Consider the following 144,179-nt stretch of genomic DNA (forward strand, 5'->3'; position numbering starts at 1 on the left):
ATCCTAACGTTGTTTGCTTCTTTTACAGGTGACGCTAAGCCAACAGAGTGGGTGATAGGCCACTCGTATATATATTGGGCAGAAAAAAGGGCGAAAGTCCGCCCAGGCGGGAGGAAATTAGAGTTTCATAACACATATTTCAACTGGAGAGGTATTAGAGGCCTGCTATGGCCACAGGTACTAATGGAGGTAATCATGGTAGGGAGAGAGGCAAGAGGTCCAGTCATCTTAGTTGTACAGGCCGGGGGAAACGACCTAGGTCATCACAAGAGTGCATAACTAATGGCAATAATGAAACTAGACACTGAGCACTTCAGAGAATTTTTCACAAAACTAACTATAGTATGGTCAGAGATTGTGCCGATAGCGGTATGGCAAGGTGCGCAAGACTTTACGGCCATCGAACGGACAAGGCAGGTAATAAATATTCGGATGGCAAAATTTAGAAGAGACAGAGGCGGTGTAGTGATACAACACCGACAACTGGAAGGAGATAAAGCAGGCATCATACGGCCCGACGGTGTTCACTTAATGGATATTGGACTGGAGATATTCCTGTCAGGACTCCAGGGCGGAGTGGAAGAAGCGTTAAGTGTGATGGATGGGGGTCATAGTCCTGCATACGAATACGCAGGATCCTCCGTGGCCTGGAAATAGAAAGGACATGTTGGAGAGTTACACTTGTTGGCCAACTTGCCGGTGTGGAGACCCAGGGCATGCTGCAACAAGCTGAATTATTATAGAAATAAAATGCCTTTCTAATGGAATAAGTATAAAGAGTTAATTAAGCTGTGACCGATCCTCACCCATCCAGTTGTAAGAGTTACATTATTGTATTGTCAAGGAAAGGGGGGCGGTAGGGGGGCTGAGCGTCTGGGTTTGGTTGGGGGTCCCCACAGTCTGCCTAGGCTAGATGCATTTAAAAATTCTTATTAGATACACAGGTGGTGCAGCTAGCTTCGCAGCTGGCCTACTATGCCCAAAGTATTGCCTAGGCTAGATGCAGTTAAAAATTCTAGGCTGACTAGCAGACACTGAAGCTTTGGAGCAGACCTCTGAGTAAACAGCTCTTCAGACTCAACCATCTGTGTTACTCCAAGCCATAGTATATGTAGTTTCTTACAGTTAAAAGGGGGGGGCGACCCAACCCACCTGGAATTGACGATGCCAACGTCACTTAAAACACAGCAAGGGGACTCCAAAAAGAGTCTCCATTTTTTCCAAAAATTTTGGCACAGACATCACTTAAGTGGCATCAATTGCCCCAGAGTTGCTTAAAACGGTTGGTGAGGTGATTTTACCAAATCCTCAAGCTTTTAGTCTCCCCAGGATGACACAGGGGTAGAAAAGTTCTTGCGGATCCATGATTTGTTCATCTTTATGAACGTGAGTCTGTCTACATTCTCAGTGGACAGCAGCGTGCGCTTATCTGTCAGCACACCACCAGCAGCGCTGAACACACGTTCAGAGAGAACGCTGGCTGCAGGGCATGACAAGATCTCCAAGGCGTGAGTGGCGAGCTCCGGACACTATTCCAGATTGGAATCCCAAAATGAGCAAGGGTCCAGTGACACAGTCATGGTTTCGATGTTCACTTGGAGATACTCCTGTACCATCCTCTCTAGGCGTTGACTATGTGTCAGACGTCTTGTCTCCTGTGGCCTTGCAAAGGATGGTCTAAAAAAGTGGTGAAACGATTCCACAAAATTGCTGTTACCAGCAGATACTGTGTTACTGTTATGGTTTGAGTGATGAAGGCTCGACAGTACCACGGTTGGCAAGTTAGAACTGTGAGATTCACTACGTGCACCACTGGTGTTTTGAGGAAAAGCACATGTAAGATTCTGCAATAGCCTCTGCTGATACTCCTGCATGCGTGAATCCCTTTCTATGGCAGGAATTATTTCGGCAAATTTACTTTTGTACCGGGGATCTAGAGTGTGGCAACCCAGTAGTCGGGATTACTTCGAATTCTGACAATCCGAGGGTCATGTTGCAGGTAGAGCAGCAAGAAGGCACTCATGTGTCTTGCGCATCCAGGAGGACCAAGTCCTTGTTGTGTTGGTAGCGAGGTGATCAAGGTCTCCCTCATCTGATGAGTCTTACATGCCCATCGTCAGTTCGTCCTCCACTTCTTCCTTGGCTCCTGCACCTTCCTCAACAGTTTGGCTGCTACCATGCACCCTGGTTAATCCCTCTCCCCCACCCTCCCATGCCTGCCACCTTGGTGCTGCCGACCGTCTGGACCTTGGAGATGTTATCCCTTCCGCATACCACTCCTCCTCTACTTCCTCCACCTCCTCTTGTCCCACCACCTGACTCTGAATTCTGTTTAACGTGTGCTCCAGCATGTAAATCACCGGAATAGTCATGCTGCTAATGGCATCGTCTTCAGCACTAAACATCTTTGTCGCCATTTCAAAACTGTGCACAAGGGTGTGTGGCGCCCCTGAGGGTTCTGTCGCCACAGAGGTACTGCATCCAACCCAGAGGTGTGGTATCTCACCCTCAGGTAAGGAAGGAGTATGGCTCGGGACCCTAACACCTGCATCCAACACATACCCGCAGTGGGGGTAGGGCAAGATTGCTCCTAAGGGAGAGCACAGTCCCAGGTCCCTAGCTGGCGGGAGGGTCCTATGTAGTGGGTGTGGGTGGAGAAAGCTGCTTAGGGGAGCACATGACAGGGAGAGTATAAATAGGAAGCCATCTTAGAAAGAGCAAGCCAGTCAGAGGAGGAGAAGTGACAGGAGCAGAGGCTATGCATGAGCTCTACTCCAGAGGCGGGCCTAGCCTGGGAGGCCCAGGATGGAATGAGAGTAGAGAGGAGTGGGAGCAGGAAGGCTCCAGGAACCGAAGGGACCCTAGGGGTACGTGCAGAAGGCCACCCGTACGCCCGCTGCTACCAGGAGGTAGAGGGGTCAGGCCAGATTAGGGGAACCGGTCCGTCAACTAGCGGAGAAACAGCAAGGCTCAACTAGAAACCGGAGGCTGCAGCATTTCATGTACTGCAGGCCAAAGTCCACACCAGTCTCACTAAGAAGGTAGCCACATAGGACCCAGGAGACGGAACACACGTCGCCCGCCAAGGCCCGAGGATACCGGATAGAAGTGTCACTGGGTGTGAGGTGCAGGGAGAAGGCCAGAGAAAGGACACACAGAAGGGGGTCCTGCTAAGTACTCCGGAGCTATCTGGGGGTGGACTGAGCCCCTCACTGAGTATGCACAGCACGACGGGGGAGATTGCTCTGGTACCTGTAATCTGGACTGCAACAACTGTGAGTAAAGATCTTGGGACTGCATCACACGTACTCTGTGTTCATTACTGACTCCCTGCACTACAACCACCATCATCCACCCACACTGCCCTGAAGCTACACTCTTCCTGTGGGGAATAATAATACCATTGCTGCAAAATCACCAGCTTCAGAGGACTGTTCTGCAGCGGTAGCCCCTTTGGCCGCACTCCACAGGTGGCGTAGTCGGACATTATAAAACTCATATATACAAATTACCCTTGGATTGACCGCCCTGGGTCACGGACCGGGTCACCGCCATAGTGACTACAACCCCCAGCATCTACCGGCCCAGCTCCGGTACCCCAAGGCCCAGGTGGCGTGTCAACTTCATAGGTTCCTGATCTGAGACCACTCCTGCAGCCTGATTTGCCCCACCTCTGGATCTCGTTGGCCCAGGCTATGCGTCAGAACGTATTGCACCAGGGCTTGTCGGTGCTGCCACAGTCGCTGCAACATGTGCAGTGTTGAATTCCACCGTGTCGGCACATCGCATTTCAGCCGGTGAACTGGCACGACCAACGACTTCTGTAGAGATGTAAGTCATTGAGCTGCGGGATGCGAACGGCGGAAGTGAGCACACAGTGACCGTGCCGTCTGCAGAAGGCCATCTAGTCCGGGATACTGGGCTAAAAATTGCTAGACAACCAGGTTCAAGACGTGAGCAATACAAGGCACGTGTGTGACATTACTCCGGCGAAGGGCCACACCCAGGTTTGCAGCATTGTCGCACACGGCCTTCTCTGGTTGCAGGTCCAGTGGAGACAACCATTCATGAAACTGGGTCTCCAGAGCTGACCACAACTCCTCAGCTGTGTGACTCACATTTCCCAGACATTTCAAAGTAAACACCGCCTGATGCCGTTGAGCTCTGCTGCCAGCCTAGTAAGGAGGTGTGCAGCATTCCTTCTGCGCAGTTAGAAAGCAGGTGGCATTAACAGACAGGCTTTGGGTGCAGGTGGAGGACCGAGAGGAGGTTGAGGAGGCAGAAGCAGTGGAGGAACTTCTAGATAAAAGAGGATTGACCCACAACTCGTGGGGACGGCAAGACTTGGACAGCAGCCCCTTGTCCTGCTGTCACCATAGTTACCCAGTGCCCAGTCAGCGACATGTAACGCCCCTGTCCATGCCTACTCGTCCAAGTGTCTGTGGTGAAATGCACCCTGTCACACACAGAGTTTCTCAAAGAAGCGGTGATGTTGTGTGCGACATGCTGGTATAGCACAGGCACACCTTTCTTTGAGAAGTAGTGCCGACTGGGCATCTGGTACTGGGGCACTGCCACGGACATAAGGTCTCGAAAATCCTCTGTGTCCACTAGGCGAAAAAGCAGCATTTCTGTAGCCAACAGCTTGCAGATGGTGAAATTCAACCTCTTAGCTTTGTCATGGCTAGGAGGGAATGGTCTTTTACTTGTCCACATCTAAGGGACCGAGGGCTGGCTGTTGTACTTAGACAGGGTTGAGTAGGGTGTCCCCGGCAAACTGCCGGTCTGTGAGGAAGGTGCAGGTGGAAAAGTTAGGTTGCCTTGATCCAAAGGTGGTGCTCTCGATGTCGGAGAGCGCTCAACACCAGCTGGTGTTTCCACTTCCAAATGAAATGATGACCTGCCAATCACACTGGCTGTTGCGGGTAAAGAGGTGACAGGTCTGCGTCCAAAAATATGTGTGACTGCTGTCTCCCAAGTCACAGAGGATGAAGAGGCCGCGGATGCACAAGATGGGGCAGACAGTGGTTGGCCCGGCCCGCTAGGCCGCATTGTAGCACAGTGAGCTTCCCACTGCAACTTATGCTTCATATCCATGTGACGGTTCATGCATGAAGTACTCAAACTATGGATTTTTTGGCCTCTACTTAGCTTTTGGTGACAAATATTACAGATAACACGAGTTGGGTCATCCTTATCGATCTGAAAAAATGCCCAGGCTATGCAAGGCTTAGAGCCCATGCGACCTGAAGAGCCAACACGACTTGTGGTTAGAGGCAGAGTTGTGTTTGAGGATGCAGTTGTTGACCTGCTTCCAGTACTCCGTCTCTGTCCAGGAAGGCGCAACCTATCCTCATCGTCAATAGCATCTGTGACGCCCAGCTGCGCTTGGTATCACAGATTCTAGAAGAGTGCATTGATGGAATCCTCCACAAGAGGCCCCCATAAACATTCACACATCTCCACCTTCCACCTCAGACCAGAAGAGGGAGCCCGTTAGGGATATAAATATGGAAGGTGGAGCTAGGCATTTCAGTCCCTCTGAAGAGTTCCTGCAGTAGAGAAGCCAAAGAGAGGTCAGTCTGCAGTGGAGCTCAGTCTAGTCTAGAGAACTCAGTTAATAGTTCAGCAGTGGAGCACGAGGCTCCTGCTAGCTAGATTCAGGGAGCCCAGTTAGAGCTTAAGATGTGCCGGCGCCATAAGATCGGTGAAGCGCGGCAAGCTGCCGTTAGTGTGTATAGCCTAGTGAGGGCACGAGTAGGCCAAAGGCGAATAGAGAATTAGTACATAGGGGGCAGAGGAGCTTAACCAGCTCACCCCAAAGCATTTACCGGACACCGGATCCGAGCTTACCGGGATCTCTATGACCCACTAAGGCATAACCGGAATCCCTGGAGAACTACAAGTCCCAGGATCGCTAAGGTGCTGATACGTAACAGAGCCTGGAGACGCTTAGGCCCCGCATACTGGGAGCGTGAACTCCAAGACCAGGCCCTACCACAAGGTCAGCCAGCGCAGGACAGAGACAAAGTTAGGCCTAGCTCCAGGCAGGTCAGAAACTTACTAAGCAGAGGCAAGAAACAGGAGGCCCTACATCCGCTCATTGGGGAGGATCCTGATATGCACCCTTCACTAGTGTTGAGCCACCCCCGTAGTGTTCGAGTTCGGTTCGGTTCGTCGAACACCAGTATGTTCGCCGAATTGTTCGTCGAACTGTTGGTCGAACACCTTCGAACACCATTAAAACCAATGGCAGGCAAACAAGAACACATAGAAACACATAGAAAACACCTTCAAAGGTGTCCAAAAGCTGACAAACTGCTCAGAAGACACAACTAGAGATGAGCATTGTTCTACTCGAACTGTTCGCCAATCTCAAATTCGAGCTGTTTTGGGAGGTGTTCGAGCCGTTCGGCGAACACGAACAATTTGAGAAAAATTCGGCTGTTCGAGGTTATGTTCGATAACTGTTCGTGCACCAAAATCATAACTGGATTTTTTCTCAGTAATGATGAAAATTAATGTTAATATGCAGTTTGAGTGTACAGCGGGGTGGGGGGAGGGGCAGGGGATGGATCTCTGCAGGAACAATGAAGATCTCCATTTTTTTTTTCTCTTTCCCGCATTTACAGTGGGGAGGTGCAATCTGTCAGCCTTTCAGCAGCGCACACACGGAGCGAAGTGCTTTTTTTCACACAAGCAAGGGCATGTGTCATTGGCAGTGTATGTCACATGTCCTTGCCCTATAAGACCAAGCCATTTTCCCCGTCGCCACCATTTTCTCACTGCTGCAGCTGCGTGTTAGACGGCACCGCTGTTGCTGTGTGCGCTATACCTTGTTAATTTCAAGCCAATTTTCGCACAAATCTACAGATAGCTTGGGAGTAGGGAATAGTTGTGATTGCAGTCCTTTTAAGGACTAGGTTACAGCATTTCCTACGACTTTTATCAGGCAGGTCTGTGCTCTTAAATAGATAGATTGTGGGAGTAAAGACTAATTGTAATTGGAGTCCTTTTCAGGACTAGGTTACATCAGTTCCTATCAGTTTTTGCCAGGCAGGTCTGTGCCAGTGCTGTGCAAGTTTTTTTCACAGCATTTGGCTGAATCTAGCAAAGCTAATCCTTTTTGGCCTATTGCAGAGTGTGTTAGTCAGTGGAGTAGCCTATCTGTGTTGCAAGATATACCACCTGTGTATAGAATACCAATTTTTTTACTGCACCTAGTGAAGTAAAATCTTTTGGGCATAGCATCATTCTATTAGTCCATCTATACTGACCTCCATCAGGTTGCAAATTGAATATAATTTTTTCTGCATCTAGCTCTGAAAAAATATTGGACTTCTAGCTGTGTGTGGGACTTGTTGTATTAGTCCATCTATACTGACCTCCATCAGGTTGCAAACTGAATATATTTTTTTCTGCATCTACCTCTGAAAAAATATTGGGCTTCTAGCTGTGTGTGGGACTTGTTCTATTAATCCATCTATACAGACCTCCATCAGGTTGCAAACTGAATATATTTTTTTCTGCATCTACCTCTGAAAAAATATTGGGCTTCTAGCTGTGTGTGGGACTTGTTGTATTAGTACATCTATACTGACCTCCATCAGGTTGCAAACTGAATATATTTTTTTCTGCATCTACCTCTGAAAAAATATTGGGCTTCTAGCTGTGTGTGGGACTTGTTCTATTAATCCATCTATACAGACCTCCATCAGGTTGCAAACTGGATATATTTTTTTCTGCATCTTCCTCTGAAAAAATATTGGGCTTCTAGCTGTGTGTGGGACTTGTTGTATTAGTCCATCTATACTGACCTCCATCAGGTTGCAAACTGAATATATTTTTTTCTGCTTCTACCTCTGAAAAAATATTGGGCTTCTAGCTGTGTGTGGGACTTGTTCTATTAATCCATCTATACAGACCTCCATCAGGTTGCAAACTGAATATATTTTTTTCTGCATCTACCTCTGAAAAAATATTTGGCCTTCTAGCAGTGTGTGGGACTTTCTCTATTAGTCCATCTATACTGACCTCCATCAGGTTGCAAATTAAAAATAATTTTTATCTGCATATAGCTCTGAAAAAATATTTGGCCTTCTAGCAGTGTGTGGGACTTTCTCTATTAGTCCATCTATACTGACCTCCATCAGGTTGCAAATTAAAAATAATTTTTATCTGCATCTTGCTCTGAAAAAATATTTGGCCTTCTAGCAGTGTGTGGGACTTTCTCTATTAGTCCATCTATACTGACCTCCATCAGGTTGCAAATTGAATATAATTTTTTTCTGCATCTAACCCAGCCAATAGTTTTGGCCTAATACCACAGTTTGGCCACTCAGCTCTGCTCGGTTCCCATCCATTGTTTTTTGTGCAAACAACCCCAGAGTTGTTAATTAGTTAACCACCAAAATGAGTGGAAAAAGGCCTGCTGCTGGTGGAAAGGGGAATAGGCGTGTTGGGAAGGGGAAAAAAGGTTGTGTCCGTGGGGTAGGTGTTAAAGCAACAATAACATCTGCAGAAGAAAGACCATCTTCCAGCCAAACTAAAATGTCTACTTCTTTTAGCGGACAATGTGATAAGATCCCTTTCTTACAGCCACGCCAATCGCTACAAATTCCAGATGAGGCACAAAAACAGCAGGTGCTTCAACGGATATCAAGTGCTCCTTTAAGTGGGCTCTCCTCCACATCAACTTCAACATCACAAATACTCCAGTCCTCAAAGGTGTCACCCCAATCGCACTTGCTTCCTCACAGCTCCCAAATCTCCAGCTGCCCGTCTGAGTATGAGGTAGAACAGATGGTTGAGTCTGCAGAGCTGTTTACTCATACTATAGCCTGGGAATCAGAGGTCGACTCCAGCGCTTCTGTGAATCCAGACGAGGAAATGATCTGCACTTATGCCCAGAATCTTTATGAGTCGGATCCAGGACCAGACGCAGAAGGTTCTGACCATAATGTAGACCCTCATTCCCAAACTGTAACTCCTGTTGGTGGAGACAATGAGGGAGACGATGATAAGACTCAAATACCTGATTGGAGCGACAACTTTAGTTTTTTGTCAGGGCAGGAACAGGTTGGCTCTGAGGACGACGGGTGTGATAACGCACAGGGTGATGATGATGAGGTTGGAGATCCCACTTACTGTCAACCCACAGTCAGCCAAGAGATGAGGTCAGCAGAGGAGGTGGAGGAAGATGCTAGTGACGACGAGGTCAGGTTGCGCCTTCCTGGACAGAGACGTAGTACTGGAAGCACGTCAACAACTGCATCCTCAAACACAACTCTGCCTCTCACCACAAGTCGTGGTGGCTCTTCAGGTCGCATGGGTGCTAAGCCTTGCATAGCCTGGGCATTTTTTCAGATCGATAAAGATGACCCAACTCGTGTTATCTGTAACATTTGTCAGCAAAAGCATAAGTTGCAGTGGGAAGCTCAGTGTGCTACAATGCGGCCTAGCCAGCCGGGCCAACCACCGTCTGCCATATCTTGTGCATCCGCGGCCTCTTCATCCTCTGTGACTGGGGGGACAGCAGTCACACCTGTTTTGGGGCGCAGACCTGCCACCTCTTTACCCGCAACAGCCAGCGTAATTGGCAGGTCATCATTTTCTTTGGAGGTGGTAACACCAGCTGGTGTTGAGCGCTGTCCGACATCGATAGCACCACCTTTGGATCAAGGCAACCTAACATGTCCGCCTGCATCTTCCTCACAGACCGGCAGTTTGCCGGAGACACCCTTATCAACCCCGTCTAAGCACAATAGCCAGCCCTCGGTCCCTCAGATGTGCACAAGTAAAAGACCATTTCCTCCTAGCCATGAGAAAGCTAAGAGGTTGAATTTCACCATCTGCAAGTTCTTGGCTACAGAAATGCTGCCTTTCCGCCTGGTGGACACAGAGGATTTTCGAGACCTTATGTCCGTCGCAGTGCCCCAGTACCATATGCCCAGTCGGCACTACTTCTCAAAGAAAGGTGTGCCTGCGCTCCACCAGCATGTCGCACACAACATCACCGCTTCTTTGAGAAACTCTGTGTGTGACAGGGTGCATTTCACCACAGACACTTGGACGAGTAGGCATGGACAGGGGCGTTACATGTCGCTGACTGGGCACTGGGTAACTATGGTGACAGCAGGACAAGGGGCTGCTGTCCAAGTCTTGCCGTCCCCACGAGTTGTGCATCAATCCTCTTTATGTCAAAGTTCCTCCACTGCTTCTGCCTCCTCAACCTCCTCTCGGTCTTCCACCTGCACCCAAAGCCTGTCTGGTCATGCCACAAGCTTTCTAACTGCGCAGAAGGGATCCTGCACACCTCCTTACTATGCTGGCAGTAGGGCTCAACGTCATCAGGCGGTTTTTACATTGAAATGTCTGGGAAATGTGAGTCACACAGCTGAGGAGTTGTGGTCAGCTCTGGAGAACCAATTTCATGAATGGTTGTCTCCACTGGACCTGAAACCAGGGAAGGCCGTGTGCGACAATGCTGCAAACCTGGGTGCGGCCCTTCGCCGGGGCAATGTCACACACGTGCCTTGTATGGCTCACGTGTTGAACCTGGTTGTCCAGCAATTTTTAGCCCACTATCCCAGACTAGATGGCCTTCTGCAGAGGGCACGGTCGCTGTGTGCTCACTTTCGCCGTTCGCATCCCGCAGCTCAGCGACTTACATCTCTACAGAAGTCGTTGGGCCTGCCACTTCACCGGCTAAAATGCGATGTGCCTACCCGGTGGAATTCAACTCTGCACATGTTGCAGCGACTGTGGCAGCACCGACAAGCCCTGGTGCAATACGTTCTGACGTATAGCCTGGGCCAATGAGATAAAGAGGTGGGGCAAATCACGCTGGAGGAGTGGTCTCACATCAGGGACCTATGCACCCTTCTGCACAGTTTTGAAATGGCGACGAAGATGTTTAGTAGAGATGAGCGTTGTTCTACTCGAACTGTTCGCCAATCTCAAATTCGAGCTGTTTTGGGCGGTGTTCGAGCCGGTCGGCGAACACGAACAATTTGAGAAAAATTCGGCTGTTCGAGGTTATGTTCGATAACTGTTCGTGCACCAAAATCATAACTGGATGTTTTCTCAGTAATGATGAAAATTAATGTTAATACGCAGTTTGAGTGTACAGCGGGGCGGGGGGAGGGGCAGGGGATGGATCTCTGCAGGAACAATGAAGATCTCCATTTTTTTTTCTCTTTCCCGCATTTGCAGTGGGGAGGTGCAATCTGTCAGCCTATCAGCAGCGCACACACGGAGCGAAGTGCTTTTTTTCACACAAGCAAGGGCATGTGTGATTGGCAGTGTATGTCACATGTCCTTGCCCTATAAGACCAAGCCATTTTCCCCATCGCCACCATTTTCTCACTGCTGCAGCTGCGTGTTAGACGGCACCGCTGTTGCTGTGTGCGCTATACCTTGTTAATTTCAAGCCAATTTTCGCACAAATATACAGATAGCTTGGGAGTAGGGAATAGTTGTGATTGCAGTCCTTTTAAGGACTAGGTTACAGCATTTCCTACGACTTTTATCAGGCAGGTCTGTGCTCTTAAATAGATAGATTGTGGGAGTAAAGACTAATTGTAATTGGAGTCCTTTTCAGGACTAGGTTACATCAGTTCCTATCAGTTTTTGCCAGGCAGGTCTGTGCCAGTGCTGTGCAAGTTTTTTTCACATCATTTGGCTGAATCTAGCAAAGCTAATCCTTTTTGGCCTATTGCAGAGTGTGTTAGTCAGTGGAGTAGCCTATCTGTGTTGCAAGATATACCACCTGTGTATAGAATACCAATTTTTTTACTGCACCTAGTGAAGTAAAATCTTTTGGGCATAGCATCATTCTATTAGTCCATCTATACTGACCTCCATCAGGTTGCAAACTGAATATAATTTTTTTCTGCATCTAGCTCTGAAAAAATATTTGGGCTTCTAGCAGTGTGTGGGACTTGGTCTATTAGTCCATCTATACTGACCTCCATCAGGTTGCAAATTAAAAATAATTTTTTTCTTCATTTAGCTCTGAAAAAATATTTGGGCTTCTAGCAGTGTGTGGGACTTGTTCTATTAGTCCTTCTATACTGACGTCCAGCAGGTTGCAAATTGAATATAATTTTTTTCTGCATCTAGCTCTGAAAAAATATTTGGGCTTCTAGCAGTGTGTGGGACTTGGTCTATTAGTCCATCTATACTGACCTCCATCAGGTTGCAAATTAAAAATAATTTTTTTCTTCATTTAGCTCTGAAAAAATATTTGGGCTTCTAGCAGTGTGTGGGACTTGTTCTATTAGTCCTTCTATACTGACCTCCAGCAGGTTGCAAATTGAATATAATTTTTTTCTGCATCTAGCTCTGAAAAAATATTTGGGCTTCTAGCGGTGTGTGGGACTTGGTCTATTAGTCCATCTATACTGACCTCCATCAGGTTGCAAATTAAAAATAATTTTTTTCTGCATCTAGCTCTGAAAAAATATTTGGGCTTCTAGCGGTGTGTGGGACTTGGTCTATTAGTCCATCTATACTGACCTCCATCAGGTTGCAAATTAAAAATAATTTTTTTCTGCATCTAGCTCTGAAAAAATATTTGGGCTTCTAGCAGTGTGTGGGACTTGGTCTATTAGTCCATCTATACTGACCTCCATCAGGTTGCAAATTGAATAAAAAAAATTTCTGCATCTAGCTCTGAAAAAATATTTGGGCTTCTAGCGGTGTGTGGGACTTGGTCTAATAGTCCATCTATACTGACCTCCATCAGGTTGCAAATTAAAAATAATTTTTTTCTGCATCTAACCCAGCCAATAGTTTTGGCCTAATACCACAGTTTGGCCACTCAGCTCTGCTCGGTTACCATCCATTGTTTTTTTGTGCAAACAACTCCAGAGTTGTGAATTAGTTAACCACCAAAATGAGTGGAAAAAGGCCTGCTGCTGGTGGAAAGGGGAATAGGCGTGTTGGGAAGGGGAAAAAAGGTTGTGTCCGTGGGGTAGGTGCAGAAGAAAGACCATCTTCCAGCCAAACTAAAATGTCTACTTCTTTTAGCGGACAATGTGATAAGATCCCTTTCTTACGGCCACGCCAATCGCTACAAATTCCAGATGAGGCACAAAAACAGCAGGTGCTTCAACGGATATCAAGTGCTCCTTTAAGTGGGCTCTCCTCCACATCAACTTCAACATCACAAATACTCCAGTCCTCAAAGGTGTCACCCAAATCGCACTTGCTTCCTCACAGCTCCCAAATCTCCAGCTGCCCGTCTGAGTATGAGGTAGAACAGATGGTTGAGTCTGCAGAGCTGTTTACTCATACTATAGCCTGGGAATCAGAGGTCGACTCCAGCGCTTCTGTGAATCCAGACGAGGAAATGATCTGCACTGATGCCCAGAATCTTTATGAGTCGGATCCAGGACCAGACGCAGAAGGTTCTGACCATAATGTAGACCCTCATTCCCAAACTGTAACTCCTGTTGGTGGAGACAATGAGGAAGACGATGATAAGACTCAAATACCTGATTGGAGCGACAACTTTAGTTTTTTGTCAGGGCAGGAACAGGTTGGCTCTGAGGACGACGGGTGTGTTAACGCACAGGGTGATGATGATGAGGTCGGAGATCCCACTTACTGTCAACCCACAGTCAGCCAAGAGATGAGGTCAGCAGAGGAGGTGGAGGAAGATGCTAGTGACGACGAGGTCAGGTTGCGCCTTCCTGGACAGAGACGTAGTACTGGAAGCACGTCAACAACTGCATCCTCAAACACAACTCTGCCTCTCACCACAAGTCGTGGTGGCTCTTCAGGTCGCATGGGTGCTAAGCCTTGCATAGCCTGGGCATTTTTTCAGATCGATAAAGATGACCCAACTCGTGTTATCTGTAACATTTGTCAGCAAAAGCTAAGTAGAGGCCAAAAAATACATAGTTTGAGTACTTCATGCATGAACCGGCACATGGACATGAAGCATAAGTTGCAGTGGGAAGCTCAGTGTGCTACAATGCGGTCTAGCCGGCCGGGCCAACCATCGTCTGCCATATCTTGTGCATCCGCGGCCTCTTCATACTCTGTGACTGGGGGGACAGCAGTCACACCTGTTTTGGGGCGCAGACCTGCCACCTCTTTACCCGCAACAGCCAGCGTGATTGGCAGGTCATCATTTTCTTTGGAGGTGGTAACACCAGCTGGTCTTGAGCGCTGTCCGACATCGATAGCACCACCTTTGGATCAAGGCAACCTAACATGTCCGCCTGCATCTTCCTCACAGACCGGCAGTTTGCCGGGGACAACCTTATCAACCCCATCTAAGCACAATAGCCAGCCCTCGGTCCCTCAGATGTGGACAAGTAAAAGACCATTTCCTCCTAGCCATGAGAAAGCTAAGAGGTTAAATTTCACCATCTGCAAGCTCTTGGCTACAGAAATGCTGCCTTTCCGCCTGGTGGACACAGAGGATTTTCGAGACCTTATGTCCGTCGCAGTGCCCCAGTACCAGATGCCCAGTCGGCACTACTTCTCAAAGAAAGGTGTGCCTGCGCTCCACCAGCATGTCGCACACAACATCACCGCTTCTTTGAGAAACTCTGTGTGTGACAGGGTGCATTTCACCACAGACACTTGGACGAGTAGGCATGGACAGGGGCGTTACATGTCGCTGACTGGGCACTGGCTAACTATGGTGACAGCAGGACAAGGGGCTGCTGTCCAAGTCTTGCCGTCCCCACGAGTTGTGCGTCAATCCTCTTTATGTCATTTTTCCTCCACTGCTTCTGCCTCCTCAACCTCCTCTCGGTCTTCCACCTGCACCCAAAGCCTGTCTGGTCATGCCACAAGCTTTCTAACTGCGCAGAAGGGATCCTGCACACCTCCTTACTATGCTGGCAGTAGGGCTCAACGTCATCAGGCGGTTTTTACATTGAAATGTCTGGGAAATGTGAGTCACACAGCTGAGGAGTTGTGGTAAGCTCTGGAGAACCAATTTCATGAATGGTTGTCTCCACTGGACCTGAAACCAGGGAAGGCCGTGTGCGACAATGCTGCAAACCTGGGTGCGGCCCTTCGCCGGGGCAATGTCACACACGTGCCTTGTATGGCTCACGTGTTGAACCTGGTTGTCCAGCAATTTTTAGCCCACTATCCCAGACTAGATGGCCTTCTGCAGAGGGCACGGTCGCTGTGTGCTCACTTCCGCCGTTCGCATCCCGCAGCTCAGCGACTTACATCTCTACAGAAGTCGTTGGGCCTGCCACTTCACCGGCTAAAATGCGATGTGCCTACCCGGTGGAATTCAACTCTGCATATGTTGCAGCGACTGTGGCAGCACCGACAAGCCCTGGTGCAATACGTTCTGACGTATAGCCTGGGCCAACGACATTCAGAGGTGGGGCAAATCACGCTGGAGGAGTGGTCTCAGATCAGGGACCTATGCACCCTTCTGCACAGTTTTGAAATGGCGACGAAGATGTTTAGTGCTGACGATGCCATTATCAGCATGACTATTCCGGTGATTTACATGCTGGAGCACATGTTAAACAGAATTCGGAGTCAGGTGGTGGCACAAGAGGATTTGGAGGAAGTAGAGGAGGAGGAGTTGTATGTGGAAGGGCTAACATCTGAAAGGTCCAGACGGTCGGCAGCACCAGGGCGGCAGGCATGTGAGGGTGGGGGAGATGATTTTACCAGGGCGCATGGTAGCAGCCAAACTAGTGAGGAAGGTGCAGGAGCCCAGGAAGAAGTGGAGGACGAACTGATGGAAGACTCATCAGATGAGGGAGACCTTGATCACATTTCTGTTGTGCGAGGTTGGGGGGAGAGGACAGAGGAAGGAAGCATGATTGTTACCTCGCCACCAGCACAACAGGGACTTGGTGCTCCTGGATGCGCAACACACATGAGTGCCTTCTTGCTGCACTACCTGCAACATGACCCTCGAATTGTGAGAATTAGAAATAATCCTGACTACTGGGTTGCCACACTGTTAGATCCCCGGTACAAAAGTAAATTTGCAGAAATTATTCCTGCCATAGAAAGGGATGCACGCATGCAGGAGTATCAGCAGAGACTGTTGCAGAATCTTACATGTGCTTTTCCACAAAATACCAGTGGTGCACGTAGTGAATCTCACAGTTCCAACTTGCCAACCGTGGTCTGTATGGAATTGTTCAATAAAGGGCCCAAAATTAAGATAACATAGATGGGAGAGGTCTCTATGAATAGGAATTCCTAAGTATTTGATACCCTGTGAGGGCCAGGCAAAGGGAAAGTTGGACTGGATGGAATCCTATATGGATTTAGGGAGGGAGACATCGAGGGCCTCAGACTTCGCTGCATTGATTTTAAAATTTTACCATGTAACAAAGTGATCTATTTCAGCCATAACAGCAGGGATGGATATATGTGATTGAGTGATATATACTAGGACATCATCAGCAAATAGAGAGCACTTGTACTCGGTGCCTCCCACCTCAATCCACCTAATATTGGGGTTATGGCGAATTGATGAGAGCAGGTGCTCCGTCACTAGGATGTATAAGAGAGGGGACAGAGGACATCCCTGCCTTGTCCCATTGGTGATTGTGAAAGGTGATGAAAATGTTCTGACGCACCCCCTGGGCCTTGGGACACCCGGAGCCGGACCCTTTTTGGTGGATGCTGGTGGTTGTAGTCTTCGTGGCGGCGGTCCGGTTCCGTGGCTCAGGGCGGTCAAACCAGTGGCGGAACTATTTATGTGGTTTTGATGTTTAAATGTCCGACTACGCCACCCGTGGATTGCGGTCAGAGTGAACCGCCGCTACAGGGCAGACCGCTAAGGCTGGTGTTGTGGGTGCAGCAGAGCGTAGCATAACTCCCCACGGGAGGAGTATAGCCTCAGGGCAGTGTATGCGGAGGATGGGGGTGATGGTGCAGGGCAGCAGCAGTAACGACACGGAGTCAGTGATGCAGTTCAGGGCCTTTACTCACAGTTCTTATTATCCAGACCACGTCTGCAGGTAACGGCTGCCCACGTCGTACTGTGCTCACCAGGTGAGGGGCTCAGACAACTCCCAGATAACTTTGGAGCGCTTCACAGGACCCCCTTTGTGTGTACTTTGTCTGGCCTTTCTTACCAACACTTCTGTCCGGCTGCCTCGGGCCTCCTCTTGGTAAACTTGGCGCCAGTTTCCCTGACCCTATGTGGTGCCTTCCTAGCGGGTGGAGCAAGGGGCTGCGCCACATAAAATGTCAGAGCCTCCGGTTTCTAGCTGAGGGTCATTTCCTGCCTCCACTAGTTCGGGGACCGGTCTCCCCCTTTGGCATGACCCCTCCACGCAGGTGGATTCGGGCGTGCGGTGGCGACTCGCCCGTCCGCACCCCTGGGATCCCTTCATTCCTCGTTCCTGGAGCCTTCTCCGCTCCTCTTCCTTCCTTCTCCCTCTTGCAGGCCTGGGCCTCTGTTACTAGGCCCGCCTCCGGAGCAGAGCTCATGCAGAGCCCCTGCTCCCTGCCACTTCTGCTCAGACTTCTCTGCACTGAACTAAGATGGTGCCCACCTTTTATACTCCCTTCTCAATGCACCCAGGAACTGCTTCCTCCCTGCTCCTGCACTGCAGGGTTCCCCTTCCTCAGTGTTCCCTCCCCCCACTCCAGCCAGGGACAGGGACTGTCGTGCCCATCTCAGGGGCATATTGGTCGCCCTGCCCCACGGCAATGTGGTGTAATGCATGCAGGTGTCGGGTCCTGATCCACACTCCATCCTTATCTGAGAGTGAGATATCACACCTCTGGGTGAGGTGCAATACGTCTGTAGCAACCGAGCCCTCGGTGCTACAGTTCCATTTATCTTCAGCCTAGGTGACGTATTGTGATACAGGGCCGTGATTTTGGCTATAAAAGGGTCCCCTAGACCCCTACCCCAAGCTTTTTAAGAGAATCATATATGGCGTGCCAGGAGACTCTATGGAATGCTTTATCAGCATCCAACGAGAGTATCTACTTACAAATTTTTAACTGCATCTAGCCCAGGAAATACTTTGTGCCTAGTAGCAGTGTCTGCTAGTCAGCGGATTATCCCGGCTGTTAAGCAAGCTACACCACCTGTAGTTTGGACACTTAATTTTTTCAAAGGAAATGCTTCGGGACCACGGGATACTTAGTGAAGAGCATCAGGAGGCACCCCAAGGCATAGGGGCTGGGACTGGCACTAGGATGCCTTGCGGTGGACAGCCGAGCTCGATCCTTATAAAAGCTTTTTAACTGCAGCAGCTTTAGTGGACGCTACTGGAGCTGGAATTACGCGGCTGCTGGCATGAGACTTGCCCTCCAATAGATCCTTGTAAATGGATTTAAAGTGTATTCATTCAAATTAGAGGGACAATTTAAATTAAAAAGCTTAGAGCTGCCTCCACCACAGGGGGGCTCTCTCGACCCACCAGCGGACAGGCACCAGTATTGGGAGAGGGGGGCTGGCCGTCAGGGTTCACCGCGGCTCTGGCACAAACCCGGCGACACGGAGGTGGCACGGGCAGGAGCGGACTGGCCGTCGCGGCTTCTCACTTTTTGGATTTTAGAAGGGCATGACATGCCTATATCTGTGTCTCCCCCTCCTTTTACTCCTCCACCTCTTTTCTTTTCGCATGACTATATGTACTTGTCACTTTTCCATGTGTTAGTTGTGTCTTCTGAGCAGTTTGTCAGCTTTTGGACACCTTTGAAGGTGTTTTCTATGTGTTTCTATGTGTTTTTGTTTGCCTGCCATTGGTTTTAACGGTGTTCGAAGGTGTTCGACGAACAGTTCGACGAACAGTTCGGCGAACACACGGGTGTTCGACGAACCGAACCGAACTCGAACACTACGGGGGTGGCTCAACACTAATGTTTAGCGCTGACGATGTCATTATCATCATGACTATTCCGGTGATTTACATGCTGGAGCACATGTTAAACAGAATTCGGAGTCAGGTGGTGGCACAAAGGGAGGTGGAGGAAGTAGAGTAGGAGGAGTTGTATGCGGAAGGGCTAACATCTGCAAGGTCCAGACGGTCGGCAGCACCAAGGCGGCAGGCATGTGAGGGTGGGGGAGATGGTATTACCAGGGCGCATGGTAGCAGCCAAACTAGTGAGGAAGGTGCAGGAGCCCAGGAAGAAGTGGAGGACGAACTGATGGAAGACTCATCAGATGAGGGAGACCTTGATCACATTTCTGTTGTGCGAGGTTGGGGGGAGAGGACAGAGGAAGGAAGCATGATTGTTACCTCGCCACCAACACAACAGGGACTTGGTGCTCCTGGATGCGCAACACACATGAGTGCCTTCTTGCTGCACTACCTGCAACATGACCCTCGAATTGTGAGAATTAGAAATAATCCTGACTACTGGGTTGCCACACTGTTAGATCCCCGGTACAAAAGTAAATTTGCAGAAATTATTCCTGCCATAGAAAGGGATGCACGCATGCAGGAGTATCAGCAGAGACTGTTGCAGAATCTTACATGTGCTTTTCCACAAAATACCAGTGGTGCACGTAGTGAATCTCACAGTTCCAACTTGCCAACCGTGGGACCGTCAAGTGTTCAGCACTCAAACCGTAACAGAACCACAGTATCTGCTGGTAACATCAATTTTGCGGAATCATTTCACCACTTTTTTAGCCCATCCTTTGCAAGGCCACAGGAGACAAGAAGTCTGACACATAGTCAACGCCTAGAGACGATGGTACAGGAGTATCTCCAAGTAAACATTGAAGCCACGACTGTGTCACTGGACCCTTGCTCTTTTTGGGCTTCCAATCTGGATAAATGGCCGGAGCTAGCCACTTACGCCTTGGAGATCTTGTCATGCCCCGCAGCCAGCGTTCTGTCTGAACGTGTGTTCAGCGCTGCTGGTGGTGTGCTGACAGATAAGCGCACGCGGCTCTCCACTGATAATGTAGACAGACTCACGTTCATAAAGATGAACAAATCATGGATCCGAAACGACTTTTCTACCCCTGTGTCATCCTGGGGAGAGTAAAAGCTTGATGATTGGTTAAAATCACCCTACCAACCGTTTTAAGCTTTCAAATTACTAATCATGTTTATCTGTATCTTGGCTGGAAAATAATTTGGGCTTTGTAGCAGTGTGCAGCACTGATTCTATTAGGCCATCTACAATAAGCTCCACCAGATTTAAAATTACTAATCATGTTTATCTGTACCTTGACTGGAAAATAATTTGGGCTTTGTAGCAGTGTGCAGCACTGATCCTATTAGGCCATCTATACTAAAGCTTCACCAGATTTAAAATTAATAATAATTTTTAGCTGCATCTAGCCCGGAAAATAATTTTGGGGCTCCGAGATGCGCAAGACACATAAGTGCCTTCTTGCTGCACTACCTGCAGCATGACCCTCATATTGTCAGAATTCGAAGTAATCATGACTACTGGGTTGCCACACTCTTAGATCCCCCAAACTTTTCGATCAACCTTTTCATTTTAATAAAGACCAAAAAAATGGTCATTTTTGAAATTATAAGCATTAGCAGGTTGTTAGAAACTGAAATCAAACAGTTTTCAACTCAAAACTTTATTCTAGGTGATGTTACATTTTCACATAGGACCCCTTGTTCGAAAGGAGCTTCTGAACTCTCTCGTCCATTGAATTTGTCAGGTTTTGGATGGTTTCTGCTTCAATTGTTTTGCATGAGGACAGAATACCCTCCCAGAGCTGTTGCTTAGATGTGAACTGCCTCCCGCCATCATAGACACTCCTTTTAATGATGCTCCAAAGGTTCTGAATGGGGTAGAGGTCAGGGGAGCAAGCATGGGGGTCACACCATAAGTTTGTCCCCTTTTATGCCCATATCAGCCAGAGATGAAGATGTTTTATGTGCAGCATGAGATGGTGCATTATCATGCAGAAAAATGATCTTGCTGTGAAATACACGGTTCTTCTTCTTGAACCATGGCAGGAAGTGCTGTTTGAGAAAATCCACATACATTATGGAGTTCATCTTTAGCGCCTTCAGGGATCCTAAAGGGGCCGACAATCTCTCTCCCCATGATTCCAGCCCAAAACATTACTCCACCTCCTCCTTGTTGGCGCTGTAGCCGTGTTTGCGTGGGGTGTCCATCAACCAGCCAACCTCCACTCTATCCATCAGGACCATCGAGCGCTGCACGGCACTCATCCGTGAACAAAACAGTTTTGAAATCAGTCTTCATGTAATGTTTGGCCCACTGGAGCCGTTTCTGCTTCTGTGAAGTGGATAGAGGAGGTCGACAGGATGGCGTATGCACAGCTGCAAACCTCTGAAGGACCCTGCATCTTGTTGTTCGGGGGACGTTGGAGGCACAAGCAGCTTCAAAAACTTGTCTGCTGCTATGACAAGGCTTTTTTGCCGCTGCTCTTTCAACCTGACGTAATTGCCTGTAGGAAAGAGTCCTCAATTTGCCCTTATCAGCACGCACACGTGTGTCCTGTGAATCAGCTACATACTTCTTGATTGCCAAGACACTTCATCCTGATCATCGCACAATGTTGATTGTAGTCATGCCTTGACCTAAACACTCCACAATTTGTTGCTTCTCAGCAGCCGACACATCCTTTTTCTTTCCCATTTTGGCAGAAAATGTAGGCTGCTTAATAATGTGAGACAGCCTTCTTAAGTAGTCTTGCCTTTCATTGGACACACCTGCCAAACTAATTAGCACAGGTGTCTGCAATTGCTTACAGTGATATAAAGAGCCCTGACACACATCACCATCAATGAGTTTAACTGACAAACAAACAAATTCTTCCCTTATCACTCCTAAACACTTTTTGCATAATAATTTGGAACACAGTGTACATGTGCTTTTCCACAAAACACCAGTGGTTCACGTAGTGAATCTTACAGTTTTAACTTGCCAACCGTGGTCTGTATGGAGTTGTTCAATAAAGGGCCCAAAATTAAGATAACATAGATGGGAGAGGTCTCTATGAATAGGAATTCCTAAGTATTTGATACCCTGTGAGGGCCAGGCAAAGGGAAAGTTGGACTGGATGGAATCCTATATGGATTTGGGGAGGGAGACATCGAGCGCCTCAGACTTCGCTGCATTGATTTTAAAATTTGACCATGTAACAAAGTGATCTATTTCAGCCATAACAGCATGGATGGATATATGTGATTGAGTGATATATACTAGGACATCATCAGCAAATAGAGAGCACTTGTACTCGGTGCCTCCCACCTCAATCCACCTAATATTGGGGTTATGGCGAATTGATGAGAGCAGGTGCTCCGTCACTAGGATGTATAAGAGAGGGGACAGAGAACATCCCTGCCTTGTCCCATTGGTGATTGTGAAAGGTGATGAAAATGTTCTGACGCGCCCCCTGGGCCTTGGGACACCCGGAGCCGGACCATTTTTGGTGGATGCTGGTGGTTGTAGTCTCCGTGGCGGCGACCCGGTTCCGTGGCTCATGGCGGTCAAACCAGTGGCGGAACTATTTATGTGGTTTTGATGTTTAAATGTCCGACTACGCCACCCGTGGATTGCGGTCAGAGTGAACCGCCGCTCCAGGGCAGACCGCTGAGGCTGGTGTTGTGGGTGCAGCAGAGCGTAGCATAACTCCCCACGGGAGGAGTATAGACTCATGGCAGTGTATGCGGAGGATGGGGGTGATGGTGCAGGGCAGCAGCAGTAATGACACGGAGTCAGTGATGCAGTCCAGGGCCTTTACTCACAGTTCTTATTATCCAGACCACGTCTGCAGGTAACGGCTGCCCACGTCATACTGTGCTCACCAGGTGAGGGGCTCAGACAACTCCCAGATAACTTTGGAGTGCTTCACAGGACCCGCTTTGTGTGTCCTTTGTCTGGCCTTTCTTACCAACCCTTCTGTCCGGCTGCCTCAGGCCTTCTCTTGGTAAACTTGGCGCCAGTTTCCCTGACCCTATGTGGTGCCTTCCTAGCGGGTGTAGCGAGGGGCTGCGCGACATAAAATGTCACAGCCTCCTGTTTCTAGCTGAGGGTCGTTTCCTGCCTCCACTAGTTTCGGGGACCGGTCTCCCCCTTTGGCCTGACCCCTCCACGCAGGTGGATTCGGGCGTGCGGTGGCAACTCGCCCGTCCGCACCCCTGAGATCCCTTCGTTCCTCGTTCCTGGAGCCTTCTCCGCTCCTCTTCCTTCCTTCTCCCTCTTCCAGGCCTGGGCCTCTGTTACTAGGCCCGCCTCCGGAGCAGAGCTCATGCAGAGCCCCTGCTCCCTGCCACTTCTGCTCAGACTTCTCTGCACTGAACTAAGATGGTGCCCACCTTTTATACTCCCTTCTCAATGCACCCAGGAACTGCTTCCTCCCTGCTCCTGCACTACAGGGTTCCCCTTCCTCAGTGTTCCCTCCCCCCACTCCAGCCAGGGACAGGGACTGTCGTGCCCATCTCAGGGGCATATTGGTCGCCCTGCCCCACGGCAATGTGGTGTAATGCATGCAGGTGTCGGGTCCTGACCCACACTACATCCTTACCTGAGAGTGAGATATCACACCTCTGGGTGAGGTGCAATACCTCTGTAGCAACCGAGCCCTCAGGGTGCTACAGTTCCATTTATCTTCAGCCTAGGTGACGTATTGCGATACAGGGCCGTGATTTTGGCTATAAAAGGGTCCCCTAGACCCCTACCCCAAGCTTTTTAAGAGAATCATATATGGCGTGCCAGGAGAGTCTATGGAATGCTTTCTCAGCATCCAACGAGAGTATCTAATTACAAATTTTTAACTGCATCTAGCCCAGGAAATACTTTGTGCCTAGTAGCAGGGTCTGCTAGTCAGCGGATTATCCCGGCTGTTAAGCAAGCTACACCACCTGTAGTTTGGACACTTCATTTTTTCAAAGGAAATGCTTCGGGACCACGGGATACTCAGTGAAGAGCATCAGGAGGCACCCCAAGGCATAGGGGCTCGGACTGGAAGTAGGATGCCTTGCGGTGGACAGCCGAGCTCGATCCTTATAAAAGCTTTTAAACTGCAGCAGCTTTAGTGGACTCTACTGGAGCTGGAATTACGCGGCTGCTGGCATGAGACTTGCCCTCCAATAGATCCTTGTAAATGGATTTAAAGTGTATTTATTCAAATTAGAGAGACAATATAAATTAAAAAGCTTAGAGCTGCCTCCACCACAGGGGGGCTCGCTCGACCCACCAGCGGACAGGCACCAGTATTGGGAGAGGGGGGCTGGCCGTCAGGGTTCATCGCGGCTCTGGCACAAACCCGGCGACACGGAGGTGGCACGGGCAGGAGCGGACTGAACGTGTCGGCTTCTCACTTTTTGGATTTTAGAAGGGCATGACATGCCTATATCTGTGTCTTCCCCTCCTTTTACTCCTCCACCTCTTTTCTTTTCGCATGACTATTTGTACTTGTCACTTTTCCATGTTTTTAGTTGTGTCTTCTGAGCAGTTTGTCAGCTTTTGGACACCTTTGAAGGTGTTTTCTATGTGTTTCTATGTGTTTTGTTTGCCTGCCATTGGTTTTAACGGTGTTCGAAGGTGTTCGACGAACAGTTCGACGAACAGTTCGGCGAACACACGGGTGTTCGACGAACCGAACCGAACTCGAACACTACGGGGGTGGCTCAACACTAGACACAACTAACACATGGAAAAGTGACAAGTACATATAGTTATGTGAAAAGAAAAGAGGTGGAGGAGTAAAAGGAGGGGGATACACAGATATAGGCATGTCATGCCCTTCTAAAACCAAAAAAGTTTGAAGCCGACACGGCCAGTCCGTTCCTGCCCGTGCGACCTTCGTGTCGCCGGGTTTGTGCCAGAGCTGCGGTGACCCTGACGGCCAGTCCCCCTCTCCCAATACTGGTGCCTGTCCGCTGGTAGGTCAAGCGAGCCCCCCTGCGGTGGAGGCAGGTCAAATCTTTTTAATTTAAATTGTCTCTCTAATTTGAATGAGTACACTTTAAATCCTTTTACCAGGATCTATTGGAGGGTAAGTCTCATGCCAGCAGCCGCGGTAATTCAAGCTCCAGTTGCGTCCACTAAAGCTGCTGCAGTTAAAAAGCTTTTATAAGGATCGAGCTCGGCGGTACTTTGCAAGGTGTCCTACCGCCATTCCCTGCCCTTGTGCCTTGGGGTGCCTCCCCGGTGCTCTTCACTGAGTGTCCCAGGGGCCCAAACCATTTCCTTTGAAAAAATTAAGTGTCCAAACTACAGGTGGTGTAGCTTGCTTAATTGCTGGGATAATCCGCTGACTAGCAGACACTGTTGCTAGGCACAAAGTATTTCCTGGGCTAGATGCAGTTAAAAATTTGTAATTAGATACTCTCGTTGGATGCTGAGAAAGCATTCCATAGAGTCTCCTGGCACGCCATATATTATTCTCTTAAAAAGCTTGGGGTAGGGGTATAGGGGACACTTTTATAGGCACTTTTATCGCAATACGTCACCTAGGCTGAAGATAAATGGAACATTTTCATTACCTTTCATATTCACCAATGGTACAAGGCAGGGATGTCCTCTGTCCCCTCTCTTATACATCCTAGTGATGGAACACCTGCTCTCATCAATTCGCCATTAACCCAATATTAGGTGGATTGAGGTGGGAGGCACCGAGTACAAGTGCTCTGCATTTGCTGATGATGTCCTAGTATATATCACTCAATCACATATATCCATCCCAGCTGTTATGGCTGAAATAGATCACTTTGTTACATGGTCAAATTTTAAAATCAAGTCTGAGGCCCTCGATGTCTCCCTCCCCAAATCCATACAGGATTCCATCCAGTCCAACTTTCCCTTTGCCTGGCCCTCACAGGGTATCAGATACTTAGGAATTCCTATTCATAGAGACCTCTCCCGTCTATGTTATCTTAATTTTGGGCCCTTTATTGAACAACTCCATACAGACCATGGTTGGCAAGTTAGAACTGTAAGATTCACTACGTGAACCACTGGTGTTTTGTGGAAAAGCACATGTACACTGTGTTCCAAATTATTATGCAAAAAGTGTTTAGGAGTGATAAGTTAAGATTTTTTTTGTTTGTCAGTTAAACTCATTGATGGTGATGTGTATCAGGGCTCTTTATATCACTGTAAGCAATTGCAGACACCTGTGCTAATTAGTTTGGCAGCTGTGTCCAATGAAAGGCAAGACTACTTAAGAAGGCTGTCCCAAATTATTAAGCAGCCTACATTTTCTGCCAAAATGGGAAAGAAAAAGGATGTGTCGGCTGCTGAGAAGCAACAAATTGTGGAGTGTTTAGGTCAAGGCATAACTACAATCAACATTGCCAAGACACTTCATCCTGATCATCGCAAAATCAAGAAGTATGTAGCTGATTCACAGTACACACATGTGCGTGCTGATAAGGGAAAATTGAGGATTCTTTCCTACAGGCAATTACGTCAGGTTAAAAGAGCAGCGGCAAAAAAGCCTTGTCATAGCAGCAGACAAGTTTTTGAAGCTGCTGGTGCCTCCAACGTCCCCCGAACATAAAGATGCAGGGTCCTTCAGAGGTTTGCAGCTGTGCGTAAGCCATCCTGTCTACCTCCTCTATCCACTGTACACAAGCAGAAAGGGCTCCAGTGGGCCAAACAATACATGAAGACTGACTTCAAAACTATTTTGTTCACCGATGAGTGCCGTGCAACGCTCGATGGTCCAGATGGATGGAGTGGAGGATGGCTGGTTGATGGACACCCCATGCAAACACGGCTACGGTGCCAACAAGGAGGAGGTGGAGTAATGTTTTGGGCTGGAATCATGGGGAGAGAGATTGTCGGCACCTTTAGGATCCCTGAAGGGGTAAAGATGAACTCCATAATGTATGTGGAGTTTCTCAAACAGCACTTCCTGCCATGATTCAAGAAGAAGAACCGTGTATTCCGCAGCAAGATCATTTTCATGCATGATAATGCACCGTCTCATGCTGCACATAACACATCTGCATCTCTGGCTGATATGGGCATAAAAGGGGACAAACTTATCGTGTGACCCCCATGCTCCCCTGACCTCAACCCCATTGAGAACCTCTGGAGCATCATCAAAAGGAGTGTCTATGATGGCGGGAGGCAGTTCACAGCTAAGCAACAGCTCTGGGAGGGTATTCTGTCCTCATGCAAAACAAATGAAGCAGAAACCATCCAAAACCTGACAAATTCAATGGACGAGACAGTTCAGAAGCTCCTTTCGAACAAGCGGTCCTATGTGTAAATGTAACATCACCTAGAGTACAGTTTGGAGTTGAAAACTGTTTGATTTCAGTTTCTAATTTCCTGCTAATGCTAATAATTTCAAAAATGAACATTTTTTTGTTCTTTATTAAAATGAAAAGGTTGATCGAAGAGTGTGGGGGATCTAAAAGTGTGGCAACCCAAATGTCAGGATTATTTCGAATTCTGACAATCTGAGGGTCATGTTGCAGGTAGTGCAGCAAGAAGGCACTCATGTGTCTTGCGTATCTAGGAGCCCCAAAATTATTTTCCAGGCTAGATGCAGCTAAAAATTATTATTAATTTGAAAGCTGGTGGAGCTTAGTATAGATGGCCTAATAGAATCAGTACTGCACACTGCTACAAGGCCCAAATTATTTTCCAGCCAAGATACAGATAAACATGATTAGTAATTTTAAATCTGGTGGAATTTAGTATAGATGGCCTAATAGAATCAGTACAGCACAATGCTACAAGGCCCAAATTATTTTCCAGCCAAGATACAGATAAACATGATTAGTAATTTGAAAGCTTAAAACGGTTGGTGAGGTGATTTTAACAAATCATCAAGCTTTTACTCTCCCCAGGATGACACAGGGGTAGAAAAGTCGTTTCGGATCCATGATTTGTTTATCTTTATGAACGTGAGTCTGTCTACATTATCAGTGGAGAGCCGCGTGTGCTTATCTGTCAGCACACCACCAGCAGCGCTGAACACACATTCAGACAGAACGCTGGCTGCGGGGCATGACAAGATTTCCAAGCCGTAAGTGGCGAGCTCCGGCCATTTATCCAGATTGGAAGACCAAAAAGAGCAAGGGTCCAGTGACACAGTCATGGCTTCAATGTTTACTTGGAGATACTCCTGTACCATCGTCTCTAGGCGTTGACTATGTGTCAGACTTCTTGTCTCCTGTGGCCTTGCAAAGGATGGGCTAAAAAAGTGGTGAAATGATTCCGCAAAATTGATGTTACCAGCAGATACTGTGGTTCTGTTACGGTTTGAGTGCTGAACACTTGACGGTCCCACGGTTGGCAAGTTGGAACTGTGAGATTCACTACGTGCACCACTGGTATTTTGTGGAAAAGCACATGTAAGATTCTGCAACAGTCTCTGCTGATACTCCTGCATGCGTGCATCCCTTTCTATGGCAGGAATAATTTCTGCAAATTTACTTTTGTACCGGGGATCTAACAGTGTGGCAACCCAGTAGTCAGGATTATTTCTAATTCTCACAATTCGAGGGTCATGTTGCAGGTAGTGCAGCAAGAAGGCACTCATGTGTGTTGCGCATCCAGGAGCACCAAGTCCCTGTTGTGTTGGTGGCGAGGTAACAATCATGCTTCCTTCCTCTGTCCTCTCCCCCCAACCTCGCACAACAGAAATGTGATCAAGGTCTCCCTCATCTGATGAGTCTTCCATCAGTTCGTCCTCCACTTCTTCCTGGGCTCCTGCACCTTCCTCACTAGTTTGGCTGCTACCATGCGCCCTGGTAAAACCATCTCCCCCACCCTCACATGCCTGCCGCCTTGGTGCTGCTGACCGTCTTGTGCCACCACCTGTCTCCGAATTCTGTTTATCATGTGCTCCAGCATGTAAATCACCGGAATAGTCATGCTGATAATGGCATCGTCAGCACTAAACATCTTCGTCGCCATTTCAAAACTGTGCAGAAGGGTGCATAGGTCCCTGATCTGAGACCACTCCTCCAGCGTGATTTGCCTCACCTCTGAATCTCGTTTGCCCAGGCTATACTTCAGGACGTATTGCACCAGGGCTTGTTGGTGCTGCCACAGTCGCTGCAACATGTGCAGATTTGAAATCCACCGGGTAGGCACATCGCATTTTAGACGGTGAAGTGGCAGGACCAAAGACTTCTGTAGAGATGTAAGTCTCTGAGCTGCGGTATGCGAACGGCAGAAGTGAGCACACAGTGACCATGCCCTCTGCAGAAGGCCATCTAGTCTGGGATAGTGGGCTAAAAATTGCTGGACAACCAGGTTCAACACGTGAGCCATACAAGGCACGTGTGTGACATTGCTCCGTCGAAGGGCCGCACCGAGGTTTGCAGCATTGTTGCACGCAGCCTTCCCTGGTTTCACGTCCAGTGGAGACAACCATCCAGAGCTAACCACAACTCCTCAGCTGTGTGACTCACATTTCCCAGACATTTCAAAGTAAAAACCGCCTGATGACGTTGAGCCCTGCTGCCAGCATAGTAAGTAGGTGTGCAGGATCCCTTCTGCACAGTTAGAAAGCTTGTGGCTTGACCAGACAGGCTTTGGGTGCAGGTGGAGGACCGAGAGGATGTTGAGGAGGCAGAAGCAGTGGAGGAACTTCGAGATAAAGAGGATTGCCGCACAACTCGTGGGGACGGCAAGACTTGGACAGCAGCCCCTTGTCCTGCTGTCACCATAGTTACCCAGTGCCCAGTCAGCGACATGTAACGCCCCTGTCCATGCCTACTCATCCAAGTATCTGTGGTGAAATGCACCCTGTCACACACAGAGTTTCTCAAAGAAGGGGTGATGTTGTGTGCGATATACTGGTGTAGCGCAGGCACACCTTTCATTGCGAAGTAGTGCCGACTGGGCATCTGGTACTGGGGCACTGCGATGGACATAAGGTTTCGAAAATCCTCTGTGTCCACTAGGCGGAAAGGCAGCATTTCTGTAGCCAACAGCTTGCAGATGGTGAAATTCAACCTCTTAGCTTTGTCATGGCTAGGAGGAAATGGTCTTTTACTTTTCCACATCTGAGGGACCGAGGGCTGGCTGTTGTACTTAGACAGGGTTGAGTAGGGTGTCCCCGGCAAACTGCTGGTCTGTGAGGAAGATGCAGGCGGAAAAGTTAGGTTGCCTTGATCCAAAGGTGGTGCTCTCGATGTCGAACAGCGCTGAACACCTGCTGGTGTTTCCACCTCCAAAGAAAATGATGACCTGCCAATCACGCTGGCTGTTGCGGGTAAAGAGGTGGCAGGTCTGCATCCCAAAACAGGTGTGACTGCTGTCCTCCCAGTCACAGAAGATGAAGAGGCCGCGGATGCACAAGATGTGGCAGACGGTGGTTGGCCCGGCTGGCTAGTCCGCATTCTAGCATAGTGAGCTTCCCACTGCAACTTATGCTTCATATCCATGTGCCGGTTCATGCATGAAGTACTCAAACTATGTATTTTTTGGCCTCTACTTAGCTTTTGCTGACAAATGTTACAGATAACACGAGTTGGGTCATCCTTATCGATCTGAAAAAATGCCCAGGCTATGCAAGGCTTAGCACCCATGCGACCTGAAGAGCCACCACAACTTGTGGTCAGAGGCAGAGTTGTGTTTGAGGATGCAGTTGTTGACGTGCTTCCAGTACTACGTCTCTGTCCAGGAAGGCGCAACCTGACTTCGTCATCACTAGCATCCTCCTCCACCTCCTCTGCTGACCTCATCGACTGGCTGACTGTGGGTTGACAGTAAGTGGGATCTCCAACCTCGCCATTATCACCCTGTGTTATCACACCCGTCGTCTTCTGAGCCAACCTCTTCCTGCCCTGACAAAAAACTAAAGTTGTCGCTCCAATCAGGTATTTGAGTCTAATCATCGTCTTCCTCATTGTCTCCACCAACAGGAGTTACAGTTTGGGAACGAATGTCTACATTATGGTCAGAACCTTCTGCGTCTGTTCCTGGATCCGACTCCTAAAGATTCTGGGCATCAGTGCAGATCATTTCCTCGTCTGGATTCACAGAAGCTCTGGAGCCGACCTCTGATTCCCAGGCTATAGTATGAGTAAACAGCTCTGCAGACTCAACCATCTGTTCTACCCCATACTCAGATGGGCAGCTGGAGACTTGGGAGCTGTGAGGAAGCAAGTGCGATTGGGGTGACACCTCTGAGGACTGGAGTATTTGTGATGTTGAAGTTGAGGTGGAGCAGAGCTGTTTTTGTGTCTCATCTGGAATTTGTAGCGATTGGCGTGGCCGTAAGAAAGGGATCTTATCACATTGTCGGCTTAAAGAAGTAGACATCTTAGTTTGGCTGGAATATGATCTCTCTTCTGCAGATGTTACTGTTGCTTTAACACCTACACCACGGACACAACCTTTTTTTCCCTTCCCAACACGCCTATTCCCCTTTCCACCAGCAGCAGGCCTTTTTCCACTCATTTTGGTGGTTAACTAATTGACAACTCTGGAGTTGATTGCACAAAAAACAATGGATGGGAACCGAGCAGAGCTGAGTGGCCTAACTGTGGTATTAGCCCAAAAGTATTGGCTGGGCTAGATGCAGATAAAAATTATTTTGAATTTGCAACCTGGTGGAGGTTAGCATAGATGGACTAATAGAGCAAGTCCCACACACTGCTACAAGCCGAAGCCCAAATATTTTTTCAGAGCTAGATGCAGATAAAAATTATTTTGAATTTGCAACCTTGTGGAGGTTAGTATAGATGGACTAATAGAACAAGTCCCACACACTGCTACAAGCCGAATCCAAAATATTTTTTCAGAGCTAGATGCAGATAAAAATTATTTTGAATTTGCAACCTTGTGGAGGTTAGTATAGATGGACTAAAAGAACAAGTCCCACACACTGCTACAAGCCAAAGCCAAAATATTTTTTCAGAGCTAGATGCAGATAAAAATTATTTTGAATTTGCAACCTGGTGGAGGTTAGTATAGATGGACTAATAGAACAAGTTCCACACACTGCTACAAGCCGAAGCCAAAATATTTTTTCAGAGCTATATGCAGATAAAAATTATATTGAATTTGGAACGTGGTGGAGGTTAGTATAGATGGACTAATAGAACAAGTCCCACACACTGCTACAAGCCGAAGCCAAAATATTTTTTCAGAGCTAGATGCAGATAAAATTTATTTTGATTTTGCAAGCTGGTGGAAGTTAGTATAGATGGACTAATAGAATGATGCTATGCCCAAAATGTTTTACTTCACTAGGTGCAGTAAAAAAATTTGTATTCTATACACAGGTGGTGTAGCTTGCAACACAGATAGGCTACTCCACTGACTAACACACACTGAAAGAAGCCAAAAAGGATTTGCTTTGCTAGATTTAGCCAAATGCTGTGAAAAAAACTTGCACAGCACTGGCACAGACCTGCCTGGCGAAAAGTGATAGGAACTGATGTAACTTAGCAGTCAAGAGGACTGCAATTACAATTTTTCTTTACTCCCAACCTATCTATTTAAGAGCACAGACCTGCCTGATAAAAGTGATAGGAACTGATGTAACCTAGCCCTCAAAAGGACTGCAATTACAATTAGTCTTTACTCCCAACCTATCTATTTAAGAGCACAGACCTGCCTGATAAAAGTCGTAGGAAATGATGTAACCTATTCCTCAAAAGGACTGCAATCACAACTATTCCCTACTTCCAAGCTATCTGTAGATTTGTGCGAAAATTGGCTTGAAATTAACACTGAAAGTATAGCGCACACAGCAACAGCGGTGCCGTCTAACACGCAGCTGCAGCAGTGAGAAAATGGTGGCGACGGGGAAAATGGCTGGGTCTTATAGGGCAAGGACATGTGACATACAATGCCAATGACACATGCCCTTGCTTGTGTGAAAAATAGCAGTTCGCTCCGTGTATGCGCTGCTGATAGGCTGACAGATTGCACCTCCTCACTGTAAATGTGGAAAGAGAAAGAAAAATGGAGATCTTCATTATTTATGCAGAGATCCATTCCCTGCCCCTCCCCCCGCCCCGCTGTACACTCAAACTGCGTATTAACATTAATTTTCAGCATTACTGAGAAAAAATCCACTTATGATTTTGGTGCACGAACAGTTATAGAACATAACCTCGAACAGCCGAATTTTTTTCAAATTGTTCGTGTTCGCCGAACGGCTCAAACACAGTCCAAAACAGCTCGAATTTGAGATTGGCGAACAGTTCAAGTCGAACACTGCTCATCTCTACCCTTCACCCTACAGTGCTCCGGGATGTGCCTGAATTTCCACGAGTAAAAGGTACTGAAGTGACTACCGTGTCCGTTCCCGTTCTTGCTCTGACCCAGCTGGGTCTCGCCTGTCCTGCATTCCCCCTGCATACGCTTTTCTGAGGCCTAGCTCCTCCTGTGGGGAGCTATACCATCGAGCTGGCTTATCACCGCCCTCAGTGGACTGCTGCAGCGCTGGTGCTTCTGACCAGATACCACAGGTGGCGTCACGAACTCTTATAAAATTAACAATTATCCACCCTTTTAAAGAGTGACCCCAGGGTACGGGCCCGGGAGCCGACCACCGCGACATCCCAAAGGCCAGGCAAAGGCCCGGGTACCGAGTCATCCCCATCCCCTGGGCAAGTCACATCCTTCTCCACCTCCTCTGCTGACCTCATCGACTGGCTGACTGTGGGTTGACAGTAAGTGGGATCTCCAACCTCGCCATCATCACCCTGTGTGTTCTCACACCCGTCGTCCTCAGAGCCAACCTCTTCCTGCCCTGATCGAAAAGTCAAATTGTCGCTCCAACAGGAGTTACAGTTTGGGAACGAGGGTCTACATTATTCTCAGAACCTTCTTCTTCTGGTCCTGGATCCGACTCATAAAGATTTTGGGCATCAGTGCAGATCATTTCCTCGTCTGGATTAACAGAAGCTCTGGAGCAGACCTCCGTTTCCCAGTCTATAGTATGAGTAAACAGCTGTGCAGACTCAACCATCTGTGTTACTCCATACTCAGACGGGCAGCTGGAGACTTGGTAGCTGTGTGGAAGCAAGTGCGATTGGGGTGACACCTCTGAGGACTGGAGTATTTGTGATGTTGAAGTTGAGGTGGAGGAGAGCCCACTTGAAGGAGCACTTGATATCCGTTGAAGCACCTGCTGTTTTTGTGCCTCATCTGGAATTTGTAGCGATGGGCGTGTCCGTAAGAAAAGGATTGTATCACATTGTCCACGAAAAGAAGTAAACATCTTAGCTTGGCTGGAAGATGGTCTTTCTTCTGCAGATGTTACTCCCCCCCCCCACCGCGGGGGTGCTCGACCCACCAGCGGACAGACACTAGTATTGGGAGAGGGGGGCTGGCCATCAGGGTCCACCATGGCTCTGGCACAAACATGGAGGTTGCACGGGCAGGAACGGACTGGCCGTGTCGGCTTCGCACTCCAGCGTAGTCCCTCTGCCCGCTCGCGCCCATAACCTCAAAGGGATGCGCAAGCGGCTTTTCTTCCCAGGGCTGTTCCCCGCCAAGCAGGAACGTGGGGGAGCTCAGGTCGTCCTTCCACTGTACTCCCTTACCTCCCTCGCCCTCTTTCCTTCTTCCGTTCTCCATTTAACCCCTCGGCTCTGTGGTGTCCTCTCTCCCTCCAGCTCTCTCCTTCTCACAGGTGGACTACCGCGTGTATTCACACTGTGGCGAATCTTTTGGGCCCAGGCATAAGAAGTTGTCGAGGTAATGGATAATATGTGCCCTCTTAGAAAAGTCAATTACAACCCATTCGAGGAAGCAACTAAACGCCTCAAATAGTGAGCAGGATCTGGAGCACCCCATGGGCAAACAGCGATCTATATAGTATGCTCCTTCCAAGGAGCAGCCCAATAGGTGGACACTATTCGGAGGCACAGGTAGTAAGTAACCGGAACGCCGCATCAATGTCTGTTTTCGCCATTAGGGTGACCCTTCCCAACTTCTTGATTCACCTGATTACCTTGTCAAAGGATGTACAGTATATACTATTGTACTTGGTTCCACGTCGATGTTGTCGTTTACGGACCAGCCCCTTGGATATGACAAATGGTGTATTAGTCCGAATGTATTGGGTTCCGTTTTTGGCACAACTCACAATGGGGATACCACTACATCTTGTAAGTAAAGTGTTCTGAATGGAACTGCCATTCTACCTAAAGATATTTCTTTTTTTAATTTTCTTGTCATGACGTCTGGGTGTTGGTAGGCTGATTTTAGATTTTCACTCCAGCCTTTCTTGATTTTAGAAGGGCATGACATGCCTATATGTAACATACCTGGCGGTGTCCTTGCATAGTGGTCCATCTCCCACTACTAGAGCGCGCACTTGATCTCCAGTCCAGACTGCCACTCTGGCTTCTTTCCATGTTGTCTGCTTTGCTTTGCTCTTGCTGTTTAGGGCGACTCCCGCCGAACTTCCTGATTCTTGTAGCTGCTGCAGACACACCCCTAATGCGTCCTCAGCCTATTTCTGTCTGTCACCTGGTATTTAACTCAGCTCCTCCCTGGAATCCATGCCTGAGCATCTTATTCTGTCAGTTGGCTTCTGGTCGCTGACATGCCAGGTCCTGTCTGAACTGTGTCCTGTCTGTGCACTCTAGCCAGCTGTCTCTCTGGCTTCCTGGAGGCTGTATTTCCAGGCCTGTCAGAACACGCTCCTAGCCTGTTTGTCTCATCCTCTGGGGGCCGCATACCCAGACTCGCTCCTTTATTTGTTGCAGTACAGTTCCTGTCTGAACTGTCTCCTAGCTTTCTACCTGTTTTGTCTTTTTGTCCGTTTGTTCCCTTTTTCTGCAGTGTCTGAACCAGCACTTGGCTTTACCTAGGCTCGTTCCTGCATTTTGTTGCAGTAACTGTTCTTGTCTGAACTGTCTTCTAGCTTCTTACCTGTTTTGTCTTTATGTCCGTTTGCTCCCTTTTTCTGTAGAGTCTGAACCTGCATCTAACTTCTACTCATTGTCATTGTACTTCCGTTTGTGAGTTGGAGTCCTTTCGCTACTTCTTTGCAAGTACCTTGTGTGTATATGGTTCTGCTTTTCTTTTTCAGTCTGTTCCGTGTGAACAGAGCCCTATCCCTTTTGCTTTATCTTTGTTTACCTCTTTGGCGATTTATCTCAGCCTTGTCCACCGCATCTGTGGTTTTGCTCTGCTCAGCCTTGTCCACCGCGTCTGCGTTTTCGCTCTGCTCAGCCTTGTCCACCGTGTCTGCGGTTTCGCTCTGCTCAGCCTTGTCCAACGCGTTTGCGGTTTTGCTCTGCTCAGCCTTGTCCACCGCGTCTGCGGTTTCGCTCTGCTCAGCCTTGTCCCCGGCGTCTGCGGTTTCGCACTGCTTAGCCTTGTCTACCGCGTCTGCGGTTTCGCTCTGCTCAGCCTTGTCCACCGCGTCTGCGGTTTCGCCTTGCTCAGCCTTGTCTCCCGCGTCTGCGGTTTCGCTCTGCTCAGCCTTGTCTACAGCACCTGCGGTTTCGCTTTACTCTGTTAGTTTACCGCATCTGAGCTCTGAACTTGTCTCCCAGTCTGTACTGGACCCTACCTAGCCTGCGCTCTAGTCTGCCTGTTCCTGTATTCCCCGGTGTGGGTAAACAGCCGTGTCCGGAGTCTGACCTGGAGTAGACCCTGGTCCCTCTGCTCGGTTCCTCCCTGGTGCACAGGCGTCGTATGCCGTCGTGCGACCTTAGTCGGATCGGGCAGATACTTAGTTACGCCCCTCCAGGCACTCTCCGGTTCATGGCACAGTGGAACCACTAAACACGCACACGCCAGTCAGTCCGGGCGTGCGCATTACAGCATGCTCAGGCCATGGTTCCCGTTGAGCCCCACGGCCTTCGCTCTCTGAGACATTTTTCAGCGAATAAGTGCATCTAGAATAAATTTATTTATTTTTTTTTTTTGCTACCAGCTGAGTTCCAGGCGAATTACGCACCCGTCCAGATGGATCTATCTGCACTCGTTCCTGCGCATCCGCCACGGTACTATATGGATTCAAGTCTGAGTTGTGCATTTGTGGAGCAATGCTTGCTACACTTCAAGTTCTACCCTCTTTGTTTTCCCACCGATCGGGTTAAGGTGGGATTCATGATGTCTAACCTAGCGGGTGATGCCTTGGAATGGATAAACCCCCTATGGGAAACACAGGATCCTATCCTCCTGGACCTTCAGGCCTTCCTGGTGGCCTTTCTAATTTTCTTCAATGACCCTAACCCGGAGGCTCCTCCTGAAGCTTGACTTCCCAATATCCCGGAGCAGCCCCGATGGGTAATGTATGTGGGTAGCGCACTAGTCCTCCTGCCCAAATAGACTACTGCCCACCCAGAAGCCTTGTCCACCGCGTCTGCGGTTTCGCTCTACTCAGCCTTGTCCACCGCGTCTGCGGTTTCGCTCTGCTCAGCCTTGTCCACCGCGTCTGCGGTTTCACTCTGCTCAGCCTTGTCCACTGCGTCTGCAGTTTCGCTCTGCTCAGCCTTGTCCACCGCATCTGTGGTTTTGCTCTGCTCAGCCTTGTCCACCGCGTCTGCGGTTTCGCTCTGCTCAGCCTTGTCCACCGCGTCTGCGGTTTCACTCTGCTCAGCCTTGTCCACGGCATTTGCGGTTTCGCTTTGCTCAGCCTTGTCCACGGCGTCTGCGGTTTCGCTCTGCTCAGCCTTGTACACCGCGTCTGCGGTTTCGCTCTGCTCAGCCTTGTCCACCGCGTCTGTGGTTTCGCTCTGCTCAGCCTTGTCCACCGCATCTGCGGTTTCGCTCTGCTCAGCCTTGTCCACCGCGTCTGAGGTTTCGCTCTGCTCAGCCTTGTCCACCGCGTCTGCGGTTTCGCTCTGCTCAGCCTTGTCCACCGCGTCTGCAGTTTCGCTCTGCTCAGCCTTGTCCACCCCGTCTGCGGTTTCGCTCTGCTCAGCCTTGTCTACCGCGTCTGCAGTTTCGCTCTGCTCAGCCTTGTCTACCGCATCTGCGGTTTCGCTCTGCTCAGCCTTGTCTACCGTGTCTGTGGTTTCGCTCTTCTCAGCCTTGTCTACCGCACCTGCGGTTTCGCTTTACTCTGTTAGTTTACCGCATCTGCGGCTCTGAACTCGTCTCCCAGTCTGTACTGAACCCTACCAAGCCAGCGCTCTAGTATCTGATCGGGCAGATACTTAGCTACGCCCCTCCAGGCACTCTCCGGTTCATGGCACAGTGGAACCACTAAACACGCACACGCCAGTCAGTCCGGGCGTGTGCATTACACTATATCTGTCTCTCCCCCTCCTTTTACTCCTCCACCTCTTTTCTTTTCGCATGACTATATGTACTTGTCACTTTTCCATGTGTTAGTTGTGTCTTCTGAGCAGTTTGTCAGCTTTTGGACACCTTTGAAGTGTTTTCTATGTGTTTCTATGTGTTTTTGTTTGCCTGCCATTGGTTTTAACGGTGTTCGAAGGTGTTCGACGAATAGTTCGACGAACAGTTCGGCAAACATACGAGTGTTCGACGAACCGAACCGAACTCGAACACTACGGGGGTGGCTCAACACTAGTTGGGAGGCCCAAACATGTTAGGCAGTTTTAATGGGCCCTTAAAAAGTCACTGAATTTGACCAATTTTAACTTAAAGGGAATCTGTCAGCAGGTTTTTGCTATGCAATCTGAAAACAGCATGCTATGGGGATTAACACACAGATTTCACCAAACTCCGTGCTGTTGTTTATTTGCAGTGATTCTTTTACCATCTGGAGCTTATCATTGCTGGGACACAGAAGTGCATACCTGGTTGTCACGGGTGTGTCAGAGGAGACAGACAGTGGCCCTGCAATGGTTTGCAGAAGATCTCCATGTTTTGCAATGCAGACAGCTGCCTAGATAGGAGGCTGTGTTTAGGACCCAGAGACTACCTCCCTTTAGTCTGGGTGTATATATATCTAGTGTGTCTAGGTGGGCGTCGCCGGTTATAGTCATTTCTACTTGGAACTTGTCTGCAGCATCAAGTCCTTTCTGGAGTCTTGAGGCCGTGTGCCCTGTTGGAGTTCTACTAAAGCTGAGTTGCTGTTCCTCTGTGTTGTCTTCCCCTTTTGTCTTTAGAGTGCTAGCGGAGGTTGACTAGTGCTCATCTCCTTGCCCAGCTATAGCCTTATGCCAGGGATAGTAGGGCAAGGCACGTGATAGGTGAAAGCTGCGGAGGCTGTATAGGGACTTTAGGGGGAGACAAGGGATGCTAGTCCAGATTAGGAGGTCACCTCTTCCCCCTTTCCCTAGTGTCTGGGCTCCCTTTCCCTTTTCCCTCTGTGTTGCATTCACACGTGGCGTGACTCTCTGTGTAGCACTCACACCTGGCGTGACACCCAATAGTCTGACTCCACCCCCTCCTGTTATAAGCAGCTCACTGTTGTAAGGTTGCTAACGGACACATGGTTGATGGGAGGTTTGCTTCACAGAGATGGCTGTCCTCTGTGATGTAACCCGGAGTGTTGCTCTACTCCAATTAAGCACTAAAAGGACTGTTTGGAGCACATGGGGTTGGGTTACATGTAGTTTGAAAGATGGGCAGGTCTGGCTACCAACATACCTCACCTCTGGGAGTGGTTAAGGTATAAAATGGAGGCCGTTTTTGCACATGGTCTGTGTGTTTGGAGGGAGAAGGCCTCCTGTGTGTTGTTGTCTCCAGACCGGGCCAGGGTACTGGATGTTATACAGCCTGTGCGCCCACAGGGCTGGCTAACCAGAGACGTTGCTTAAAGCACTCTTTACTTTGTTTTTGCCAACAAAAGGCTGTTTGTTTTCCTTTTGCTGGGTTTATGAAGTATTAAAACCGACATGGACATTTAAATGAAAACGCTTCCTGTTTGCCTCCCGACGCACCTAAGTGAGTAGAAACCCCACACTGTCTATAGCTATGTACACAGAGAGACTGGTATGGTCAGGGTTTGCTTTTTCAGCTCTGCTGCATTGCTAAATCTAAAAACTTTGTGTCACAACTGCTGCACCCAGTACATCATTGGATTCAGGGTCTCTTTTCATACAAATTGCAGGTAGTCCAATTGTCTTGAAATGAAATTATGTGGCTAAGGCCACAATTCAGTATCAGTGTTTGGTCAGTATTTTTTCTCAAGAGTGGGAGTCAAAACCTGGTGAGGAACAATCAGAGAAAAGGTATAATAGAAACAAGTCACCAATTCTGCATTTATCACCCATTCCTGGTTTTGGCTCCCACTCCAGAGAAAAATACTGACTGAATACTGACCAAATACTGATAGTGGGGCCGTAGCCTAACACTTAGGCACTTTATAGTAGTGTACAGGTATGCTGCTTTTGTTTCAATATGTATAACCCCATAACGCTATATGACGGATATATTCACATCATTAGCACAGGTCACTTAGTGCTCAATGATGGATATATCCATCATGTTGATCGCAGGACATAAATACTTCATTTTTTTATGCAAACAAAAAAATAAAACATTTATGGCTCTTAGAACAAGATGCAAATAAAAATATAAAATTTCACAAAAGTGATTTTCTTGGACAAAAGTAGTAAAATGTTAAAAAAAATATAGAAGTTAAATATCACTGTAATAGTATTGATCCACAATAAAACAACATGATTTATCACATATAATGGACACTGTTAGAAAAAAAAAAGAAAAACAATATCAGTGTTGCTGGATTTTGCTCATCCAGCCATACAAAAAGTGAATACAAAAAGTGAATAAATAAGTGATCACATCACTGTATGTATTAAAAATTGCACCAGTAAAATCTAGAGCTTTTCTAGCAAAAAAAAAAATCAGCCCACATGCCAATAAGAGCTCTGTCTATGAAAAAATATAAAATGTTTGGGTTTTAGAAAATTGTGAACCCCCAAAACAAGACAAAAAAAATCTATATTTCTTTGTGTTAGAGTAGTAAAGCATAACTATTAGTTGGGTGTTGTTATTATCGTATCAAGTTGCAGACTAAAAGTAGCATGTCAATGAAACTCGTGAACAGTCAATAATAAAAATCCAGAATTGCTGTTTCTTTTGTACCTTCAAAACAGTGTTATAAACAATAATCAAAAAGTCGTTTTGTAAAAGAAAATGGTACCCCTTAAAAATTAATAATCTATTAATCTTGTCCCGCAAAAAATAAGCCCTTATACAGCTCTATTGTCAGAAAATTTTAAAGCTTAAGGCTCTCAGATTATGGCAACATAACGATAAATATTTTTTTTTCAAACAGTAAATTCAGGTAATAAGTTATATGTACCCCAAAATGCTCCAACTGACAAATAAAAGTCATCCTGAAAAAAAGCAAGCTCTCATACAACTATGTTGATGGAAAAAAAATACTATGGTTTTGCGAAGGTGACAATGAAAAAATGAAACAATTTGTATCGTCCATGTGGGTAGAGAAAGAGGGGGCAAAAAATAATAATAAAATATTACTGGGGGTCTGCTATAAGCCACCCAATATAACAGAGGAGAATGAGAAACTGCTATTAGGACAAATAGACAAAGTAGCAAAACATAATGAGGTGATTGTAATGGGGGACTTCAACTACCCGGATATTGACTGGGAAACAGAAACCTGTAGATCGCAGAAAGGAAAAAGGTTCTTGACAAATATCAAGGATAATTATCTCTCCCAACTAGTGCAGGAACCAATGAGAGGGAAGGCCGTGTTGGACTTAATATTGACTAATAGGCCTGATAGAATAACTGAGGTACAGATAGGGGGGCACCTAGGTAATAGCGATCATAATATTATCAATTTCAAAATGCCCTTCAGTAGGGTTATCAATAAGGGAACAACTAAAACATTAAACTTTAGGAGGGCGAAGTTTGATAAGCTGAAAGAAAACCTTCAACTTATAGACTGGGACAAAGTTCTTAATCAAGGAAATACGAATAGTAAATGGGAAACCTTCAAAATAATTCTGAATACTCAGTGCGAGAGGTATATACCGTATGGGAATAAAAGGGTCAGAAATAAGAGGAAACCAATATGGTTGAATAAGAACGTAAAAGGGGCGTTAAATAGCAAAAAAGAGGCATTCAAGAGATTAAAACAGGAAAACAGCAAGGAGGCACTAATGTGTTACAAGGAAAAAACGAGAACCTGCAAAAAACAAATAAAAATAGCGAAGGAGGAAACAGAGAGACGTATTGCTAGGGAAAGTAGATCAAATCCCAAACTGTTCTTTACGTATATAAATAGTAAAAGGATTAAATCGAATAATATTGGACCGATAAAAAGTGATGAAGGCAAAATCATAGAGAAAGATGAGGATTAAGCTAATCTATTAAATAAATTTTTTTCGTCAACTTTCACAAAGGAAATAGAACTAACAGGAGAAATGAGAAGTGACAAGCTTAATCCTCCACTAAGTATGACAAATCTAACCCAAGCTGGGGTACAGAAACGCCTCAGTAACATTAAAATAAACAAATCACCAGGACCTGATGGCATACACCCACGGGTACTAAGGGAACTAAGTAATGTGATAGACAGACCGTTATATCTTATATTTAAGGACTCTGTTGAGACTGGGTCTGTGCCACTCGATTGGCGACAGGCGAATGTAGTGCCAATATTCAAAAAGGGAGCGAAAAGTGACGCCGGAAACTATCGGCCGGTGAGTCTGACGTCCGTTGTGGGCAAAATTTTTGAAGGCTTTATTAATGAGGCAATCATGGAGCATCTTGATGCTAATAAACTATTAACCCCGAACCAACATGGATTCATGAGGAATCGCTCCTGCCAAACTAACCTGATTGACTTCTACGAGGAGGTTAGCTCTCGAGTAGATCAGGGGGAACCAGTGGATGTCCTGTATCTCGACTTCTCAAAAGCGTTCGATAGCGTGCCACATAATAGGTTGGTATACAAAATGAGAATGATGGGGCTGGGGGAAAATGTTTGCAAGTGGGTAGCTAACTGGCTAAAGGATAGAAGGCAGAGGGTGGTTATAAATGGAATATACTCAGATTGGGTAAGCGTCACTAGTGGGGTAGCACAGGGGTCTGTACTAGGCCCAATGTTATTTAATATCTTTATTAACGACATAGTCAACGGGATAAATAGTAAAATATCAATATTTGCAGATGACACAAAGTTATGTAAAACAATTAATACAAAAGAGGATAGTGAAGACCTACAGAGGGATTTGGATAAGCTGGGTAGGTGGAGCATTAAATGGCAAATGAGGTTTAACGAGGAGAAATGTAAGGTCATACATATGGGAAGGAAAAATGGAAGTCACCAGTACTCACTGAATGGGAAATCATTGGGGAATTCAGAGATGGAGAAGGACTTGGGCATCTTGATTGATAGCAAACTAAATTGGAGTGCCCAAAGTCAGGCCGCTGCTGTAAGGGCAAACAGGGTAATGGGATGTATCAGAAGAGGTATAGCTGCAAAGGATGAGAACATTGTTCTTCCACTGTACAAAGCTCTGGTCAGACCACACTTGGAATACTGTGCTCAGTTATGGGCCCCAATATATAGAAAGGATATAAATGAGCTTGAAAAGGTACAAAGGAGGGCTACAAAATTAATAAGGGGAATGGAGGGACTGCAATACCCAGAGAGGTTGGCAAAACTAGGACTATTCAGCCTGGAAAAGAGAAGGTTGAGGGGGGACATAATAAATGTGTACAAATATGTTAGGGGACAGTATAGAGACCTTGCCCGGGATTTGTTCAAAAGGAGGGATATTACGGTAACAAGAGGGCATTCACTAAGACTGGAAGAGAAAAGGTTTCAGCACCAGCATAGGAAGGGGTTCTTTACGGTAAGAGCAGTGAGAATATGGAATTCACTGAGTGAGGAGACGGTTATGTCGGATTCACTAAACCAGTTCAAGCGGGGACTGGATGCTTTTCTAGATACCAGGCAGATTTCAGCATATACTTAAAAATAAAATAAAATAGTAGGTTGATACAGGGATTTATTCTGACTGCTGGTTTCAGAGTCAGGAGGGAATTTTTCCTCAGGTGAAGATTGGCTAAATCATTTGGGGTTTTTGCCCTCCTCTGGATCAACTTTAGCAATTACAGAACTAACAGGTCGAACTTGATGGACGCAAGTCTTTATTCGGCTTTACTAACCATGTAACTATGTAACTATGTCCTAAAGCATTAAAATGGGCATGTCCTGAAGGGGTTAATGGGCCTCGGTAATTTGCAACTGAGATGTGAGAGAAATAGGCACACTTCTGGCACACAGGTCTGTGACTAAAAAGCTGTTTGATTATTTTCATATAATTTAAATGTATTTTGATAACGAAAAAAATATTGAAAAAATCCTAAACTCCAGGATTTGCCACAAACCTATAGGTTCTTCTGCAAAGTCTGGTGTGAATTATCGGCAGGCAGCTTACCGTATTTTTCAGACTATAACACGCATCGAACCATAAGACGCACCCCAAATTTTGGGGTGGAAAATAGGAAAATAAATATTTTTTATTATATGTTAAGCCGGTGCTCCGCAGAGGGGAGTTGTCGTGGTAGTGGAGAAGGATCGCAGGGCCCTCTGTTCCCTCCCTCAGGAACCCGGTCGCTGCAGCAGAATAGGTGAAATGCTATGGGGTCAGTGCCTGGCCGGGACCTGTGCCTGGCTTGGGCCCTTAGCTTGGCTGGTTCCTGTTCAGGGCCAGGGCCTGTGGCTGGGGCTGAGGCCGGGGCCTGTGGACTGTGGCTGGAGCCAGGGCCTGTGGCCTGTGGCTGGGGACAAGGCCGGGGCCTGTGGCTGGGGCCGAGGCCGAGGTCAGGGCCTGTGACCTGGGCCTGTGGCTGGGCTGAGGCCGGATCCTGTGGCTGTAGCTGAGGCTTGGGCCTGTGGCTGGGGTTGAGGCTGGGGCCTGTGGCTGACGACGGGGGCTGAGGCCAGGGAATGGGGCTGGGGCTGAGGCCAGGGCCTGTGGCTGGGGCTGAGGCTGGTGCCTGTGGCTGGGGCTGAAGTTGGGACCTGTGGATGGGGCTGAGGCCGGGGCCTGTGGCTGTGGGCTGGAGCCTGTGCCGGGCTGAGGCCGGGGGCTGGGGTCTGTGCTGGGCTGAGGTCAGGGCCTCGGTCTGGGAGCAGCGTCGGGCGGTGAGGCAGAGCAGGCTGCGCGAGTTTCCGGTCTGCACGCCCTGTGGCTGGGGCTGAGGCCTGGGCCTGTGGATTGTGGCTGGGGCCAGTGCCTGTGGCCTGTGGCTGGGGCCAAGGCCAGGGCCTGTGGCTGGGGCCGAGGCCAGGGCCTGTGGCTGGGGCCGAGGCCAGGGCCTGTGGCTGGGGCCGAGGCCAGGGCCTGTGCCTGTGACCGGGGCCTGTGGCTGGGCTGAGGCCGGATCCTGTGGCTGTAACTAAGGCTGGGGCCTGTTGATGGGGTTGAGGCTGTGGCCTGTGGCTGAGGACGGTGGCTGAGGCCAGGGTCTGGGGCTGGGGCTGAGGTCAGGGCCTGTGGCTGGGGCTGAGGTTGGGACCTGTGGCTGGGGCTGAGGCCGGAGCCTGTGACTGTGGGCTGGGGCCTGTGCCGGGCTGAGGCCGGGGACAGGGGTCTGTGCCGGGCTGAGACCAGGGCCTCAGTCTGGGAGCAGCGTCGGGCGGTGAGATAGAGTAGGCTGCGCGAGCCATCTTCCTAAAGCTGTGGTCTACAGGAAAATTGCCGCCAGAGCTCCCAGTCTGTGCATGCACCAGCTCGGACGGCCATTTTCCTGTACATCACAGCTTCAGTAAGATGGCCGTGCACACCGGAAAGCCGCGCAGGTTTCAGCCGCTGTGCTTCACTGCCCGACGCCGCTCACAGCCCGACCCCAGTCCCGGCCAGGCACAGGTCCTGACCGCTCTGCCTCATCACTTCACTGCCGACAGCATCTCACCTCTTCTTCCACCGCCACCACCACCATGTTCCTGAAGGAGGGAGAGCCCTGCGATCCCACTCCACCACTACCGCACCTATCCGGTAAAGTAACGTTCAAACCATAAGAAGCACCCACTGATTTTCTTCCAATATTTGGAGGGAAAAAGAGTGTGTCTTATGGTCCGAAAAATACGGTATTTTAATTCCCCATTAACATCAACAGGAACTGTGTGATTGGCTGCTGGCAGTCAGGTGGTTAGTGACATAATGAAAGGTTCTTATGTTTTCAAGAAACTTGCATTGGAACTTCATTCATCAACCGTGTTTCCCCAAATTAGCGTTATGGTTTTGTGGAAGTGTATTAATTCACCTGACCATTTCTGTTTCATTTGTGGTGAATATACAGTGTTGAATCAACAGCTGAATATTACAGACTTTTTGAAAAAAGTATACTTCGTATACTTCGGACTAAAACTTGGAGATCAAGATGGAGTTTGGGTGCCTCACAGAGTGTGCAAACAGTGTGTTGAGGACCTCCGAAATTGGTTCAAGAGTAGAAAATAGCTTTCTGTTATGGGATTCCTATGGTATGGCGAGATCAAAAGAACCATAGTGACAACTGTTACTTTTGTTCATGCAATGTGAAAGGGTATAATTCAAAATGGAAGCATTCCATTTCATACCCGAATCTTCACTCATCAATTTGTCTCATCCCCCATGGCACAAATATACCAGTACCCAAGTCCCCTGCTACCATGGAAGAGATACCTAGGTCCAATGAAGGTGGAATCATACCTGAACCAGAGGACGAATCAAGTTCTGACTTTCAACATAATACAAGACCAAAATTTTTTTCCCAGGAGGAGATGAAGGATTTAGTAAGAGACGTGAATCTTCCCAAAGATGCTGCTGAGTTACTCGGATCAAGGCTCAAAAGCAGGAATTTATTGTTACCGGGAGAGTCTTTTTCATGGTTCAGACATCATGAAAAGGAGTTTGTTCCTTACTTTGCCCAGGAAGACAAGTTGGTTTATTGCATCGATGTCGAAGGTTTGATGGGTCAATTCAAAATCCAATATGATTCAGTGCAATTGCATCATTTTATAGATTCTTCAAAAATAAATCTCAAAGCAGTTTTACTCCCCAATGGCGATTTTTACGCTTCCATCCCTGTAGGTCATTCTGTACACTTGAAGGAAACCTACAAGAACTTGGAATTGGTTCTTCGTAAACTTAAATATGAAGACCACGGTTGGCAAGTGTGTGGGGATTTGAAGGTCTTATGCATGCTGCTCGGGCAACAAGCTGGGTATACCAAATACTCTTGTTTTCTGTGTCTGTAGGACAGTCGAGACCGAAAAAATCACTGGATCAAGAAGAGTTGGCACCCGAGAGTGCTCATAGTGGATGAAAAAAATGTCCTCCGAGAAACTTTGGTTCCTCCCTATAAAGTTCTTCTACCACTTCTCCACATAAAATTGGGCTTGATAAAGCAATTCGTAAAATCACTTCCATGAGATGGGGAATGCTTCAAATACGTGGACATCAAGTTTCCAAGCCTCTCGGAGGCAAAATTGAAGGAAGGTGTGTTCGTTGGACCACACATTAGAAGGCTTAAAGCAAATAAAGAGTTTGTCAATACCATGATGGATCCTCAAAAGAAAGATGAATTGCATTCAAAGAGGCCGTAGAGACATTTTTAGGCAATAAAAAAGATCCTGACTACAAAAATATCGTCGGACGAATGCTGAAAGCATTTCAAGCTTTAGGTTGCCATGAGTTTGAAAGTCCATTTCCTCCATTCCTACCTTGACTACTTTCCTGAAAATTTGGGAGCTGTGAATGAAGAGCAAGTTGAATGATTTCACCAGGACATTAAAGAGATGGAAAGAAGATACCAGGAAAATGGAGCAATACAATGATGGCAGACTACTGTTGGATGCTTCAGAGAGACATTCTAGATGCTACTCACAAGCATAAAGGTACCAAGTGGAGCCTCACAGGGAAAAAAAATCAAATTTAGTGAGTGTTAGTGAGCTCATTTCAGTTCAAAAATGATTTTCATGAAAAATTTGTAATAAAAAATTTATTTTATCAGTCTATTTTCATTTATTTCAAGGTAGTGCCTTATTTAACAGTTACCTAAATTGTCAGCAAACGTGATGTCCTATGACAAAATGGAGATCATTTTCGTATTCAGCGTATCAAAAAACATAAAGATTATGTGGAATAACCAAAACAGCTCTTGAAATTTTATATTTTGCAGACTTGTGTAATCAGAGGTAATTATGTAGGTCTATATTGACTTGTTGTAACCCTTTTGGTCTGTTCTCAGCAGTAAATACGTAGTATTGGCCTTCCCTGGGTGCTCTGAGCCATGATACCTAATTCTTGATAGGTTGCCGCAAGATATTTTGGTCAAGCACAAGTAGTCCTTTACTGACTGGTAAGATAAAAATGTGTAAAACAGGAATTGGCTGTTTTGGGGCAATTCTCACAAATCGAATTGCATATTGTTTGAATTTGCTGGGATATGCGGCATTTCAACAAATTTGACTCAAATTCCATTTGCGTAGGATCATTTGATCATCTCTACCAACAAGTCTATGTTTTACTGAAAACATGTGTACCATATTTTACATAAACAATTAGGAATGTTTATATCTGTACACATTTATTGCAAAAGCATACACTTTTAGTAGGCCCTGATACATTAATGTGTATTTGTCAGATTTCTGGCATAAAATACATTCAAAAGTCGCAAAACTTTTGATCAACTCGAAGTTGTGCAAAAATTGAATTTCTCATGCCAGTCTCTTTATCCACCAAAGCACTGGGATTTGTCACTTGTCAAAAAGCACTAGGACTTATGTGTATTCAGCCCTAGAAAATGTCGACACAAATCAAAATTTGTTTTTTACATAGTTATGATTTTTTAAAGGAGTAAAAGTATCTAATTACCTGTAAAAAGAGTGTATAGCACTCTGAATTCCCCTAGTGGTCTATTGAACCAAGTTTGAGCTCTGTAATGTAAACACAGCCTTGTTAATGTCTAAGTGACTTCAGCAAATTGTATCTGGCTAGGGAATAACTGTTGGTATCCAGAAGCCTATTTAACCACACACAGCATTTACAGCAACTTCCATGTGTTCATCATCAGTCTTTTTCTATTTTGGACTCTCAAAGGGGTTTCCACTATTTATACAACCCCATCTTGATCTAAATGTTTGGCCCCCATAAAATAAAAAAGCTTATACTCACCTCAAGTGTTAGTGGCATTTTAGTGGTGTCAGCATTCACGGTCCCGGGGCTCTCGTGCGGTTGTTGTGACATGAGACCACGGCGCCAAATCAGCACTGGCATCACTGTCCCCACCCTCGGACAAATCAAACATGAAGAGAAAGTCCGGGCTGCAGCTGATCTCTGACATCCTCTTCATGTTCAATTCGACAGGAGGCAGTGACAGTGATGCCAGAGCTGATTGGTCACTGGGGTCACGTGTCACAACAACAGCCCAGGAGCCCCAGTGAGAGCAAGTGCCGACACCGTGGGAATGGCGCCAGTATTGGGAGGTGAGTATAACCTTTTTTATTTTATTGGAGCCAAGTAGTGAACAACTTCTTTAAGGTCCATGTTACATGCTGCTAGATTTGGAGAAGTAAGGAGGATGAGAAAGAGGAGTAACAGCAAGTGGATGTGCATGGGGACATAACATTGTCACAGGCAGGGGAATAGGCCAACATAGTGAAAATGTCAATGACAATTCTGGCCATGGCAATCAACCATCACAACAGAGTGATTGAAATGAACTAATGGGGCCCTCGGTTGGGGTGGCGTGCATTATGGGATGACAAAAAAGCAAAATGGGGGAACTTTTTTCAGGTTGTGAAAGAAATTAAAAAATTGGCTTATCACTAGGATAAACTGTGCTACCTGCTCTGCAAAGCTTTAGTTATACAAATGCCTGTGTCATGCTAAACTGACTAGCAGAACCTCTTTGAGCCCCAAAGAACACAATGCTCCCCTGCTGTGCCTGTGCTAAAGTATTTGTTACATGATGGACCAGATGTTTTATTTGCCATTGCAACAACGTAATCCACTTCTGCAAACAACGATACATCGGCTGAACAACCAGGTCAAGTCTTACCTAGACTGTGTCCTTTTGTCAGGAAGATTACCTGATCCCCAATCACATCAGCTTCTTGATCAACAGAATGAACCAATGGCAAGTACTGGTACAGTACAGTTTTATATCAATGTACTGTCATGTCCAACTTTCAATGTATTGTCAGAATGGGTTTTCAGTGTTGCTAGTGGCTTAGTTTCACCCAAGCTGACCAGGTTATCTGTCGCAAACATGGAAAACCTTATTTTTTTTCAATCATCCAGTCATTTAATTCACCTAAAGCTCAAACTAAATTTCTATCAGCCTGACTGCCATCTATTTTCTACACTGTTCTGCTGCCGCCAGCTCCGATGGCCCACGCTCAACCAACCGGGCATATACTTCCTATCCATCATGTTATCTATATTGTAGTGCTGCTACAGTTGACTCTGCGGTTGCTATCCATACACTATCACACATCTCCTCTCCTTCATAGTGTTATTGGCATAGCCATGCTAACCATTCATTTCCTGGTTTTTGATGTTGCATATTTTTGTGCACAAAAAATGCAACATTTTATAGTTACAGCAACATGGAAGGAATTTATAGAAATCTCATGCAAGGTTTTTTTCATGCTGCGTAAACTGACCTGCAGTGCATTTTTTAGATCCGCAACATGTCAATTTCTCTTGTGGGTACACTGAGTTGCATGTGTAGAATTTTCCCATAGAATTGTGTTAAACATGGAAAATCCGCAAGTAAAAAAACATATGTGTTTTTAGTGCATTTTTGCTGAGGAAGGGAACCTGTGATTGTCCAATTGCTTATACCATATACTGCAGAACTACTAAATTGTAGCATATAGTAAATATCTCAGTCTCATATGAAAGGCCAACCATAGGTCTTCACGGGGATGCTATCGCGACAAGCATGGGGACCTTCAGCTCATCATCACTCCACAATCATATTGGGGGGGACAATAGGGGCATGGAATGGTGGATCCCGTTGTTCACTCTGTCAGAGTCCTGCCACTAGCAGCCATTTTATGGACTGAAGAGCTGTGCAGCCTCTGAGGAAAGCAACACTAACAAGTGCAGGAGAAGCTATCATACCTATATAATAATAAGTGCCACAAAATCCCCAACACATCTGTTAAAATAAAGATAATGTGGCTAACTCGGTTAACTCATTCTGCAGACATCAATAGACAGTGTAATACACAGGCTAAAGGAGGCAATATGTTGACATTTTTTTTTAATGAAACCCAATTGCAAAAATGATGTTTAACGCCAATTGCATGCATTCAAGTAAAGAAAAAAAATATGCACAAAGGTGGACAACCTCTTTAATCTCATGAAATATAACACTTTGTATGTCAAAATACAAGAAAAAAACACTTGCACTTTGAAGCTCATTTCAGTCCCTAAATGCCCAACATGTATTGTAGGAATCAACACCCGGTAGCTTTAAATGAAAAAAATGATTAACCTTTGGCATGATATAATGACATATCTAATTATATTTTATTATGGTAACATAGTAACATAGTTTTTAAGGTTGAAGGAAGACTAAGTCCATTTAGTTCAACCCATAGCCTAACATGTTGATCCAGAGGAAGGCAAAAATAACCCATGTGGCAAACACTAAGCTCCACATTAGGAAAAAAAATTCCTTACTGACTCCATACGACAATCAGACTACCTCCCTGGATCAACGCCCTATCAAAGAATCTAGTATATATAACCTGTAATATTATACTTTTCAAGAAAGGCATCCATGCCCTTCTTAAATTTTAGTAGTGAATCACTCATTACATCATCATGCGACAAAGAGTTCCGTAGTCTCACTGCTCTTACAGTAAAGAATCCGCATCGGTGATTATGATTAAACCTTCTTTCCTCCAGATGTAGAAGATGCCCCATTGTCCACGTCTCAGGCCTCAGAGTAAAAAGATCAGTAGAAAGGTCTTTGTACTGTCCCCTCATATACTTGTACATAGTAATAAGATCACCCCTAAGCCTTCATTTTTCCAAAGTAAATAACCCCAAGTGTAATAACCTGTCTTGGTATTGCAGACCCCCCAGTCCTCTAGTAACCTTGGTCGCTCTTCTCTGCACCCGCTCTAGTTCAGCTATGTCTTTCTTATACACGGTAGACCAGAACTGTACACAGTATTCTATATGTGGTCGCACTAGTGACTTGTATAGAGGTAATATTATTATGTTCTCCTCATGAGCATATATGCCTCTTTTAATGCATCACATTATTTTATTTGCCTTTGCAGCAGCTGCCTGACACTGGCCACCAAACGTGAGCTTGTTGTCCACCAATACACCCAGGTCTTTTTTTCTGTTACAGTTTTACCCAGTGTTTTACAATTAAGCATATAATTATACATTTTATTTCCTCTGCCCAAGTGCATTACCTTACATTTATCCCCATTAAAGCTCATTTGCCATTTATCAGCCCAAGCTTCTAGTTTACGTAGATCCTCCTGTAATATAAAATTGTCCTCCTCTGTATTGATTACCCTGCAGAGTTTAGTGTCATCTGCAAATATTGAAATATTATTCTGTATGCCCCCTACAAGGTCATTAATAAATATGTTAAAAAGAAGCGGGCCCAATACTGACCCGTGTGGTACCCCACTGTTAACTGAGACTCAGTCTGAGTGTGTTCCATTAATTACCACCCTTTGTTTCCTATCACTGAGCCAGTTCTTAACCCACATACATATATTTTCCCCTATCCCCATTGTTCTCATTTTATGTATCAACCTTTTGTGTGGAACCGTATCAAAAGCTTTTGAAAAGTCCACATGCACAACATCCACTGCATTTCCTTGGTCCAGTCCGGAACTTGCCTCCTCATAAAAGCTGATCAGATTAGTTTGACAGGAATGGTCCCTCGTAAACCCATGTTGATATTGGGTCATGAGGTTACTCTTCTTCAGATACTCTAGTATAGCATCTCTTAGGAAACCCTCCATGATTTTACCCTCAGTAGATGTTAAGCTTACTGGCCTATAATTTCCAAGTTCAGTTTTTGTCCCCTTTATGAATATTGGAAACACATTTGCTATGCGCCAGTCCTGTGGTACAGACCCTATTATTATGGAATCTTTAAAGATTAAAAATAATGGTCTATCTATGACGCTACTTAATTCCTGCAGTACTCGCGGATGTATCCCATGCGGGCCCGGGGATTTGTCAACTTTAGTGATTTTTAGGTGCCGTCGTACTTCCTGCTGGGTTAAGCAAGTGACATTTAATGGAGAATTTTTGTCATCACTAATCATTAGTGATGAGCGAGCACTAAAATGCTCGGGTGCTCGAAGCTCGGGTCGAGCACATTGGAATACTCGGGTGCTCGACCCGAGCTACGAGCCCTATGTAAGTCTATGGGAAACTCGAGCATTTTTCTGGCGGCCCCCCCCCCGGCGGTCTGCAGAAGGTCAAAAATTGACCAAATTGATGGGAACAGTGCTCAATTAAACGTCAGGCAGGCAGAATATATAGGCAGACAGGCAGGCAGGGTACATAGGAGGGTGCATGAAACGCATAGCAGGGCACTGCCGGCAATTCATCAGCGCCATTCACCGGTACCCGACAATTTAGTACAGAAAGAAAAGAGCATCACACATAGATTACATAGATAGAAACATGTCAGTCACATATATAAGAAGTACAGTGACAGTGTTGGTTACTGTACTTGTCATTTAGTGTTAAAGGATTTATTAAAAAAAAATAATAGTGTTTTCATGCACCTGTCTATTTAAAAAAGCCGGCCGGCAATTCATCATCGGTTCCCGACAATTTAGAACAGAAAGAATAGAGCATCACACATAGATTAGATAGAAACATGTCAGTCAAGAGAAGGCCAAGAGTGTGCAAAGCAGTCATCAAAGAAAAAGATGGCTACTTTGAAAAACCTAGAATATAAGACATATTTTGAGTTGTTTCACACTTTTTTGTTAAGGTTATAATTCCACATGTGTTAATTCATAGTTTTGATGCCTTCAGTGTGAATGTACAATTTTCATAGTGATGAAAATACAGAAAAATCTTTAAGTGAGAAGGTGTGTCCAAACTTTTGGTCTGTACTGTATATAATAAGTACAGTGATAGTGTTGGGTACTGTACTTGTCATTTAGTGTTAAAATAAAGGATTTATTAAAAAAAAAATTGGCGTTGGGTTCCCCGTAATTTTAGTCTCTAGCGGAGGTTAAGCAGATGGCTGGGGCAGATGTTTGAAGCCTGGGAAGGGGGTAATACCCATGGAGCTTCCAAGGCTACTAATATCAGCCCCCAGCTGAATACCTAGCCTTTACTAGCTATTAAAATGGGAAACCCCCCCAAAAAATGACGTGGTGTCCCCCCTATTTTAATAGCTAGCAAAGACTAGGCAGACAGCTGGGGGCTGATATTAATAGCCCAGGAAGGATGCCATGAATATTGGCCCCCTCCCAGGCTAGAAACACCAGCCGTCAGCCGCACCAGAAATGGTGCATCCATAGGATGCGCCAATTCTGGCACTTAGCCTCGCTCTTCCCACTGCCGGTGGCAGTGGGGTAATAGGGTTGGGGTTGATGTCAGCTGGATGCCATCACAGCGAGACACTGAGGAGCTTCACTGAGAAGCTTCTCAGTGTCTGCGGCATGGCAATCTTGATGGCAACGTTCTGCTGTGGTCCAGCCTGTCATCTCGATGTAGCAGAGCTGAAGCTGTCCTGGGAACCATGGAAAGGTAAGGATGAGGTTGGTTTATCATTTTATTTTTATTGCAGGAGATCGTTGGCTTCAGCTGGAATGGGCGTGACGGTAAGTAGAGTTTAATTTAGAACATTAAAGAATTGTGTGTTTATTTCAATTAAAGGACTTTATTCTGGGTGTTTGTGTTTTTTTTTAACTTTGACTATGGGGTTAGTAATGGGAATGTCTTATAGACGCCTCTCCATTACTAACATGGGCTTGATGTCAGCTGGCCCCCAATATTCATGGTACCCTTCCTGGGCTATTAATATCAGCCCCCAGCTGTCTGCCTAGCCTTTGCTAGATATTAAAATAGGGGGGACCCGACATAATTTTTCTTTTGGGGTCCCCCATTTTAATAGCTAGTAAAGGCTAGGTATTCAGCTGGGGGCTGATATTTGTAGCCTGGGACGCTCCATGGGTATTACCCCCTTCCCAGGCTTCAAACATCTGCCCCAGCCATCTGCTTAACCTCTGCTAGAGACTAAAATTACGGGGAACCCCACGCCAATTTTTTTTTTAATAAATCCTTTATTTTAACACTAAATGACAAGTACAGTAACCAACACTATCACTGTACTTATTATATATGTGACTGACATGTTTCTATCTATCTATTCTATGTGTGATGCTCTATTCTTTCTGTTCTAAATTGTCGGGTACCGGTGTATGCCGCTGCTGAATTGCCGGCTTTTCATGTTTCACTGTGAGCACTGTTCCCATCGATTTGGGCAATCACTCTAATGCCACAACCACCATGGCTGTGGCATTACAGTGAGTTGCAGACAATCCCTGAATGAATGGTGCTCTAAATAGTGCCAGACATGCAGGACGGGGACCCGAGATCCCGCCCGAGCATCACGCAAGTACTCAGCGAGCTCCGAGCATCTCGAGTACTGAGATGCTCGGGCGAGTACCGAGCAGTGGTGAGCATGCTCGCTCATCACTACTAATCATGTTTTCTGTCAAGCAATTTTCTTGTTTAAATACGGTTGAAAAAAAATCATTTAGCAGATTGGCTTTTTCCTCATCCTCATCCACCATTTTACCTAGACTACTCTTAAGGGGGCCAACACTATCATTTTTTAGTTTTCTACTATTTATGTAGTTAAAGAATATTTTGGGATTATTTTTACTTTATCTGGCAATGAGTCTCTCTGTCTCAATCTTTGCTACCTTGATTTGTTTTTTACAGAATTTATTTAATTTTCTGTATTTATTTAATGCCTCATCACTACCTATTTGCTTTAGTTCTCGAATTGCTTTCTTTTTGTCACTTATTGCGCCCCTTACAGATCTATTTAGCCATAGTGGTTTCCTCCTATTTCTAGCATGTTCATTCCCATAGGGTATATATTGTGCACAGGTCCTATTCAGGATGCTAATAAATGTCTCCCATTTGCTTTGTTTAGTTTTATGTCTCAGGATATCGTCCCAGTTTATTTCACTAAGATCATCTCTCAACCGTTGGAAATTTGCCTTCCTGAAGTTTTGTGTCCTTGTAACCCCTTTACTACACATCTTAATAAAGGATACATGAAAACTTATTATTTTGTGATCACTATTACCCAAGTGACCCCCAACTTGTATATTTAATTTGCGGTCTGAACTGTTGGTTAATATTAGGTCTAGCAGTGCCCCCCGTCTTGTTGGGTCCTGAATCAGTTGTGAAAGGTAATTGTCTCTCATAGTTGTCAAAAACCTATTACCTATGCTTGAACTACAGGTTTCTGTTCCCCAATGTATTTTAGGGTAGTTGAAGTCCGCCATAATAATGACTTCTCCTTGAGTCGCTGCTTCATCTATTTGTTTTATGAGGATATTCTCCGCTGCTTCCATTATTTTTGGAGACTTATAACAAACCCCTATCAGTAATTTTATTCTTTTTTCCCCCTCCCCTTATTTCCACTCTACATTTTTATTAGATTCACATATATTCTCACGCAAGATGGGTCTTAAGGATGATTTTACATATAAACACACACCCCCCCCTCACTTGTTTTTGCGGTCACTTCTGAACAGATTATAGCCCTGTAAACTAACTGCCCAATCATGACTCTCATCCAGCCATGTCTCAGAAATCCCCACCATGTCATAATTATTTTCCAACAAAATGAATTCTAATTCCTCCATTTTGTTGGTGAGGCTTCTAGCATTAGTGTACATGCATTTTATGTATCTCTCTGTACCTCTATTCCTTCTTACTATATTGACTGTTCTAACCCCACCCCCAATTTCTTTATTTGTGCCCAGGTCACTATCTGCACTATCTTCCCCACCTATAAAATGAATAACCTCCCCCCAATCCCTAGTTTAAACACTCTTCCAACCTTCTAGCCATTTTCTCTCCCAGCACAGCTGCACCCTCCCCATTGAGGTGCAGCCCATCAATAGCATAGAATATGTAGCCAACTGAGAAGTAGGCTCAGTTCTCCAGGAACCCAAACCCCTCCTTCCAACACCAGTTCCTGAGCCACTTATTTGTCTCCCTAATCTCCCGTTACCTCTCTGGCATGGCACGTGGTACAGGTAGTATTTCAGAGAATACCACCTTGGAGGTCCTTGCTTTAAGCTTGCAGCCTAATTCCCTGAAATTATCTTTAAGGTCCTTCCACCTACCTCTACCTCTAATTGGTATTTTGTTGTCAACCAATAAATTAGTGTACATGGTTGATGGTGTAGTTTTATAGTAATACAATGAGACTAAGGCTTCTTGAAACAAAATCGTAGATATTTTGGTAAAATTGGTTAAATAGTAGAAATTTGCTAATTTTTCGAACATGAATCTGATTAATGTTGAATTTTTCAGATTGTCATAATGAAATGAATTGCTAAAATGAAGACTGCTATTTTACACATACCGTAGTAGAAGATTGCAACAGCCAGAGAAAAGTCATATTACCTCGGGCATGGCCAGGTGGGCTTCTTCATAATGCCTTGCAGCTATCACATTACTTGGAAAAAAGAGGCTATCATATCTTGTATAAAATCAAAAGCAGGAAATGCAGCAGCCTTTTTGTGTCAAATCTGGATAGTGAAAGGATGTCACAGCTTAGCCATAAAGATAGGGAGAGAAAACCATAAAGCACTGAAGAAACTGTATAGATATTGTGCGTGATAGTTCAGCAATGATTAAGATGGGTATGTTATGGAGACCCTCTTTTTTATTAAGGAGAACTTTGGAATAGACAGCAAAGGGTCTTCACATTGCCAGTGAGATTCAAATTAAAATAGTTCATCGCTGAAGGGAGAGAGACAAAATACATGCGACATGCATTGTCAGCAGGTAGAGTCTTCTGTGTGGCAACTAAGACTCACCACATTTATTAGCTAGACAGAAAGCGGAACTCCAATTCTTACATACAACTGAACAGGAAACCGAAATAGACAATCAGTGATAACACACTTCCCTTGGCCCAACGTAAAACCTTCTTGTCAAGGAATTCACAGAAAACCTATATCTTAGTCAGACATTCCATAATGCAAGTCTTAAGCAGAGACTTCATAGAATAGATTGCTTTCCTAAATAAATAATGAATCTAGATATAAAAAATTAACCATAACAACTCCTCCCTTTTTATTATTCTACAAAACAATTTAATCATTAGCTACTTCCCCATGCTATAAAAGCCTGGAGGGGACAAATATCTTGCTTGTAAATCTCATCATATATGTTTAGAGGAGCAGTGGTATTATATTTTGCTGGCCTGTGATGCTTAATCTTGAGTGTTTTCTTGCATAGTCTCTTAATAGCAAATATACTAATCCTATCAACTATATACACTAGTAATATCACAATTCCTATCTGTAGAATACCTTGTAGGATGCCCATTAGCCATCCACCTATACCCTTGAATCAATTGACAGGATTAAGAAATGAGAAAGTGTCACTCCACCAGGAATCTTTGTTGACATGATGTTCTTGGATTCAAGCATCCCTCATTTCTCTAACTATCTCTATCTTGGTCTTTATCTGGAAATTTCCTGCAGGGTCTATATTGTGGCAACAGGTAGGGCTTATTATCTGACACATCCTGCCCTCTCTAGCAGTCAAGTAATCTAGCACTATGGTGTGTTGGTTAGTAAGTGCAATTAGTTGTTTCTGTACAATATTAGATGTATTGAGAACGTCAAGAATCTGGAAGATCTGGTCATCTAGATAATCAGTCGCTACTACTAACTTATCCCACATTTGCATTATGAATGAGTAAATGAATAAGACACTAAAAAATTTGTTAGCCACCCCCATTTCTACAAGATGCGGTTTACCATTTGGTCTGGGCTTGTCGTCTGCAACTCATCTGTACAGTGTGTGTAGAGGGATTGCTTTAATATCTACTCTTGTGTGTGGTACTATAAAAATAGAAGGTGTCAGAAAGGCCAGAGTGCAAACTCCTGTGAAATTGTTGGGTAACCACTTGTAAGCCTGATGTCGACATACAATATATAAACTCTCTGGTGCTCCAACAACAGTGTTGTTGAACAGACTAGCAATCCATTTAGATAACAAGGTGGTGCTTAATTTTTCCATAATTTTTCCCTGATACTGAGTTTCATTTGAGGTAAAACCTGATATTAGATTATGGTGACATTTACACAGTGAAGCTTAGGACTGAGAGTGGCATCAACCGCTATACACTGCGTAGTAGTGGTAGCAGGTCCATTACACTCTGAATAGTCAGCATAAGAGAAAGGAAACCCTCAAGATTTTATCTGAATACAGCTGCAAGAGGTAAAGTTTGGATAACAGTAGAGGTCAACACGACTGGTCGCCCAAGGCTGACTTAGAGGTGGACCACTCCTGTTAAACAACAACCATTGCTCAGTGACCAAAGCAGCTACAGTTAGACCTACAGACTTCTTTTTTGTTGTTGTTCTTAGTCTAATAGGAAAAGTGCAGTTACTTTAGTAAAACATTTCTTTCAAAGTCACTGGAATAGCTAAATAAGGCATAGTATTGGAGGATATTGGACTATGGGTGCGTATCCAACAGTTCTTAGGACAGTCATTAGAGTTCATGTCTTGGAGTAAGACTTGGTGATGCTTTATCAGTTTATTATACCAGTTCTCTTTAAGTACTTCATGGAGAGTTAGCGCAAGGGGTACGGTAGCTATCACCATAGTCCAAACAAACAGGGTCATCATCTTTGCTGCTGCTGGGGTTCAAAACCTTTTTACAATGGCTGGCGTGGATCCAAGTGTCCTTGCCTTGAAGCTTGACGGAAGTGACAATGGTTTACAGCATTTGGAATGGTTCACTGTATCTGGGCTCCAGTGGTCTCCTCATATGTCTCTTTACCTCATTTGTGAGTCCCGCTGAGGCAATTTGGGTCTGGGATAGAGGAAAGAACACGATTATAAGTAACAGTCAAATGTTTATGCAACTCCAGAACATATTCAGTGAGAGAACCAAAGGAGGCCTACAGCTGCTGTGGGAAATATAACCCTGTCTTAGGGACACTACCAAACAGTATTTCATATGGGGACAGCTTCTCCCTCCCCCTTGGGGTGGTCCTCACTGAATACAATGCTAGGGGCAAGCAATCTACCCGGGATAAGTGTGTTTCTTCCATGCACTTTTGGATTCATAGTTTCAAGGTACCATTGAGGCGTTCCACCTTCCCACTACTTTGTGGATGATAGGAAACATGGAAAGCCTGTTCTATCCCAAGAGTGACTATGATTTGTTTCATTAGTTCCCCAGTAAAGTGGGATCCTCTGTTACTTTCTATAATTTCGGGCACCCCATATCTACAAATCACCTTACTGATCAATTTTTTTTAGCAGTAGTTTTTGTGTTTGCTTTAGTCACCGCCCAAGCTTCTGACCACGCAGAGAAAAGGTCAATGCATACCAGGGCGCATTCATAATTATCCACCTTAGGTAGCTGTATGTAGTCCACCTGCAGTCTCTGAAATGGGTAATCCGGTTTTGGTGTGCATTTCCATGGGACTCAAATAGGCCTACCAGGGTTATGTTTTGCACAAACTAGACATTCTTGAACATACTTTGCAGCCGTATTCGGGAACCCTGTGGCACATCAGTTTTGTAGCACCACTGCACACATAACACCCTTTGAGTTATGCACCGGAGAATGTGCAAGGGCAGCCATCATGGGGAACAGGCAGCGTGGAAGGCAAATACGTTTGTTTACCTGTCTTACCCCCGAAACTGACTGTATGGTGCCCGCTTTGACCCATGCATTCTGCTCGTGGGGGGGAGCCTGTGTCTGGAAGATCTGCAGTAGTTCAAGGTCTACGGCCAATGGGACCGGTGCAGGGGATGTCTCCTTATTTGATAGGGGGCATCCTGCACTCCCTGATTCTGAGTCTCCTGGGGTTTCCAGTATCTCTGTCAGAGGTAGTCATGCTGCTTCCTTAGCCGCCTGGTCGGCCAAGGCATTCCCTACTGCAAGGGGAGTTTGTTCCCGAGTGTGTGCTGACACTTTGACTATGGCTGCCCTTCGGGGAAGGGTGAGTGCTGTGAGTAGCTGCTCTACCACTTGTGCATTCCTTATAGGTTTCTCAGCAGAGGTAAAGAAATTACGGCTTCGCCAAATGGCGCCAAAGTCATGTGCAACACCATAAGCATATCGCGAAACAGAAAATACATTAATTTCTTTACCTTTTCCCAGATTACACGCTGCAGTGAGTGTTTTAAGCTCTGCCTCTTGTGCAGAGCAGCTGGAGGGGAGTGGTTCTTTTATCACTGCCTTACCATTGTGGACTACTGTACTCCCGGTGATGAATCGTCCTTGTTCACTGTCTCAAGCTCTGGAACCATCCACAAAATACTCATCAGAGGGGTTAGTGAGGGTACATCAGTAATATTTGCCAAGACCTTTATTTCAGCTTCCATCAATGGCTGACAATCATGTTCATGTGCCATATCAAACTGAGCTTCCTCATATGCTAATTTGAAAAACAGGGGCAGGTCTTGGCTCATGTCTTTGCTCAAGGTCCCTCCCTCCTCCCCATCCTGATACTTTCCTCCCTTTTATAAATCCACTGGAAGTAGTGTAGCTGGATTTAGAACATTACAGATTTGATAGTTATATGGTGGGTGTAAGGAGTGAGACTTCATATTTTGTCAATCTTGATGTTGAGAGATGGCGGGTCTGAGCCTGTTGAAGCATTTTAGATACAGCATGCGGAACTTGAAGTGTGAGGGGGCTTCCTAACACTATGTCCTCTGTCTTTTTAACAAGTTCTGAAGCAGCTGCCACAGCTCAAACACAAGTAGCAGACCCCATAATGACTGGATCTAGGGTTACAGAGTAATACCCTAGAGGGCGCTGCCTACCACCATGTTCTTTGGTAAGGACACCAGACGCATGTTCAACCTGTTCGTTGCAGTACAAAGTTAAAAACTTGTCATAAGTAAGGGGTCACTGCCTTTCTGCAGAATGACAGAAACTAGATCATCCCATGTGGCCCGATATGCCTCCTGAACACCCTGGAGGTGCATTCTAAATGTTAAGGGTTTTTTCGGGGATCTGGGAGCTGTGTAGCGAGGGCAATAAGTTCACTGAGGGACCAAGGCCGATATGTTTCTATTGGCCATACTTGGGGGGATCTCGTACCTGAACATTATCAGCCATCCTAGGAGGTTGAAACTGTACATGACTAGTGGTCCTCATAGTTAACAGAGGCACCATGGGTGTTGTCCCTGGGTGTGAAGACCCACAGGACCTGCAACAATTAACCCCAGGGGGATTCTTATGACCACAATGTTTCCAAGTCCATCCCATTGACCCAGCATAAGGCGGGGGTGTTGAAGGGGGTGCAGAATTTACATCAGGTACAGAGACTACAGGGGTCTGAGAGTTTTTCAAACTATCATAGATTACATAGACAGTTTCATGCCTGGTTTCCTCTGATTTATGTTCACTCATTGAGAGACTTTTTGCTGCTTCTAACCACATCCTAGCCTGCTCTAGTTTGTTTTTATCTTTCAACCATCCTTCCCAATTGCAGATATATTTCTCTCATTCCTTCTCTTCCAGATTTCCTCACTTTCCCATACCAAATTTCCTCAATATTATTTCACATCCCTCTACTGCTTCTTTACCTTTCAGTCTCTCCACTATCTCACATGCTGGAACTGGGGCCACACCCTTTAGGTTAGTCAATTCCTTACTGTTGCCAGTCCCCATGACTGCAACCCCTGTGCCAGAGTTACCGCAGTACTCTCTTTAGCACACCTAGAGCCTCTCAGGCTCTAAATTTGATCCCGTCCCAGTCTCCTCTGATCCTTGAAAGATGGATCTGATCCTGTACCAGTCTCCTCTGAGCCTCGGAAAACAGATGTTTAAGGAAGGGTTAGCACCGATTTTCCAGCCCTGTGAGCTAGGGAGATTCTTACACACAAATAACAATACCAAGCCTACTGCTCCCCCTACTATTGCAATTATTTCTGCATGATCATATAACATTTCCTGAGGCAATCTGCAATTATTAAATAGCTGCCGCTGCAGTTTCTCTATCAACTGGGTTAGTTCCGGGATAAAAATGGAAGTCACCCAGGTGGGGACGTAGTGGTGTGTTTTTACTACCCGGTTCAAAGGTTTCCCTTCTACACCTTGTAAAGGCACTGCGTGACAATTATATCTGCAATAAGTGTTACTTTTTATACTATATCTTTCCCAGTCTGGGTATACAGGCTGAGTTAGAACTTCAACTACTATGATTTTCCCTCTCTTGAGCTTACACAAAACAGAACATAGACACTGAGGACAACGATTCTGATTCATCAAAAACGACTTAACAATACATCAGTCACTCAATGCACACTGCACAATCCTCCTGGCTAAAAACTGCATTCAGTTACCCCTTTCTTGAGGGTGCCCTTATCAATTTACAGGGGAATTTAATACCCTCAGGGTACTACCTTACCATGAAGGATTCCTATGTTATAGGCAATCACACGTCCCTGATCCTCTTACGGATTGATTTTCCTCTCCACCAAATGTGAAGGAACACAACTAACGAGATCCCTTATCAAGCAGAGACCGTAGTCCCTTATTGGTCAATCAAAAATCATTCAGTCCCACATTCAAGGATCCTCATTGTTCACAATATCATACCAGACATTTATGACATAGACAAAACAAACAACATAAAACAATCCTCCGACTCCTGAAATATACAGGAGAACTGTGGAGGTGCCTAATCTCGACACACGGGGCAAGGTTGGTTATGCGTCACTCCATTTAATTATCATTCCACCATCATTCAATCGTCAATTATACATCTAAACACCATATTAAAACATATAAGACTACAAATTCAATGACTGGCAAGGGTTCAAAAAAATGATTGTCTTGTTAGGACCACCAATTACCCGTCCTGAAGCCCTCTAGGTAGCACTGAATTATTAGTAACAAGGGATTACTTACCGTGGATTTTATTCAGTGATTCCCAGAGAGATCCTTGCTGACGGGTCCAGAGGAGGTCCGCTTGTGACAATCCCCGGTTTCAGCACCATGTACTGTTATGGAGACCCTCTTTGTTATTAAGGAGAACTTTGGAATAGACAGCAAACGGTCTTCACATTGCCAGTGAGATTCAAATTAAAATACTTCATCGCTGAAGGGAGAGAGACAAAAAACATGCGACATGCATTGTCAGCAGGTAGAGTCTTCTGTGTGGCAACTAAGATTCACCACATTTATTAGCTATAGATTGTAAATAAACTATTGCACTCCTGGCATAGGTTGGTGTACGGGTAAGGTGCCAATCCAAATATCAATATATAACAAAACCCGTCACTCGAAGACTCAAATATTTTTCGTGATTTTAATTAAGTAAATGATAGTACAGAACACAAATGTTTTGGTCGCATATGACCTTCATCAGTGTACTAAAATAACAGAGCAGAAAATAAATCAGTCATTATAAGGTCTTAATGCCTGACACTAGCACTGCACACATGACGCTATTAGGAACTAGCTGTGGATACCGTGTTCCCACACTCAGGTTCTCTTCCTCTCTACATATTCACCCAAGGTATGTGTCTATGTCTCCACTCCTTACTGGGACTTGTGGCTATAATCTCCTAAACCAGTATCCTTTCTCTCCACAGTCTTTAGTGTGGACTTGGTCCACTCCAGGCAATCTTACTACTGAATACTGGTATATTTTTCCTTCCTACCTGTGTCCTGTCTCCATGCCCTTCACTGATTTTCTACCTTATTGTTCCCATCTCCCCTTTTCCTTTCCCCAGTCCAGCGTCCTGTAACCGTCATGTTCATAATATTTACATTGTGTTTTCATGAACTGTTTTTGACTTTTTTTGACCTTATAATTGAGGAAGTTTTTCATTTTATTCCAATATAACAATGAACTTTTGGAATTATATTAGAAGAATACAATATGTTATGTAAGAGCAGTAAAAAGCATATGGCTCAATGGACTAATATAAATATGTAATAAAAAAAGATAAAGAACCTTGAATAAAACAGATAATAAGGTATGATGTAAGAAAAAAGTGTCCCCAAACACAGTATGATACCCCCACAGTGAATTCTTCCACAGTACCCTCCACACACACAATATGATGACCCTACCGTACCGCCCTCCCTCAATCCCCCAAACAAAGAATGGTGACCCCATCACAGTATGATTCTCCAACTGTAATCCCCACACAGCTCTACTTACAGTATAATGGCCACAAAAAGTGTTCCATGCAGTATAATGGGCCCCATAGTCCTCCATATACAGTGTAATGGGCCCCACATAGTCCTCCATACAGTGTAATGGGCCCCAGATAGTGCTCCATACAGTATAACGGGACCCTAAATTGTCTTCCATACAGTATAATAGGCCCCACATAGTGCTCCATACAGTATAATAGGCCCCACATAGTGCTCCATACAGTATAATGGGACCCTGCATTGCCTCCCATACAGTATAATGGGCTCACATAGTACTTCATACAGTATAATGGGCCCCATATAGTGCTACATACAGTATAATAGGCCCACATAGTGTGACATACAGTATAACGGGGCCCTGCATTGCCTTTCATACTTGAACAAACAGTGGCCCACCTTATCATACTAAACAGACCATGGTACCTGGTCGCGAATGCCAGACCATGGGCCGGTTGTTGCCTACTCAAACAATGAATATGTTGAAAAAGGAGAAAACATGAGTGTAGCGGCATAAAAAACATTATTTTATTCAATAAAGATTAAATAACAAGACATACCAAAAATTCATATCACAAGATGAGAGGTATAAAGTGCAAGGTGCCAGGCGTATTAGAGACACACTGGCATTGGGCAAAGGGATGTGCAAAATAAATGCAACTCTATGTAAATATAAATAGTAGATGTGGAAGCATAATTAGTCACAAATGCCACTCACCCAGAAGTTCAAAATGTAAAGCCCTCCAGACCAAGGTGTCCCTTATGTGCTCGTGGTGATGGAACTGATGCACCCCGATGCACGTTTCACCTACCTTTCTCAAGAGGCGCCTAATTATGCCCAGGGGGATGTGTAATGCTGTGTGTCAGAAGGGATCTCCTCCTGTATACCTTGGCCCACTTGGATTTCACTAGCATCAGGGAATCCCCATGCCACATGATTCCACCCTTTCAGCTGTGCTGGACTTCAGTGTTTGACTGTTTCTCTAGCCAGGAGCTTCGGTGCCTTTCTCTGTCAGTTCGCTTGGTCCATCTGGGACCTCTAATATCTTTTTGTCAGTTTGTCTTTTTGTGTTCTGCAACAACTTCTCTGTTTAGGAGGTGTCCCATTTTTGTCCCAGTCCTTAGTTCTTTTAGGGACCCCTCCCCTTATATTATAGGTCTTCGTTCAGACTAGCCGAAGACTAAGGCGGGTCTGTTTGCTAGGAACAGTCCGCCCGCTACATCGTAGGGATTCAGCTTAGTCTTACTGTAGGGACAGCTTTCACCTATCTTTCCTTAGTACTTGTTGCAGATCATAACACTGGTATCTTCATGTGTCTTCAGATCCTCTGCTGATTTCGGTACAGCGGGCGTGTTGTAATGATGTCATCATGCCTCCTGCGCCGAGATGTCAGATGCCGAGGAGAAATGATGGGAGAGGGAGCATCAGCTGACGCTTCTTCCGATACAGTTGAAAGTGCGATGCCGAGTGGGTGACCCACGCGGCGTCGCAGGCCAAATATACTCACCCTGTAGGCAAGATTTGGCCCTCGAGCCAGAGTTTGACATATGTGATGTACATACAATCAACACAAATACTGAGGCATGTTGATGATATTGCTTTTTTGGTGTTCACCTAGCATTTCTTCGTCCCTACTTTTTGAAAAAGGGGTTATTAGTGGTTGAATGACAAAAGTTAATTCTAGTGTAGTTAAAAAGAAAAAAAAAGAAAAACATTGCATCTAACAATAAGAATTTGGGAGTCACAAATAACAGCAACACCACCACTAGCACAAGCCATTCAGGCAGTAGTATTGCCAGTACTGGTAACAATTGTTCTCCTTTTTTCGAGCTTGAGCGTGGAGGATGATATATTCTATATATCACACAAAACATCTCTGTTACAGAAAATTTGTGCAACCTTGGATAGTGATACCTTCAGTTTGAGTCAGTGTTCTGCATATTCCTACTCCATCATTGCCATAACAGTTAATATTTTTGATTGAAAACTTTCACTGACATCACTTTCTTCTCTCACCCTAACCCGTTAAGCCAGGAGTGGGGAACCTTTTTTCTGCCAAGGGTCATATATATATTTATACCATCCTTTGGGGACCCTACAAATCCTGTGCTAATTCCTCCCACAAAGTACATCTTGATGCTGGCACTAGTATCAGGACGTAATCTTTCATTGCACCTGCCTCAGCATTCAGAAGTGAATACTGTGTGTGTGTACTCACAGACCAAGAAGAAACTGAAAGGTCGGTGGCCATCAAAACCCAGCTGCCAGACCAAGCATGGCTGTCAGCGGGAATCTGCCCGGTGGCCGTAGAAAAAGTCATTGTGGGCTGTAAATGGCCCATTGGCCTGAGGTTCCTCACCCCTTATGGCTTAAGCCATAACACTTTGGTTTCTAAGGAAAATATTTCACAAAAAACGTCTTACAGTTGACACATTGATTTAGGACAATCAGTGTTTAGACTTTATTAAAATGGGGTAGAGGAGGTGGAGAACATGACTCAAATGTCTAGCTAGTTTTGTGTTGGTAGTAGTAGTAGTAGTAGTAGCATTGTCAGCCATAGTGGTAGAGTAACTACCAATGTCAGCTAAGATGGAAAGTATTCTAAGAGTAAGGGGAAAATCTTGAAATGGGAATCAGTAGAGGGAGCAAGGAGCTCAGGAAATTTTCCACAAAGAGTCAACTATTGAAAGGGATGTGCAGATGATGTGGGTAATCTGAAGGGTAAAGGGACATGCTACAGCTATTGTCGGGAAACTAGACATCTCAGGTGTGGAAATTATTTTCTATGTTGCCAGAGGACCAATCAATTGAAATGTTCAGGCTTCATAGCTAAAAAATAAGACATGGTCATCACAGCACAAATCAACTAGGAACTATAGCTCTCCAGCAGCACATGAAGCAACATCACCTGCTAATTTGCGAAAAAAACAAAAGCAAAGCAAGACTAAAGCTGTCCTTTCCTTCATTGATCTGGTAGGCAAGCTGCATCCTCAAGTAGTACCTGGTCAAAGTTGTCATCAACACCATTATGATCATCTAATGCTTTTCATATTCTTCCTTCTATGTCTCTGTTGCATTGTCAGTTTTCCTGGACCCAGTGCATCAGTATGAAGTATTAGTTGAGTCTCTCTGTGTAAGACTGGGGTCACACTAGTGTATAAAAAATCTGTCTTATGTTGATACAGAAAAGTAGGATGAGTATCATGTGAGTACAATGCAATTTTTCTCAACTAGCATCCGTATGACATCCATATGACATGAGTATGCAATCCGTATGCAATGCGTTTTTAACAACATCTTTTACATACTGTAATTCTCTATGTAGTTTAAAGATAGTTTTCAAACTAATAATGCAATCTTATATACAGATATAGATAGATAAAATAGGTAAACACAATAGATAATTTCACAAGCCCCCTACATATAATAAACTCTCACCCTTTAGTGCCTTTCATGTGGCACTAAAGGGTATTTAGTCTTATTTAACCTATTAAATAAATAAATAATTTAAAATAATGACGTGGGGTCCCCCTATTTTTGATAACCAATCCTCCGAGGATTGCTGGATGTTTTCCTGCTACTATCCCAGTTCTATGACTCCCGCTAAAACAAAGCTTCAGGTGATGAATGATGGATGAGGTGGTGGCAAAGGAGAAAGAGCAGGAGGAACAGGGACCATTCACATCAATATCAGGCCAGTCAACCACACATGTCTTTTAGGATATGTTTCTGTACCAAAAGGAGCGGTTCGGCTACACAGTTATAGGGCATACAGTGAGTTCAATGCCTACCAAAAATTTTGAGGCACTCCAATGCCCCTTGGAAGTGACATGGAGGTCAGAGGGCCTTAACTAAACCGTTTTTTCAGTTTATAGCAACTGGGTCTCCTGTACACTGTTGGCCTAAGCAGTGAATGGAAGGCTTTCCAAAAATTATGAGGAACTGCAATGCCCCTTGAAAGAGACGTGGATTACAGCTTACTAAAAATCTTCTACCCATTATTGGGGAGTGGGTCTCCCTTAGTGTTCGTCTATGCATTGAAAAGCAAAAACTGACTAAAAATAGGAGAAAATGCAATGCCCCTTGGAAGAGTCGTGGAGGTTAGAGGTAATTAAAAACAACATTTCAATGCCCCTTGGAAGAGCGGTGGAGGTCAGAGTGGTTTAACAAGATGGTTTTAATGCTCCTTGGAAGAGACATGGAGGTCACAGTAGATTAACCAGATGGTTTTAATGCCCCTTGGAAGAGACGTGGAGTTCAGAGTGGTTTAACAAGCCGGTTTTAATGCCCCTTGGAAGAGACATGGAGGTCACAGTAGCTTAACCAGACGGTTTTAATGCCCCTTGGAAGAGACTTGGAGTTCAGAGTGGTTTAACAAGACGGTTTTAATGCCCATTGAAAGAGACGTGGAGGTCATAGTAGCTTAACAAGACGGTTTTAATGCCCCTTGGAAGAGACGTGGAGTTCAGAGTGGTTTAACAAGATGGTTTTAATGACCCTTGGAAGAAACGTGGAGTTCAGAGTGGTTTAACGAGACGGTTTTAATGCCCCTTGGAAGAGACGTGGAGGTCACAGTAGGTTAACAAGACGGGTTTAATGCCACTTGGAAGAGACATGGAGTTCAGAATAGTTTAACAAGATGGTTTTAATGCACATTGGAAGAGACGTGGAGGTCATAGTAGCTTAACTAGACGGTTTTAATGTCCCTTGGAAGAGACGTGGAGTTCAGAGTGGTTTACCAAGACGGTTTGAATGCCCCTTGGAAGAGATGTGGAGGTCCCAGTGGAATAAAAAGATGGTTTTAATGCCCCTTGGAAGAGATGTGGAGTTCAGAGTGGTTTAAAAAGATGGTTTTAATGCACATTGGAAGAGACGTGGAGGTCATAGTAGCTTAACAAGACGGTTTTAATGCCCCTTGGAAGAGACGTGGAGTTCAGAGTGGTTTACCAAGACGGTTTGAATGCCCCTTGGAAGAGACATGGAGGTCACAGTAGCTTAACCATCTTTTGAAACTTTCCACTCCTTGTGAGAGTACCCCACTCTCAGGGCCTGTAAGCTGGGCGGGTCTCAGAAAACTGTCCCAGAATGTTTACAGTGCTCCTCTGCCTCTGCTGGATTGGAGCTGCGTCTCTTTCGCCTGTATGCCTTGGTTGGGCAACGAACTGTGACCTCTGCCGCTAGCGTGTTCAAATGGGAATTTTTTTAACAGTTCTGCAGCAAGGGCCTTCTGTTACTGCACCATTTTTGTAGACCTCTCCACCTCAGGAATAAGAGAGTGAAAGTTCTCCTTGTAACGAGGGTCTAAAAGTGTCACCAACCAGTAATGACTGTCACCCAACATTTTGACAATGCGAGGGTCACGGTTGAGGCAGATTAACATAAAGTCAGCCATGCGTGCCAGACTGGTAATGGGCAAGACTTCCGTGTCCTCACCAAGATGACAACTTACCATGCTCTTCTCCTCCTTCTCCTCCTCCCCCCTGTCCTCAGGCCACCCACGCTGAACCGACGGTATGACAGTTGTACAGGTACTATCGTCTACAGCGCATGATATCAGCTCCTGTTCTTCCTCCTCCTCCTCCTCTCCCTCATTGTCCCCCAATGCACGTTGTGATGAGATGAGGCTGGGCTGTGTGTAATCGCCCGCTACGGCTTTTTGATCCATCTCATCATACTGTGGCTGCAATGCCTCCTCTTTAATTCTCTGCAGAGAGCGTTGCAAAAGTGGGATGCTAACGCAAATGATGGCATCATCGCCAGTCACTATCTTGGTGGACTCCTCAAAGTTTGTCAGGATGGTACATATGTCAGACATCCAGGCCCACTCCTGAGGTCTAATGTGTGGAGTCTGACCTGAATATCGAAGGCCTTGTTGCAGCTGGTACTCCACAACTGCTCTCTTCTGCTCACAAATCCTTTGCAACATGTGGAGGCTAGAGTTCCAACGTGTGGAGACATCACACACCAGTCGGTGTGCCAGAAGCTGCAAACGCTGTTGCAACACAGCAAGGGCGGCGGAAGCTGTAGCCGACTTCCGAAAATGAGCTGACAGGTGGCGTGCATTGACGAGCTGATCTGGCAACTCGGGGTACGATTTAAGAAACCGCTGAACCACAAGGTTAAGCACATGAGCCAGGCATGGTACATGTTTGATCTCGCTTCGCCTTAGAGCCGCCACCAGGTTACGGCCATTGCCACACACGACCATGCCGGAATGTAGGTTCAACGGTCTCAGCCACAGATCTACCTGGTCTTTCACAGCTGTCCACAACTGACAAGCAATGTGAGGTTTATCACCTAAGCTTATGAGTTTCAGCACAGCCTGTTGCCGCTTGACTGAGGCAGTACTGCAGTGCTTCCAGTTTGTAACTGATGTGGTGATATCTGAGATGGAGGCTGAATATGAGGAGGAGGAGGAGGATGTGGGGCGTTGGCTGCGAATTTACGCTTTTGTTCAAAGGTCTGGGATATGGACAATTGAACGCTGCAGTGGGACATGGATGTTGATGCTGTTTCTTGAGAAACTGCCATAACAAGTGAAGACTGAGAGGAGCGTGCATCTTTGCATGCAGTATGGAAAGGTGATTGCCTTGCACGCACCACAGGGTGTTCTCTTACACGCACAACAGCAGTAGAAGAAATGGTGACACCCGCTGACACCGGTCGTGGACCCTGGGGTTCGCCCCACAAAGTCGGGTGCTTTGCTGACATGTGCCTGATCATGCTGGTGGTGGTCAGGCTGGTAGTTTTGTCACCCCTGCTGATGCTGGCCTGGCAGGTGGTACAAATGGCCTTTTTGGGGTTATCAGCAGAGTCTTTAGAAAAATTCCAGACTCTGGAAGACCTACCGGTTGTATTGGCAACGTCCCTCGTGTTGGTGTTAAGGGGAACGGTTGCCCGCCTTCTGTCTGCGGCCACCACACTGCTTCTTCCTGCCTGTTGGGGTACTCTGCCTCCCTCCCCCTGTGTGCTGCTGGCCTCGCTCTGTGTGTCCCCCAGCCACGTTGGGTCAGTTACTAGATCATCCGCCACCTCCTCCTCTTCCATTTCCGCACCACGGTCCTCCTACTCACTTAGTGGCAATTGTGTCTCGTAATCATCCACCTCTTGTGACAAATTGCCAGTGTCGCCTTCCTGTGGCCGTGGCTGTTCAAATATTTGGCCATCGCTACATGGGATCTCCTCTTCCACCACTTCAAGCGGAGCAGGCGATGGGCCCAAATATGGAAATGGACCAGTGAACAGCTCTTCAGAATGTCCAACTGTGGGATCAGTTGCTGTCTGACGACATTCGGCATGGTGGGAGGAAGTAGCATCAGGGTGAGGAGGAGAATGCAGTCGAGACTCACGGCTACCAACATTTGACCGTGTGGAAGACAGACCGGAGGTGGTGGTGCCCAGGTGACAGGAAGTATTATCTGCTATCCAATTAATAACCTGTTCACACTGATCAGTTCGCAATAGTGGTGTTGTTGTGTGCTTCCCTAGTAATTCGGTCAAGAACTGGGAGCGAGAAGATGTGGCTGTTGGTTGTGGCACATTTTCCCCTTGGCCACGGCCCCCTCATCTGCACCCACCATCACCAGAACGTCCAGTTCCACATCCCTTGCCACGCGACTTGCCCATTGTAAATGAAGTAAAATAGCTTACACTCGCACTATCAATGACAAAAGGGTAATAAAAAGGAGATTAGAACCGTGGAAGAGGAAAACCACAGTTCTATTTCTCTGGCCTACACCAGAATCTTTTAATCATATATATTTGTGTCTTAACAGTCAGCGAGACACTGAAACTGTTTTTTTTTATGTAAAAAAGGCAAAAAGGTGGATTACACCCAGACTTGAACCGTGGAAGAGGAAAACCACAGTTCTATTTCTCTGGCCTACATCAGAATCTTTTAAACAGATATATTTGTGTCTGAACAGTCAGCGAGACACTCAAACTGTTTTATTTATGCAAAAAGGTGGATTACACCCAGATTTGAACCGTGGAAGAGGAAAACCACGGTTCTATTTCTCTGGCCTACACCAGAATCTTTTAAACAGATATATTTGTGTCTGAACAGTCAGCGAGACACTGAAACTGTTTTTTTTTATGTAAAAAAGGCAAAAAGGTGGATTACACCTAGATTTGAACCGTGGAAGGGGAAAACCACAGTTCTAGTTCTCTGGCCTACACCAGAATCTTTTAAACAGATATATTTGTGGCTGAACAGTCAGCTAGACACTGAAACTGTTTTTTTTCATGTAAAAAAGGCGAAAAGGTGGATTACACCCAGATTTGAACCGAGGAAGAGGAAAACCACAGTTCTATTTCTCTGGCCTACAACAGAATCTTTTAAACAGATATATTTGTGTCTGAACAGTCAGCGAGACACTCAAACTGTTTTTTTTTATGTAAAAAAGGCAAAAAGGTGGATAACACCCAGATTTGAACCGTGGAAGAGGAATACCACAGTTCTAATTTCCTGGCGTATACCAGACTTTTTTAAATAGATATATTTGTGTCTGAACAGTCAGCGAGACACTCATACTGTTTTTATATGGTAAAAAGGCAAAAAAGTGGATAATACAGAGATTTGAACCGTGGAACTGCAAAACCACAGTTCTAGCTATCTGGCTGAAACCAGACTCTTTTAAACAGATATATTTGTGTCTGAACACTCACAGACACACTCAATTTTTTTTTTTGGGGGGAGAAATACCAAAAGGTTAATAAGACGGGTATTTGTACAGTCTGACTGAGGAAAAAAGAAAAGAAAAGAGGGTTTAGATGAAAAAAAAAGGATTTTTCCTGGCCCCCGAGACCTGGGGCTAAGTCTAGCAATTTGAGCAGCAGCAGACAGGACTGTAATGCAGTGTTTGTTGGTATAACCACTGCGTCTCCTATACAGTCTGCCTGCCTTCCTGCCTGTTATCTGGGATGGATATTAGTCCTAAGAAGGACTGTTTGTTTGATTTTGCAGGGTTTTGAGATCTTACACTATCTATTTCACAGTATAAATCTCTCCCTAGCTCAGCAGCGCTCTCCCTACACTGTGTGACCCGGAGCGACTGTGTTCAAGATGGCGTCGCCCGGTTTTAAATACTCGAGGTGACGCTGTGCAGCCAGCCAATCACTGTAATGCCCACAACCAACATGGCTGCGGCATTACAGTGACTGGCTGGCAATCCCTGCATGTTCATTGGCTCTGTAAAGAGCGCTAACATGCAGGTCGGAGACCCGAGCTCCCGCCCGAGTAACCCGGAAATGCTCGGTGCTCGCCGAACATCCTGAGAAGTGAGATGCTCGGGTGAGTACCGAGCAGTGTCAAGCATGCTCGCTCAACACTAGTAACTACAGATGCTTGCAGTCACTAAAGGTGAAGGGGGAAACAGCAAGTATACTGACTGGCACAGCAGATTCACAGGCAGGCAGGAACTGGCAGACACGGCTGATATACAGACATGCAGGTGCAGATGGGCTTGGCTGATATACAGGCAGTTAGGGCTCAGTTCAGACTGGACGGACGGGAATAGCTTCAGGATGAACAGGGTCACTGGCTGGTACAACTGGATTACAGGAATGGGTAGGACCCAGTTCAGACTGGACCGATAGGAACAGCTTCAGGAAGAACTGGGTCACTGTCAGGTGAGATACTAGACCAAAAGTGCGGATAGGCAAGAAACTGCAGGTGCGGACAAGCAGGGAACCACAGATGCGGACATGTACGGAACCGCAGATGAGGAAAAACAGGGAACCGCAGATGTGTATAAGCAGGGAACCGCAGAAGCAGACAAGCAGGGAACCACAGATGCAGACAAGCAGGGCACCGCAGATGCGGATAGGTATGGAGCCGCAGATGCAAACAGGTACAGAATCATAGGTGCAGACAGGCAAGGAACCTCAGTTGCGTGCAAGCAAGGAACTGCAGATTCCCACAGGAAAGAAAGGACAAGATTCACATGGAACAGACAGGGCCAGGTTAGCACAGCACAATTACAAGAACAAGTAGGCACAGGACAGAGAGGACCAAGTTCACACAAGACCAATACAAAGGCAGGTACACACAGATCAGATAGAGCCAAGTTCACACAGGGTACTTGCAATGAAGTAGCAAGTGTACACACTAATCACTAAAGTTGCACAGTGACAACAGGAGATTAGTGATAGGTACTGATTCAGACTCAGCTTGCTTAGGAAAGATACAGGTTCTAACTGCAGGTTCAAAGATAGGTATAGATAAAGACACAGCAGATTTAAGAAAGGGAGATACTACAGCAGGTTTAAAGTAGGGACTAATTCAGACAACAGGTTTGGAGGAAGAAACTGAATCAGACAGAGCTGGTGTGGAAACAGGTGCTGATTCAGACACAGAAGGATACAGAGACAGATTCAGATACGGGAAATACAAATGTAACAGGGGGCAGGGTTGTAGTCAGTGGTGAGGGATGCTATGTTCTCTTCTTCACCCTGGCCCGCTACAGGAATATGGGGACTTGTGTGTCCCTGGGTGTGTGTGGTGTGCTGTGTTCTGTGATGGTCTTTACTCACTGTCATTCTTGGTTCCTTTAGGTGCAGTTCTTCTAAGCCTTAAATAAGAGACGAAAAAGTTCTTTAAAAACAACATGAACCAGTTTACTTTGCCAGCACGGCCTTGAAGACAGGTAGGATTACAGGTACAATACAAGTTGTATATAACGGCACTTAAAGGTGGTAAAATACAGTCACAGTCCCCACACAGTACTCCTCACTGTGTGTCTCAGCCTTGGGGGAAAACTGATTCTGGAATTACACGTAGGGAAGCTCCTGCTTTACCCCACGCCTCCAACTGCCCGACTCTATCAGGGACCAACTTCATCCTGAGGCTGCCCTAGTCCTGACATGTCCCATATTGCCTACTGGCTGGAAGAGGCCAGAGTTCACAAATTGACTATTTGAGTGCAGACTGTACCGTAGTGTGCCCATAGCTGCTAATCCTCGATATCTTCCCCACACACAACTGTCCTTCTTCTTCTCTGTGCTCCTAGCACATCTGTCCTACTTGAATGTTACTTATAGTGATGGGCGAGCACTAAAGTGCTCGGGTGCTCGATGCTCGAGTCAAGCAAATTGGAATGCTTGGGTGCTTGACCTGAGCAATGAGACAAATGTAAGTCTATGGGAAACTCGAGCATTTTTCAGACGGCTCTCCCCGGCGGTCTGCAGAGGGCATAAAATTGCCCAAATCCATGGGAACAGTGCTCAAATGACATGGAAACAGCATGGGGAAGAACCCTGGAAGCGTTTCTGACTCCCAGGTCACTGCTGTCAACAACGTTGTCAGAGGTATTACGTCACTTTTTCGGACTCACAATAAAACATACAAAAACAAAAGCAAAATGGATTTTTCTGGGAAATATGTTAAGGAACATCCTTTCCAGGTTAATGACTTGTATATAAGGCAAAATAAATAACCAAAAACAAAAATACTCCTCTACACCTTGAGCTATGTTCACACAGAGCGTTTTTGATGTGTTTTTGCACTTTTGCATTGCTTTCAACTGTGACAAATGCATTCACTAGGAAATGTCATTTTAACATTTTACAACCTTATCTAGACATGGGGTGTGTGAGACATGATCAGACACATCCTGTTTCATTTATGAAGGAGAGACTCTGAAAGTCACAAAGCCTATTTCTATAGGGTCATCAGGCGGCCTTTACTATTCTTAAAGGGCCAGCACTGATGGCTCACTATTGTTAGAGAGTAGTGTTGAGCCAGACCCGTAGTGTTCGAGTTCGGTTCGGTTCGTCGAACACCCGTGTGTTCGCCGAACTGTTCGTCGAACTGTTCGTCGAACACCTTCGAACACCGTTAAAACCAATGGCAGGCAAACAAAAACACATAGAAACACATAGAAAACACCTTCAAAGGTGTCCAAAAGCTGACAAACTGCTCAGAAGACATAACTAACACATGGAAAAGTGACAAGTACATATAGTCATGCGAAAATAAAAGAGGTGGAGGAGTAAAAGGAGGGGGAGACACAGATATAGGCATGTCATGCCCTTCTAAAATCCAAAAAGTGAGAAGCCGACACGGCCAGTCCGCTCCTGCCCGTGCCACCTCCGTGTCGCCGGGTTTGTGCCAGAGCCGCGGTGAACCCTGATGGCCAGCCCCCCTCTCCCAATACTGGTGCCTGTCCGCTGGTGGGTCGAGCGAGCCCCCCTGTGGTGGAGGCAGCTCTAAGCTTTTTAATTTAAATTGTCTCTCTAATTTGAATGAATACACTTTAAATCCATTTACAAGGATCTATTGAAGGGCAAGTCTCATGCCAGCAGCCGCGTAATTCCAGCTCCAGTAGCGTCCACTAAAGCTGCTGCAGTTAAAAAGCTTTTATAAGGATCGAGCTCGGCTGTCCACCGCAAGGCATCCTACTGCCAGTCCCAGCCCCTATGCCTTGGGGTGCCTCCTGATGCTCTTCACTGAGTATCCCGTGGTCCCGAAGCATTTCCTTTGAAAAAATGAAGTGTCCAAACTACAGGTGGTGTAGCTTGCTTAACAGCCGGGATAATCCGCTGACTAGCAGACCCTGCTACTAGGCACAAAGTATTTCCTGGGCTAGATGCAGTTAAAAATTTGTAATTAGATACCCTCGTTGGATGCTGAGAAAGCATTCCATAGAGTCTCCTGGCACGTCATATATGATTCTCTTAAAAAGCTTGGGGTAGGGGTCTAGGGGACCCTTTTATAGCCAAAATCACGGCCCTGTATCGCAATACGTCACCTAGGCTGAAGATAAATGGAACTTTAGCACCCTGAGGGCTCGGTTGCTACAGAGGTATTGCACCTCACCCAGAGGTGTGATATCTCACTCTCAGGTAAGGATGTAGTGTGGATCAGGACCCGACACCTGCATGCATTACACCACATTGCCGTGGGGCAGGGCGACCAATATGCCCCTGAGATGGGCACGACAGTCCCTGTCCCTGGCTGGAGTGGGGGGAGGGAACACTGAGGAAGGGGAACCCTGTAGTGCAGGAGCAGGGAGGAAGCAGTTCCTGGGTGCATTGAGAAGGGAGTATAAAAGGTGGGCACCATCTTAGTTCAGTGCAGAGAAGTCTGAGCAGAAGTGGCAGGGAGCAGGGGCTCTGCATGAGCTCTGCTCCGGAGGCGGGCCTAGTAACAGAGGCCCAGGCCTGGAAGAGGGAGAAGGAAGGAAGAGGAGCGGAGAAGGCTCCAGGAACGAGGAATGAAGGGATCTCAGGGGTGCGGACGGGCGAGTCGCCACCGCACGCCAGAATCCACCTGCGTGGAGGGGTCAGGCCAAAGGGGGAGACCGGTCCCCGAAACTAGTGGAGGCAGGAAACGACCCTCAGCTAGAAACAGGAGGCTGTGACATTTTATGTGGCGCAGCCCCTCGCTTCACCCGCTAGGAAGGCACCACATAGGGTCAGGGAAACTGGCGCCAAGTTTACCAAGAGGAGGCCCGAGGCAGCCGGACAGAAGGGTTGGTAAGAAAGGCCAGACAAAGGACACACAAAGGGGGTCCTGTGAAGCGCTCCAAAGTTATCTGGGAGTTGTCTGAGCCCCTCACCTGGTGAGCACAGTACGACGTGGGCAGCCGTTACCTGCAGACGTGGTCTGGATAATAAGAACTGTGAGTAAAGGCCCTGGACTGCATCACTGACTCCGTGTCATTACTGCTGCTGCCCTGCACCATCACCCCCATCCTCCGCATACACTGCCCTGAGGCTATACTCCTCCCGTGGGGAGTTATGCTACGCTCTGCTGCACCCACAACACCAGCCTCAGCGGTCTGCCCTGGAGCGGCGGTTCACTCTGACCGCAATCCACGGGTGGCGTAGTCGGACATTTAAACATCAAAACCACATAAATAGTTCCGCCACTGGTTTGACCGCCCTGAGCCACGGAACCGGGTTGCCGCCACGGAGACTACAACCACCAGCATCCACCAAAAAGGGTCCGGCTCCGGGTGTCCCAAGGCCCAGGGGGCGCGTCAGAACATTTTCATCACCTTTCACAAACACCAATGGGACAAGGCAGGGATGTTCTCTGTCCCCTCTCTTATACATCCTAGTGACGGAGCACCTGCTCTCATCAATTCGCCATAACCCCAATATTAGGTGGATTGAGGTGGGAGGCACCGAGTACAAGTGCTCTCTATTTGCTGATGATGTCCTAGTATATATCACTCAATCACATATATCCATCCATGCTGTTATGGCTGAAATAGATCACTTTGTTACATGGTCAAATTTTAAAATCAATGCAGCGAAGTCTGAGGCCCTCGATGTCTCCCTCCCCAAATCCATATAGGATTCCATCCAGTCCAACTTTCCCTTTGCCTGGCCCTCACAGGGTATCAAATACTTAGGAATTCCTATTCATAGAGACCTCTCCCATCTATGTTATCTTAATTTTGGGCCCTTTATTGAACAATTCCATACAGACCACGGTTGGCAAGTTAGAACTGTAAGATTCACTACGTGAACCACTGGTGTTTTGTGGAAAAGCACATGTACACTGTGTTCCAAATTATTATGCAAAAAGTGTTTAGGAGTGATAAGGGAAGAATTTGTTTGTTTGTCAGTTAAACTCATTGATGGTGATGTGTGTCAGGGCTCTTTATATCACTGTAAGCAATTGCAGACACCAGTGCTAATTAATTTGTCAGGTGTGTCCAATGAAAGGCAAGACTACTTAAGAAGGCTCTCTCACATTATTCAGCAGCCTACATTTTCTGCCAAAATGGGAAAGAAAAAGGATGTGTCGGCTGCTGAGAAGCAACAAATTGTGGAGTGTTTAGGTCAAGGCATGACTACAATCAACATTGTGCGATGATCAGGATGAAGTGTCTTGGCAATCAAGAAGTATGTAGCTGATTCACAGTACACACGTGTGCGTGCTGATAAGGGCAAATTGAGGACTCTTTCCTACAGGCAATTACGTCAGGTTGAAAGAGCAGCGGCAAAAAAGCCTTGTCATAGCAGCAGACAAGATTTTGAAGCTGCTTGTGCCTCCAACGTCCCCCGAACAACAAGATGCAGGGTCCTTCAGAGGTTTGCAGCTGTGCATACGCCATCCTGTCGACCTCCTCTATCCACTTCACACAAGCAGAAACGGCTCCAGTGGGCCAAACATTACATGAAGACTGATTTCAAAACTGTTTTGTTCACGGATGAGTGCCGTGCAGCGCTCGATGGTCCAGATGGATGGAGTGGAGGATGGCTGGTTGATGGACACCCCACACAAACACGGCTACAGCGCCAACAAGGAGGAGGTGGAGTAATGTTTTGGGCTGGAATCATGGGGAGAGAGATTGTCGGCCCCTTTAGGATCCCTGAAGGCGCTAAAGATGAACTCCATAATGTATGTGGATTTTCTCAAACAGCACTTCCTGCCATGGTTCAAGAAGAAGAACCGTGTATTTCACAGCAAGATCATTTTTCTGCATGATAATGCACCATCTCATGCTGCACATAAAACATCTGCATCTCTGGCTGATATGGGCATAAAAGGGGACAAACTTATGGTGTGACCCCCATGCTCCCCTGACCTCTACCCCATTCAGAACCTTTGGAGCATCATTAAAAGGAGTGTCTATGATGGCGGGAGGCAGTTCACATCTAAGCAACAGCTCTGGGAGGGTATTCTGTCCTCATGCAAAACAATTGAAGCAGAAACCATCCAAAACCTTACAAATTCAATGGACGAGAGAGTTCAGAAGCTCCTTTCGAACAAGGGGTCCTATGTGAAAATGTAACATCACCTAGAATAAAGTTTTGAGTTGAAAACTGTTTGATTTCAGTTTCTAACAACCTGCTAATGCTTATAATTTCAAAAATGACCATTTTTTTGGTCTTTATTAAAATGAAAAGGTTGATCGAAAAGTTTGGGGGATCTAAGAGTGTGGCAACCTAGTAGTCATGATTACTTCGAATTCTGACAATATGAGGGTCATGCTGCAGGTAGTGCAGCAAGAAGGCACTTATGTGTCTTGCGCATCTTGGAGCCCCAAAATTATTTTCCGGGCTAGATGCAGCTAAAAATTATTTTTAATTTTAAATCTGGTGGAGCTTATTATAGATGGCCTAATAGGATCAGTGCTGCACACTGCTACAAAGCCCAAATTATTTTCCAGTCAAGATACAGATAAACATGATTAGTAATTTGAAAGCTTAAAACGGTTGGTAGGGTGATTTTAAACAATCATCAAGCTTTTACTCTCCCCAGGATGACACAGGGGTAGAAAAGTCGTTTCGGATCCATGATTTGTTCATCTTTATGAACGTGAGTCTGTCTACATTATCAGTGGAGAGCCACGTGCGCTTATCTGTCAGCACACCACCAGCAGCGCTGAACACACGTTCAGACAGAACGCTGGCTGCGGGGCATGACAAGATCTCCAAGGTGTAAGTGGCTAGCTCCGGCCATTTATCCAGATTGGAAGCCCAAAAAGAGCAAGGGTCCAGTGACACAGTTGTGGCTTCAATGTTTACTTGGAGATACTCCTGTACCATCGTCTCTAGGCGATGACTATGTGTCAGACTTCTTGTCTCCTGTGGCCTTGCAAAGGATGGGCTAAAAAAGTGGTGAAATGATTCCGCAAAATTGATGTTACCACCAGATACTGTGGTTCTGTTACGGTTTGAGTGCTGAACACTTGATGGTCCCACGGTTGGCAAGTTGGAACTGTGAGATTCACTACGTGCACCACTGGTATTTTGTGGAAAAGCACATGTAAGATTCTGCAACAGTCTCTGCTGATACTCCTGCATGCGTGCATCCCTTTCTATGGCAGGAATAATTTCTGCAAATTGACTTTTGTACCGGGGATCTAACAGTGTGGCAACCCAGTAGTCAGGATTATTTCTAATTCTCACAATTCGAGGGTCATGTTGCAGGTAGTGCAGCAAGAAGGCACTCATGTGTGTTGCGCATCCAGGAGCACCAAGTCCCTGTTGTGTTGGTGGCGAGGTAACAATCATGCTTCCTTCCTCTGTCCTCTCCCCCCAACCTCGCACAACAGAAATGTGATCAAGGTCTCCCTCATCTGATGAGTCTTCCATCAGTTCGTCCTCCACTTCTTCCTGGGCTCCTGCACCTTCCTCACTAGTTTGGCTGCTACCATGCGCCCTGGTAAAACCATCTCCCCCACCCTCACATGCCTGCCGCCTTGGTGCTGCCGACCGTCTGGACCTTGCAGATGTTAGCCCTTCCGCATACAACTCCTCCTCCTCTACTTCCTCCACCTCCTCTTGTGCCACCACCTGACTCCGAATTCTGTTTAACATGTGCTCCAGCATGTAAATCACCGGAATAGTCATGCTGATAATGGCATCGTCAGCACTAAACATCTTCGTCGCCATTTCAAAACTGTGCAGAAGGGTGCATAGGTCCCTGATCTGAGACCACTCCTCCAGCGTGATTTGCCCCACCTCTGAATGTCGTTGGCCCAGGCTATACATCAGAACGTATTGCACCAGGGCTTGTCGGTGCTGCCACAGTCGCTGCAACATGTGCAGAGTTGAATTCCACCGGGTAGGCACATCGCATTTTAGCCGGTGAAGTGGCAGGCCCAACGACTTCTGTAGAGATGTAAGTCGCTGAGCTGCGGGATGCGAACGGCGGAAGTGAGCACACAGCGACCGTGCCCTCTGCAGAAGGCCATCTAGTCTGGGATAGTGGGCTAAAAATTGCTGGACAACCAGGTTCAACACGTGAGCCATACAAGGCACGTGTGTGACATTGCCCCGGCGAAGGGCCGCACCCAGGTTTGCAGCATTGTCGCACACGGCCTTCCCTGGTTTCAGGTCCAGTGGAGACAACCATTCATGAAATTGGTTCTCCAGAGCTGACCACAACTCCTCAGCTGTGTGACTCACATTTCCCAGACATTTCAATGTAAAAACCGCCTGATGACGTTGAGCCCTACTGCCAGCATAGTAAGGAGGTGTGCAGGATCCCTTCTGCGCAGTTAGAAAGCTTGTGGCATGACCAGACAGGCTTTGGGTGCAGGTGGAAGACCGAGAGGAGGTTGAGGAGGCAGAAGCAGTGGAGGAACTTTGACATAAAGAGGATTGACGCACAACTCGTGGGGACGGCAAGACTTGTACAGCAGCTCCTTGTCCTGCTGTCACCATAGTTACCCAGTGCCCAGTCAGCGACATGTAACGCCCCTGTCCATGCCTACTCATCCAAGTGTCTGTGGTGAAATGCACCCTGTCACACACAGAGTTTCTCAAAGAAGCGGTGATGTTGTGTGCAACATGCTGGGGGAGCGCAGGCACACCTTTCTTTGAGAAGTAGTGCCGACTGGGCATCTGGTACTGGGGCACTGCGACGGACATAAGGTCTCGAAAATCCTCTGTGTCCACCAGGCGGAAAGGCAGCATTTCTGTAGCCAAGAGCTTGCAGATGGTGAAATTCAACCTCTTAGCTTTCTCATGGCTAGGAGGAAATGGTCTTTTACTTGTCCACATCTGAGGGACCGAGGGCTGGCTATTGTGCTTAGACGGGGTTGATAAGGGTGTCCCCGGCAAACTGCCGGTCTGTGAGGAAGATGCAGGCGGACATGTTAGGTTGCCTTGATCCAAAGGTGGTGCTATCGATGTCGGACAGCGATCAACACCAGCTGCTGTTACCACCTCCAAAGAAAATGATGACCTGCCAATCACGCTGGCTGTTGCGGGTAAAGAGGTGGCAGGTCTGCGCCCCAAAACAGGTGTGACTGCTGTCCCCCCAGTCACAGAGGATGAAGAGGCCGCGGATGCACAAGATATGGCAGACGGTGGTTGGCCCGGCCGGCTAGGCCGCATTGTAGCACACTGAGCTTCCCACTGCAACTTATGCTTCATGTCCATGTGCCGGTTCATGCATGAAGTACTCATACTATGTATTTTTTGGCCTCTACTTAGCTTTTGCTGACAAATGTTACAGATAACACGAGTTGGGTCATCTTTATCGATCTGAAAAAATGCCCAGGCTATGCAAGGCTTAGCACCCATGCGACCTGAAGAGCCACCACGACTTGTGGTGAGAGGCAGAGTTGTGTTTGAGGATGCAGTTGTTGACGTGCTTCCAGTACTATGTCTCTGTCCAGGAAGGCGCAACCTGACCTCGTCGTCACTAGCATCTTCCTCCACCTCCTCTGCTGACCTCATCTCTTGGCTGACTGTGGGTTGACAGTAAGTGGGATCTCCAACCTCATCATCATCACCCTGTGCGTTATCACACCCGTCGTCCTCAGAGCCAACCTGTTCCTGCCCTGACAAAAAACTAAAGTTGTCGCTCCAATCAGGTATTTGAGTCTTATCATCGTCTTCCTCATTGTCTCCACCAACAGGAGTTACAGTTTGGGAATGAGGGTCTACATTATGGTCAGAACCTTCTGCGTCTGGTCCTGGATACGACTCATAAAGATTCTGGGCATCAGTGCAGATCATTTCCTCGTCTGGATTCACAGAAGCGCTGGAGTCGACCTCTGATTCCCAGGCTATAGTATGAGTAAACAGCTCTGCAGACTCAACCATCTGTTCTACCTCATACTCAGACGGGCAGCTGGAGATTTGGGAGCTGTGAGGAAGCAAGTGCGATTTGGGTGACACCTTTGAGGACTGGAGTATTTGTGATGTTGAAGTTGATGTGGAGGAGAGCCCACTTAAAGGAGCACTTGATATCCGTTGAAGCACCTGCTGTTTTTGTGCCTCATCTGGAATTTGTAGCGATTGGCGTGGCCGTAAGAAAGGGATCTTATCACATTGTCCGCTAAAAGAAGTAGACATTTTAGTTTGGCTGGAAGATGGTCTTTCTTCTGCAGATGTTACTGTTGCTTTAACACCTACCCCACGGACACAACCTTTTTTCCCCTTCCCAACACGCCTATTCCCCTTTCCACCAGCAGCAGGCCTTTTTCCACTAATTCACAACTCTGGAGTTGTTTGCACAAAAAAACAATGGATGGTAACCGAGCAGAGCTGAGTGGCCAAACTGTGGTATTAGGCCAAAACTATTGGCTGGGTTAGATGCAGAAAAAAATATATTCAGTTTGCAACCTGATGGAGGTCAGTATAGATGGACTAATACAACAAGTCCCACACACAGCTAGAAGCCCAAATATTTTTTCAGAGGTACTGTAGATGCAGATACAAATTATTTTTAATTTGCAACCTGATGGAGGTCAGTATAGATGGACTAATACAACAAGTCCCACACACAGCTAGAAGCCCAAATATTTTTTCAGAGGTAGATGCAGAAAAAAATATATTCAGTTTGCAACCTGATGGAGGTCAGTATAGATGGACTAATACAACAAGTCCCACACACAGCTAGAAGCCCAAATATTTTTTCAGAGGTACTGTAGATGCAGATACAAATTATTTTTAATTTGCAACCTGATGGAGGTCAGTATAGATGGACTAATAGAGAAAGTCCGACACACTGCTAGAAGGCCAAATATTTTTTCAGAGCTAGATGCAGAAAAAAATTATATTCAGTTTGCAACCTGATGGAGGTCAGTATAGATGGATTAATAGAACAAGACCCACACACAGCTAGAAGCCCAAATATTTTTTCAGAGGTAGATGCAGAAAAAAATATATTCAGTTTGCAACCTGATGGAGGTCAGTATAGATGGACTAATACAACAAGTCCCACACACAGCTAGAAGCCCAAATATTTTTTCAGAGGTACTGTAGATGCAGATACAAATTATTTTTAATTTGCAACCTGATGGAGGTCAGTATAGATGGACTAATAGAGAAAGTCCGACACACTGCTAGAAGGCCAAATATTTTTTCAGAGCTAGATGCAGAAAAAAATTATATTCAGTTTGCAACCTGATGGAGGTCAGTATAGATGGATTAATAGAACAAGACCCACACACAGCTAGAAGCCCAAATATTTTTTCAGAGGTAGATGCAGAAAAAAATATATTCAGTTTGCAACCTGATGGAGGTCAGTATAGATGGACTAATACAACAAGTCCCACACACATCTAGAAGCCCAAATATTTTTTCAGAGGTACTGTAGATGCAGATACAACTTATTTTTAATTTGCAACCTGATGGAGGTCAGTATAGATGGACTAATACAACAAGTCCCACACACAGCTAGAAGCCCAAATATTTTTTCAGAGGTACTGTAGATGCAGATAAAAATTATTTTTAATTTGCAACCTGATGGAGGTCAGTATAGATGGACTAATAGAGAAAGTCCGACACACTGCTAGAAGGCCAAATATTTTTTCAGAGCTAGATGCAGAAAAAAATTATATTCAGTTTGCAACCTGATGGAGGTCAGTATAGATGGATTAATAGAACAAGACCCACACACAGCTAGAAGCCCAAATATTTTTTCAGAGGTAGATGCAGAAAAAAATATATTCAGTTTGCAACCTGATGGAGGTCAGTATAGATGGACTAATACAACAAGTCCCACACACAGCTAGAAGCCCAAATATTTTTTCAGAGGTACTGTAGATGCAGATAAAAATTATTTTTAATTTGCAACCTGATGGAGGTCAGTATAGATGGACTAATACAACAAGTCCCACACACAGCTAGAAGCCCAAATATTTTTTCAGAGGTACTGTAGATGCAGATACAAATTATTTTTAATTTGCAACCTGATGGAGGTCAGTATAGATGGACTAATACAACAAGTCCCACACACAGCTAGAAGCCCAAATATTTTTTCAGAGGTAGATGCAGAAAAAAATATATTCAGTTTGCAACCTGATGGAGGTCAGTATAGATGGACTAATACAACAAGTCCCACACACAGCTAGAAGCCCAAATATTTTTTCAGAGGTACTGTAGATGCAGATACAAATTATTTTTAATTTGCAACCTGATGGAGGTCAGTATAGATGGACTAATAGAGAAAGTCCGACACACTGCTAGAAGGCCAAATATTTTTTCAGAGCTAGATGCAGAAAAAAATTATATTCAGTTTGCAACCTGATGGAGGTCAGTATAGATGGATTAATAGAACAAGACCCACACACAGCTAGAAGCCCAAATATTTTTTCAGAGGTAGATGCAGAAAAAAATATATTCAGTTTGCAACCTGATGGAGGTCAGTATAGATGGACTAATACAACAAGTCCCACACACAGCTAGAAGCCCAAATATTTTTTCAGAGGTACTGTAGATGCAGATACAAATTATTTTTAATTTGCAACCTGATGGAGGTCAGTATAGATGGACTAATACAACAAGTCCCACACACAGCTAGAAGCCCAAATATTTTTTCAGAGGTAGATGCAGAAAAAAATATATTCAGTTTGCAACCTGATGGAGGTCAGTATAGATGGACTAATACAACAAGTCCCACACACAGCTAGAAGCCCAAATATTTTTTCAGAGGTACTGTAGATGCAGATACAAATTATTTTTAATTTGCAACCTGATGGAGGTCAGTATAGATGGACTAATAGAGAAAGTCCGACACACTGCTAGAAGGCCAAATATTTTTTCAGAGCTAGATGCAGAAAAAAATTATATTCAGTTTGCAACCTGATGGAGGTCAGTATAGATGGATTAATAGAACAAGACCCACACACAGCTAGAAGCCCAAATATTTTTTCAGAGGTAGATGCAGAAAAAAATATATTCAGTTTGCAACCTGATGGAGGTCAGTATTGATGGACTAATACAACAAGTCCCACACACAGCTAGAAGCCCAAATATTTTTTCAGAGGTACTGTAGATGCAGATACAAATTAGTTTTAATTTGCAACCTGATGGAGGTCAGTATAGATGGACTAATAGAGAAAGTCCGACACACTGCTAGAAGGCCAAATATTTTTTCAGAGCTAGATGCAGAAAAAAATTATATTCAGTTTGCAACCTGATGGAGGTCAGTATAGATGGATTAATAGAACAAGACCCACACACAGCTAGAAGCCCAAATATTTTTTCAGAGGTAGATGCAGAAAAAAATATATTCAGTTTGCAACCTGATGGAGGTCAGTATAGATGGACTAATACAACAAGTCCCACACACAGCTAGAAGCCCAAATATTTTTTCAGAGGTACTGTAGATGCAGATATAAATTATTTTTAATTTGCAACCTGATGGAGGTCAGTATAGATGGACTAATACAACAAGTCCCACACACAGCTAGAAGCCCAAATATTTTTTCAGAGGTACTGTAGATGCAGATACAAATTATTTTTAATTTGCAACCTGATGGAGTTCAGTATAGATGGACTAATACAACAAGTCCCACACACAGCTAGAAGCCCAAATATTTTTTCAGAGGTAGATGCAGAAAAAAATATATTCAGTTTGCAACCTGATGGAGGTCAGTATAGATGGACTAATACAACAAGTCCCACACACAGCTAGAAGCCCAAATATTTTTTCAGAGGTACTGTAGATGCAGATACAAATTATTTTTAATTTGCAACCTGATGGAGGTCAGTATAGATGGACTAATAGAGAAAGTCCGACACACTGCTAGAAGGCCAAATATTTTTTCAGAGCTAGATGCAGAAAAAAATTATATTCAGTTTGCAACCTGATGGAGGTCAGTATAGATGGATTAATAGAACAAGACCCACACACAGCTAGAAGCCCAAATATTTTTTCAGAGGTAGATGCAGAAAAAAATATATTCAGTTTGCAACCTGATGGAGGTCAGTATAGATGGACTAATACAACAAGTCCCACACACAGCTAGAAGCCCAAATATTTTTTCAGAGGTACTGTAGATGCAGATACAAATTAGTTTTAATTTGCAACCTGATGGAGGTCAGTATAGATGGACTAATAGAGAAAGTCCGACACACTGCTAGAAGGCCAAATATTTTTTCAGAGCTAGATGCAGAAAAAAATTATATTCAGTTTGCAACCTGATGGAGGTCAGTATAGATGGTTAATAGAACAAGACCCACACACAGCTAGAAGCCCAAATATTTTTTCAGAGGTAGATGCAGAAAAAAATATATTCAGTTTGCAACCTGATGGAGGTCAGTATAGATGGACTAATACAACAAGTCCCACACACAGCTAGAAGCCCAAATATTTTTTCAGAGGTACTGTAGATGCAGATAAAAATTAGTTTTAATTTGCAACCTGATGGAGGTCAGTATAGATGGACTAATAGAATGATGCTATGCCCAAAAGATTTTACTTCACTAGGTGCAGTAAAAAATTGGTATTCTATACACAGGTGGTATATCTTGCAGCACAGATAGGCTACTCCACTGACTAACACACTCTGCAATAGGCCAAAAAGGATTAGCTTTGCTAGATTCAGCCAAATGCTGTGAAAAAAACTTGCACAGCACTGGCACAGACCTGCCTGGCAAAAACTGATAGGAACTGATGTAACCTAGTCCTGAAAAGGACTCCAATTACAATTAGTCTTTACTCCCACAACCTATCTATTTAAGAGCACAGACCTCCCTGATAAAAGTCGTAGGAAATGCTGTAACCTAGTCCTTAAAAGGACTGCAATCACAACTATTCCCTACTCCCAAGCTATCTGTATATTTGTGCGAAAATTGGCTTGAAATTAACAAGGTATAGCGCACACAGCAACAGCGGTGCCGTCTAACACGCAGCTGCAGCAGTGAGAAAATGGTGGCGACGGGGAAAATGGCTTGGTCTTATAGGGCAAGGACATGTGACATACACTGCCAATGACACATGCCCTTGCTTGTGTGAAAAAAAGCACTTCGCTCCGTGTGTGCGCTGCTGATAGGCTGACAGATTGCACCTCCCCACTGCAAATGCGGGAAAGAGAAAAAAAAATGGAGATCTTCATTGTTCCTGCAGAGATCCATCCCCTGCCCCTCCCCCCACCCCGCTGTACACTCAAACTGCGTATTAACATTAATTTTCATCATTACTGAGAAAAAATCCAGTTATGATTTTGGTGCACGAACAGTTATCGAACATAACCTCGAACAGCCGAATTTTTATCAAATTGTTCGTGTTCGCCGAACGGCTCGAACACCGCCCAAAACAGCTCGAATTTGAGATTGGCGAACAGTTCGAGTAGAACAACGCTCATCTCTATTAGAGAGTCATCAGCCGACTAGGTTTTGTTGTTCCCATTACTAAAGAGTGGGTCTCCTATACTGTTATTGCGTATGCAGTAAGTGGCAGGGGTGGCTAAAATTTTGACGTACCCCAATACCCCTTTCAAGAGACTTAGAGGAGAGCATCCTGAAAACAATGTTCCCATTATTAGGAAGTGGGTCTCCCATACTGTTTGCCTATGGAGTGAATGCAATGGTTGCCAAAAATTTGGAGGCACTCCAAAGTCCCTTGGAAGAGACGTGGAGGTTAGAGGGCCTCCTGAAAGCATTGTTCCTATTATTAGGAAGTGGGTCTCCCATTGTGTTTGCCTATGCAGTGAATGCAAGGGCTACCAAAAATTGGGAGGTACTCCAATGCACCTTGGAAAAGACGGGGAGGAGGGCCTCATAAAAAATTGTTCCCACTAGAAAGGAGCAGGTCTCCTCTACTTGTAATGCACAAGCACTAAGTGTATGGGCTGACAAACATTTACCCCTGAGGGGTATACATGAATATACTGTATAAATTTTTTTTACGGGCATCATAAACAGTAAGCACCCTTTAAAAAATTATGTAGGTGTTACATCACGGACAACGGTCACCCTGGTGATATGGTGGTGGAGGATGAGGAAGAGGAGAAGGAGGAGGACAAGAGCAAATAGCCAAAATCAGGAAGCGTATACCCATGTGTGGGTGTGAAAAGGTGCATGGGAATACACCTCCCAAAAAAAGACACTGGATTTGAGTTTATGTTACGCTGCTATCATTCGGTGGTGTTGAGAAGTCTGGCCCAATCCAGCCCCTGTTCATTTTTATAAGAGTCAGCCTGTCAGCATTTTCAGTTGACAGGCGGATGCGCTTATCAGTTATAATTCCACCGGCGGCACTAATAACCTGCTCTGATAAAACGCTGGCGGCAGGGCAGGCCAGGACCTCCAAGACATAGAGAGCCAGCTCATTTCACATGTTCAGCTTGGATACCCAATAATTATAAGGCACAGAGGAATTATGGAGGAAATTGGTACGGTCGGCAAGGTACTTCCTCAACATCTTCCCAAACTTTGCACTCCTTGTGAGAGTACCCCGCGCCTCAGGGCCTGTGCGATGGGAGGGGCTGAGAAAACTCTCCCAGAACTTTGACAGAGTTACCCTGCCTCTGCTGAATTGGAGTTGTGTCTCTCTCGGCTGTACTCCTTGGTTATCCAACGCACTGAGACCTCTGCCGCCAGCATTTTCAGATGGTAATTTTTTTAATAGTTCCGCAACAAGGGCCTTCTGATACTGCCCCATTTTTGTAGACCTGTCCGCCACAGGAATAAGAAATATAAAGTTCTTCTTGTAGTATGGGTCTAGAAGTGTCACCAACCAGTAATGACTGTCAACCAAACTTTAGAGAATGCAAGGGTCACGGGAAAGGCAGCGTAACATAAACTCAGCCATGTGTGCCAGACTACTAACAGGCAAGACATCCGTGTCCTCACAAAGAGTACAACTGACCATGCTCTCCTCCTCCTCCCTGTCCTCAGGCCATCCATGCTGAACAGACGGTATGACAGTTGTGCAGGTAGTACCCTCTATAGCGCATGAAACTAGCTCCTGTTCTTCCTCCTCCTCTTCCTCATTGTCACCCAATACACTTTGGGTTGAGATGAGGCTGGGCTATGTGTAATCACCCTGTATGGTTCTTTGCTCCATCTCATTGTGCTCCGCCTGCAACGCATCCCCTTTGATTGTGAGCAGAGAGCATTTCAGAAGACAGAGAAGCAGGATGGTAACATTAATTATGGCATCTTCACCGTTCACCATCTTGGTGGAGTCCTCAAAGTTTTGGAGGATGGTACAGATGTCTGACATCCATGTCCACTCCTGAGGTCTTATGTATGGAGTCTGAACTGAATACCGATGGCCTTGCTGATGTTGGTAGTCAACAACTGCCCTCTTCTGCTCACAAATCCTTCCCAACATCTGCAGTGTAGAGTTCCAATGTGTGGGGACATCACACACCAGACAGTGAGCTGGAAGCTTCAAACGATGCTGAAACAAGGCAAGGGTGGCGGAACCTGCAGCTGACATTTTAAAATGGGCACACAGGTGGCATACTTTGTCACGCAGATCCGGCAGCTCTGGTTAGGATTTGAGAAACCACTGAACCACGAGGTTAAGCACATGGGCCAGGCGTGGTACATGTGTGAGCTTGCCTCACCTCAGAGCCGCGACCATGCCAGGCTGTAGGTTCAGCGGTGTCAGCCACAGATCTGCCTGCTCTTTCAGAGCTGTCCACAACTCTTCAGCATTGTGCCGTTTGTCACCTAAGCATATTAGCTATAGCACAGCCTGTTGCCGCTTGGCCGAGGCAGTGCTGCAGTGTTTGCAGCTTGTGACTGATGTGGAAATTTTGAAGATGGAGGCTAAAGAGGAGGAGGAGGCTGAGGAGCGTGAGGTGCAGTGACTGTAAACTGTGGCGACAACCCTGATTTCCCTAGGGCCCGCAATACTCGGCGTCGGGAGGATGTGTTCCATCCCAAGGTCCGACAGGGTCCCGGCTTCCATTTTGTTAACCCAGTTTGCTGTCAGTGAGATGCACTGTCCCTGCCCACATGCACTTGTCTACATGTCCGTGGTTATGTCGACCTTCCCTGTAACTGCATTGTTGAGGGCACGGCTAATGTTGTGGGACACGTGCTTGTGTAATGTGGGGACAGCACACCAGGAGAAACAGTGGCGGCTGGGGACCGAGTGATGAGGGACGGCCGCCGCCATCAGGTTGCGGAAAGCTTTCATCTCCACGAGCCTAAAGGGCAACATTTCGAGGGCAAGCAGTCGCGAAATATGTGAATTTAGTAGTGCGGCCTGGGGAGGCGTTGACTGCATATTTGCTCTTATGTTCTAAGGACTTGGGTATGGATAACTGAATGCTGCACTGGGACAAGGACATGCTTGCTGATGGTGCTAGTTGAGAGTGTGCAACGACAGGTGTAGGGCAGAAGGCATCTTCAAATGCACTATGGACAGGGGATTGGCTTGCACGCACAACAGCGGAAGAAGCAGTGGTGTCACTCGTGGACAATGTTTCTGGACCCTGGGGTTCAGCCCACAAAGTCAGGTGTTTTGCTGCCATGTGCCTGATCATGCTGGTGGTGGTCAGGCTGGTAGTTTTGCTACCCCTGCTGATGTGCTGATGCTGGCCTGGCAAGTGGTGCAAATGCCCTTTTTGGGGTTATCGGCAGAGTCTTTAAAAACAACCAGACTCGGGAAGACCTAACAGTTGTACTGGCAACTTCCGTCGTGTTGGTGTCACGGGGAACGGTTGCCCGCCTTCTGTCTGCGACCACCACACTGCTTCTTCCTGCCTGTTGGGGTGCTCTGCCTTGTGTGCTGCTGTCCTCGCTCTTCATATCCTCCTGCCAGGTTGGGTCAGTTACTATATCATCAACCACCTCGTCTTCCTCTTCCGCACTCTGGTCCTACTCCTGACTTTCTGTCAATTGTGTCTCCTCATCGTCCACCTCTTGTGACACTTTTGCACTGTCGCCTTCCTATGACTGTGGCTGCGCAAATATTTGGGCATCGCTACATGCGATCTCCTCTTGCCCCGCTTCAAATAGACCAGGCGAGAGGCCCGAATCTATAAATGAAAAAGTGAACAACTCTTCGGAGTGTCCAAGTGTGGGATCAGTTGTCTCTGGGCACTTGGCATGGTGAAAGGAAGGATGATCTGTTTGAGGAATATGCGGTTCAGACTTATGGCTACTGAGACTTGACTGTGTGGAAGACAGGGTGGTGGTGGTTAAGTGACTGGAAGCATTACCTACTATCCAACCAATAACCTTTTCACACTGCTCTGTGTTCAATAGTGGTGTTCTGCGGTCCCCTATTAATTGGGACAGGAAGGTCAAGCAAGAAGATATGGGTGTTTGCTGTGGCACAATTTCAGCTTGCCCACGGCCTAGGCCTCTGCATGCATCATCACCATCACGTCCAGTTCCCCGTCCCTTGCTACGTGCCTTGCCCATTTTAAATGGAGGACAATATCTTCCACGCTCACTACAAAAGGCTGAATTTGGAGCGAACTTATGTGTGATCCGTGTGACGGACAAACCACAGTTTTAAATATCTGGCATGTAGGTAACTATTTTTAACAGCGCCGACATTGTGTCAATAAGTTCACTGACACACTGCAACAAAATTTCAATGGAGGCCAGAAATGGCAATATTTTCAGCGCAGTTATCTGTGATCCGTGTGACAGACAAACCACAATTTTAAATAGCTGGCCTGTAGGTAACTATTTTTAACAGCAAACTGGTGTCAATAACTTCACTGACACACTGAAACAAAATTTTAATGGAGGCCAGAAATGGCAGAATTTTCAGCGCAATTATATGTGATACGTGTGATGAACAAACCAGTTTTAAATACCTAGCCTGTAGATAGCTATTTTTAACAGCGCCGACCTCGTGTCAATAATTTCACTGACCCACTGCAACAAAATTTTAATTGAGGCTAGAAATGGCAATATTTTCAGCCCAATTATATGTGATCCATATGATAGTCAAACCACAGTTTTAAATAGCTGGATTTTTAGCGCTGTAATATGGAAACAACCTGGCTATATTCTGCAGCGCCAACAAGCAAATGGCACAGATAAACGGTGTTCTCTGGATTGCTTTTTAAGCAAATAATCAGGACTAAGGTAAAAAAAAATATTCCTGGCTCCTGATACCTGGGCTTATTTCTACAAATATCCTTAAAAGCACCAGCAGACAGAACTGGAATGGACCATCTAGCTATGTGCACTGAAGTCTGCTATATACCCTGCCTGCCTTGCCTAGCACTGATATCTCTGCAGCTGGATTAGTCCTCAGAAGGACTGTTGAGATGGATATGTGTCTCTAACATAGTCTGATATACCTACACTACTAGAAACAAGCAAATCTCTCCCTAGCTCAGCAGCAGCTCTCCCTACACTGTCTGAATCCAGAGTGACTGTGACGAGCATGGCGGTGCCAGGTCAGATATAGACCTGATGATGCTGTGCGACCAGCCAATCACTGTAATGCTACAACCAACATGGCTGCGGAATTACAGTGTGTGGAAAACATTCCCTGCATGTTGATTGGCACTCTAAAGAGGGCCTAACATGCAGGGAGGGGACCCAAGCTCCCGCTGAACAACCCCGGAAATACTCGGCGAGCACCGAGCAGTAGCAAGCATTCTCGCTCATCACTAGATACTCACTAACTGACTAAAACATGACCGACCTCAACTACCCGTACTTCCTCAGTCCTAACTGTCACTAAGGGCCAACCAAACTAGTTAACCCTGTATATCCCATCTGACCAACAGGAGAGAATAATGTGAATATGCAACTCTGCTGCAATCTAATGGCCGTACCATAAATAACAGATTTCATATTACACAGATGTAGTAAAACAGCTTTAGAGGGGAGTGGGAATTCTCCACCACTCCCTCACACATACAGGTAAAAATACAGGCTAGATACAAACAGCATAAGAGTCAGGTCCTAATTCAGACTGGATCAGACACAGGTACAGGTTCAGGATTCAGGTCTGGTCATACAGCCCCCAGGTAGCAGACTCAGACTACATCAGAAACAGGTACAGGTACAAGGTTCAGGGCTGAGCATACAGACCCAGGGAAACAGGTTCGGTCTAGGAGTCAACCTGACAATGGACTTAGCAGCTTACAGGTAAGCTAGACACTAATGTACTCGATGGTGAACAGGCATCTCCCAATGGGGGGGTGCATTAAGTATTAGATGCCTCCCAGGAATGGACTGATAACATCTAACGAGCGTGCACACTACCCCTTTAAAAAACAGGAAGTGCACGCATGCATGCACTAGGCAAGTTGTCTGAAACAGGAACACGGTCGGGACGGTGAGTACGCTGGTGTCCCTGCCTGAGGAGGAGGAGGCATGCAGGGACACTGGCATTACAGCATGCTGTTATTTAGTTTGTTATTTACATGGACGTCAAGATTGTTTTCTATAAGTGACACTCATTTTATTCCCCCTAAAATATATGGTACTAGCACATTACTCGTGTGCATAACTTTATATTTCTTCACATTTGAACCTAGTCTGCCAAGTGATTGCTCAGTCAACTTGTAGCCTAATAACATCTTGCATAAACTGCTCTATACTACTGTATGTACAGTTGCTTGATGATATATGCAAAAAAAGAAATAACACTATTAATCTCATCTTCTATGTTGTTAACAAAAAATTTGAATAATAACAGCCCCTACACTGAACCTTGGTAAACACCACTTTTAACCGGAGACCATTCAGAGTAGCAGTCATTCACCACAACTCTGAATGAGTGCCGACTGTGAGCCAATTTTCAATCCAATTACGAACCTTACATTCTAAGCCTATAGACTATGGGCGAGGGGAGCAGTGAATATTAATTTTCTTTTGCAGCGAGGACAGTGTAGGCTGCAGCAGTCGCCTGCTGCCTCCTATTCCCCGCTCCTCCTCTGCAACCGCTCCCCCCACACCCCACACAGTATATATATATACCCCCCCAACATTCGGACTATAAGATGCACCCCTCATTTTCCTCCAAAATTTTGGAGGGTGATGTTGTTTGCAACATGCTGGTGTAGCGCAGGCTGAGAAGTAATGGCAACTGGTAAATGGTACTGGGGGACTGCGACGGAAACCATCTGTATCCACCAGACACAAAGGCAGCATTTCCATGGCCAACAGATGGAAGATGATGAAGTTCAAGCTCTTTATTTTGGCAAGTGTAGGAGGAAACAGTCTTTTGTGTGACCACAGCTGCGGGACCGAAGGCTGGCTACTGTGCTGAGAGAGGGTGGAGTAGAGTGAACATGGCGAACTGCTGGACTGTGAGAGAGGTGCAGGCGGAGATGTTATGGTGAATTGAAAGAGATGTGGTGTGCTGGTGTCTGAGATCGGTCAAAAACAGCAGGCATGTCCACTTCCATAACAGCTGGCAGGCTGTCACTCACCCTGACTGTAGTGGGTCAACAAGTGGAGGTTCTGTGGCCGGAGACCTGTGTGAGAACACTTGAGCCCTGACAGTACAGTACAGTCTGCATGCGCCTCGCGTATATGAGTCTCATTAGTATCAACTCTATGCTGATGAAACACAGATCTAACTCCCTGGACCTGATATCACCTCCTTACTAGTGATGAGCGAACACGCTCGCCACTGCTCGGCACTCATCCGAGCATCACTGTGCTCGACGAGCTCGGCGCTCGCCAAGTATTTCCAGGTTGCTCGGACGGGAACTCGGGTCCCCTCCCTGCATGTTTGGTGCTCTTTAGAGAGCCAATGAACTTGCAGGGATTGCATGCCACACACTGTAATGCCGTAGCCATGTTAGTTGTGGCATTGCAGTGATTGGCTGGCCGCACAGCGTCATCAGGTCTATATAAGACCTGGCGCAGCCATACTCAACACAGTCTACTCTGGAAACAGGCAGTGTAGGTAGAGATGCTGCTGAGCTAGGGAGAGATTTGCTTGTTTATTAGTTAGTGTAGGTATACCACAACATCTATATATATCCATCTGAACTAACAGTCCTTCTGAGGACTAACAAGCTTCATCTATTCAGTGGTGACAGCAGGAGTTAGGCAGGCAGGCAGTGTATGTGGCAGACTGCAGTGTATAAAGCAAGAGGGTCCATTGAACATACAGTGCAGACCAAAAGTTTGGACACACATTCTCATTTAAAGATTTTTCTGTATTTTCATGACTATGAAAATTGTACATTCACACTGAAGGCATCAAAACTATGAATTAACACATGTGGAATTATATACTTAACAAAAAAGTGTGAAACAACTGAAAATATGTCTTATATTCGAGGTTCTTCAAAGTAGCCACCTTTTGCTTTGATGACTGCTTTGCACAGTCTTGGCATTCTCTTGATGAGTTTCAAGAGGTAGTCACCGTAAATGGTTTTCACTTCACAGGTGTGCCCTGTCAGGTTTAATAAGTGGGATTTCTTGCCTTATAAATGGGGTTGGGACCATCAGTTGTGTTGTGCAGAAGTCTGGTGGATACACAGCTGATAGTCCTACTGAATAGACTGTTAGAATTTGTATTATATCAAGAAAAAAGCAGCTAAGTAAAGAAAAATGAGTGGCCATCATTACTTTAAGAAATGAAGGTCAGTCAGTGCGAAAAATTGGGAAAACTTTGAAAGTGTCCCCAAGTGCAATTGCAAAAACCATCAATCGCTACAAAGAAACTGGCTCACATGAGGACCGCCCCAGGAAAGGAAGACCAAGTGTCACCTCTGCTTCTGAGGATAAGTTTATCCGAGTCACCAGCCTCAGAAATCACAGGTTAACAGCAGCTCAGATTAGAGACCAGGTCAATGCCACACAGAGTTCTAGCAGCAGACACATCTCTTCAACAATTGTTAAGAGGAGACTTTGTGCAGCAGGACTTCATGGTAAAATAGCTTCTAGGAAACCACTGCTAAGTACAGGCAACAAGCAGAAGAGACTTGTTTGGGATAAAGAACATATGGAATGGACATTAGACCAGTGGAAATCTGTGCTTTGGTCTAATGAGTCCAAATTTGAGATCTTTGGTTCCATCCACAGTGTCTTTGTGCAACGCAGAAAAGGTGAACGGATGGACTCTACCTGCCTGGTTCCCACCGTGAAGCATGGAGGAGGAGGTGTAATGATGTGGGTGTGCTTTGCTGGAGACACTGTTGGGGATTTATTCAAAATTGAAGGCATACTGAACCAGCATGGCTACCACAGCATCTTGCAGCGGCAAGCTATTCCACCCGGTTTGCGTTTAGTTGGACCATCATTTATTTTTCAAAAGGACAATAACCCCAAACACACCCCCAGGCTTTGTAAGGGCTATTTGACCAAGAAGGAGAGTGATGGGGTGCTACGCCGAATGACCTGGCCTCCACTGTCACCAGACCTGAACCCAATCGAGATGGTTTGGGGTGAGCTGGACCGAAGAGTGAAGGCAAAAGGTCCAACAAGTGCTAAGCATCTCTGGGAACTCCTTTGAGATTGTTGGAAGACCATTTCCGGTTACTACCTCTTGAAGCTCATCAAGAGAATGCCAAGAGTGTGCAAAGCAGTCATCAAAGCAAAAGGTGGCTACTTTGAAGAACCTAGAATATAAGACATATTTTCAATTGTTTCACACTTTTTTGCTAAGTATTTAATTCCACATGTGTTAATTCATACAGTATGAATGTACAATTTTCATAGTCATGAAAATACAGAAAAATCTTTAAATGAGAAGGTGTGTCCAAACTTTTGGTCTGTACTGTACATATACATATATATATATGTATATATATATATATATATCAGAGCTAGGCAGGCAGGCAGTGTATGTGGCAGACTGCATTGCATACAGCACAAGAGGCTCCATTCCAGTTCTGTCTGCTGCTGTTACAGATATTTCTAGAAAAAGCCCCAGGTATCAGGGGCCAGGGATAATTTTTTTTTATCTTAATCCTGATTAATTGCTTAAAAAGCAATCCAGAAAACACTGTTTTTCTGCTCCATTTGCTTGTTGCCACTGCAGAATACATCCAGATCTTTTCCGTATTACAGAGATAAAAATCCAGAAATTTGTAGTGAAAGTGGAAAATATTGGCCTCCATTTAAATTTTGTTGTAGTGTGTTTGTGATGTTATTGATACCAGGTCGCTGTGAAAAATAGTAACCTACCGGCCAGCTATGTAATACTGTGGTTATCCGTCACATGTATCACATATAAGTTCACTCCAAATTCAGCAATTTCTGGCCTCCATTTAAATTTTGTTGCAGTGTGTCAGTGAAGTTATTGACACCAGGTCGCTGTGAAAAAAAGTAACCTACAGGCCAGCTATTTAAAACTGTGGTTTTCCGTCACACGTATCACATACAAGTTCGCTCCAAATTCAGGCATTTCTGGCCTCCATTTAAATTTTGTTACAGTGTGTCATTGAAGCTATTGACACGAGGTCGCTTTGAAAAATTGTAACCTACAAGCCAGCTATTTAAAACTGTGGTTTTCCATCACACATATCACATATAAGTGTGCTCCAAATTCAGGCATTTCTGGCCTCCATTTAAGTTTTGTTGCAGTGTGTCAGTGAAGTTAATGACTCGAGGTTGCTGTGAAAAATAGTAACCTACAAGCCAGATATTTAAAACTGTGGTTTTCCATCACACGTATCTCATATAAGTTCGAACCAAATTCAGCCATTTCTGGCCTCCATTTAAGTTTTGTTGCAGTGTGTCAGTGAAGTTATTGACACGAGGTTGCTGTGAAAAATAGTAACCTACAAGCCAGATATTTAAAACTGTGATTTTCCGTCACACGTATCACAGATCACTGCGGTTCAAATCCAGCCATTTGTAGTGAACATGGAAAATTATCTCCTCCATTTAAAATGGGCAAGGCACATGGCAAGGGACAGGGAAGTCGACGTGATGGTGATGGTGCATGCAGTAGACGAGGCCAAAGCCTTGGGCAAGTTGAAATTGTGCCACAACAAACACCCACATCTTGTCGCTCTACCTTCCTGTCCCAATTAATAGGGGACCGCAGAACACCACTATTGAGCACAGAGCAGTGTGAAACGGTTATTGGTTGGATAGCAGATAATTCTTCCAGTCACTTCGTCACCACCACCACTATCCTGTCTTCCATATGGTCTCAGTAGCCATGAGACTGGACTGCATATTCCTCACTCTGATCCTCCTTCCTCCCACCATGCCGAGTGTCCAGAGACAACTGATCCCACACTTGGACACTCTGAAGAGCTGTTCACTTTTCCATTTATAGATTCCGGCCACTCGCCCATTCCATTTGAAGTGGGGCAAGAGGAGATCGCATGTAGCGATGCCCAAATTTTTGAGCAGCCACGGTCACATGAAAACGACAGTGGGAAACTGTTACAAGAGGTGGATGATGATGAGACACAATTGCCAAAAAGTCAGGAGGAGGCTCTGTCATTACCCTGGAAAGGATGTTCCTTAACATATTTCCCAGGAAAATTCATTTTGGTTTCGTTTTTGTATGTTTTATTGTGAGTCCGTGAAAGTGGCGTAATAGTTCTGACAACATTGTTGACAACAGTGACCTGGGAGTCAAAAATGCTTCCAGGGGTCTTCCCCATGATGTTCGCATGTCATTTGAGCACTGTTCCCATAGATTTGGGCAATTTTTAGTCCCTCTGCAGACTGCCAGGGGAAACCGCCGGAAAAATGCTCGAGTTTCCCATAGACTTACATTGGGGTCGTTACTCGGTCCGAGCACTCGAGCATTCCACTTTGCTAGACTTGAACAACGAGTACCCAAGCATTTTAGTACCCGCTCATCACTACTCCTTTCTAACCAGAATCCCACAATGTCTGTCCGCTATTTCATCTTTCTTCTCTGCTAGATTTCTAAAACTGAACATGGATAAAACCAAATTCATCATCTTTCCACCATCTTATTCAACCCCCAACTGACCTATCCATCTAAGTCAATGTTTGCCCACTCTCCTCAGTCCCGCAAGCTTGAATCTGATCTCTCTTTCAAACTTGATATCCAAGCCCTTTCCACTTCCTGCCAATTCCAACTCTAAAATACACACATGGTCAAGATTGTTGGTACCCCTCATTTAATGAAAGAAAAACACACAATGGTCACAGAAATAACTTGAATCTGACAAAAGTAATAATAAATTAAAAATCTATGAAAATGTACAAATGAAAGTCAGACATTGCTTTTCAACCCTGCTTCCACAGAATTTAAAAAAAAAATTAACTCATGAAATAGGCCTGGACAGAAATGATAGTACTCTTAACTTAATATTTTGTTGAACAACCTTTTGAGGCAATCACTGCAATCAAATGATTCCTGTAACTGTCAATGAGACTTCTGCACCTCTCGACAGGTATTTTGGCCCACTCCTCATGAGCAAACTGCTCCAGCTGTCTCGTGTTTGAAGGTTGCCTTTTCCAGACGGCATGTGTCAGCTCTTTCTAAAGATGCTCAACAGGATTTAGGTCAGGGCTCATAGAAGGACACTCCAGAATAGTCAATGTTTTCCTCTTGGCCATTCTTTGGTATTTTTAGCTGTGTGTTTTGGGTTATTATCCTGTTGCAAGACCTATGACCTGCGACTGAGACCAAGGTTTCTGACACTGGGCAGCAGATTTCTCTCTAGAATCAGATGATAGTCTTGAGATTTCATTGTACCCTGCACAGATTCAAGACACCCTGTACCAGATGCAGCAAAGCAGCCCCAGAACATACCAACAATTTTGACCACTTGTGTATCTCCTGGATCCACACATTCCTCAACTATGAATCTGCAAAATCACTAGTGCATGCCCTCATCATCTCCTGCCACGATTCCTGCAACCTCCTGCTCTATGGCCTCCTTTCTAACACTCTCACACTTCCAAAGACTTACTTCTTTCGACAAGCGTACAACCTGCAGTAGCCCTCATTCCAAAATACCGCTGATTGACCAGCTCTACCCCCACCTACTTTATCCTCACTCATCCCTTGTAGATTGTGAGCCCTTGCTGGCAGAGTCCTCTCTCCTCCTGTACCAGTCGGTGACTCTTTTTTGTTCAAAATGATTGTACTTGTTGTTTGCAATGTATACCCCTTTTCACATGTAAAATGACGTGGAATAAATGGTGCTTTAACCCTAGAATGCATACCTGGGGCCTCGCAGGCCCGCCCTGTTAATTGTTTTCTAATTTCTGCAAGATTTCTTTAGTTAGAATTTTGAAACCCTAGGTATTCCTCAGGTATATAGTTGTTTGTCATTTTTGTTTGAGTTATTCCATGTTATTTGCACACGGGCTTAAAAGGCCCCAGGTATGTGACAAAGGAGATTTTTATGGTCATGCGTTCTAGGATTAATAATAAATAATAATAATAATTAACTATCTGTACTATGGGTTAATCAATACCACTTTTCCTCGTGTCTGCCCCTAATTTGAGCTGTTTTGGCAGTTTTTGGGCCCTTTTGAAGGTGTTTTGTATGCGTTTGAATTTGCCTCCCATTGAATGCAATGGTATTCGGATGTGCTTGACGAACTGTTCTGCAAACTGTTTGGCAAACGACTGGAAGTTCGCTGATCTGAAACTAATTGAACCTTGGAAGGTTCACTCATCTCTATTTGTGAGGAACAATAGGAGTATTACAGCCAGAATCGTTCAAAATGACCTTTTACTGGTTTCTGATGTATGTGTTTTTGACAAAAGTTTTAGAAAAGACTTTATGAGGGTGGCAAGTGGTGCCAACTTCCTTTTAAATGGACAAGTGCTCACAGTCAATCACTCTATGGCACCTGCCAAAGAGCTGAAAAATTGACAGGTCTGTCATTGGTGCTTCATTCGCTTCTTAGTTCTCAGTGAGTTATGTAACAGATGTCAAAACATCTGGAGATGGTGTGGTGAACATTATGTTCCCTGCTAGATCATTAAACATAGCCAGGTAGTGGTGTATCGCTGATGGTCTGGGGAAGTAGATCATGGCATTGTAACACAAGCCTCCATGTGGCATCCAACTTTTCCCAAACGTACAGTGCAGACCAAAAGTTTGGACACACCTTCTCATTTAAAGATTTTTCTGTATTTTCATGACTATGAAAATTGTACATTCACACTGAAGGCATCAAAACCATGAATTAACGCATGTGGAATTATATACTTAACAAAAAAGTGTGAAACAACTGAAAATATGTCATATATTCTAGGTTCTTCAAAGTAGCCACCTTTTGCTTTGATGACTGCTTTGCACACTCTTGGCATTCTCTTGATGAGCTTCAAGAGGTAGTCACCGGAAATGGTCTTCCAACAATCTTGAAGGAGTTCCCAGAGATGCTTAGCACTTGCTGGCCCTTTTGCCTTCACGCTGCTGTCCAACTCACCCCAAACCATCTCGATTGGGTTCAGGTCTGGTGACTGTGGAGGCCAGGTCATCTTGCGTAGCACTCCATCACTCTCCTTCTTGGTCAAATAGCTCTTACAAAGCCTGGGGGTGTGTTGGGATCATTGTCCTTTTGAAAAGTAAATGATGGTCCAACTAAACGCAAACCGGGTGGAATAGCATGCCGCTGCAAGATGCTGTGGTAGCCATGCTGGTTCAGTATGCCTTCAATTTTCAATAAATCCGCAACAGTGACACCAGCAAAGCACCCCCACACCATCACACCTCTTCCTTCATTCTTCACGGTGGGAACCAGGCAGGTAGAGTCCATCCGTTCACCTTTTCTGGGTCGCACAAAGACACGGTGGTTGGAACCAAAGATCTCAAATTTGGACTCATTAGACCAAAGCACAGATTTCCACTGCTCTAATATCCATTCCTTGTGTTCTTTAGCCCAAACAAGTCTCTTCTGCTTGTTGCCTGTCCTTAGCAGTGGTTTCCTAGCAGCTATTTTACCATGAAGGCCTGCTGCACAAAGTCTCCTCTTAACAGTTGTTGAAGACATGGGTCTGCTGCTAGAACTCTGTGTGGCATTGACCTGGTCTCTAATCTGAGCTGCTGTTAGCCTGCGATTTCTGAGACTGGTGACTCGGATAAACTTATCCTCAAAGAAGAGGTGACTCTTGGTCCTCATGTGAGCCAGTTTCTTTGTAGTGCTTGATGGTTTTTGCAACTGCACTTGGGGACACTTTCAAAGTTTTCCCAATTTTTCGCACTGACTGACCTTCATTTCTTAAAGTAATGATGGCCACTCGTTTTTCTTTACTTAGAATTTGTATTATGGCAAGAAAAAAGCAGCTAACAGTCTATTCAGTAGGACTATCAGCTGTGTATCCACCTGACTTCTGCACAACACAACTGATGGTCCCAACCCCATTTATAAGGCAAGAAATCCCACTTATTAAACCTGACAGGGCACACCTGTGAAGTGAAAACCATTTCTGGTGACTACCTCTTGAAGCTCATCAAGAGAATGCCAAGACTGTGCAAAGCAGTCATCAAAGCAAAAGGCGGCTACTTTGAAGAACCTAGAATATAAGACATATTTTCAGCTGTTTCACACTTTTTTGTTAAGTATATAATTCCACATGTGTTAATTCATAGTTTTGATGCCTTCAGTGTGAATGTACAATTTTCATAGTCATGAAAATACAGAAAAATCTTTAAATGAGAATGTGTGTCCAAACTTATGGTATGTACTGTATGTTAGGTACCTGGATGAAATCCTTACAGTCATTGTAAGATTTTTCGCTCGTGCAATGGCCCTGGGTTCTTCCTAGTGCTAAAAATTGCCCAAACTATATGACTAGAGTCTTTAGTCAGTTCCTGGATGATGAATGTATTCATGCCATGGACTGACCCTCATATTCTCTAGACCAAAATAGAAAGGATCACCACTGGAACATTATGAATCAATGATACCAAAGTCACCAAGTAGCATAAGAGGAACAGAAGCTCACTTATGCTTTGATCTAGATGTGGGAGAGGATACCTAAGGACCTTATCCATCATTTCATTAGGAGTGTGTCCAGACATTGTCAGGAGTGTGGTCACACATGTTGAAATTGCTGGGACGAAATTCATGGAAATTGAAGACTCATGTGACTGATTTTTAGAGTGATTTGCAACCCAGTTCCTAATTTGATGCAAATTTGGGTTTCCACCAAACCTTAATGCGTCATTTTGTTCTCAAGAAACTACACAATTAATATTAGTAAAGATTTTCAATATGAACTTTTAATTTATCAAGATTAGTGATGAGCGAGTACCATAATATTCGTAATCGCTATACTCGTAATGAGTACTTTGTAATAATCGCGTATTCGTTCCGAACAGCGAGTACAATATAAGTCAATGGGAAATACGAGTAATTTTCTGCTGGACCCTACAAAGGGTTCTGGGGGCCTGGGGAAAAGGCTGAAATGGATCGGAAAGTGATGAAACAGAATGGGAAGAGACTGGAGAATATGCCTGCATGCATTTCTCACTCACATATGGTTTCTGGGAATAAGTTTGTCGCAGTATTATGCCACTTTTACAGACACACAAGAACAACTACTAAACCTAACCTAAATTGCATTTAACAGGTCAAAAAGGTTAAGAAACAGTTTTTCTTGCATAATCACTTGTATATAAGGCTAAATAAACTGTTGTGGCTTTTTTTTTGCCTTTTACAATTGGAAGGGCCCTGACATTTGTAGGTCCCTCTGTCATACATCATTTTTAGTTTGCTATTCCCCAGCACTTTACAAGCACAGCTAGAACGTACCAGTAGGTATGTTGATCTTTGACCTGAGAGGCCTCAGGTGGCTCTTTAACATGCGTTTTGGAGGGACAGAGTTACCTAGACATTTGGGCGGTCCCTCCATCATTCATACTCAGATAGTGGAATACAAAGCAGTTTACAATGTGCCCATTGTAGCGTTGGGCTTGACCCTCCTCCTCCTCCTCCACCACCATGTGATACTGCGGCCCTAAATTCAAATGTTCAGAGGGCCTGCAGTAGGCAGGAAAGCTGAGTTTTGTGAGAGCCGTTGTGTGGCCCTGTAACACATTTTGAAGTGCCCTCCTCTAGAAATTTTGGAGGTGCCTTTTGTGTACATTTGAGAGTGCCCTCACTTATTCATATTGTAGGACCCTCACTCTATCATTTAACTCATTTAAGGGCAGAGACTATAAAGAAAAAGGCCAATAGACATGGAGTACTAGAAGGTAGCAGTGAGTGCGGCCTGCAATCCTCAAGTTTGGCTTTACTATGTGAACCGGAAAACTAAAGTTGCACTAGTCAACTAGATGACGAGCTCAAATATATCACTTGTGCAAGTCAATGGACAAAGGATATATGGTGCTCCCCCTCCAGGATGGGTTGGAGAAGCTTCTGCAAATGGCTTAGAGATTTTGATTTTCAATATTCACCAGATTATATAGGAAGAGAAGACTTCTTGATACTGTACTACTTGGTCCAGTGCAGAATGTGCATCATATTTCCAAAATTACTCCTGGGGGGTGTGTCATAGGTGCAGGAAGATTCCATGACAAGGGCCTCTCTTGAAAAACATTATCTACGATGGAGTACTGTAGTAGTTGTGGCCCTCAATTCAAGTTTTCAGAGGGCCATCAGTCGGTCATCAACAGTCAGTGTAAATTTCTATTGAATATGTATCCCCTATCTCAGTCACAATGTGGCACAAGCCAGGCATGTTTTTTGCCAAATAGGGTGACTGACAGTACATTTCTATTGAATATGTATCCCCTATCTCAGTCACAATGTGACACAACCTGTGACAAGGGCCTCTAATGACAAATATTAGTTTGGAAGGACCACTGTGCATTCCAGATTTGTCTACTGCACAATGTGCATAGAGTTTGTAAAAATTAGCCCTATGGGCTGAGTCATGGTTGACGAAGGAAGGAAACTGATTTTTATGGGAAAGAGGTAACGTTAACAGCAGTAGCATGAATCTGCATTTTTGGTGAATTTAGGCTGGCTTGCTGTCATCTGGAGGGATTACAAACTGTGGAGATATCCATGTGAATAACAAATAGAAACGAATACACTCGCTCATCATTAATCAAGATCTGATGTGTGAATAAAAGGGGTGATTCGACAGTTAAATACTTTTTTCATGCATGGTTGGATTTAAAATCATAAATGGAAACATACTCACCTTCCATCACCCCTATGGATCCAGTGCAGTGTGCTCCAGAGGTCTGTGCCAGCTCCGGAAGTGATACCTGGCCTAAACAGAAGTCAACAGTACTACAGTATTCTGTGATTGGCTGCAGGGGTCATGTGACCAGAAAATTGCATCTTTGGTTGTTTTTCCATTAGCGTGCTCTGATAGTCACCTTGGTGCTGCAGTCAATTACAGATTGCAGTGTTCCCGAGGTAACGGAGCAGATATAGCTTGGGAAGCCAGGCAAGATCTCTTGGGCACCCTACTCTGGATACATGGGTATGGTGGAAGGTGAGTATGCCTATGTTGATTGCTTTAATACCATACATGCCTTAAAATATTATTTCAGAAATTATAGACAACCTCTTTAACTATTCTATTTTTTTGATCAGTGTATAATATAAACTTTAAAAGGTGGACGGATCCTTAAAGAACATAATGTAATCATTCTCTCCCCTGACTAAAATGAATTGTTAATTCATGTGTTTTTATTATAGAGATGTAGCCTATAACTGTTAAAACAAGCGACAGTTATAAAATGAGAATTAAAGCAATGCCATTAATGCAAACTTTCATACAACATACACCTCAGAATCATTTTGATTAATTTTAATTTAAGTGAAGTTACCGCAGTTCAGTTTACTTCCTCTAATTTGAAGTAAATAAAAAGATTGTATGAATATATACCCAGTGCTGTGTGTAAATGAGAACTCCACCACAGGAAATGTTATAAACTATCAACAAATCATATTATACAATCCCAATTATCTCATTTATGAGAAATTTGGGAAAAGAAGTATTCATTAGATTGAACATTACCTTATAATAGTAATTACTTTTATGAACTAAAGAAGCCTAGTTTAGTTTCTGATGTAATGTCTCTCATAGGAGATATGAAATTGACAAACTCTAAGCCAATACATAAAATTGAAAAGGATCAGTTTAAAAGGTATAAATTAACAAAATCATAAAAAAAGTAAAATACATATAGCTATGATGCTGTGTTTGTTGAGAATTCAAATGCTGAATAATATTGTAAATTAGCAAATATGTACATTCTCTTAAAATTTCTGTAATCCATCTAATTTACATTGGCAACTTTGAAGACTAAATTATAATAACAGATTTTAATCTAGGAGAGCATCTCAGATTAACGTTTTCCATTTTTGTCCCTACCATTATACTAGCTGACGTTACGCCTCAATAAATCCCTTCTAAGACGAAATCTTGAATATGGGATTCAATTTTAGGCTTCACACTGTAAAAAGAGGATATTTTAAAGCAGGAAAGTTGAAGAGGGTTCAAAGGAGCTTGACTATATCATGAAATTGCATGGAAAATTTCTCTGATAATGACAAGCTAAAAAAATTTGGCCTACTCTGGTTAGAAAAAAAGCATCTTTAGTAACTCATTTATATGGATAAATATACAGGGACAAGGCCAACAAGCTATATCACATAGAAGCATGAATTGGTCATGAAAATCCCTGCACAGGCTCAGGAATTCTTCCCAAAATCATTGTCTGAAGAAGCAAAGAAGCAACCATGTATCAATACAATCCAAAAACTCTACCATCTTCTCTGAGCCAAAGCTCATTTAAAAATGACCGAGGTAAAATGTAATAGATGAAGGAAAAGTCCCATCACTCACAGGGAAACATAATTAGGCATTTCAGCCTAATGGGATTTAGGCATAAAGCCTGGAATGGGCTGAAGCGTTTAATGGAATTTCCATGTATGGTGTGGATTAAATATGGTTTATTCTACACGCGAGTATGGGACTTTTCCTTCATCTATTATACTGATTTCTACAAGCACTACCACATGCGGAGTGCCGACCTATTTTTTTTACTATTGAGGTAAAATGTATAATTGTTCTGTGATCAGAATAATTAAAATTTTAATTTCTTTATGGAAACTATGGACATCATGCCTTGCAGACGCTAGAGGAGAGGGACCATCTAACTTGATTATATCACACAATTCAACAGCCAATGGCTGCATCTCTTATGGTAAGGGGTTGCATTAGTGTGAGAATATTTTAAGGCATTTTTATTACTTAATGCAAAGCCAAAAGTTTACATACATTTCATTAGTATTTAGTACCATTGCCCTTAAACTGAATGACTTGGGTCAAACATTTGGGATATCATTCCACAAGCTTCTCATAATAGTTGGTCGGAATTTGGGATCATTTCTCCTGACAGAACTGGTGTAACTGGGGCAGCATGGTGGCTCAGTGGTTAGCACTGCTGCCTTGCAGCGCTGGGATCCTTGGTTCATATCCCACCAAGGACAACATCTGCAAAGAGTTTGCATGTTCTTCCCGTGTTTGTGTGGGTTTCCTCCAGGTTTTCCGTTTTCCTCCAACACTCCAAAGACATACTGATAGAGAATTTATATTGTGAGCCCCAATGGGGACAGTGCCCATAATGTCTGTAAAGCACTGTGGAACAAATGGCTCTATATAAGTGAGTAAAATAAATAATTAAATAAAAAATGATCCAGGTTTGTAGGTTGCCTTGCGTGCACTTGCCTTTTCAGCTTTGCCCATACATTTTTATAAGGATTGAGATCAGGGCTTTGTTATGGCCACTCCAAAACATTGACTTTGTTATCCTTAAGCCACTTTACCATTTTGGCAGTATGCTTTGGGTCAATGTCCATTTGGAAGACCCCTTTCCGCCCAAGTTTAAACTTCCTTGCCGATGTCTTGAGATGTTGCTTTAGTATTGCCACTTAATCTACTTTTCTCATGATGCCATCTATTTTATTAAGTGCACCAGTCCCTCCTGCAGCAAAACAACCCCACAACATGATGCTAAACGTAACAATGGTCATTATGCCCAAAAAGTTCAATTTTAGTTTCATCAGCCAACAGGAAATATCTCCAAAAATAATGTCCTTGTTCCTGTGTGCATTTGCAAACATTAATCTGGCTTTTTTATGTTTCTTTTGGAGTAATGGCTTCTTCCTGGTGGAGTCGCCTTTCAGCCCATGTTGATACAGCACTCGTTTCACTGTGGTTAATAATCTTACCAGCTTCTGCCATCATCTTCACAAGGTCTTTAGTCCTTGGGTTGATATGCACATGTCAGACCAAAGCACGTTCATCTCTGAGACACAGAACCTGTCTCTTTCCTGAGATAATGGCTGGACATTCCCATCTTGTTTGTACTTGCATATAATTGTTTGTACAGATGAACAAGGCACCTTCAGGTATCTTGAAATTGTACCCAAGGATGAGTCAGACTTGTGCAAGTCCACAATTCTCTTCCTGATATCTTGGCTGATTTCTTTAGACTTTCCCATGATGCTACTCAAAGAAGCAGTGTGTTTCAGGTGTGCATTAAAATACATGCACAGGTGTGTCTCTAATTAACTCAAATGTTGCCAAAAGACCTATCAGAAGCTTCCAATTACATTACATCATCATATGGGCAGTCCAGAATTGTTTAAAGGCATAGTAATCTTAGTGTATGTAAACTTTTGACTTTTTAGTAAGTAACAGAAATGCCTTAAAACATTCTCTCTCTCTCATTATTCTGGCATTTGGCAAATATTAAAAATGATGGTAATCCTAATTGACCTAAAGCGGGAAAGGTTTATTCTTATTTCATGTCAGATATTGAGAAAAACATGCATATGTTTCTTTTTTAGTGATGGGCAAGCACTAAAATGCTCGGGTGCTCGATAGTCGGATCAAGCAAATTGAAATGCTCGGGTGCTCGACCCGAGCAATGAGCCCAATGTAAGTCTATAGGAAACGCAAGAATTTTTCAGGCGGCTCCCCCAGGCAGTCTGCAGAGGGCCTAAAAATTGCCCAAATCGAAGTGAACAGTGCTCAAATGACATAGGAACAGCATGGGGAAGACCCCTGGAAGCATTTCTGACTCACAGGTCAATGCTGTCAACAACGCTGTCAGAGGTATTACGCCACTTTTACGGACTCACAATAAAACATACAAAAACGAAACCAAAATGGATTTTCCTGGGAAATATGTTAAGGAACATCCTTTCCAGGGTAGTGACTTGTATATAAGACAAAATAAATAACCAGAAACAATAATATTCCTCCACACCTTGAGCTATGTTCACACATAGTGTTTTTGATGTGTTTTTGCACTTTTGCATTGCTTTAAACCATGACAAATGCATTCACCGGGAAATGTAATTTTAACATTTTACAATCTTATCTGGCCATGTGGTGTGTGAGACATGATCAGACACATCCTGTTTCATTTATGAAGGAGGAACACTGAAAGTCACAAAGCCTATTTCTTTAGGGCCATCAGGCGGCCTTTACTATTCTCAAAGGGCCAGTAGTCGGCCCTCACTATTGTTAGAGAGTCATCAGCCAGCTATGCTTTGTTGTTCCCATTACTAAAGAGTGGGTCTCCTATACTGTTATTGCATATTCAGTGAGTGGCACTGCAGGCCAAAATTTTGGCGCACCCCAATAACCCTTTGAAAATTTGGACGCACTCCAATACCACTTTGAAGAGACATAGATGAGGGCCTCCTGAAAACAATGTTCCCATTTTTAGGAAGTGGGTCTCCCATACTGTTTGCCTATGCAGTGAATGCAAGGTCTGCCAAAAATTTGGACCTACTCCAATGACCCTTGGAAGAGATGTAAAGGAGGGCCTCCTGAAAAAAAAATGTTTCCATTATTAGGAAGTGTGTCTCCCATTGGGTTTGCCTATCTAGTGAATGCAAGAGTTGCCAAAAATTTGGAAGCACTCCAATGCCCCTTGGAAGAGAAGTGGAGGTCAGAGGGCCTCCTGAAAACAATGTTCCCATTATTAGGAAGTGGGTCTCCCATTGTGTTTACCTATGCAGTGAATGCAAGGGTTGCCAAAAATTAGGAGACACTCCAATGCCCCTTGGAAGAGACGTAGAGGGCCTCATGAAAAAATGTTCCCATCATTACGAAGTGGGTCTCCCATAGTGTTGGCCTATGCAGTGAATGCAAGGGCTGCCAAAAATTGGGAGGCACTCCAATGCCCCTTGGAAGAGACGAAGAGGGCCTCATGAAAAAATTTTCCCATTATTAGGAAGTGTATGGGTGTGAAAAGGTGCATGGGAATACACCTCCCAAAAAAAGACACTGAATTTGAGTTTATGTTATGCTGCTATCATTCGGTGTGGTTGAAAAGTCTGGCCCAATCCAGCCCTTGTTCATTTTTATAAGAGTCAGCCTGTCAGTATTTTCAGTTGACAGGCGGATGCGCTTATTAGTTAAAATTCCACCGGCGGCACTAAAAACCCGCTCTGACAAAACGCAGGGCAGGCCAGGACCTCCAAGGCTTAAAGAGCCAGTTCATGCCACGTGTCCAGCTTGAATACCCAATAATTAAAAGGCACAGAGGAATCACGGAGGACGTTGGTATGGTCGGCATTGTACTCCCTCAGCATCTTCCCAAACTTTGCACTCCTTGTGAGAGTACCCTGCACCTCAGGGCCTGTGCGATGAGGCACTGCAGTGTTCTTCTGCCTCTACTGGATTGGAGTTGTGTCTCTCTTAGCTGTACTCCTTGGTTTTCCAATGAACTGTGACCTCTGCCACCAGCTTTTTCAGATGGGAATTTTTTTTAATAAATCAGCAACAAGGGCCTTCTGGTACTGCCCCATTTTAGTAGACCTGTCCGCCTCGGCAATAAGAGGTAGAAAGTTCTCCCTGTAGCATGGGTCTAAAAGTGTCACCAACCAATAATGACTGTCACCCAAATTTGGAGAATGCGAGGGTCACGGGAAAGGCATCGTAACATAAACTCAGCCATGCATGCCAGACTGCTAACAGGCAAGACTTCCGTGTCCTCACCAAGAGAACGACTGACCATGCTCTCTTCCTCCTCCTCCCTGTCCTCAGGCCATCCACGCTGAACAGACGGTTTGACAGTTGTGCAAGTAGTACCGTCTATAGCGCATGAAACTAGCTCCCGTTCTTCCTCCTCCTCTTCCTCATTATCACCCAATACAAGTTAGGATGAGATGAGGCTGGGCTTTGTGTAATCACCCAGGATGGTTCCTTGCTCCATCTCATCCTGCTCCGCCTGCAATGCATCCTCTTTGATTGTATACGGAGAGCATTTCAAAAGACAGAGAAGTGGGATGGTGATGCTAATTATGGTGTCATCGCCACTCACCATCTTGGTGGAGTCCTCAAAGTTTTGGAGGATGGTACTGATGTCTGACATACATGTCCACTCCTGAGGTCTTATGTGTGGAGTTTGAACTGAATACCGATGGCCTTGTTGATGCTGCTAGTCAACAACTGCCCACTTCTGCTCACTAATCCTTCTGAACATCTGCAGTGTATAGTTTCAACGCGTGGGCACATCACACACCAGTCGGTGAGCCGGAAGCTGCAAATGCTGCTGAAGCACGGCAAGGGCGGCGGAAGCTGTAGGTGACTTTCTAAAATGGGCACACAGGTGGCGTACTTTGACAAGCAGATCCGGCAGCTTCGGGCAACTTTTGAGAAACCGCTAAACCACGAGGTTAAGCACATGGGCCAGGCATGGTACATGTGTGAGCTCGCCTCAGAGCCACCACCAGGTTCCGGCCATTGTCACACACGACCATGCCCGGCTGTAGGTTCAGCGGTGTGAGCCACATATCTGACTGCTCTCTCAGAGCTGTCCACAACTCTTCAGCATTGTGCGGTTTGTCACCTAAGCATATTAGCTTCTGCACAGCCTGTTGCTACTTGGCCGAGGCAGTGCTGCAGTTTTTCCAGCTTGTGACTGATGTGGTCATTTTGGAGATGGAGGCTGAAGAGGAGGAGGAGGCTGAGGAGAATGAGATGCATGAGCGGTAGACTGTGGGGGCAACACTGATTGACCTAGGGCCCACAATCCTCGGCGTCTGGAGGATGTGTTCCATCCCAAGGTCCGACTGGGTCACGGCTTCCACTATATTAACCCAGTGTGCCGTCAGCGAGATGTACCGTCCCTGCCCACAAGCACTTGTCCACATGTCCATGGTTAGTTGGACTTTCCCTGTAACTGCATTGTTGAAGGCACGGCTAATGTTGTGAGACTCGTGCTTGTGTAATGCGGGGACGGCACACCAGGAGAAATAGTGTCGGCTGGGGATCGGGTACCAAGGGACGGCCGCCGCCATCAGGTTGTGGAATGCTTCCGTCTCCATGAGACTAAAAGGCAACATTTTGAGCGCAAGCAGTCGCAAAATGTGGAAATTTAGTAGTGTAGCCTGTGGAGCATTGGCTGCATATATTCACTTGCTTTCCAAGGACTGGGGTATGTACAACTGAATGCTGCACTAGGACAAGGACGTGCTTGCTGATGGTTCAAGTTAAGAGTGTGCAACGACAGGTGCAGGGCAGGAGGCATCTTTGCATGCACTGTGGACAGAGGATTGGCTTGCACGCACAACAGCGGAAGAAGCAGTGTTCCTGGACCCTGGGGTTCGGCCCACAAAGTCAGGTGCTTTGCTGCCATGTGCCTGATCATGCTGGTGGTGGTCAGGCTGGTAGTTTTGCTACCCCTGATGATGCTGGCCTGGCAGGTGGTGCAAATGGCCTTTTTGGGGTTATCGGCAGAGTCTTTAAAAAACAACCAGACTCGGGAAGACCTAACAGTTATACTGGCAACTTCCGTCGTGCTGATGTTATGGGGAACGGTTACTCACCTTCTGTCTGTGGCCACAACACTGCTTCTTCCTGCCTGTTGTGGTGCTCCGCCTCCCTCCCCCTAGGTGCTGCTGTCCTCGCTTTGCATGTCCTTCTGCCAGGTTGGGTCAGTTACTAAATCATCAACCACCTCATCTTCCACTTCCACACCCTGGTCCTCCTCCTGACTTTCTGGCAATTGTGTCTCATCATCGTCCACCTCTTGTGACAGTTTCCCACAGTCGCCTTCGTATGACCATGGCTTCTAAAATATTTGGGCATCGCTATATGCGATCTCCTCTTGCCCGCTTTAAGTGGACCAGGCGAGAGGCCCAAATCTATAAATGGAAAATTGAACAGCTCTTTGGAGTGTCCAAGTGTGGGATCAGTAGTCTCTGGTCACTTGGCATGGTGGGAGGAAGGAGGATCAGGGTGAGGAATATGCGGTCCAGACTCACGGCTACTGAGACTTGACCATGTGGAAGACAGGGTGGTGGTGGTGGCTCAGTGACTGGTAGCTTTATCTGCTATCCAACCAATAACCTTTTCACACTGCTCTGTGTTCAATAGTGGTGTTCTGCGGTCCCCTATTAATTGGTACAGAAAGGTCGAGCTATGTGGGTGTTTGTTGTGGCACAATTTCTGCTTGCCAACGGCCTCGGCCTCTGAATGCACCATCATGTCCAGTTCCCCGTCCCTTGCCACATGCCTTGCCCATTTTAAATGGAAAACAATATCTTCCACACTCACTAGAAATGACTGAATTTGGAGCGAACTTATATGTGATCCGTGTGACGGACAAACCACAGTTTCAAATAGCTGGCCTGTAGGTAACAATTTTTAACAGAGCCGAAGTCGTGTCAATCAGTGCACTGACACACTGAAGCAAAATTTAAATGGAGGCCAGAAATGACAATATTTTCAGTGCAATTATATATGATCCATGTGACGTTCAAACCACAGGTATACATAGCTCGCCTGCAGGTAACTATTTTTAACAGCAAACTGGTGTCTTTGACACACTGAAACTAAATTTTAACCCTCCGTCACATACAATAGGCCTGACAGGCACATCTCTTTTACTTTCATTTCTCCTTCCTCACCAGATTGTGAGGAAATCCCCTCCCTCCAGGTAGTCTCCTGTCTCTAGCAGCTCTGTGAAACCTCATACCACAGTTGGATTGCAGAGCTTCAGGAGGACAGATATAACTGCGCTAATCTCTCAGGCTCATTGTATGTGAACATGTCACACTCAATAAGGTTGGTATTTTATGTTTTTATTCATCACAATTGTTTATTTAGCTTGTTTTATGAATGTATAGCACAAAGTGTGAGGATATTTCTTAGAAATAAGGCAGATTAAAAAAGAAAGTGTGCTGCTCAGGCATATACAGTAGTTCCCTAACACATATTCCTTCTCTTGCTTCAGATTATCTGCTGAAATGGAGAGGAAAATGTACAATTTATCAAAAAACCTTGATGTTGAGGAAGTAACAAACATGCTGTTAGATGATGCAGACCCCACACTGAATGAGGATTTAGGAGAGGAAAGTGAGATTGATTCTCATGATGAGGTGGAAGTATGTGAAGTAGATTCTGAAACAGAGCAAGATGGTGACAGTGATGAGGATGAAGATGTAGAATCTTATTATATGGGAAAAGATAAAAAACCCAATGGAACAAGAAGCCACTTCCAGAAAAAACGTAGGGAACCTCAAAACATTATTACTCACCTTCCTGCAGTTATAGGAACTGCAAGTAATGCAAAAACTGCAGTTGAATGCTGGAATAGTTTATTCACAGATGACATTCTGGACTCTTGTCACATATACCAACCAATATATAGACATTATAAAGGACAAGTTCATCTGCAACAGAACCATCAAGGCCACAGATGAAATAGAACTGCGTGCTTTTTTTGGATTATTATACCTTGCAGGAGCTTATAGGGCAAATAGACAAAGTTTGGAGGAACTTTGGAGTAAAGATGGGGATGGAGTTGAAAAATTTGGCCTTGTTATGTCCATAAACAGATTCAAGCTTCTAATTCGTTGCCTTCGGTTTGACGACAGAACTACCCGAACTGAACGTAAAACACATGACCGACTTGCTCCAATTCGTGATATATTCCAAAAATTTGTTGAAAACTGTAAAAAAAGCTATTGCCCTGGGGAGAATCTCACTATTGACGAAATGCTCCCTGGTTTTCGTGGTAAATGTGCCTTTCGTCAATATATTCCATCAAAGCCTAACAAATATGGAATAAAAATGTATGCCCTTGTTGATGCCAGTAAGACCTACACTTACAACCTGGAAGTTTATGCAGGAAAGCAACCAGAAGGTCCTTACTGTGTCAGCAACAAACCCAGTGATGTTGTAAAAAGACTGGCTGAGCCCTTATTTGGATCGGGTCGCAATATAACAGCTGACAATTGGTTTTCAAATTGTGATCTGATTGATTATCTGAAAATGCAGAAGCTTTCATATGTTGGAACTGTAAGAAAAAATAAAAAAGAATTGCCTACACAGTTTGTAAGTGTGAAAGGGAGACAACAGTACAGCAGTATGTTTGCATTCCATAATGGAAAGGTTTTGGTTTCCTATGTACCACAAGCAAAAAAAATTGTACTTCTTCTATCAACACTTCATGATGATGATGCCATCGATCCTGGGACTGAGGCACAAAAAAACCCGGAGATAATTACATTTTATAATGCAACCAAAGGGGGTGTTGATACAGCTGATCAGATGTGCTCAACTTTCAACGTCAGCAGAAACACCAAACGCTGGCCAATGGTCATATTTTTTGCTATGTTGAATTTGGGTGGTATAAATTCACAAGTCATTTACCTTGAAAACAAGCTTGAACCACTCCGTAGACGATTCTATCTGAAAAAATTGGCCCATGAACTAGTGCTTGGAGAGCTACGCAGGAGAAGTATGAAAACAATCGGTATCCCCTCTCGCCTTCAAGTTCAGCTGAAAAGATTCCGCCCAGAAGATGATAGTGAAAATTCACCACCTGCACCACCTCCCAAAAGAAGGAGATGCACCACCTGCACCACGGAAAGCGGAATCAGAAGGCTTTCTAATTATGAATGTCACAAATGTCATAATGCAATCTGCCTGACACATGCAAAAATGATGTGTAATTCTTGCTCTTTGCTCTGCAAGTGTAATTTTTCTGGGGAAACTTCAGGATCTAATTCTGATTGAATATGTGTTTAATAGTACTTAAGGTACCTTAAAATTAAGTTTGTTTCCATAAATTTTCTTTGTAGAGTTTTTAGACAGAGTCGAACTGGGGACTATTTGGCGGGAGTTTTGAAATGTTTGTATTTCAGAGTTATTAGTTTTATGTTAAGTAAATGTTTTTTTTTTGCACCTGATTATGTTTCGCCTATTTTATTACATCCCTATGAAGGTCACTGATCACTTTTAGAGCACTGAAATTGCAAACATTAGATATTATAGGTATTTTTCTAGCCTGCGCCTGACAGTCACATTGTATGTGAACTCGTTAGAACCGATATTGTATGTGATGGAGGGTTAATGGAGGCCAGAAATGGCAGTATTTTCAGCACAATTATATGTGATCTGTTTGACGGACAAACCACAGTTTTAAATACCTGGCCTGTAGGTAAATATTTTTAACAGCGCCAACCTCGTGGCAACAAGTTCACTGACATACTGCAACAAAATTTCAATGGAGGCCAGAAATGGCAATATTTTCAGGGCAATTATATGTGATTCGTGTGACGGACAAACCACAGTTTTAAATAGCTGGATTTTTAGCGCTGTAATATGGAAACGACCTGGCTGTATTCTGCAGTGCCAACAAGCAAATGGCGCAGATAAACGGAGTCTCCGGATTGCAAATAATCAGGATTAAGCTAAAAAAAAATTATTCCTGGCCCCTGATACCGGGGCCTATTTCTACAAATATCTGTAAAAGCACCAGCAGACAGAACTGGAATGGACCCTCTTGTTATGTGCACAGCATTCTGCTATATACCCTGCCTGCCTGCCTAGCACTGATATCTCTGCAGCTGGATTAGTCTTCAGAAGGACTGTTAGTTGAGATGGATATGTGTTTTTAATATTTTCTGGTATACCTACACTAACTAGAAACAAGCAAATCTCTCCCTAGCTCAGCAGCAGTTTTCCCTACACTGTCTGATTCCGGAGTGACTGTGACGAGCATGGCAGTGCCAGGTCTGAAATAGACCTGATGACGCTGTGCAGCCAGCCAATCACTGTAATGCGACAACCAACATGGCTGCGGCATTACAGTGTGTGGAAGACAATCCCTGCATGTTGATTGGCACCCTAAAGAGCGCCCAACATGCAGGGAGGGGACCCGAGCTCCCGCAGAGCAACCCCAGAAATACTCACATGCTCGGGTGAGCACCGAGCAGTAGCGAGCATGCTCACTCATCACTAGTCTTTTAATATAGTTTATGTAAACTTCTGGTTTCAACTGTATATATATATATATATATATATATATATATATATATATATATATATATATATATAGCTAAACCACATAGTGCATCCAGCACAATAGCAGGGTTTTACAGCAGAAGAGGTAATGTGATGAACTGGAGTCCAGACTTTTCACCAATAGAAAACATTTTGTGCACTATGTAACAAAAATCTGGTATAGAAGTTTTAGAATTGTTGAGCAGCTAGAATTTTACATCAGACAAAATGGGACACCAGTAGTGTTGAGCGATATCTTCCGATATCGAGAAATATCGGATCCGATAGTATGGGACTGATACCGAAAAAATATCGGATTTCGCCGATTCCGATACCGGAAACCAATGCAAGTCAATGGGACACAAATATCGGAATGAAAATAAAATCTTTCTTTCCTTGTAGGTTAATTCTACATGAAGGAAAACAACTAAGAATAACGTAGAATGTATTGGGGGAGGTGGGGGAGACAATAAAGGCATAGAGGTTTAGCCCAATCAAATGGAATAGCAGGAATTAATATTTTTTTTAAGACGTTCTGAGTTACGGAAATATTGACTATGTTAAGTTTTTTTATATTTTGTCAGATATTTATGTTTCACTACTTCCATGCTCTTCACCTTCTTTTTTACTTCTCCCACACTTTCTCCTTCATCATCCTCAGCATCAGCATCTTTTTCATCAACTTCTTCTTCACCTTCTTCATCTTCTTCTTCTTCACCTTCTTCGTATTATTCTTTTTTTTTACATTCTTCATATTCTTCTTATTCAACTATAATTCTTCTTCATATTCTACTTCTTCATCTTCTTCATATTCTTCTTCATCATATTCTTATTTGTGACAGGCATTCCTGTAGTTGTTATCTATAAAAGTTTGAACATTACACCTTTCGTTCTGCCCGTCACAAAAGATTTACAACAGGATTTGTCCGTGTTCAGTTTGGCCTGCAGCAGCAGGTCTTTTCCAGGGGCACCACGAGGAGGAACGGTCTCACCCCCATACACTGCTTAGTCTTCTTCTGCTTATAATTTAGATATCTTTTGCTCTGATTTTTAGTCTTATGCTTAATGTTGTTCTGCTTTTTGTTCTGCAGCTTCTTGTACATCTGCTTCTTGGTTTTCTGTCTCTTGTTCTTCTGTAACTTGGTGGTTGTCTTCTTGTTCTTTGTCCTCTTGGTCATCTTTTTCAGGGTCATCATCTTGGTCTTCTTCGAGGTGGTCTTCAGGGTCTTCATCTTTAGGGTCGTCATCTTCGGGGTCCTTGTCTTCTTCAGGGTGGTATTCCGGGTCCTCGTCTTCAGGGTCCTCGTCTTTGGGGTCCTCATCTTCCTTGGGGTCGTCTTCAGGGTCGTCATCTTCAGGGTCATCGTCTTCGGGGTCCTCTTCTTCAGGGTGGTCTTCAGGGTCCTCATCTTCAGGGTCGTCGTCTTCGGGATCCTCGTCTTCTTCCGGGTGGTCTTCAGGGTCGTCGTCTTCAGGGTCATCGTCTTCGGGGTCCTCATCTTCATTCGAGGTAGTCTTCAGGGTCCTCGTCTTCAGGGTTCTGTCTTCGGGGTCCTCGACTTCTTCGGGGTGGTCTTCTGGGTCCTCGTCTTCTGGGTCCTCTTATTCAGGGTGGTCTTCAGGGTCCTTGTCAGGGAGGTCCAGAGTGATTACCAAGAACCATTTCAAAAAGCTTAAATGTGGAAATGTAGCAGAATGTACAAGAAGGCTGAGGAACTGCCGAGAACCAGCTAACGGTACTGGAAACCGGATGGGTAGCAGAAGGTACAAGAGCCAATGGAATTACCGAGGACCAGCTGACGGTACTGGAACCCGGTTACTAAGCAGGAGGTACCTGTGCCAGAAAGCACTACCAAGGACCAGCAGACATTGGTGGAACTTGGATACCGAGAAGGAGGCACCTAAGCCAAAGGCACTGCTGAGAACCAGCTGACGGTACTGGAACTCGGATGAGTAACAGAAGGTACCCATGAAAAAAAAAGTTGCAAGGCCGCGAGCCGGCCGCAGTTAACAAACCCACAGTCCTACAGGGGGTGCTTGTCCTATTGGCACTATGGAACCAGCCTTCATTGCCAGATCCCGCAGCCCACATAGGAGTCACATAAACTGCAGGTACCATAGAGTCGGATAACCCGACCGCAACACGACAGGACAACGCATTGGAGGCAAAGTGTCGTTGACACTACCCGGAAACAGCTGGCGTGCTTGAACCAGGCTGGGCAGGAGGGAGTACCCATGCCAAAGACACTGCCGAGAACCAGCTGACGGTACTGGAACTCGGATGGGTAACAGAAGGTACAAGAGCCAATGGAACTACCGAGGACCAGCTGACGGTACTGGAACTCGGTTACTAAGCAGGAGGTACCTGTGCCAGAAAGCACTACCAAGGACCAGCAGACGTTGGTGGAACTTGGATACCGAGAAGGAGGCACCTAAGCCAAAGGCAATGCCGAGAACCAGCTGACGGTACTGGAAATCGGATGGGTAGCAGAAGGTACAAGAGCCAATGGAACTACCGAGGACCAGCTGACGGTACTGGAACCCGGTTTTTCTAAGCAGGAGGTACCTGTGCCAGAAAGCACTACCAAGGACCAGCAGACGTTGGTGGAACTTGGATACCGAGAAGGAGGCACCTAAGCCAAAGGCACTGCCGAGAACCAAATGGCGGTACTGGAACTCGGATGGGTAACAGAAGGTACCCATGAAAAAAAAAGTTGCAAGGCCGCGAGCCGGCCGCAGTTACCGAAACCCACAGTCCTACAGGGGGTGCTTGTCCTATTGGCACTATGGAACCAGCCTTCATTGCCAGATCCCACAGCTCACATAGGAGTCACAAAAACTGCAGGCATCATAGAGTCGGCTAACCCGACTGCAACACGACAGGACAACACATTGGAGACAAAGTGTCGTTGACACTACCCGGAAACAGATGGCGTCCTGGAACCAGGCTAGGCAGGAGGGAGTACCCATGCCAAAGACACTGCTGGGAAACAGCTGGTGGTGCTGGAACCCAGGTTAAATACTAAAAACAGAGTGGAGCCAGAGGTCTAATTGGAGCAACTTTAAAATCAGTAGTAGACTAGTAGTGTGAATGTGGACAGAGCAGGAGAAATTGCCGTACACACAGCAGGGGAACAGCTGACGTTACTGAACCCCAATAACACGGCAGCAAGTGTTGACTGTGCAGACGGCACTTCTGAGCGCCAACTGGTGATGCTGGAGCTCAGGGATAATACTGAAAACAGAGGAGCGAGAGGCATAATTGGAGCAACTTTAAAATCTGTAGTAGACTAGTAGTGTGAATGTGGACAGAGCAGGAGAAATTGCCGTACGCACAGCAGGGGAACAGCTGACGTTACTGAACCCAAATAACACGGCAGCAAGTGTTGACTGTGCAGACAGCACTTCTGAGCGCCAACTGACAGTGTTGGAGCTCAAGGATAATACTGAAAACAGAGGAGCCAGAGGCGTAATTGGAGCAACTTTAAAATCTGTAGTAGTGTGAATGTGGACAGAGCAGGAGAAATTGCCGTACGCACAGCAGGGGAACAGCTGAAGTTACTGAACCCCAATAACACGGCAGCAAGTGTTGACTGTGCAGACGGCACTTCTGAGCGCCAACTGGCGGTGTTGGAGCTCAGGGATAATTCTGAAAACAGAGGAGCCAGAGGTGTAATTGGAGCAACTTTAAAATCTGTAACAGTGTGAATGTGGACAGAGCAGGAGAAATTGCCGTACGCACAGCAGGGGAACAGCTGACGTTACTGAACCCCAATAACATGGCAGCAAGTGTTGACTGTGCAGACGGCACTTCTGAGTGCCAACTGGCGGTGTTGGAGCTCAGAAATAATACTGAAAACAGAGGAGCCAGAGGCGTAATTGGAGCAACTTTAAAATCTGTAGTAGTGTGAATGTGGACAGAGGAGGAGAAATTGCCGTACACACAGTAGGGGAACAGCTAACGTTACTGAACCCCAATAACACGGCAGCAAGTGTTGACTGTGCAGACGGCACTTCTGAACGCCAACTGGCGGTGTTGTCGCTCAGGGATAAAACTGAAAACAGAGGAGCCAGAGGCGTAATTGGAGCGACTTTAAAATCTGTAGTAGTGTGAATGTGCACAGAGCAGGAGAAATTGCCATACGCACAGCAGGGGAACAGCTAACGTTACTGAACCCCCAATAACACGTCAGCAAGTGTTGACTGTGCAGACGGCACTTCTGAGCACCAACTGGCGGTGTTGGATCTCAGGGATAATACTGAAAACAGAGGAGCCAGAGGTGTAATTGGAGCAACTTTAAAATCTGTAACCAGCTGACGGTACTGGAACTCGGATGGGTAGCAGAAGGTACAAGAGCCAATGGAACTACCGAGGACCAGCTGACGGTACTGGAACTCGGTTACTAAGCAGGAGGTACCTGTGCTAGAAAGCACTACCAAGGACCAGCAGACGTTGGTGGAACTTGGATACCGAGAAGGAGGCACCTAAGCCAAAGGCACTGCCGAGAACCAGCTGACGGTACTGGAAACTGGATAGGTAGCAGAAGGTACAAGAGCCAATGGAACTACCGAGGACCAGCTGACGGTACTGGAACCCGGTTTTTCTAAGCAGGAGGTACCTGTGCCAGAAAGCACTACCAAGGACCAGCAGACGTTGGTGGAACTTGGATACCGAGAAGAAGGCACCTAAGCCAAAGGCACTGCCGAGAACCAAATGACGGTACTGGAACTCGGATGGGTAACAGAAGGTACCCATGAAAAAAAAAGTTGCAAGGCCGCGAGCCGGCCGCAGTTACCGAAACCCACAGTCCTACAGGGGGTGCTTGTCCTATTGGCACTATGGAACCAGCCTTCATTGCCAGATCCCGCAGCTCACATAGGAGTCACAAAAACTGCAGGCATCATAGAGTCGGCTAACCCGACTGCAACACGACAGGACAACGCATTGGAGACAAAGTGTCGTTGACACTACCCGGAAACAGATGGCGTCCTGGAACCAGGCTAGGCAGGAGGGAGTACCCATGCCAAAGACACTGCTGGGAAACAGCTGGTGATGCTGGAACCCAGGTTAAATACTAAAAACAGAGTGGAGCCAGAGGTCTAATTGGAGCAACTTTAAAATCAGTAGTAGACTAGTAGTGTGAATGTGGACAGAGCAGGAGAAATTCCCGTACACACAGCAGGGGAACAGCTGACGTTACTGAACCCCAATAACACGGCAGCAAGTGTTGACTGTGCAGACGGCACTTCTGAGCGCCAACTGGTGATGCTGGAGCTCAGGGATAATACTGAAAACTGAGAAGCGAGAGGCATAATTGGAGCAACTTTAAAATCTGTAGTAGACTAGTAGTGTGAATGTGGACAGAGCAGGAGAAATTGCCATACGCACAGCAGCGGAACAGCTGACGTTACTGAACCCCAATAACACGGCAGCAAGTGTTGACTGTGCAGACAGCACTTCTGAGCGCCAACTGAGAGTGTTGGAGCTCAAGGACAATACTGAAAACAGAGGAGCCAGAGGCGTAATTGGAGCAACTTTAAAATCTGTAGTAGTGTGAATGTGGACAGAGCAGGAGAAATTGCCGTACGCACAGCAGGGGAACAGCTGACGTTACTGAACCCCAATAACACGGCAGCAAGTGTTGACTGTGCAGACGGCACTTCTGAGCGCCAACTGGCGGTGTTGGAGCTCAGGGATAATACTGAAAACAGAGGAGCCAGAGGTGTAATTGGAGCAACTTTAAAATCTGTAACAGTGTGAATGTGGACAGAGCAGGAGAAATTGCCGTACGCACAGCAGGGGAACAGCTGACGTTACTGAACCCCAATAACATGGCAGCAAGTGTTAACTGTGCAGACGGCACTTCTGAGTGCCAACTGGCGGTGTTGGAGCTCAGAAATAATACTGAAAACAGAGGAGCCAGAGGCGTAATTGGAGCAACTTTAAAATCTGTAGTAGTGTGAATGTGGACAGAGGAGGAGAAATTGCCGTACGCACAGTAGGGGAACAGCTAACGTTACTGAACCCCAATAACACGGCAGCAAGTGTTGACTGTGCAGACGGCACTTCTGAACGCCAACTGGTGGTGTTGTCGCTCAGGGATAAAACTGAAAACAGAGGAGCCAGAGGCGTAATTGGAGCAACTTTAAAATCTGTAGTAGTGTGAATGTGCACAGAGCAGGAGAAATTGCCATACGCACAGCAGGGGAACAGCTGACGTTACTGAACCCCCAATAACATGGCAGCAAGTGTTGACTGTGCAGACTGCACTTCTGAGTGCCAACTGGCGGTGTTGGAGCTCAGGGATAATACTGAAAACAGAGGAGCCAGAGGCGTAATTGGAGGAACTTTATAATCTGTAGTAGTGTGAATGTGGACAGAGCAGGAGAAATTGCAGTAAGCACAGCAGGGGAACAGCTGACGTTACTGAACCCCAATAACATGGCAGCAAGTGTTGACTGTGCAGACAGCACTTCTGAGCGCCAACTGACAGTGTTGGAGCTCAAGGATAACAAGGATAATACTGAAAACAGAGGAGCCAGAGGCGTAATTGGAGCAACTTTAAAATCTGTAGGAGTGTGAATGTGGACAGAGCAGGAGAAATTGCCGTACGCACAGCAGGGTAACAGATGACGTTACTGAACCCCAATAACACGGCAGCAAGTGTTGACTGTGCAGACGGCACTTCGGATCGCCAACTGGCGTTGTTGGAGCTCAGGGATAATACTGAAAACAGAGGAGCCAGAGGCGTAATTGGAGCAACTTTAAAATCTGTAGTAGTGTGAATGTGCACAGAGCAGGAGAAATTGCCGTACGCACAGCAGGGGAACAGCTGACGTTACTGAACCCCAATAACATGGCAGCAAGTGTTGACTGTGCAGACGGCACTTTTGAGTGCCAACTGGCGGTGTTGGAGCTCAGGGATAATACTGAAAACAGAGGAGCCAGAGGCGTAATTGTAGCAACTTTAAAATCTAAAGACGAGTTCCGATAATACACTAGCAGCAGGGCAAGCCAGCACCTCCAATACATACTGGCTAAGCTCTGGCTATGTATCCAGCTTAGAGACCCAAAACTTGAAGGGGGAAGAGCCGTCTGGGAGTACACTGAGAGGGCAAGACATGTAGTCTGTCACCATCTGACGGAAATGTTGCCTCCTGCTGACTGGAGCCGTCTGTGATGGTGTAGACATTTGTAGCGGAGGGGACACAAAACTTTGCCACTTTTGGGCCATACTGGTCTTGCCTTGTGCTGAGGCGCTGCTTCTGCTCCCTCTTTGTGCAGAGCTTCCTCTACTGCCTCGACGCACTGAGCTGCTTTGTAAAGCACTAGCAGCACTGCTCTCGGTTGGAATGGAGAACATGATGGAATGCACCAGTGCGTCTTGGTACTCCCGCATTTTACACTCCCGGTTCAACGGTGTTATGAGGCTTTGTAAGTTGTCCCAGTAGCGAGGATCTAGGAGGGTGGACACCCAATAATCAGCCGTGTTGAGAATGTGGGCGATGTGGCCGTTGTTTCTCAGGCACTGCAGCATGAAATCAACCATGTGCTGCAGACTGTCAACGGGCCAAGAAACGCTGTCCCCTGCTTGAGGCGTGATCTCTGCCTGCTCTGCATCACCCCACCCTCGCTCTAGATACTGACTACTAGAGCATTGTGTACCTCCCTCCTCTGGACAGATGTCTTCCTCCTCCATTGACTCCTCCTCATCCTCCTCACAAAGTGTCCCCTGCCTAGGCCTTTGTGAGGAACCACGTTGCGCAGTCTGTACAGAAGCAGATGGCATTTGTGACCACCTCTTCCAAAACCTCCTCCCTTAGTGCTTGCAGTGTTTTTTCAAGCAGGCAGATAAGGGGGATAGTCATGCTGACTAGTGCATCATCTGCACTCGCCATCTGCGTGGAATAATCGAAGGCATGCAAAACGTGGCAAATGTCATTCATAGAAGCCCACTCAGTGGTGGTGAAGTGTGAACGGCGCGCACTGCGACTTGTTTGTGCCTGCTGCAGCTGGTACTCCATTACTGCTGCCTGCTGCTCACACAACCTCTCCAACATTCAGTACAGACCAAAAGTTTGGATGCACCTTCTCATTTAAAGATTTTTCTGTATTTTCATGACTATGAAAATTGTACATTCACACTGAAGGCATCAAAACTATGAATTAACACCTGTGGAATTATATACTTAACAAAAAAGTGTGAAACAACTGAAAATATGTCTTATATTCTAGGTTCTTCAAAGTAGCCACCTTTTGCTTTGATGACTGCTTTGCACACTCTTGGCATTCTCTTGATGAGCTTCAAGAGGTAGTCACCAGAAATGGTTTTCACTTCACAGGTGTGTCCTGTCAGGTTTAATAAGTGGGATTTATTGCCTTATAAATGGGGTTAGGACCATCAGTTGTGTTGTGCAGAAGTCTGGTGGATGCACAGCTGATAGTCCTACTGAATAGACTGTTAGAATTTGTAGTATGGCAAGAAAAAAGCAGCTAAGTAAAGAAAAACGAGTGGTCATCATTACTTTAAGAAATGAAGGTTAGTCAGTCCGAAAAATTGGGAAAACTTTGAAAGTGTCTCCAAGTGCAGTTGCAAAAACCATCAAGTGCTACAAAGAAACTGGCTCACATGAGGACCGCCCCAGGAAAGGAAGACCAAGAGTTACCTCTGCTTCTGAGGATAAGTTTATCTGAATCACCAGCCTCAGAAATCGCAGGTTAACAGTAGTGTTGAGCCACCCCCGTAGTGTCGAGTTCGGTTCGGTTCGTCGAACACCCGTGTGTTCGCCGAACTGTTCGTCGAACTGTTCGTCGAACACCTTCGAACACCGTTAAAACCAATGGCAGGCAAACAAAAACACATAGAAACACATAGAAAACGCCTTCAAAGGTGTCCAAAAGCTGACAAACTGCTCAGAAGACATAACTAACACATGGAAAAGTGACAAGTACATATAGTCATGCGAAAATAAAAGAGGTGGAGGAGTAAAAGGAGGGGGAGACACAGATATAGGCATGTCATGCCCTTCTAAAATCCAAAAAGTGAGAAGCCGACACGGCCAGTCCGCTCCTGCCCGTGCCACCTCCGTGTCACCGGGTTTGTGCCAGAGCCGCGGTGAACCCTGACGGCCAGCCCCCCTCTCCCAATACTGGTGCCTGTCCGCTGGTGGGTCGAGCGAGCCCCCCTGTGGTGGAGGCAGCTCTAAGCTTTTTAATTTAAATTGTCTCTCTAATTTGAATGAATACACTTTAAATCCATTTACAAGGATCTATTGGAGGGCAAGTCTCATGCCAGCAGCCGCGGTAATTCCAGCTCCAGTAGCGTCCACTAAAGCTGCTGCAGTTAAAAAGCTTTTATAAGGATCGAGCTCGGCTGTCCACCGCAAGGCATCCTACTGCCAGTCCCAGCCCCTATGCCTTGGGGTGCCTCCTGATGCTCTTCACTAAGTATCCCATGGTCCCGAAGCATTTCCTTTGAAAAAATTAAGTGTCTAAACTACAGGTGGTGCAGCTTGCTTAACAGCCGGGATAATCCGCTCACTAGCAGACACTGCTACTAGGCACAAAGTATTTCCTGGGCTAGATGCAGTTAAAAATTTGTAATTAGATACTCTCGTTGGATGCTGAGAAAGCATTCCATAGAGTCTCCTGGCACGCCATATATGATTCTCTTAAAAAGCTTGGGGTAGGGGTCTAGTGGACCCTTTTATAGCCAAAATCACGGCCCTGTATCGCAATACGTCACCTAGGCTGAAGATAAATGGAACTTTAGCACCCTGAGGGCTCGGTTGCTACAGACGTATTGCACCTCACCCAGAGGTGTGATATCTCACTCTCAGGTAAGGATGGAGTGTGGATCAGGACCCGACACCTGCATGCATTACACCACATTGCCGTGGGGCAGGGCGACCAATATGCCCCTGAGATGGGCACGACAGTCCCTGTCCCTGGCTGGAGTGGGGGGAGGGAACACTGAGGAAGGGGAACCCTGTAGTGCAGGAGCAGGGAGGAAGCAGTTCCTGGGTGCATTGAGAAGGGAGTATAAAAGGTGGGCACCATCTTAGTTCAGTGCAGAGAAGTCTGAGCAGAAGTGGCAGGGAGCAGGGGCTCTGCATGAGCTCTGCTCCGGAGGCGGGCCTAGTAACAGAGGCCCAGGCCTGGAAGAGGGAGAAGGAAGGAAGAGGAGCGGAGAAGGCTCCAGGAACGAGGAATGAAGGGATCCCAGGGGTGCGGACGGGCGAGTCGCCACCGTACGCCCGAATCCACCTGCGTGGAGGGGTCAGGCCAAAGGGGGAGACCGGTCCCCGAACTAGTGGAGGCAGGAAACGACCCTCAGCTAGAAACCGGAGGCTCTAACATTTTATGTGGCGCAGCCCCTCGCTACACCCGCTAGGAAGGCACCACATAGGGTCAGGGAAACTGGCGCCAAGTTTACCAAGAGGAGGCCCGAGGCAGCCGGACAGAAGTGTTGGTAAGAAAGGCCAGACAAAGGACACACAAAGGGGGTCCTGTGAAGTGCTCCAAAGTTATCTGGGAGTTGTCTGAGCCCCTCACCTGGTGAGCACAGTACGACGTGGGCAGCCGTTACCTGCAGACGTGGTCTGGATAATAAGAACTGTGAGTAAAGGCCCTGAACTGCATCACTGACTCCGTGTCGTTACTGCTGCTGCCCTGCACCATCACCCCCATCCTCCGCATACACTGCCCTGAGGCTATACTCCTCCCGTGGGGAGTTATGCTACGCTCTGCTGCACCCACAACACCAGCATCAGTGGTCTGCCCTGTAGCGGCGGTTCACTCTGACCGCAATCCACGGGTGGCGTAGTCGGACATTTAAACATGAAAACCACATAAATAGTTCCGCCACTGGTTTGACCACCCTGAGCCACGGAACTGGGTCGCCGCCACGAAGACTACAACCACCAGCATCCACCAAAAAGGGTCCGGCTCCGGGTGTCCCAAGGCCCAGGGGGTGCGTCAGAACATTTTCATCACCTTTCACAATCACCAATGGGACAAGGCAGTGATGTCCTCTGTCCCCTCTCTTATACATCCTAGTGACGGAGCACCTGCTCTCATCAATTCGCCATAACCCCAATATTAGGTGGATTGAGGTGGGAGGCACCGAGTACAAGTGCTCTCTATTTGCTGATGATGTCCTAGTATATATCACTCAATCACATATATCCATCCATGCTGTTATGGCTGAAATAGATCACTTTGTTACATGGTAAAATTTTAAAATCAATGCAGCGAAGTCTGAGGCCCTCGATGTCTCCCTCCCCAAATCCATATAGGATTCCATCCAGTCCAACTTTCCCTTTGCCTGGCCCTCACAGGGTATCAAATACTTAGGAATTCCTATTCATAGAGACCTCTCCCATCTATGTTATCTTAATTTTGGGCCCTTTATTGAACAACTCCATACAGACCACGGTTGGCAAGTTAGAACTGTAAGATTCACTACGTGAACCACTGGTGTTTTGTGGAAAAGCACATGTACACTGCGTTCCAAATTATTATACAAAAAGTGTTTAGGAGTGATAAGGGAAGAATTTGTTTGTTTGTCAGTTAAACTCATTGATGGTGATGTGTGTCAGGGCTCTTTATATCACTGTAAGCAATTGCAGACACCTGTGCTAATTAGTTTGGCAGGTGTGTCCAATGAAAGGCAAGACTACTTAAGAAGGCTCTCTCACATTATTAAGCAGCCTACATTTTCTGCCAAAATGGGAAAGAAAAAGGATGTGTCGGCTGCTGAGAAGCAACAAATTGTGGAGTGTTTAGGTCAAGGCATGACTACAATCAACATTGTGCGATGATCAGGATGAAGTGTCTTGGCAATCAAGAAGTATGTAGCTGATTCACAGTACACACGTGTGCGTGCTGATAAGGGCAAATTGAGGACTCTTTCCTACAGGCAATTACGTCAGGTTGAAAGAGCAGCGGCAAAAAAGCCTTGTCATAGCAGCAGACAAGTTTTTGAAGCTGCTTGTGCCTCCAACGTCCCCCGAACAACAAGATGCAGGGTCCTTCAGAGGTTTGCAGCTGTGCATGCGCCATCCTGTCGACCTCCTCTATCCACTTCACACAAGCAGAAAGGGCTCCAGTGGGCCAAACATTACATGAAGACTGATTTCAAAACTGTTTTGTTCACGGATGAGTGCCGTGCAGCGCTCGATGGTCCAGATGGATGGAGTGGAGGATGGCTGGTTGATGGACACCCCACGCAAACACGGCTACAGCGCCAACAAGGAGGAGGTGGAGTAATGTTTTGGGCTGGAATCATGGGGAGAGAGATTGTCGGCCCCTTTAGGATCCCTGAAGGCGCTAAAGATGAACTCCATAATGTATGTGGATTTTCTCAAACAGCACTTCCTGCCATGGTTCAAGAAGAAGAACCGTGTATTTCACAGCAAGATCATTTTTCTGCATGATAATGCACCATCTCATGCTGCACATAAAACATCTGCATCTCTGGCTGATATGGGCATAAAAGGGGACAAACTTATGGTGTGACCCCCATGCTCCCCTGACCTCTACCCCATTCAGAACCTTTGGAGCATCATTAAAAGGAGTGTCTATGATGGCGGGAGGCAGTTCACATCTAAGCAACAGCTCTGGGAGGGTATTCTGTCCTCATGCAAAACAATTGAAGCAGAAACCATCCAAAACCTGACAAATTCAATGGACGAGAGAGTTCAGAAGCTCCTTTCGAACAAGGGGTCCTATGTGAAAATGTAACATCACCTAGAATAAAGTTTTGAGTTGAAAACTGTTTGATTTCAGTTTCTAACAACCTGCTAATGCTTATAATTTCAAAAATGACCATTTTTTTGGTCTTTATTAAAATGAAAAGGTTGATCGAAAAGTTTGGGGGATCTAAGAGTGTGGCAACCCAGTAGTCATGATTACTTCGAATTCTGACAATATGAGGGTCATGCTGCAGGTAGTGCAGCAAGAAGGCACTTATGTGCCTTGCGCATCTCGGAGCCCCAAAATTATTTTCCGGGCTAGATGCAGCTAAAAATTATTTTTAATTATAAATCTGGTGAAGCTTTAGTATAGATGGCCTAATAGGATCAGTGCTGCACACTGCTACAAAGCCCAAATTATTTTCCAGTCAAGATACAGATAAACATGATTAGTAATTTGAAAGCTTAAAACGGTTGGTAGGGTGATTTTAACCAATCATCAAGCTTTTACTCTCCCCAGGATGACACAGGGGTAGAAAAGTCATTTCGGATCCATGATTTGTTCATCTTTATGAACGTGAGTCTGTCTACATTATCAGTGGAGAGCCGCGTGCGCTTATCTGTCAGCACACCACCAGCAGCGCTGAACACACGTTCAGACAGAACGCTGGCTGCGGGGCATGACAAGATCTCCAAGGCGTAAGTGGCTAGCTCCGGCCATTTATCCAGATTGGAAGCCCAAAAAGAGCAAGGGTCCAGTGACACAGTCGTGGCTTCAATGTTTACTTGGAGATACTCCTGTACCATCGTCTCTAGGCGTTGACTATGTGTCAGACTCCTTGTCTCCTGTGGCCTTGCAAAGGATGGGCTAAAAAAGTGGTGAAATGATTCCGCAAAATTGATGTTACCAGCAGATACTGTGGTTCTGTTACGGTTTGAGTGCTGAACACTTGACGGTCCCACGGTTGGCAAGTTGGAACTGTGAGATTCACTACGTGCACCACTGGTATTTTGTGGAAAAGCACATTTAAGATTCTGCAACAGTCTCTGCTGATACTCCTGCATGCGTGCATCCCTTTCTATGGCAGGAATAATTTCGGCAAATTTACTTTTGTACCGGGGATCTAACAGTGTGGCAACCCAGTAGTCAGGATTATTTCTAATTCTCACAATTCGAGGGTCATGTTGCAGGTAGTGCAGCAAGAAGGCACTCATGTGTGTTGCGCATCCAGGAGCACCAAGTCCCTGTTGTGTTGGTGGCGAGGTAACAATCATGCTTCCTTCCTCTGTCCTCTCCCCCCAACCTCGCACAACAGAAATGTGATCAAGGTCTCCCTCATCTGATGAGTCTTCCATCAGTTCGTCCTCCATTTCTTCCTGGGCTCCTGCACCTTCCTCACTAGTTTGGCTGCTACCATGCGCCCTGGTAAAACCATCTCCCCCACCCTCACATGCCTGCCGCCTTGGTGCTACGACCGTCTGGACCTTGCAGATGTTAGCCCTTCTGCATACAACTCCTCCTCCTCTACTTCCTCCACCTCCTCTTGTGCCACCACCTGACTCCGAATTCTGTTTAACATGTGCTCCAGCATGTAAATCACCGGAATAGTCATGCTGATAATGGCATCGTCAGCACTAAACATCTTCGTCGCCATTTCAAAACTGTGCAGAAGGGTGCATAGGTCCCTGATCTGAGACCACTCCTCCAGCGTGATTTGCCCCACCTCTGAATCTCGTTGGCCCAGGATATACGTCAGAACGTATTGCACCAGGGCTTGTCGGTGCTGCCACAGTCGCTGCAACATGTGCAGAGTTGAATTCCACCGGGTAGGCACATCGCATTTTAGCCGGTGAAGTGGCAGGCCCAACGACTTCTGTAGAGATGTAAGTCGCTGAGCTGCGGGATGCGAACGGCGGAAGTGAGCACACAGCGACCGTGCCCTCTGCAGAAGGCCATCTAGTCTGGGATAGTGGGCTAAAAATTGCTGGACAACCAGGTTCAACACGTGAGCCATACAAGGCACGTGTGTGACATTGCCCCGGCGAAGGGCCGCACCCAGGTTTGCAGCATTGTCGCACACGGCCTTCCCTGGTTTCAGGTCCAGTGGAGACAACCATTCATGAAATTGGTTCTCCAGAGCTGACCACAACTCCTCAGCTGTGTGACTCACATTTCCCAGACATTTCAATGTAAAAACCGCCTGATGACGTTGAGCCCTACTGCCAGCATAGTAAGGAGGTGTGCAGGATCCCTTCTGCGCAGTTAGAAAGCTTGTGGCATGACCAGACAGGCTTTGGGTGCAGGTGGAAGACCGAGAGGAGGTTGAGGAGGCAGAAGCAGTGGAGGAACTTTGACATAAAGAGGATTGACGCACAACTCGTGGGGACGGCAAGACTTGGACAGCAGCCCCTTGTCCTGCTGTCACCATAGTTACCCAGTGCCCAGTCAGCGACATGTAACGCCCCTGTCCATGCCTACTCGTCCAAGTGTCTGTGGTGAAATGCACCCTGTCACACACAGAGTTTCTCAAAGAAGCGGTGATGTTGTGTGCGACATGCTGGTGGAGCGCAGGCACACCTTTCTTTGAGAAGTAGTGCCGACTGGGCATCTGGTACTGGGGCACTGCGACGGACATAAGGTCTCGAAAATCCTCTGTGTCCACCAGGCGGAAAGGCAGCATTTCTGTAGCCAAGAGCTTGCAGATGGTGAAATTCAACCTCTTAGCTTTCTCATGGCTAGGAGGAAATGGTCTTTTACTTGTCCACATCTGAGGGACCGAGGGCTGGCTGTTGTGCTTAGACGGGGTTGATAAGGGTGTCCCCGGCAAACTGCCGGTCTGTGAGGAAGATGCAGGCGGACATGTTAGGTTGCCTTGATCCAAAGGTGGTGCTATCGATGTCGGACAGCGCTCAACACCAGCTGGTGTTACCACCTCCAAAGAAAATGATGACCTGCCAATCACGCTGGCTGTTGCGGGTAAAGAGGTGGCAGGTCTGCGCCCCAAAACAGGTGTGACTGCTGTCCCCCCAGTCACAGAGGATGAAGAGGCCGCGGATGCACAAGATATGGCAGACGGTGATTGGCCCGGCCGGCTAGGCCGCATTGTAGCACACTGAGCTTCCCACTGCAACTTATGCTTCATGTCCATGTGCCGGTTCATGCATGAAGTACTCAAACTATGTATTTTTTGGCCTCTACTTAGCTTTTGCTGACAAATGTTACAGATAACACGAGTTGGGTCATCTTTATCGATCTGAAAAAATTCCCAGGCTATGCAAGGCTTAGCACCCATGCGACCTGAAGAGCCACCACGACTTGTGGTGAGAGGCAGAGTTGTGTTTGAGGATGCAGTTGTTGACGTGCTTCCAGTACTACGTCTCTGTCCAGAAAGGCGCAACCTGACCTCGTCGTCACTAGCATCTTCCTCCACCTCCTCTGCTGACCTCATCTCTTGGCTGACTGTGGGTTGACAGTAAGTGGGATCTCTGACCTCATCATCATCACCCTGTGCGTTATCACACCCGTCGTCCTCAGAGCCAACCTGTTCCTGCCCTGACAAAAAACTAAAGTTGTCGCTCCAATCAGGTATTTGAGTCTTATCATCGTCTTCCTCATTGTCTCCACCAACAGGAGTTACAGTTTGGGAATGAGGGTCTACATTATGGTCAGAACCTTCTGCGTCTGGTCCTGGATCTGACTCATAAAGATTCTGGGCATGAGTGCAGATCATTTTCTCGTCTGGATTCACAGAAGCGCTGGAGTCGACCTCTGATTCCCAGGCTATAGTATGAGTAAACAGCTCTGCAGACTCAACCATCTGTTCTACCTCATACTCAGACGGGCAGCTGGAGATTTGGGAGCTGTGAGGAAGCAAGTGCGATTTGGGTGACACCTTTGAGGACTGGAGTATTTGTGATGTTGAAGTTGATGTGGAGGAGAGCCCACTTAAAGGAGCACTTGATATCCGTTGAAGCACCTGCTGTTTTTGTGCCTCATCTGGAATTTGTAGCGATTGGCGTGGCCGTAAGAAAGGGATCTTATCACATTGTCCGCTAAAAGAAGTAGACATTTTAGTTTGGCTGGAAGATGGTCTTTCTTCTGCAGATGTTACTGTTGCTTTAACACCTACCCCACGGACACAACCTTTTTTCCCCTTCCCAACACGCCTATTCCCCTTTCCACCAGCAGCAGGCCTTTTTCCACTCATTTTGGTGGTTAACTAATTCACAACTCTGGAGTTGTTTGCACAAAAAAACAATGGATGGTAACTGAGCAGAGCTGAGTGGCCAAACTGTGGTATTAGGCCAAAACTATTGGCTGGGTTAGATGCAGAAAAAAATTATTTTGAATTTGCAACCTGATGGAGGTCAGTATAGATGGACTAATACAAATAGTCCCACACACTGCTAGAAGCCCAAATATTTTTTCAGAAGTACTGTAGATGCAGATAAAAATTATTTTTAATTTGCAACCTGATGGAGGTCAGTATAGATGGACTAATAGACCAAGTCCCACACACTGCTAGAAGCCCAAATATTTTTTCAGAGCTAGATGCAGAAAAAAATTATTTTTAATTTGCAACCTGATGGAGGTCAGTATAGATGGACTAATAGACCAAGTCCCACACACCGCTAGAAGCCCAAATATTTTTTCAGAGCTAGATGCAGAAAAAAATTATTTTTAATTTGCAACCTGATGGAGGTCAGTATAGATGGACTAATAGACCAAGTCCCACACACTGCTAGAAGCCCAAATATTTTTTCAGAGCTAGATGCAGAAAAAAAATATTTTTAATTTGCAACCTGATGGAGGTCAGTATAGATGGACTAATAGACCAAGTCCCACACACCGCTAGAAGCCCAACTATTTTTTCAGAGCTAGATGCAGAAAAAAATTATATTCAATTTGCAACCTGCTGGAGGTCAGTATAGAAGGACTAATAGAACAAGTCCCACACACTGCTAGAAGCCCAAATATTTTTTCAGAGCTAAATGAAGAAAAAAATTATTTTTAATTTGCAACCTGATGGAGGTCAGTATAGATGGACTAATAGACCAAGTCCCACACACTGCAAGAAGCCCAAATATTTTTTCAGAGCTAGATGCAGAAAAAAATTATTTTTAATTTGCAACCTGATGGAGGTCAGTATAGATGGACTAATAGACCAAGTCCCACACACCGCTAGAAGCCCAAATATTTTTTCAGAGCTAGATGCAGAAAAAAATTTTATTCAATTTGCAACCTGCTGGAGGTCAGTATAAAAGGACTAATAGAACAAGTCCCACACACTGCTAGAAGCACAAATATTTTTTCAGAGCTAAATGAAGAAAAAAATTATTTTTAATTTGCAACCTGATGGAGGTCAGTATAGATGGACTAATAGACCAAGTCCCACACACTGCTAGAAGCCCAAATATTTTTTCAGAGCTAGATGCAGAAAAAAATTATTTTTAATTTGCAACCTGATGGAGGTCAGTATAGATGGACTAATAGACCAAGTCCCACACACTGCTAGAAGCCCAAATATTTTTTCAGAGCTAGATGCAGAAAAAAATTATTTTTAATTTGCAACCTGATGGAGGTCAGTATAGATGGACTAATAGACCAAGTCCCACACACTGCTAGAAGCCCAAATATTTTTTCAGAGCTAGATGCAGAAAAAAATTATTTTTAATTTGCAACCTGATGGAGGTCAGTATAGATGGACTAATAGACCAAGTCCCACACACCGCTAGAAGCCCAACTATTTTTTCAGAGCTAGATGCAGAAAAAAATTATATTCAATTTGCAACCTGCTGGAGGTCAGTATAGAAGGACTAATAGACCAAGTCCCACACACTGCTAGAAGCCCAAATATTTTTTCAGAGCTAGATGCAGAAAAAAATTATTTTTAATTTGCAACCTGATGGAGGTCAGTATAGATGGACTAATAGACCAAGTCCCACACACCGCTAGAAGCCCAACTATTTTTTCAGAGCTAGATGCAGAAAAAAATTATATTCAATTTGCAACCTGATGGAGGTCAGTATAGAAGGACTAATAGAACAAGTCCCACACACTGCTAGAAGCCCAAATATTTTTTCAGAGGTAAATGAAGAAAAAAATTATTTTTAATTTGCAACCTGATGGAGGTCAGTATAGATGGACTAATAGACCAAGTCCCACACACTGCTAGAAGCCCAAATATTTTTTCAGAGCTAGATGCAGAAAAAAATTATTTTTAATTTGCAACCTGATGGAGGTCAGTATAGATGGACTAATAGACCAAGTCCCACACACTGCTAGAAGCCCAAATATTTTTTCAGAGCTAGATGCAGAAAAAAATTATTTTTAATTTGCAACCTGATGGAGGTCAGTATAGATGGACTAATAGACCAAGTCCCACACACTGCTAGAAGCCCAAATATTTTTTCAGAGCTAGATGCAGAAAAAAATTATTTTTAATTTGCAACCTGATGGAGGTCAGTATAGATGGACTAATAGACCAAGTCCCACACACCGCTAGAAGCCCAACTATTTTTTTAGAGCTAGATGCAGAAAAAAATTATATTCAATTTGCAACCTGCTGGAGGTCAGTATAGAAGGACTAATAGAACAAGTCCCACACACTGCTAGAAGCCCAAATATTTTTTCAGAGCTAAATGAAGAAAAAAAATATTTTTAATTTGCAACCTGATGGAGGTCAGTATAGATGGACTAATAGACCAAGTCCCACACACTGCTAGAAGCCCAAATATTTTTTCAGAGCTAGATGCAGAAAAAAATTATATTCAGTTTGCAACCTGATGGAGGTCAGTATAGATGGACTAATAGAATGATGCTATGCCCAAAAGATTTTACTTCACTAGGTGCAGTAAAAAAATTGGTATTCTATACACAGGTGTTATATCTTGCAACACAGATAGGCTACTCCACTGACTAACACACTCTGCAATAGGCCAAAAAGGATTAGCTTTGCTAGATTCAGCCAAATGCTGTGAAAAAAACTTGCACAGCACTGGCACAGACCTGCCTGGCAAAAACTGATAGGAACTCATGTAACCTAGTCCTGAAAAGGACTCCAATTACAATTAGTCTTTACTCCCACAACCTATCTATTTAAGAGCACAGACCTCCCTGATAAAAGTCGTAGGAAATGCTGTAACCTAGTCCTTAAAAGGACTGCAATCACAACTATTCCCTACTCCCAAGCTATCTGTATATTTGTGCGAAAATTGGCTTGAAATTAACAAGGTATAGCGCACACAGCAACAGCGGTGCCGTCTAACACGCAGCTGCAGCAGTGAGAAAATGGTGGCGACGGGGAAAATGGCTTGGTCTTATAGGGCAAGGACATGTGACATACACTGCCAATCACACATGCCCTTGCTTGTGTGAAAAAAAGCACTTCGCTCCGTGTGTGCGCTGCTGATAGGCTGACAGATTGCACCTCCCCACTGCAAATGCGGGAAAGAGAAAAAAAAATGGAGATCTTCATTGTTCCTGCAGAGATCCATCCCCTGCCCCTCCCCCCACCCCGCTGTACACTCAAACTGCGTATTAACATTAATTTTCATCATTACTGAGAAAAAATCCAGTTATGATTTTGGTGCACGAACAGTTATCGAACATAACCTCGAACAGCCGAATTTTTCTCAAATTGTTCGTGTTCGCCGAACGGCTCGAACACCGCCCAAAACAGCTCGAATTTGAGATTGGCGAACAGTTCGAGTAGAACAACGCTCATCTCTATTTAACAGCAGTTCAGATTAGAAACCAGGTCAATGCCACACAGAGTTCTAGCAGCAGACACATCTCTTCAACAACTGTTAAGAGGAGACTTTGTGCAGCAGGCCTTCATGGTAAAATAGCTGATAGAAAACCACTGCTCAGGACAGGCAACAAGTAGAAGAGACTTGTTTGGGCTAAAGTACACAAGAAATGGCCATTAGACCAGTGAAAATCTGTGCTTTGGTCTGATGAGTCCAAATTTGAGATCATTGGTTCCAACCACCGTGTCTTTGTGCAACGCAGAAAAGGTGAACGGATGGACTCTACATGCCTGGTTCCCACCGTGAAGCATGGAGGAGGAGGTGTGATGGTGTGGGGGTGCTTTGCTGGTTACACTGTTGGGGATTTATTCAAAATTGAAGGCATACTGAACCAGCATGGCTACAACAGCATCTTGCAGTGGCATGCTATTCCATCCGGTTTGCGTTTAGTTGGACCATCATTTAGTTTTCAACAGAACAATGATCCCAAACACACCTCCAGGCTGTGTAAGGGCTATTTGACCAAGAAGGAGAGTGATGGGGTGCTACGCCAGATTACCTGGCCTCCACAGTCACCAGACCTGAACCCAATCGAGATGGTTTGGGGTGAGCTGGAACGCAGAGTGAAGGCAAAAGGGCGAACAAGTGCTAAGCATCTCTGGTAACTCCTTCAAGATTGTTAGAAGACCATTTCCGGTGACTACCTCTTGAAGCTCATCAAGAGAATTCCAAGAGTGTGCAAAGCAGTCATCACAGCAAAAGATGGCTACATTGAAGAACCTAGAATATAAAAAATATTTTCATTTATTTCACACTTTTTTGTTAAGTATATAATTCCACATGTGTTAATTCATAGTTTTGATGCCTTCTGTGTGAATGTACAATTTTCATAGTCATGAAAATACAGAAATATCTTTAAATGAGAAGGTGTGTCCCAACTTTTGGTCTGTACTATATGTAACGTTGAATTCCACCTGTTGGGTAGGTCACATATGATGCGATGTTCCGGAAGACGTAATCGGCGCTGCTGAGCTGCAATGCGCGATCTTGCGTTGCTGGAACGCCGCAAGTGAGCGCATTCTATGCGGACCTTGTGAAGCAGTGCATTAAGATCTGGATAGTCCCTAAAAAAACTCTGCATGACCAAGTTGAGCACATGTGCCTGACGTGGGATGTGAGTGAGTTTGCCTAGACCCAGAGCTGCCACCAGATTTCGGCCATTGTCACACACTACCATGCCTGGCTGGAGATTCGCTGGCACAAACCACACGTCACTCTGCTGCTTGATGGCATTCCAGAGCTCCGGCGCTGTGTGGCTTCGATTCCCCAAAGAAATTAATTTTAATATGGCCTGTTGACGTTTGGCCACGGCTGTGCTCATATCGGTCATCATAGCAGGTTACCGTTCATGGGTCGATGTGGAGGTAGACCGTGACGGCTCCTGCAGTGCTGATTCAGAGGAACTGGAGTATGAGGAGGAGTCAATGTGTACAGACTGGATTCCTGCAATCCTTGGAGTTGGCAGAAAACGTACAGCCCCACTCTCAAGATCTGTACCCGGCTCCACAACATTTACCCAATGGGCAGTGAGGGAAAGGTATCATCCCTGTCCATGCTTACTGGTCCATGCATCGGTGGTCAGGTGGACCTTGCTACTGATGGCGTTTTGTAGCGCATGTTTAATTTTTCCCTCCACATGCTGTTGCAGGGCAGGGACGGCTTGCCTGCTGAAATAAAAGCGGCTGGGCACGTTGTATTGTGGGACTGCCAATGCCATAAAGTTACAGAAGGTGTCAGTCTCCACCCGCCTGAATGATAGCATTTCAAGGGCCAGTAGTTTTGCAATGCCAGCATTCAGAGCCTGTGCTCGGGGGTGGTTTGCCGAGTATGGGTGCCTTTTCTCCCATGCCTGTGCTATCGATGGCTGTAGACTGGCCTGGGAGTGTGAGGATGACAGGGAAAGTGGTGCTGTGGGTGGAATTACACTGTGTCTCTGTACAACAGTGCCAGAGGTTCTTCCATGGCGATCCTGTGAGGAAGCTGAACCAGCTGTGTGTGAGCTGGAGGAAGAGGCTACAACACAAGCTGAAGAGGTGGTAGGTGGCGCTGTAGGTTGGCCTAGGTCTTCAGTGTGTTTTTGTAACTCCACCACATGCTTGGTCGCACATGTTTCCACATATTTGTGGTATTAAGGTTGCTGACACTTTTCCCTCTTTTCACCTTCTGATTACACAGCTTGCATTTGACAAAGCAAATGTCATCTGCAACTGTGTGGCCCCCTCTTTCCAAGCCAAGAGATTCAGAGAACAGAAGTAGAGATGGCTCCTGTCCAGGGCGCTCTGACTGTTTGGGCAATTTGGCAGGTGGTGAAGAGACAGATTGGTGCTCTTCAGTGCTCATGACCTGAGAGGATCTGGAAGTAATTGAAGTCGATGCGTTAGCTGCCATCCGACAACGGCTTCAATTTGGTCCTCCCGCAGCAGTGGGGTATGGCTAGCTCCTACAAAGCTGCGCATAAAGGACTGTTCCCTGGTAAAACTGGGGGATGCTGAGTCACTGGTGCCCGCAGCAGGCACAGAATCCCCATGTCCTCTCCCTGCAGGCACAGAATCCTCACATCCTCTTCCTGCAGAAACTCCATGCCCACGACCACGACCACATGCCTTACTCCCTGCCTTCTTCATCTTGGTAGACTGATAAAGATAGGCAGAAAAGTACTAAGGGATTAATGTGCTTATTCCTGAACAGCTGCTAACAGGTATATGAAACACTAATTTTATAATGTGTGGACTAGACTTTAATATGAGTTAATGTGGCCTACACAACTGTAAAGTGGAGTGTTTGGTGAACTTTATTTAGTTTTTTTTTGTCACAAAAAGACACTGGATGTGCCCAAAGATGTAATACCGATAGTGTCACAAACTTTTTGTAGCTATTACAATGCAGGGAGGTAACCTACAATGCAATAGATGAGGCTACAAAAAATAGGCTAATACTAATCTGGCTGGGGTTGCAGGGCACAATGCTGCAGAAAGGCTCCTATATCTACTCCTATATAGTGTGTTTGGAACCAATGTAGCTGAATATGGATGGAACCACCACACTAATAGGAGAAATCAGGAAAAATGATCAATTAGCAAAAAAGGACAATGTATGAGGCAGTGACGCACGCTGAGCGCACTACAACCAGACGTGGCTGAAGCACACACTACAGCGTGAGCTGCACTCACACATAGAGACCTTGCAGACAGGCGTGAACAGTGCAGATGCAGAGCACTGTGCACTAGCACTGCAAGACAAAAAAAATTCTCTTTCTACTCCTATATAGTGTGTTTGGAACCAATTTATCTGAATACGGATGGAACCACCACACTAATAGGAGAAATCAGGAAAAATTATCAATTAGCAAAAAAGGACAATGTATGAGGCAGTGACGCACGCTGAGTGCACTACAACCAGACTTGGCTGAAGCACACACTACAGCGTGAGCTGCACTCACACACAGAGACCTTGCAGACAGCAGTGAACAGCACAGAGAACTGTGCACTAGCGCTGCAAGGCACAGCGATTTATAAAGTAGCTTGGGTAAAGCAGAACAGAGCAAATAGGTAGCTAAAACTGTCCCTCAGAACAACAGCATCCTTTCCCTAACTGAATTCACAGCAGAGTGAGCTCAAAATGGCGGTGGCGGCTTTTATAGTGCATCATGACATAATTTCAGCAGCCAATCACAGCCATGCCATTAGTTAACATGCCTACATGCCTAACAGGATGTGCCCACACTTCTTAGGATCCTCATTGGCTGAAT

Source organism: Phyllobates terribilis, unplaced genomic scaffold (genome assembly GCF_046119375.1).
Source record: "Phyllobates terribilis strain yellow unplaced genomic scaffold, ASM4611937v1 Scaffold_11__3_contigs__length_659146591, whole genome shotgun sequence".
Classification (NCBI taxonomy): domain Eukaryota; kingdom Metazoa; phylum Chordata; class Amphibia; order Anura; family Dendrobatidae; genus Phyllobates; species Phyllobates terribilis.